The sequence below is a fragment of the Mus musculus genome, chromosome 10 (assembly GCF_000001635.26).
Source record: "Mus musculus strain C57BL/6J chromosome 10, GRCm38.p6 C57BL/6J".
NCBI classification, from domain to species: Eukaryota; Metazoa; Chordata; class Mammalia; order Rodentia; family Muridae; genus Mus; species Mus musculus.
This window is the reverse complement of record NC_000076.6, coordinates 40,829,424-40,973,602: the sequence shown is the minus strand read 5'-3', so window position 1 is coordinate 40,973,602 and position 144,179 is coordinate 40,829,424. Positions and strand designations below refer to the sequence as shown.

Genomic DNA, 144,179 nt, shown 5'->3' with positions numbered 1-144,179 from the left:
CTGAAAGGACCCAGATATAGCTGTCTCTTGTGAGACTATGCCGGGGCCTAGCAAACACAGAAGTGGATGCTCACAGTCAGCTATTGGATGGATCACAGGGCCCCCAATGGAGGAGCTAGAGAAAGTACCCAAGGAGCTAAAGGGAACTGCAATCCTATAGGTGGAACAACATTATGAACTAACCAGTACCCCGGAGCTCTTGACTCTAGATGCATATGTATCAAAAGATGGCCTAGTAGGCCATCACTGGAAAGAGAGGCCCATTGGACTTGCAAACTTTATATGTCCCAGTACAGGGGAACACCAGGGCCAAAAAGTGGGGGTGGGTGGGTGGGAGGGTATGGGGGACTTTTGGGATAGCATTGGAAATGTAAATGAGGAAAATACCTAATAAAAATAAATAAATAAAACTAGCCAGATAACGCAACTACTGGGCAAAGAATCTTCTGTCCTAATCTTATCAGTTAACAGCTAGCTCTTGCCAACCTCCTTGGCCCCTGCCAACCTCCTTGGGTCCCTGTGGGAGGAGGAGGCTGCATGCCCTACATGCCCCAAAGCCTTGCATGGTTCTTTCTTGCTTCTTCTTCCAACGCCTGGTGAAAGTTCTTATCTTCTTCCTTTCATCTCTTCTCTTCCTCCTAGGACCCAGAAATCCCACCTTTACCCTTTGCCCAGTAATTGGCTCTCACCTTCTTTATTGACATAATCAAGAACCAATTAGGGAATCCACGCCTCCCCCTACACAAAACCATGATTTTCAGGTTGACAACCAGGTGGCACAGTCCAGGGTCTCTAAGAACAATTATGAGGGAAGCCACTGGCGACACAGTTGCAGCAGCTGCTTCAGGCTCAAGCTAGGGAGAGAGGAACTGTGTCAGGAGAGAGAATTAAGAATAATTTCTTCTACCCCACTGTCCAACTCTTCTGGGAGGTTGAAGTGCTTTGAGCTCTGCCTCACACTGGGCCCCTGAGGCTGAGGGTAGAATTATCTGCAAGCAGCCTAGTGAGCAGCTTAGGGAGGGCACCCAAGGGCTGCCTTGAGGAGAAGCAGACAAAGCTTTTTTCTGCCTGGACTGCCCCAGCCCACAGTAGTGGAAAGGCTGGGGAGAGAGCTAACCCACACTGAGAACTTCCCTGTGTTGTAGGCTCTTACTTGCATTGTGCTAACCACCTTTGCTCCCTGCTGGTGGCTGCCCCAGCTTGCTTGGATCTACTTGAAACTGGCTTAGAAGTTCAGTGCACAGGAAGAACCAATAGGTGGGAGCCCAGCCATCAGGCCCAGAAGCCCATCTATGGAAGAGAACTATGCATGCCCGGCTGAAACTGAGCCCTTCCCTATGGCCAGTGCAGCTTAGTATTCTTCACTGGTGGCTGCAGAGAGAAAGGTCCCTTTCTTTGACAGTAAGACCAACGGCTTCATATAGAGGAAGAAATCCCCAACAGAGTACATTAGTGATGGGAGCCAAAGAGCCAGTGTGGCCACCAACAGCCCCCCACAGCTCCCCATAGCCCCACTGCAGCATGGGAGAAAGGCAGAGTGGAGCTTCAACACCTGGGGCCCCGGGGGGATCTGGAAGCCAGAGGAGGGGAGGGAGATATATGTTTACACCCACATCCTTCGTTATTCTGTCATCCAGCTTGTGTTGTGTGTTTCTGTGAAAGGGGGGTGAGGAGAAGAGGACCTATGTGCACACGATGTGCATAACCCACCTTGTTACTGCCTTCTGAGTGTCTGCTTGGAACACTTGTGCTTATCCAATAAGACAGGAACTCGAACTAGGCTCTAAATGTCACCATTTCTAGTAATTATAGTCATCCACATAAACAATAGGAAAACCCCAACGAGGCTGATTTGAAGCTTTAACTTTTACAAGAGTTCACAGACGAATCTATTTTCCCCCTACAGATAGAACAAGTAATTACTTAAAAGGATTGGGGGGAGGGTCCATGTGCCTAATTTGTGTCCAGAAATAGCTACAAACACCTTCCTGAAGTGGACAGAAATGTCTCCTATACATTTGCCGTCACTATAGCAAGTCTCCTGAAGTGGGTCCCGGGGACAAAATTCTACTTAAGAGACATCTGTGATTTCAGGCATGTCAAACTTGAAATGTGCATGTATGATTCTGTGCGTGGGTGGGTGGGTGTGCTCCTATAATAGAGTCTTTGTGTTTCTCATTCTCTGTGTAACCCACGCAGAAGTGGGCATGAAGTGATTAAAAGAAAAAAAAAGGGGGGGGGGAGAATATTTTCTAGAGCTACACAAAGTAGCACAGAGTCAGTGGCTGCTGTGCTATGGGGGGGGGGGGGAGACTCGGTAACTATAGCAACATGCTTTAGAAGTTGTTCTTTCCCTGCCAAAAAATATCAGGTAGGCCCTGAAGTCTTCCCACTGTCACATGGCAGGGAGGGCAAAGCTATTCAAGAGAGGCATCGGGCCAGCACACAAGAGGGCACACGAAGCCAAGTAATCCTCCTGAAACTCCTGAGCTCTGCGGGTCTGGGAAGAAGCAAGCTATGAATAAGGACAGCAGAGGAAGGGCGCACATCAAGAATGGATTTCCCACCCACACGAACAGAGGGAGAATTCTACAATAGCCCAGCTGCAGTCATTCCAACATAAGCTGGCATGGGATCCGGATAACGATCAGGGTACAAGCATACAGAGCCAGGGCAACCAAGGGGACGCAGGCAGGGCCAGGCCTTCCTGTCAGGCTTCTGGATAAGCCCTCAGGGAAATGGCTGGAATTTACACTGAACTCTACCATGATCAGATTCTGTTCTTATGCCATGTTTTCCTCTTAAATAAAATGGACTGTCCCATACAAACAAAAGAGTCGATCCCATAGGGTGAGCCCAGTCTATCTCATTAAGCCCTTCATATCACGGTTAGAAAGTCTGGAGCGGGCTGGAAAGATGGTTCAGTGGTTAAGAGCACTGACCGCTCTCCCTAGAGTTCAATTCCCAGCAACAATGTGGTGGCTCACAACCATCTGTATTGGGATCTGATGCCCTTTTCTGGTGGATCTGAACACAGTGAGAGTGTACTAACATATATTAAATAAATCAATACAAAAATCTTAAAGGAGGAGGAGGAGGAGGAGGAGGAGGAGGAGGAGGAGGAGGAGGAGGAGGAGAAGAAGAAGAAGAAGAAGAAGAAGAAGAAGAAGAAGAAGAAGAAGAAGAAGAAGAAGAAGAAGAAAGAGGAAGAAGAAGAGGAGGAGGAAGAAGAAAGAAAGTCTAGAGCAAACACCTTATCAACTAAGTTTAGACAAAGGCTCCCATGCCAGGAGAGCTTTCAGCTTCAGATCCCAGGAGCAGGCAGCAGGCAAGTGTACTACAGAGAGTGGTATCTGCTGTTTTGTGCACAAATGAGGTTTGGTCAACTGTCCTCACCTAGTTCTCTCTCACCCAGTCTTGATGCAGCCCCTCCTCTTGACTGCTTCTCTCTCTCTCCCTCTCCCTCTCTCTCTCCCTCTCCCTCTCCCTCCCTTCCCCTTCCCTCCCCCTCCCCCTCCCCTCCTCTATCTCTTCTCCCTCTTATTCTGTGCAGGTCCCTTCTTCTTCCCAGCTCTGAGACCTAAGTCTCCAAGTCATTTCTCCTCCATCTGTCCCTGCTCTCCACTGGATCTCATTAAAGTTACGGGTTTATACCTGTGTGCTAATGGTGCCGCTATTTATATCTGCAACTCTTGGAGTGATCAAATCAGTCACACAGATGTCTAACCGAAACCACAGACACAGTAAACCCTGTCTTCTCTTAATGAGTGGGCGACCACATCAAAGTGCACCCCTGCATATGAGCCCCGATAACCCCTCTTCTGTCCAAGTCTCCAAATTGCCAGCTCTAGTAGTCTTTTGAGTTTCCAGCCTCCGCCCTCCTTTCTTGCAGTGTTTTCTCCGTGAGGCAGCTACAATCTTTAACAACAGGCATACCACCACATCCTACCGCTGTTGTACTCAAGCCCTCCCAGAGTCACACCAGGAAGAAAGCCAGAGTGCCCGCCTCTCTGAGCCCAGCGCCCAGCGGGATCAGCTGCTCCTGCCTGCCCCACCCCCACCCGTTGCCCGCCTTGGTCTGCAGGGAAATTCGTTTTCTCTCTTGAATGTGGCTCCAAGCTGCACACTGGAATCCCTCTGCCCAAGGCTCTGTCGGCTCCCTACAGACAGCCCGTGCCTATCTGAACAAGGTGCCCACTGCATCCTGCTCCTGCATGGTGGGGTTTTTCTTTGCTACACTCATCACTATTTGTGTCATAGGCAATTTGTCTTCCTCAGAAAAATGTGAAGCTCCTAAAAAACGGATTTTCTTTTCTTTTTTGTCCAGTGTTTTTCTTTCCCTCAGGACACAGAATGCTACAGTGCCTGGCACCTGGTGAAAGATGAGTCAATATTTATAAATGTTGCCTAAACACATGCACACACACAGGAAAATAAAATACACATTTGTGTAACATGTTGCCTGTGTCCAGTTCTGTGAGTTTTAAACTTTTGGGTTTAATGCTAAATGATTCTTAAAAAAAATCAGGTAGTAGAAAAAAAAAAATCACTGTGCTAGAAAATTGAGAACATTTAGTTAACGCATGGCACTGTATCTCAGGACTCTGATATAAGAGATTTCAGAATTTTAGCTAAGAGGGGGCTGGAGAAGGACTGTAGGATCCTGCCCCACCAGACAGACTTTTCCTTGAGGATACTGGAGGACTCGGCAGAGACTCTCCATCCCCGTTCCTCTCCTAGGAGCATTTATGGGAACAGTTCCTCCCAACCCACGTCCTGTGGGCTCACCTGTTCCAGGCTTACCCACTTCCCTTTGCAGGACAGTCTGACAGGAATTTGCCGTGCCATTGTTGGAGCAGATTCCCTCTATATCATCACAGAATTTTAACAACTACGTTGATGATGGCACATGAGCATTAGTGATGCTTGAACTTTTGCCAGATGGAGTCTGGGAGGCTGCGCTGTGCGGCCAGGATACATAGTCTAATGTTCCAGTCTCCAACACAGAAAGCACGACCCTAGGAGCCATTTAACTCACCTCTTAAGCTCTCTAGCCACAGTTCAGTGCCAGAGAATGGATCTAGATGGTCTGCACTTTTCTCTGTGGTGTCTGATCACACAGAGAAGCACGCCATCACAGAAACAATCCTTTAGCTCTGAGGCATTATGCAATTTACTTACTTCTCATTAAATCCACATAGCACCATGACGAAGTAGGCCTGCTGTTATCCTGATTGCTCAGAAGAAGACACAAAGGCATAGAGAGGTTGAACTTTGTCCAGGGTCTCACGGAGCAGGTGAGCAGCAGAGCTGGACGCGATGTTTTGCCATCCTGTGATCCTGGACCCGTCCTGCTGATCATCATGGGGGAGAGGGGCACTCTCTCCATGAACCATGGACAGGAGAGGCTCCCACAGACCCACGGAGCACCTTCCCTCAGTACAGACGAGAGGCTGCAGCCAAGAAGGTGTGATTTGTCTGTTACACTTACAGGCACAGGCAGAAGCAATATGGAGTCTCCTCACAACTTGATAATGTCGTCAAGTGAATTCTCAAGGATGGACATTTCTGCAAGAGCCTTTGGGCATGCTTGCTTCTCTTTTGCTCAATATATATGTATTTATATATGTACACGCACACACACACACACACACATATATACACATATGTATATATGTGTCTTAGTCAGGGTTTCTATTCCTGCACAAACATTATGACCAAGAAGCAAGTTGGGGAGGAAAGGGTTTATTCAGCTAACACTTCCATATCACCAAAGGAATCCAGGACTGGAACTCTGGCAGGACAGGAAGCAGGAGCTGATGCAGAGGCCATGGAGGGATGTTCTTTACTGGCTTGCCTCCCCTGGTTTGCTCAGCCTGCTCTCTTATAGAACCCAGGACTACCAGCCCAGGGATGGCACCACCCACAATGGGCCCTCCCTGCCTTGATCACTAATTGAGAAAATGCCTTACAGCTGGATCTCATGGAGGCATTTCCTCAAGGGAGGCTCCTTTCTCTGTGATAACTCCAGTCTGTGTCAAGTTGACACACAAAACCAGCCAGTACAATATGACTTTGTATGTATCTCCTTTGCATTAGATCTACACCCTTAAAGACAGCTTAAGGTGTCTTAAATTTTTATTTGGAATTTGGATAGAGTACAACCCAGCTTCCATAAGGATGCTACTGGTTGCCATTGTGAGGTCCGAGTTCTCCTCCATGGGAACTTTCCCCACAAGTCCCCAGCAAACTGAACCGGCATACACTGAGGCTGACTTGAAGGATTTACATTTAGCCTCTCCTCCACACTGCAGTCTACACATCTGAATTTTAGGTTTTTGGATTAAGGCAGTATTCTCTCATGCACACTGGGATTACCTGAGACTTCAAAAAAAAAAAAAAAACTTCTTGTCTTTTAAGTTGCATGTATGTGTATGCATGTGCACAACAGTGAGGATGCCCGAGGAGTCCAGGGACATCAGATCCCCTTGGAGTTAGAGTTATGAGGAATTGTGAGTCATCTGACCTAGGTGCTGGGAACCAAACTCAGGCCCTCTGCAAGAGCAAGAGATGCTGGTACTTCCTGAACCATCTCACCAGTCCCCAACACCCAAACACTTAAAAACTGCGCCCACACCACATTGAAGCCATTCACTGGCTATGTAAAGTAGGAACATGATGTGGCAATTGTCTACTTCTAGAATGCTAGCCAAGCTGCTGTACCTTACCACTGCAGACATTTGGTGGTTTTGTTGAAAACAGCCCAATGTGTGATGCTTAGACTTCCAAAATGAGGGTGGTCCTGAGACACATCCGCCCCACAAGCCAATTCCTTTCTTCCTATACTCTCTGGAGAGCTTGCCTGCCTCTCCTTGGGGGTGGGGATTCCTCTATGTAGAGCAAGTCTGTGGAAGACTACTATCTATCTACTACTACTATCTCTAGATTGTTTTACTTCCAACAGCTCATCAACTTTGAAAAGCTATTAACATGTCACAGTACTGAAAAGGCATATGACACCAAGTAAACTGGGGACAGGGAACAAGACTTCATAGTTCCCCATTTCAGCCTCTCAGGCTCCCTTCCTGCTCTTACCAGCTGTGAGTCTTGGAGTTGCTAATGTGGAGACAGCTTATGTACATTTAAGCTAAGGCTACTGCGATGAACATTGTCACCTTGAGAGATTTTAGAATGATCTGGCAACAGCCTCTGGGCATGCGTGTGAGGGGGTTCCTAGACTAGGTCACCCAGGTGGAGAAACCCAGGCTACCTATGCCTAGCACCATCCCATGGGCTGCAGAACTGGGTAGACTATAAAGGAGAACTGAGCTGAGTACTGGTGTCCATCTCTGCTTCTTAACTCTGGATGCAGTGTGTCAGATGCCTCATACTCCTGCTGCCGTGGCATCTCCACCACGATGATGGACAGTCAAACTGTGAGCCAAATATGAGCCCCATCTTCCTTGAGTCCCCTTTGTCAGGATTTTTTTTCAGAGCCACAAGAACAGTATCTAAGAATTAGGTAGGTGTACATGGATTAACTCACATGGCCAGTCAGAACCTTGAGAAAATCGCCCTCACACGTGGACCTGCTCAGCATGCTTAGGAATGCTTGCTCTCTGCCTTGCTGGAGGAGGGAGCTCTGCTCATCTTACTGCCCATCCCCACCCCACCCCCAGCCTTATGACTGAGTAGCCCAACCATGGTTGCTGAGTAGCTCAACCATGAATGTGTCTTCTCTACACAGTGGTTCCATACATACAGTGAAGGTGGGCAGATGTTCACAGGTCATAGGCTACCTAAGACTTCCCAATCTCAACTGGAAATTATAAGATTCAAAGGAATTTATAATCTATGGTTCCCAGTCCCCGGGAGTAATCTTTCATATAGTAATTGAGACAAAGTATGAGGGACTGGACTCTTGTTAATAGCTAGAATGTAAAAGAAGGAGTAATGGGGCAATGCAAAGAGGAATTCGATGTGCCTCAGACAATCTGCTCAGGGGAGGTAGAAGGGACCAGTTCTATATACTTTATAATCAAGATTCTAAGATCAGTATCCAGAAGGGTGGATTCACCAAACTTCTCTGAAAAGGATATCAAACACCTCTTCCTTCCCCTCCTCCTTCTCTTCCCCCTCCCCCTCTTCTTCTTCTCTTTCTCCTTCCTCCTCTTCCTCCTCCTCTATCTCCTCTTCCCTCCTTCTTTCTTCTCTTCCTCTTATTTTCTTCCACCTCCTCTTCCTCCTTTTTTTTTTTTTAAATTTTTTTTTTTTTTTTTTAAGATTTATTTATTTATTATATGTAAGTACACTGTAGTTGTCTTCAGATACACCAGAAGAGGGTATCAGATCTCATTACGGGTGGTTGTGAGCCACCATGTGGTTGCTGGGATTTGAACTTTGGACCTTCGGAAGAGCAGTCGGGTGCTCTTACCCACTGAGCCATCTCACCAGCCCTTTTTTTTTTTTTTTTTTAAATGAAGACTTTTTTTTTTTTTAAAGATTTATTTATTATTATATGTAAGTACACTGTAGCTGTCTTCAGACACACCAGAAGAGGGAGTCAGATCTTGTTACAGATGGTTGTGAGCCACCATGTGGTTGCTGGGATTTGAACTCTGGACCTTCGGAAGAGCAGTCGGGTGCTCTTACCCACTGAGCCATCTCACCAGCCCCCCCTCCTTTTTTTCTTCTTCTTTTTTTGTAGGCTAAATACTGCACTCATCAAATTTGAGAAGCACCCATGTTGGAGAGAAATCTGTGACGTGGTTTGCCTCACTCTTCTCTGCTTCTACTTCATCCTAAGCTTCTGTCTGATTCCATGGGGAATTCTGCTACAAGGCTGCCTGTCTGTCTGGCATCTGCTCAAGTAGTGCACAGCATGAGGTGTAGGCTGACAAAGACAAAAGCTGTGCTTTCTCTCATCGGTAGTTACATTTTAAAGAAATCCCAGGAAGACATAAAGCTTTTAAAAAGAAAGAAAAAAATGTGCACAGGAGAGTGAAACTCATGAGCCCAGGGATGAGGTTTCTCAGGCGAGCGAGCTGTCCTCAAATCACACAGGAGTCGCGCTCAGTTACTGGGTTAATTCTGCTGCCCTGACTACTTCATTCCAATGCCTTTCCTGCCTCAGTATAGATTATTGCATATTGACAGGCCGCTGGAGTGTGGAATTGTGTGATTCATGAGTGAGTTTCTAGTAATCCAGAGTTATTTTAGAAGCTATCAGTAGATGATTAATAATCCTCTTGCCTAGTTCCTGACAGGCTGTTTTGGTGAGGTTTACTATGGTCCATGATAGGCCTTGCCTTATCAAGACTATGGAATGTTTGCTCTCTTGTGGAAGAAAGCAGAAAAACCCCACGGTCATATGCAAAGCTTTAATAGAGACACATGGCACTTCTAAAGAGGCAATTTTCTACCCATTAGCAATGTCCATACAACTGAGTTGGTTGATTTGTTATCAATGACCATACACCCTCAGACCAGAGCCAAAGGCTCAGTCATGCCCACCCAATAGGAAGTAGTTCTGCTCTGCCAGAGAGAACGCTCACCACTTAACCCTCCCTGTCCAGGCACCCAGCACTGGGAACAGTCCCTGTCTGAAGTAGCATGGCCACCGAAGCAAGGCTATTTGTGTCCAAATACGACAACTACATAGGTAACTGGCCCCATGTCATTTATTTAGCCTCCTTGAGCCTGTTTAATGCAGGATGGCACTAGACTGTTTCCTCTGTGTGCCTTGCAGTTCTGTAAGGCTTGGTGTCTATAAAGCAAGGGCATTAGTGGGATGACGCAATGCACAGGAAACATCTTGTGTTATAATACAACAGTAAAAACACTTCGTACCATGCTAGATTTTGCACTGTTTTACAGTGGATTTCAGTTCATTAAAATGTGGTCATTTTAAAGGATAGGATAAGCATTATTTCACTTGATTTTCAATATTTTGGTGTATGTAGAGTGTGTGTGTGTCTGGGCAAGACACACTCGTAGGTGTCAGAGGATAAGCACACGCAGGCTGCCATTTTCTTTTAAAAATGTGTATACCAGATATTTGGGGTGGGGGGAATAGCGTGGAAATCTGAAATATCATCTCAGCACACAGTAGTCTTTGACCCCAAAGGCTGAAAACTGGGAGCCCAGGAGACTTAGCAGCTGAACAGAGAGAAAATGAACACTTTGTTTTTGTTTTTAAGCCACAAATGTTTTTATATTGCACGACGGAGCCATACAAATATTTGTTGAATATTCATGCCAAGTGCTCTCTCTTTAAATGAAATTCCCGTCGCATAAATGTTAATTAATGTTTGTTGATCTGTTGAAGAGTGACGGTAATCTTCAGCATTTAAATTTGGAGGCTGAGAATATTTATTTGGAAGCATCATCATTTAAATAGTGTATCTGTGGTGCTATGCCATTTAACCAGGGTGATTTTTTTCCCTCTAAAACACAATAGGAAAACTACTTGTTTTGAAGAGTTTCTATTTTTATGGTGGTCAGCAAGATGCCATTAAAGGAACAGAGTGAATTTAGTACTCCTGTCTCTTAGCCTAAAGTCACATGTTATTATAGGACAGTTGTTACTCCTGTGATCTTTAAAAAAAAAAATCACTTTGATAGCAGCATTTTTAGGTGTTAAAAATACAGTATTCGAAAAGAACTCTGAAGATTGTACATTTTCTTTGAAATATTATAACTCTTTCCTGGAAATAAAAGGTCTGAATCAAGCTCTAATAAACTATATTGCTAAATTACAGAAACAAAAGATGTCAGAAAGGTAGTTCATGTTAAAATATAAGATATAAATTAGGGCTGGTGAGATGACTCAGTGGGTAAGAGCACCCGACTGCTCTTCGGAAGGTCCAGAGTTCAAATCCCAGCAACCACATGGTGGCTCACAACCACCCGAAATGAGATCTGATGCCCTCGTCTGGTGTGTCTGAGGACAGCTACGGTGTACTTACATATAATAAATAAATAAATCTTAAAAAAAAAGAAATAAATTAATGCTTAATATGCATGTTTTTCTCTAAATCATCTCCCCAAGAAACTCACAAAGCATTAACTTTGTGCCAGCCTAGTATGGTTCCACTCCCTAAGATAATGTTTGCCGAGTCCTTTAGAAGAACCAGATCTTATGCTGGCACTGGACAGCTGGGTACTGGTCAGGTGGGCACTGGACAGCCGGGAAGTGGACAGCCAGACAATGGACTTCTGGGTAACGGACAGCTAGGCAGTGGACAGCTGGGCAGTGGACAGCTGGGCAGTGGACAGCCAGGTACTGGACAGGTGAGCCCTGGACAGGTGGGCACTGGACCCAGACAATGGACTTCTGGGTAATGGACAGCTGGGCAGTAGACATCCTGGCAGTGGACAGCCAGGCAGTGAACAGCCAGGCAGTGGACAGCTGGGCAGTGGACAGGTGGGCACTGGACAGCCAGACAACAGACTTATGGGCAATGAACAGCCGAGCAGTGGACAGCCAGGCACTGGACAGCTGGTCAATGGACAGCTGGGCAGTGGACTGCTGAGTACTTCACAATCATTCTCCAGTGATCTCGAGAGGCCGCATCTAGAATACTGTGAGTTTAGCAAAGAAGACACAGGATTCTTCAGAGACAGGGAACATACAAGAGTGGGAAGAATTAAGCTGTCCTACTGCAGACAGGGACAAACGTGTGCCTTTTAAGTTTTGTTTTTCCAGAGACCATTTATAGGCTTTCAATATTAAGACTACAATACAAGTAAGACTCAAGCCATAGAGTTATCTCTGAGTCGAAGATACCCAAGAAACCTGGGGCCCAAACATTCTCAAAATGACCAGTCACATGTTGATTATCTTTCTTTCCCGGCTGTGAACGTCTCTTAAAGATCCTGTAGCACAGAATACACTGTTAGTGACTAGCATATTAGCTCACCAGTGGTACACAATAAGAAGCCACTGCAGATAAAATGAGTTTTGCTGACGAGATGTGGAGAAACACTAGTCTCTGCTCGGAGGAGCTGGGACTGCATGGATCCAGAGAGCAGATCCTTCCAGCACCATGGACAGAGACTTAGGCATTGAGGACGAGCGATCAGGAGATTGATAAACCTGGGAGACAGGACCTGAAATCTGTCTCCCAGTGATGTCATCTCTCCACAAATATATCTTGTTTCACACACACACACACACACACACACACACACACACACACACACACACACACACACTTGTGTTTCTTTCCTTCTTACCATAGTTGATCCTAGGTGATGACTTTTAGCATAACTGATCTCTAGCCAGGGACATAGTTCAAATGAAAGCATTTGCTTAGTCCTCATAGGCCCAGCATTTGCCCATTGTAATTACCAGCAGTGCTTAGCTTTTCCATTCATATATTTGTATTTTTATCACAAATGTACATGTGAACACACATCTATTTGTAATTGTTCTATATGTGTGTGTGTATATATATATATGTGTGTGTGTATATGTGTGTATTCGGAAAATGTATATTTCTAAAAAGTACATGGCATTGTTTTATTGCATAGCTTTCAAACTGTAAACACATGATAGTCTGTTTTTCTGCAGCTTGTGCTTCTTTATGCAGTATTTGTGAGTTTTAATCATGATTGTGTGTGTTGCTTTAGCTGATCCACTGTCATCGCCAGAGTGGTATTCCACTGAGGGAATAGATAATTGGTTGACCCGGTTTCTTGTGGATGGCATTTCTAGATTGCACATATGAAAAATTTGTCTTCCCAGAGGTAGGCAAGCTCCTAACACTTTCATGTGTACCTAACCACTTCAGCTGCAATGCAGGATGCCCTCCCCAGTGCACCTTAGATATTCCAAGGACAGAGACCGAATGCCCAGTACTGAGATGCAGACGCAGACTGACAGAACTGCCGTGGAGAGGCTAGGGACACTCAGCTCACGACTGTCAGAAGGGAACAGCCAGGACAGGCTGACACCTGCTAAAGGAGGCTGGGTGGCTCTGGTAGTGTATTAGATGTGGAGCTAGGGGGTCTGTCTAATTTCCTAGAAGAGTTCAGAAGACAGCAAGCAGATTGGTCTAGCAAGCTAGAACAGTTTGATGTCAAAAGGGGTAAACTTGGACCCAGACAGGAAAATATCTCCCTTCTTCCCTCACAGAGACAGGGAGACCATGTCTGAAAGGAGGAAGTTGTTCTAGCACAGGGCTGGTGACTGGTCTGAGGCAGCAGTGGCATTTATTTGAACCACAAGTTTACCTTCTGCAAGAATGAAGGTCATTATGCCTGGTGACCAGTGAGAAAAGGGGTGGGGCTCAAGGAAGACAGAAGAAAAGAGCCCAAGGGTCTGAGCTCAGAGGAGCCTCCACTCTATTGGAGGGAGAAGGACTACTAGTTACGCCTATGAGTAACCAGAGTAGGAGAAGAGGCCGTGCCCAAGATCTGGGGCACGGGGAGAGAAGAGTGCATGGGCAGCACCTCTGAGCTTTTCTCTCAAGGCAAAGAAAATCCTTGAGAAGGATCACAAACCCCTCGCTGAGGAGGACTTCAAACCCTTCGCTTAGCTGAACAACACAATGATTTCTTTTTAAGAGTTGAGAAAAAAAATTACAGGTTGTAGGTGTAATGTTTTTGTGCACTGTGTAAAGATTATCCTTGTATTATTCAAATGTCGATTTCTCTGTCCCACTATCTGGTTTCAGTGCAGATATGCCATTGTAATGCTTATGTTAAGAATCTCCGGTCTCAAGCTTGTTTAAACAATGCTTGCCAATCTCTGCCTTGTCAACAAAAGCTGGAAGAGCCAATAACTAGACAATAGAGAGAATAAGGTGGGACTTCTGCCAGCCATGGGAGAAGGAAGAAAAAGAGAGGAAGGGAGATTTGCCATGAGGAAGGGGTACGGAGAGCCATCAAGGGAGAACACACTGGAAGCCCAGGGAGCCAGACCAATGAAAAAATGCAAGTATCTATGAGATCTTGCATGGGAGGTAGCCAGATTAGATTAGATTAGACTAGAATTATAATGCCTTGATATTGTGCTTTTAAGTGCAAACAAACTTGCTCTCTCTGAGTCGTTATTGGGGAACTAGATAAGATAAAGAAAATCAGCCCCTGCATTAATTTACAGCATATATTTATAATATTATTCATTGTTACAACAGGTATAACCACAATCATGCAAGGATACTTAACTCAGATTCTACATAAAAACATAATTTCAGTAATTATATTTGAAAAACTATTTTCAGTGCTGGCAAGTAGCTTCAATTGTATTGGCTACCAGAATTTTCTTAGAATGAGTAGTGATATGTGGGTATTAATGAATTTTACTTCCTACACAACTAATCAAAGCCTAGTTTTTGTTTTTCCTGTGAAAGTGCAAATCTGACCTCTTATTAAAGCCAGCTAAGATACGACAGAGTCATTCACTACTTGCTTCTTACATGTGAGGTTTTGGCAAGGAGCTATGGGTTCTGCATTTTGAGGAAGGTGGGCGTTACAGCCTGACACTCACTTCAGTACCTATCATAAGAAACTGCAATCCTAATCAAAACCAGCTCTCTTCATTTTCTTAAAACTAACTGTGGAGTTAGTGGAGATCTGATGCAACGTCTCTAAACCAGCTCAAGCAAAAGGGCTGTGACCTCTGCTCATCTCTGGTTTGGCTTCACTGTTATAAATTATGACTAGACCATAATAAAATTGTGCTTTAGTCAAGCATAAAGCATTTAGAGGATATCTTCTGCCTTAACTACTTGCCATTAGAGTAATACCAAGCCCACATACACAGAATTCCAAATAACTAGAAAATTAATTTTTATCTTCTTTTTTTAAAGTGGCCATCACACACTGATGCTATCTCGTTACTGTAAGCCACAGGAATTACTATCTGTATTGTTAGCATTTACAGGTGTTTCATCAAGTGGTGGACCACATGGGTGATCAGCAAGCTCCTAATGGAAAACATGTATTACTGTGGCAGCTTGAATGGCCTCCAGAGGCTGATCTACTTAGATGCTTAGTTACCAGGGACTGAAACTGTTTGAAAGGATTAGAAGGATCTGAAGGTGTAACCTTGTTGGAAGAAGTGTGTCACTGTCGGTGGGCTTTGAGGCTGCAAAATGCCCAGTATCTGTCTGTGTGTGTCTGTAGATCAGGACATACAGCTCTCAGCTGCCACTCAGCACCATGCCTGCCTGTACACTGCCGTTCTCTTTGCCATGATGATGATGGACTAAATCTCTTAACTGAAAGCAAGCCCCACAATTAAATGTTTTCCCTTATAGGAGTTGCCTTTGTCGTGCTATTTCTTCACAGCAACAGAACAGTGACTAAGGCAATTACCAACATATGTAAAGTCCATTTAAACAATTTGTTCCAAATAACAGTAGCTATTATTGTATTCTTGGCCAGAGAAGGAGCAAAAAATAATTTTAACTGTAATATAATTTTAACTGTATCTCTAATAACCATGCTTTGGAGATAGTCATGTACTATATTCATGTTGAGTAATGATATAAAACATCACTATTCCCATGTGATGACACAGTCATTTCCTTAGAAAAATATCCTGCACTCAAACTCTCAGCTGCTAAGTGCCTTAAGTACACACACGTCCAGGCTAATGTTACTTGCCAGGGAATGGGATTTGGGAAAAGGTGGGGCTCAGCAAGCTATGCCTAAGAACAATGCCTGAATGTTTGACAGAACGTGCACACGTAGGGCTGGCAAGAGGGCCCGTCAGGTAGAGCTTGATGACAAGAGGTCAGATCCTCAGGGGTTGGATCCCAGCACCACATAAATGCTGGATGGGAATCCCCGCCTGCTTGTTATCCTAGCATGCAGGGGACAATGCATCTCCCGGGCAAGCTGACTAGCCAGAGCTCTGACAAAGGTGAAGCACAACAGAGGAGGACACTGACAGACAATCACCTCAGGTCTATACACATGAATATGTACCTGAACGTGCTTGCACACAAGCACACACTCCATGCTCATGCATACACATGTGCATATCATACAACCACACACACAAGGAGATGCACGCACACAGGCATACACCCCACACACTCACACACACATGCATACACACATGCACACCACCCATGATCACCTGAACACAGATATGCACAAATGTGCTCCACACACATATTAAAAATAATTTACAAGTCCATGCAAACACTAACATAAGCTCTGAATCAATCAGTGATGTAAGGCAGAAAGCCACTGGGACATTTGAGACAGCTTGGTTCCGTGTCTTTTCTTTTATCCTGGCGACTTTTCTGTAAGTCTGAAATTATTTCCAAGGGACTTTAAGAAACAAAGTCAGTACCCAGTGTTTGGAACTGATGAAGGGCAGAAGGCCGAGTATCAAAGGTACAGAAGCTAAATTCCTTAGCCAAGTACACAGGCACTTCCTAGGGCCTAGGACAAGTTTTAGTTCTGATATTAGTTATCTTCTTTCATTGATTATCGGAGGAAAGATTTTATATGGCCCATGTATCCAGAGCAGAAACTGCCCCTGGGTTTAGAGATTAGACTTTGGTTCCGAGAGCAAGTCTTCCTGCTAAGACACATATAGTATCCAGAATACAAGGAATGCTACAGAGAGGCTGGAAGCTCAAAGGGTGAAGTCAGTCCTATCAGACGAATGCAGTGCGGCGGGGCAGACCTCAGACAACCTGATCAATAGGATGGCTACCGTTAGATGCAGTCTGTTTAAACTAGGTCCAAAATTTTCTTCTTCTCTTGGGCTGAATTCCATGGAGCTGAGAGGTCTCGAGACACCTGGGAAGCAAAGGGCTACTTCCAGTCAAAGCAGCAGCTAGAGAGGCAGATGTCTGTGATGGTTCTCAGAGCTCCAGTTCCCCCACGGGTGGATGGACAGATATAGATGTGCACATCAGTGGGCTGTGCACATCAGCAGGCCCTGACGGAAGAGTGGTGCTTAGGGTACCTACTGCTTAGAGCAGATTAGCCAAGTCTTTGCTGAGGCTGGAGGTTTCATGTCCCTTCCTCAGGCTACTCACTGTGAAAACATCATTGGAAAGTGACCAGGATGAACAGTGGTCAAGACCCAAAGTCACAGAGGACTGTCTCAGTGAGTCCTTGGTAATAATGCATGACTAGTGAGCAGTATCATGCAGGCTGCCAGTCAAAACCTAAATACTTTTGGCATGTATCTCACGTGGGCGGATCACGCTGGAAGCAGCAGTTAGAACAGATGCATGGCTAGGGAACAGGAACTCATCGAGATCTCATCGCTGCTTAAACAGTAGAGGGTGCAGGAATAAAGTGTGTCCCTGAGGAACATGGGAAGGCTTCTCTTGACTCTGTTGTCTGTTTTTGTCCCTTGCAGCTGTCTCTTCCTTTGTAGACCTTCCTTCTGTAATTTTAAAAGTTTTTAAATTTTTTCTTTTTGTGCCCTTTCTGGTGTCATGCTCCTGGCTGGCTGGGCTACTTTCCCCTTTCCTTCACGTGTTTCCCTGTGCTAAGTTGTGGCCATTTGCATCCTGCATCTTTGCATATGAAGCTTTACTGACAGTTCCAACTTCACACAAACTTCATGTTTTCTTTCTTTCTTTCTTTCTTTCTTTCTTTCTTTCTTTCTTTCTTTCTTTCTTTCTTTCTTTCTTTCTTCCTTCCTTCCTTCCTTCCTTCCTTCCTTCCTTCCTTCCTTCCTTTCTTCCTTCCTTTCTTTTTTTTTTTTTCAAAGTATAGGATTTTTATTTCAGTTTCTGTGGAATTCTGAATACAAGTCACCAACCATGAGCACTGCTAAATATATACTGAAAAAAGTGTGTGTGTGTGGGGGGGGGGGGGGGGAGATGACCATGAGAAAGAGAGTCTCTCTGATCGTTTGGGGCTTATAATTTGTGCAATAGCTCAAGATATTCTATGCCCTCCTATAAAGTGTCATCAACCAGTCAATCACAGCGTATACACTTGGTCCCTGAATCTGCTTTGATCTCAGGCATTTGAATAACATCCCTGGGTTGTTTTTAACCCTGGACCAAAAGCACTTCACATTTTGATCACACCCATAAGTGTTCCTCACTCAGCTACAGCCAGGATGCTCACACTTCTGCTTGAGATATCACATTTCTCACTTGCTTCCCAGCCTCCGTATTCTCTGTTCTCAGCCTATGTGGCTCTGACTCTTTCTTTTATATTCAATTGAAGTTCAAAGCCTCTGCAAACCTTTCCCCAGACACCTGGCAATGATTCATGCCTGGGTCCTGGGAAGATTTTTTTTTATAGGTGGGTTTGTTTGTTTGTTTTGAAAACTCCAAACATTTTATTTAAAGCATATTTAATATTGAATTTTTTTTTACTGTTGATACTGTTTTAATCAAACATATTATTTTCATATCAATGCCCACTTATATTGGCTAGAATATAGTTTGAAAATAAATGTGCATCTCTTTCTTTTTTCTTTCTTTTTTTTCTTTCTTTTTTCCTTCTTTCCTTCCTTTCTTTCCTTTTCTTTTTCTTCTTCTTTTTTTTTTTTTTTTCTGGTTTTTCGAGACAGGGTTTCTCTGTATAGCCCTGGCTGTCCTGGAACTCATTTTGTAGACCAGGCTGTCCTGGAACTCAGAAATCCACCAGCCTCTGCCTCCCAAGTGCTGGGATTAAAGGCGTGCACCACCACGCCCAGCATGCATTTCTTTAAATGTATGAATATTGTCTTTTTTTCTATTTACAAAAACAAGGATCTGAATAATGAATTATCATCCCAAATCACATAAATTGTAATGGCTACGATAAAAACATAGGTTCAAATTCTATCATGTAATTGACTAGTAGGGCACATATGTAGTAGGCACCAAAACCTTAGTTTCACTCCTCAGAACTAAAAAATATTAATGCATGCTACATAAAGGAGGAAGGGGCTCTTCCCAAGCCCCTAAAAGTAACTCACAAGGAGTCTAAACTGGCCATGAATAGATTAATTTATGACTACCTACATGGCCTTATTACCCATAGGGAAGTACAACTAAAGATAATTAAAATATTACAAAGCAGGGGCTGGACAATTGGTTCAGTGGTTAAGAACATTGTTTGTTCTTCAGGCGATCTAGGTTCAACTCCTAATCCCTACATAGCAGTCCACTCTAGCCCAGGGGATCTCAGTTCCTCTTATACCATGTCTGACTGAATGCTGCTGCTGCCATGCTCCTGTCTTGATGATAATGGACTGAACCTCTGAAACTGTAAGCCAACCCCAATTAAATGTTGTCCTTGCTTCCTGTTATTTTTGCTGTTAGAGTTGGGATTCTGTTATTGCAGCTATCTTCTTTTAGGTTTGTTGAAGTATTACTTTCTTGCTTTTTCTAGGGCGTAATTTCCCTCCTTGTGTTGGAGTTTTCCCTTTGAAGGGCTGGATTCATGGAAAGATATTGTGTAAATTTGGTTTTGACATGGAATACTTAGGTTTCTCCATCTATGGTAATTGAGAGTTTTGCTGGGTATAGTAGCCTGGGCTGGCATTTGTGTTCTCTTAGGGTCTGTATAACATCTGATCAGGATCTTCTGGCTCTCATAGTCTCTGGTGAGAAGTCTGGTATAATTCTAATAGGTCTGCCTTTATATGTTACTTGGCCTTTTTCCCTTACTGCTTTTAATATTCTATCTTTATTTAGTGCATTTGTTATTCTGATTATTATGTGTCAGGAGGAATTTCTTTTCTGGTCCAGTTTATTTGGAGTTCTGTAGGCTTCTTGTATGTTCATGGGCATCTCTTTCATTAGGTTAGGGACGTTTTCTTCTATAATTTTGTTGAAGATATTTACTGGCCCTTTAAGTTGAAAATCTTCATTCTCATCTACTCCTATTCTCATTATCCGTAGGTTTGGTCTTCTCATTGTGTCCTGGATTTCCTGGATGTTTTGAGTTAGGATCTTTTTGCATTTTCTTTGATTGATGTGTCCATGTTCTCTATGGAATCTTCTGCACCTGAGATTCTCTCTTTCATCTCTTGTATTCTGCTGCTGATGCTCGCATCTATGGTTCCTGATTTCTTTCCTAGGGTTTCTATCTCCAGAGTTGTCTCCCTTTGGGTTTTCTTTATTGTTTCGACTTTCATTTTTGGATCTTAGATGGTTTTGTTCAATTCCATCACCTGTTTGGTTGTGTTTTCCTGCAATTCTTTAAGGGATTTTTGTGCTTCCTCTTTAAGGTCTTCTACCTGTTTAACAGTGTTCTCCTGTATTTCTTTTAGTGAGTTATTAATGCCCTTCTTAAAATCCTCTACCAGCATCATGAGATATGATTTTAGATCCGAATCTTGCTTTTCCGATGTGTTGGGGTATCCAGGATTCACTGTGGTGGGAGTACTGGGTTCCGATGATGTCGAGTGGTCTTGGCTTCTGTTAGTAAGAGTCTTACATTTGTCTTTCACTATTTGGTAATCACTGGTGTTAGATGTTCCAGCTGTCTCTGGCTGGAGCTTGTTCCTCCTGTGATTCTGTTAGCCTCTGTCAGCACTCCTGGGAGTCCAACTCGCTCCTGAATTCCAGTGGTCAGAGCACTTTCTGCAGGCAAGCTCTCCTCTTGCAGGGGAGATGCACAGAGGTCTGGAGCTCAGCTCTGCCTCCTGGCTGAGGATGAAGGCCTGACGGGCCCCTGTCCAAGCAGCTCTGTTGCTTCTGCAGCCTGCACGCTCTCCTAGCAGACTGGTCTTGGAGAGACCCGGGATACAAGATTGAAACTTCATGTTTTCAAAAACACAAAGACCTATTTAAAATACCAGATTCAAAAAGCTAAGCCACAATATAATGTTTGAATGTAAACGTTTTTATTGCATATCTATCTATCTATCTATCTATCTATCTATCTATCTATCTATCTACTTAACTCCATCCATCTGTCCATCCACTGAGCAAGTGCACACATGTGCAGATCAGAGGATAATCTGGAAGACTCAGCTCTCTCCTCCCATCATGTGAGGCCTGGGGATTAAACTTAGGTTTTTGGCTTGGTAGCAGGCACTTCACCCGCTCAACAATCTTGCCCACCCAATCTTGACTATTCTTAGTTCTTTATTTGTCCAAACAAATTTTAGGATCAATCAAATACTATGAATACCTTTTTTAGGATTTATTATTGGATTTGCATATGTTACTATCTATGCACAGGTTACACCCATAGGGTAAGACAACATTGAGGAAAACATTATGCTGCTATAGTAGTAACCTACCCATGAGGGCACATCATGGGTGGGAATGTGACCTATGGGAGAAGTGGCATTGTAATTTAGTATACATAAGACAGCTTTTATAAAAATAACTACTAAATCCCCTGAACAAAACTAAATTCTACATGGTTAAAGGCTTAACAGACTTGATATGCAAGGCTAAGTTTTAAAAGCTTCTCAGAGAAATTGGTTGAAAGCGTCTTTATGACCTCAGGGAAGAAGAGATGCCAAGTACAGGCTATAAAGGAAAATAACAGTAAATCTGACGATTAGAATTTAATGACAGAACTCACCACACTCAAAGTGAAAGGCTACAGATCAGGAGACTACATTTACAGTTCATATCAACATGCAATATAAAAACGAACAAGAAGCATTCTGTAAGAAAATGGCAAACGATGCTAACAGACAAACACACAGGAAAACTTAAGTGGCCAGCAAACATACAGGAAAATGATAACTAAAGAGACATTATTTCACAGTCAACAAATGTGTAAAGGGTAGCACCAGACACTGCCTTTATTTGTGGGAACTATAATAAAGAAATTTAAAGAGGAACAACCATTTAAAGGATCTAGTAGAAAAGATAAATGGCAGGCATGAAGCAAGAAGAAATTCCAGCAGAGAGAATGAATGAAATAACAAACTCGATGAGCAATAAGTCTAGTAACAACAAACAGAGATCTGAATGTAGACTTGCCACAGCAAAAAGCCAAACAAATGGAACATCTGTAGTGAACTTCAGGGACAGAGTGGAATAAGTTATCCCAAACTGAAACTGACAGGAAGACCAGAACACCTATGCCTATGACAGCACCAAACTTTGGAGTCACAGACAACTGGGATCCCAGAGGAGAGGAGAACTATTTGATGAGATGATAAGGGTGGCAAAGTTTCCCAAAGGGACCAGAGAGCAGAGACTGAATAAACACTGGGTAACATATGGGCTCTTCCTCCTCACTCCATAACTAACAATGAAAGCAAAATGAAGCCTGGAGACAGGTCAGTCACTTTATGGAGGAATAAACTTTAGAGAGGCCAACAGAGATGGGATGCAAAGAAGAAATTTTGTTCAGTGCCAGTAAGTTTCCTCCAGCAACCTTTCAAAAGAGGCACTGCTACACACCTTTCATGAGAAAACATGAGACGTTCTATCACGATCAACAAATTTTTAAAGATTATAACTTGTAAGGGGCTATTTCAGCCCTGTACTCTTTATGTCCTCAGGCATTCTTCTGTCTAGTGTATTAGTAAATACTAACTTGATTATGGGAAAAATGAGCAAGAAAGCAACATTCAAGTACAAGGACTGTCAACACCTTCCTGTTAGCTTCATGCACTGCAATAAGCCACATCTCTTTCTGCTTCTGTATTTTTAGCATCCCCCGGTAACTAATTCTGATAGCAATGACATTCGTTCATGCATTTAAAAAGTTATTTTTCCTTTTATTTACTGACAGTTTCCTATAACTTCAAGCTATACTAAAGGCCGAGGATACGAAAGTTAACAAGATATAGCTTTTAAGGTTCTGGGCTGGGGAGATGGTTCAGCTGGTAAGATGCCTGCTGAGCAAATGTGAAGACTGGATATGGTAGGGTGCATCTGTAGCCCCAGGGCTCTGACAGGAAGGAAAGGAGGTGGACACAGGAGAATCCCCCAAAGCGTGTGGGCCAGGTAGCCTCACTTACACAGCAGCAAGAGACCCTGCCTTAAAGTGACTGAGGTGGATGAACACCTAAAGTTGTCCCCTGACTGCCATACATGCACAGTGGCACCAGTGCAGATGTCTGCACTTACATGTGCATGTAGGTAAACATGTGCACATGTCATGTGCAACAGAACACACACACATACACACACACACACACACACAAAGATTCTTAGAGTCTACCAGAAAGAGGATAGTAAGTAATTATAATACCCTCTGACAAATGATTTATTAGTATTTTTTGAAATAGAAATGATGTCCACAGTATTCCTTAAAAGGCAAATAAACATATAGTAGCTGCCAGCAATAACAACAGCTTTAGACAAGTTGTGGAGTTGGCTGGAGCCCAGTGCAAATCTTGTTACCACATGAATGGTAATAAGACGCAGGCCAAGTATTAGCTCCGAGCCTGAGCCCCTTCATCCAGGATAATACATGCCCCAACTTGTTCTATTATCAGCAAAATCAACTGAAAGAAATCCCACAAATTTTGCTCAGGACAGTCGGCAGTAATGGCAGTTGACACTTCTTTAACCCTTTGGAATCTGAAAGGGAGCCATACCCAGAATGGTTTTATAAAAGATTCCAGAAAACTGATATTTTAACAAATATTCCCTAGTCCAAGAAGCAGGAGAAGGATAAGAAAGACATGGTTTACCCTTTAGCAGAGCTGTGACCAGAGACACCTGTGAGGAGGGCATCTCTGGCCAATAGTTATTCAAAGTTAAAATAGCACTGAACTTCAAAACATGCATCCAACAGACAAGTGCCTCCAGGAACTGAGTTATGACAACTCCAACTGGTGCCCTGGAAGACCTGGACAATGAATTAGCCATCTAAAAGGGTCATAGAGTCCATTACTTCATGTCTCATAGCCCTCAAAATACACGCTATCTCCACCTCTCTCGAAAGCTTCTGTCTCCACACTTCTGAACATTCCCCCTTTGCTAGTTAAAAATAGCCTGGATTATTCACAGTCTCTTTTTTTGTTGTTGCTGGTGTTTTGACAGGACTTAAAACACAGCTGCATGCAACAAACAGTTTAATTGCAAGTTTTAAAAACTCAGTTAAAATGTGAAAACTGCACGTTGGGTTTCTCACACTCAAGATGAAAAAGATGGCTATTCATTTCTGCCTTTATAAGTAATAAAAATGGACTTTATGTTAACTGATTTTGATTAACGGAGCTGACCAATGTCTTCTAACAATGGTGGGATAGGGATCGCTAATCTCTTGCTATGAACCACTAGAAAAGGTAGACACAAAATTAGAAGCCTGTGCTTGAAGTCACCTGGGAGGTAGGATAATGACGAATTATCAGGTCAAGATTTTGGGGTGGAGGGTTGACAAATAATGTTTAAACTCATCCAGGAGAAAGGTGAAACTGTTGAGAGACAGTGCAGGTAGTTCTGTGAGCCTGCTGGTGACAGGTGGCCAGGGGCTAGCCTGAGGGAGGAGTCAAGCCAACTTCCTTATTTCAGGCCAAGACTCTAAAGGGCTGAACCATGGTAATGCCACTGAACCAAAAGGTAGGCCTTGGAAAGATGGCAATTCAACCTGAGTAGGGGCCCCAGACAGGGACATCATAAGGCACATGCTGTAACATAGCTAGTTTTACTACATTCAATAAAATAAAGAGGAGCATTAAAAATGTTGATAGGAAACTGAGATCTTTAAAATTATATATTCTACAAATGATAAGCACAGTTGGAGGCTCAAAGAGTCACTGAATTCCTAAGTAGGCAGAAGAGCATCTTAAGACGGAACAGGCCGGAGTTTGGAAGCTACAGAAGGATGAGCAAGGGAAGAGACAGTGAGAACTTCCGACGTGGAGGAAGGTATCTGAACCAGGCAGAGAAATGATTAAAGACACCACAGCATAGATTCAAGATACCCTTGGAGTCCAAGGATCATAAATGAGATGAAAGTATAATATTAAACAGAATCTGCCATTCAAGGACAGTAAGTCATATGTGGGCTGATAAACATCACTTGATTCAACAGTTTAGGTGAAAGGGACAAAACCGAAATCTAAATAAATGGGGGAGGGGGAGGGGGAGGGGATAGGGGGTTTGTGGAGGGGAAACCGGGAAGGGGATAATATTTGAAATGTAAATAAATAGAATAACTAATAAAAATAAAAATATAAACCAAATTAAAAAAAGAAATCTAAATAAACAACCTACTGGCTATTAACAAAATCAAATATTTTTGTTACTTTGTTTAAAAAAAAAAAATCCCATGGGAGATGGGGGAATCTATTAACCCAAATAAGTTCAAACAATGCCAATCTTATACAAATTGAGAAAATAGAGGCAAGAACATAAAATTTTCCTTGATCCGCAGAACAATAATCTCTTAATAAAATGCTAACCATCAACCCCAACAGCGTATCAAGAAATCAAGCATCTACTTCTAGACACGTACATTTAATAACTAAAATAACGAGAAAAGTACATTATTGGCTTGACAGAGATAAACTGACAACATTCAACTCCGTATCGGGATGAAAACTCAGCAAACAGGGACTGAATGAGTGCTCCCTATGTGGTCAAGGGCAGCTACAAAAGCCCTGCAGGTCATAACCTTAGAGGGCAATATGGCTGCTTTCCCAGCAAGGATAAGGCCAAAGCAAGGAAGCATAGGTGTGGGCCCTTACCACTCTTCCTCAACAATGCACGGGAAGTCCTCCCTAGGATAACAGGAAGGATACAGCTCAAAAGGAGAACAGTAACTGCAGCCAGGTGACTGAAGATCTGCTCTTTACAGGCACAGACTTCTTGAGACGATGGGTGTGTTTTAAGGCACGGTCTTGTTACGTAGCCTTGGTACTTGCTTGTGGACCAGGCTTGACACAAACTCTGGGAAGCCCTTCTGTTTCCGGCTCTGTAGGCTGAGGGTTACAGGTGCACACGTGCCATCATGTCCAGCTCCTAGAGATTCAAGACTGAGCTGCTTCTGCTATACCAGAGGCCAGCGCACAGAAGGCACCAGAAGCACAGAAGACAGCGGCAGAAACACAGGCTGCACAATGGTCTGGCTTTGCTGCTTCGGAATATCTTGGTCTATTATCCATCCATTCAACTAAACTTAGATAGACAGGCAAAGCATGGGGATTAGTAAGGACCACCCACCACCACAAGGGACTTGGGCTTGCATGCTGGTTATCGATCCTTAGTTAAGTCTGTAAGGAAAACTGGTGCAGCTGAGGATGCAGGACCGTAGGCGTCCAGGCACTTGTGTATCTACACTTTCAGCCCTACAGTCTATACAGCAGTCAATCCCAGACAGTCACAATCTCCATGTGAAATACAAAACGGTCTCTGAAATGAGCACAGGACAAATACACACAGTGATAAACCTCACTGAAGTGAGTAACTTTCCCCCCCAAAAGGCACCGTTAAGAACGAGATACACCACAAAAGGATGATGGTGTGGCTAATAGCCACTTAAAATCACATGGAGTCTTGGAAAAAATAATGAGAAAGGAAAATAATCAGAATGACAAGCACATGGTCGCACAGCCACACGAGTGACTAAAATGAAATAGTATAATCTCTAAGGCTGGGCAAGGGCGTGAAGGAACAGACTCAGGACTGTGGGAGAAGTCAGACCCGTCAGCTGTTCTGGGAGACAGACTAGTCCTGTGACGCCCGTCCTTCCGTGTACCTGTAGTTCCCAGCATGAGGTAATCAACAGTAGCAACGGATCAATTATGACGTTTCTATCATGAACTACCATAAAGCTAAGCACAGACACAAAAACACGATTGCATTTCACAGTTTTAAGATGTCACACACACAGCATATCTGTGTGAAATCAATGAAAATTTCATTTACTTAGGCGTACCCAAAATTTAGGGAACAGTTTTTCATGATTAAATTTTCTTATTGGGGAAAAATTTCTAATCTCAGTGAAGTTTGCCTTATCACTGTGTGTACTGTTGGTGAGTTTCTAAGGCTGAGGTCTGAATAGCCGCCCTTGCTTGCTTTCTAGAGGCTGCTGCTTTCTTCTTTTACAGCTAATTGTAATCTGAGAATGTGAGGCTGGGGTTTGGGAAAAGATGGCAGTTAGGAGGCATCCTGAGAGGCCTTTGGAGTAATGGCAACATTCTACTTTGTGACCTAAAGGGGTTGGGAGTTCCTGACAGATTGTGGAGATGAAAACATATGTACTTTCCCACGAGTATTTCTAACATTGATAACAGTCAAGCACTAAACAGAAGGGAGGGTCCAGCCTTGGACATCAAAAAGGAGAGACAGTCTTGGATATCAAAAGGGAGTGTCTAGCCTTGGGCATTAGAGAAAGGCTTGCTATTGGCCCTTCACTCTGAGCTGTTTTTTAAGTACTGCTAAACAGTTTACATGTTCTGCTTCTGTGACTACACCTGATATTTCTGAAAAGCCTTGCTAGGGTAGAAAGTTTATTGCCAAAGAATGGCGGGAAAAAAAAATCCATCAATCCAATAATTAAACCTTTGTTCTCATCTCAACATGCTCTAAGAGGTAAAATTAACAGGACCACACACAGTTATTATCTGAGCCAAGGAGTTTGTCTTCAAGGGAAAATAGATTGCTGCTGACCGAGTAAATTGGGCAGACAAGATAACTCAGACGTGAAAGAGGTGAAAAGTCAAACCCCAAGGGGCTTCCCTTTGCTCCTTCGTTCTTCTGGATCACATGATCATCCTAGCAGCATCATCTCTGACAGGACACTCAGAAGGAGATCTCTAGACTGCAAAGATGTCCACGTAAAGGGCAGCCATAGTTGTTAATCTGGAAACGAGGGAAATGCTGCAGGAGAGACAGGAAAAGGGGGTGTGAGTGGAGTTGGGGTTACACCAAACCCAGGGAGGTGGGGTGACATCTTACAATGGAAGGTTGATTTACTCACATGAGCTGACAACTTGGAAGGGCCTGTGAAAGTACTTAATGAGAAAAGGAGATCAAACCAGCCGTGTGTAAGAACTTCAGTGTAGAAATCTAATCATGAAGTTAGGTCAGGCTGCTGGAAAACAAGCAAACCAACCCCTATATAGACTGCATACTAAGGGACATTGTAAGCTCTGGTCACCAACTCGGTAGATGCTTACTGATAATTTCTACAAATTTCTTACTCATTTACTCCATCCTTAATGAATCCTCCCTCCAGCTACGCCTAGATCTACCTGAAACTCCATCACACATCTCTCCAAGCCTGCCTCTCCCTCAATAGTCTCTTGCAGCCTGTACCCTAGCAGACATCTTTGACTCTTTCCTCTCCAATAACCCAGTCTAGTTTATTCATTGCAGCACTAGAAAGCCTAACTATATCAGTTGCCTTCATCATGATGTTTAGTTATGGCAATAAAAAAGTAACTAAGACAGAAGTTGGTACCAGGGAGCGGGCTATTGCTGTGAGTGGCCTGGCAGGTGCTTTTTTTTTTTTTTTAAGAACCTGGGAAACTTTGTTCTAGGAAAACAGTTGAATGCCATAAGCAGGGCTTAAAGGGCCATTCTAGTACGAGCTTGGAAGACAGTAGTGCTGAGATCAACGTGCACAATGGAAGCCCAGTTCAAGAGATGTCAGAGGGGAACAACAATAGCAACTGGGCCAGAGACTATTCTTGTGATATCTGGGCAAAGAATGTGGTTGCTTTTTTGCCTTTGTCCTAAGAATCTGCTTGAGGCTAAACTCAAGAGTTTTAAACTAGTTTTGTTGGCAGAGAGGACTTCAAGATAGCTTAATACTGATCCTGTCATTTGGTTATTAGTGATGATCCTCGGGTAGGTGAAAAAGACCAAGCAGGGCACAAAGATACACAAAATGCACAGCTTGAGGAGAAAAAGCTTTAATGCTAAGCCTAGGCTTGTGCTGAAAGAGGGAAGGAGGAACGGAATCCAGGGAGTGATGCCTTCAGTGCAAGATCCCATCCAGCTGTTTCCAAAGTACAAAAAGGAAAGCTTTATGCACCAAAAGGAAGCAACAGCAAATCAAAGTTTATGCAAATGTAATGTGAGGAAGGGGAGCCAGTTTCTACTGCAAGCCGGCAGCTGAACTTGGCACCATCTGCCACATGGTTCCGACTTTAGACTCATGAAGGGCACAGGAGAAAGGAGGCTGCAAAAATCCTCCTCCATTAAGGAACACCAGGCACGTGGCCGGGGAGTCTCTGAGAAGCCATTGCTAAAGCTTTGAGAGTGAAGCTGAGCTGCACTGGAGACTCAAAATGTTGATGATGCCAGAGGTGGGATGCCATCGAAGAAGAGCTCGTCAGGGAATGGATGCTCTGAGAGAGAGGAAAGTGTGGAACAGCTAGCAAACTTGGTGGAACCACCCATACCCTCTGACATCAGACAGAGCTGCAGCATCTGGAGTTTGCCCTGCTGGGTTTTGGTCTCGCCTTGGTCTAGTATTTCCTTCCTATGTTCCATTTCTTTCCTTTGGGAATGGCAATGTATATTCTGTGCCACTGTCTGTTGGAAGTATGTGATCTGCCTTTTGATTTTACAGGGAGTTACAATTAAGAGACTGCCTCAAGACTCATAAGAGACCTTGGAATTTTTTGATTTTAACTCTATGGAGGCAGGGAAAGACTACGGAGACTTTGAAGTAGGACTGAGTGCGTGTTGCATTATATGGCCATGAGCCTGTAAGGGGCCAGGGAGAGGGATATGGTAGTTTGACTGAGAATGTTCATATGCGCCCTTGGGCTCGTAAGTTGAATACTCAGCTTCCCCTTGGAGGAACAGTTTGGGATGATTAGGTGTGGCTTTGTTGGAGGAGGTGCATCTCTGGGGACGGGCTTTGAGGTTCCAAAAGCCCACAGCATTCCTTACGGTCTGTCTGTCTGTCTGTCTCTGATGCTTGTTTATCAGGATGTAAGCTTTACCTCCAGCACCACACATGCTTTATTGCTTTCATGCTTAGTGCTGTGGTGGCCATGGTCTCACCCCGAGACTGGAGCCCCAAATAAACTCTTTTGTCTAGAAGTTGTCTTGGTCATTGTGTTTTGTCACTGCAACTGAAAAGAAACGGAGACAGTCTCTGTACTGTAAACCTCCCGAACACACTGCTCATTATGCTCTGTTAATTTATCTGCATGCTCACTGTCTAGTCACTGTCAGGGCCCCAATACCCAGCATCATTTCAATCTTGAAGGCGTTACAGAAAAAAGTGCTACTCAATAAACAGAAACAGAATAAAAATAAGTATAGAAATAAACGCAAACCATCTCTAATAGATGTGCCCTTTTAGAATGGTCCACGTATTTCCTATATATTTTCATTAAAGTTAGAAATAAACTTCATAGTCTTTATGATTACAAATAAAATAGACACTAAGGAATACTGGAAGATGTTAACATAGAAAACATATTAAGATTAAATAACTCTTGTGTCTTTTTTGTTGTTTCAGGTCAGAGAGGTAGTGGGGAATTTTATTAGCCACGAAGATATGTGTGTTCCATATCAAAGAAGTAGTATTAAAAAAGTTAGCCTAGAGGCAGGATAGATAAACAAGAAAACTATCAAAACTCTTTGAGTATAACACACAGTATCCCACAAGGATATATATGCTCACACAATAAAATATTCAAGATCATTCCAGTTTACAGGAGAGAAGGCATACTCTGGCAGAAAAAAAAAAAGAGAGAGAGACTTCAATGCATGCTCAGCTGTCTGTGTTTTTTTCCTTATAGGGAAAAAAGCCATGCAGCTGGCCTTACAATAATGAGAAAAAGGTATTGATAACGAGCCTTTAGAAAAAAGCATCTCAACTGCTTATTCAAGGCTGTATTCATTCTTCACTCAGAGCCTGCCTGTCAGGCTTGAAAAGCAACAGGGATCTCTGGCGCTTTCTATAGTCCAGTCATGGAGAACAGAATTAAGTGTATTCTTCACACAGCAGTGAGTAAATGGGGGTGCATCATGTGTATTACAAGGGCCTATACATTCTGCTTGGCTTCAGGAAGCTGCCTTTAATTAACTACGATTATTTATATCCAACTTAGAAATTCCTGAATTTGACAATTCATTACGCAGAAACACTATCTTCTAAATCCTGGTTTGCGCAATGAGTATCTTTTTAGTGGTTTATATGCAGTTCTTATTAAGTGAATTTAATAGATAATGGACTCAAAAAGGAATTTCTTTAATCATTTAGAAGCTTGAAATAATTTATTTTATACTTCACTTTAGGGAGAGTTCTTTTGTTTTTGTTTTTTTGGTGCTGTTTTTTTTTTTTTTTTTAAACAGATGATAATAAGAGGAAGATGTAGTGGGGGTTGGAAATGTAGTGGGATGCATGGCCTAGTAGTTTGAGTTACAGATGGCACATGAAAGTTCTTGCACAAGATCCAGGTTCAGATCCCAGCACACATATAAGAGCTCACAACTGTCTGTAACTAGTTCCATGGGATCCAATGACCTCTTCTGTCCTCTGTGGGCACCAGGCATGCAAGTGGCATCACATAGAACTGTAGGTAAAACACCCATATACATAAAAAGAAACCTTAAAGAAGGTAAAATGTAGTGGACTGAAAATAAAAAACATGATCAACGTGTCATGTTTACCGAGGGTAAAGTTAAAAGTCCTACTTTGAACATAACTCATGAGAATGCCCATGAAAACACAATCAAGTTTGCTTTCTACCCCAAAAATATGACTTCAGAAATATTAATGATCGTCGGCTTTTGGTCAGAAGCCACTCCTATACTTTCCATTTACTGGAACACACACGGACAGACACACAGGCACCAGCACACCCCCCTCCCCACCCTGGATGACACCAAGACTTGTTTCCCATCAACTGTTACTGAGAGTAACACAGAGAAACATTTTAACAGGAAAGAGTATTTTAGGAGTCCCAGGTGACAGAACAAAAAGGGGGTCATTTCTGAAACTGTTTATAATAATTTAGAAGTTTCTCATTAATGCCTGGCTGTCCTGTGAGTAATCTATTTGGCAAGCTCAAACAGATCCTAACTGCAGCGCACAGTAGGATGAGGATTTGTTAAGGAAAGCCTGCAATGAAAGAATCAGGAAACTAAAAGAGGACCCTAGTTCTAGGTGTGACACCAGAGAGACTTCATGGACCTACAATGTACACTGGATATGTAAGAGAGGGTAGGGCTTTTGAAGGTCAGGTCACAGGAGGCACATCATAACTTATAAGCACAACCCAAACTAGCATTGTTTTGTCTTTTGAATTCATCGCATCTGCTCGCATTACTATAAGCTATGGGTAACCACGGTGAGAGCTTAACATGCCTTGTAAGCCTGAAGGTAGCAGATATCCCGCACTTAGGGGTAGATACAGAGGAACACCCTCTCCCTCTGCAGGAAAGGTGGCACTTCATCCTAACATCTCTGCTGCAAGGAACTACTTCTTGCCATCTTCTGACTCACCACCTCGGGGAAGAGGAAGGAGGTCACAGATGCAGAAGGGGAGATGAAGGCTTGAAGCAGGTAGAATAAAGATAGAAACGGGCTAACTGACTAAAGCCTGTTTGCTGGCCCACACTCATCCTGATTCTTCTGTTGTGGATGGATGGCCCTGGTGGATATGGAGGAAGTTATTACTCAGTAGCTTTCATTCTTATGGAAATAAAGCCGACCTCAGATAATTTGTGAAAAACAAAAAGCAAAACAAAACAAAATCCTCTTTAGGCAAAGTAAGCCAAATAGCCTACACTAAAAGGTTATTTTGACCCTACATTGGAAATCTGGCTTCTTCAGTCATGTTTTTATCTTCCAGAAATATTCTCAAAAACAAAAACAAAAGACTCTATAAACTATGATAATAAACATCTCTGTGCTTTACTGATAAACACATCTACATTATTACTAGAAAATTGTTACCAGTTTTCTTTTGTATTTCCTGTAACCATTCCAACCCCATACCATTAGGTTTTGGTTATTTCGTTATAATTAATCTTTATATCTATATATATCTATATATCTATACACACACATACATACATACATACACACACACACATATAAATACATACACACACACACTAGTGTCTGGAGAGATGCCTCAGTGTGCAATGTGCCTGCCACGTACATCTAAGGACCTGAGTTTGGGCACCAAGATCCCGTATACACTTCAGTGCAGTGGTATACATCTGAGATCTTAGCACTCCTACATTCAGGTGGAGACAGGAAGAACTCGGACAGCTTACAGGCCAGTCAGCCTGGTGCATGCAGTGGCAAGCAGGAAGAGCGCATCTGCTAAACAAGGTGGAAGAAAGGTGAGAATCGACACCAGAAGCCGTCTTCTGGCCTCCACAGGTACACATTGGCATGTGCGCCCCACCTCGGACACACACATCACATGTATAAACACCTACAGAGATTTCTTTTAAAATGCAGGTTATAACTTTTTAAGTACACTTAAGAAGACAGACTTTAAAATGTCATATTTTAAGTTAAATTTGATACTATATTTTCCTAAGGCTTGAAAGGAACCTTGAATGGATATTTAAACTCTTGTTCTAAACCGGTGGTTCTCAACCTGTGGGTTAAATGGCCCTTTCACAGGGTTGCATATCAGATATTTATATTATGATTCGTATGTTATAAAATTACAGTTATGAGGTAGCAACAAAATAATTTTATGGTTGGGGGGTCACCAGAACATGAGGAACTGTATGAAAGGGTCACAGCATTAGCAAGGTTAAAAAACACCATTCTAAACTAAACTACCTAAAAGAATAAATCAAATCTTTTGTTAAGCCATTAGGAATTTTTTTAGACACAAGTTGAATTGCTATAGTTGAACTTCGTTCATTATTTCCACTTTACAGAGATCACAGGTTATTTGCTAAAATACCTCCCATTATTATCATGTTAGCAGTGACTTTATGAACCAGCCACCCACTTCCCCAGCAATGCTTCATGAAATAACTCACCTCAAATTTAGATGCAAAACAATAAACACTCATTTTTTTTGTCCATGAGCTCATGTGTCCGGGGTCAGGTTTGTTTGCCTGTTTACTATACGCCAGGACGCAGGTGAACCTGGGCTTGGGTGCTTTAACATAGTCTCTTGGTGCCTTTCTCCATAAGGGTTCTGATCTGTAGGACAGCCCGGAGATGGGAAACGGAGCGGGGGATGGACATCCAGGAGAAGGCCTCCACGTAGAACTGGTACAACTTCACTTCACCCACATGCACCAGGTCAAGGCAAATCTTAGAGGCTCCCAGTTACATGGGTGTGGGAACATAGCACAAATCTTGATGGTAAGAACTGGCCAAGATGGAGGCACAGGCAGGGCTGAAAGTAGGGTCACTCAAAAAAACAAAGCAAACCCAACCAGCCAGCCAGCTGGTCAGCCAGCCAAGCAACCAACTAGCCAGCCTGCCAGACACCAATCAGTCAGCCAGCCAGCCGGTCACCCAACCAAACAGCCAGCCAGCCAGCCACCCAACCAACCAACCAACCAGCCAGCCAGCCAGCCAGCCAGCCAGCCACCCAACCAACCAGCCAACCAGCCAGCCAGCCAGCCAGCCAGCCAGCCAGCCAGCCAGCCAGCCAGCCAGCCAGCCAGCCAGCCAACCAACCAACCACCCAGCCAACCGAACCAGCTAGCCAGCCAACCAGCCAGCTAGCCAGCCAGACAACCAACCAACCAACCAACCAACCAACCAACCAACCAACCAACCAGCCAGCCGGGCAGCCAATCAACCAGTCGAACTCTATTTAGTATAGTTTTTGTTTTGTTCTACTGAGATCCGACCTTACTATGCACCCCAGACTGACCTCAAACTCTTAATCTTGTCAGCCTTCCAAGTGCTGGACTGCACTGCAGGTAAGCAAGTCGCAGCTGGCTCCTCAGCATCTTTAACACAAGTAATCTGACATTAACGGTGTCTTCCCATCACCTTGCTCCGATGCGATACTAACCACTTGTTGTCACACAAGGCTACAGGAGTGGTGCCACACCGATAACATGGCAGGTGAAGGGAGCTGTTGAGCTGGAATGTGAAGACCATAAGGAACGGAGACAGAAACTGTGTAGCTTCAGAAAAGCATGGCATAAAGTCCCCTCACATAAGAGACCGTTTGAGTTTTAAAACTAAGCAACTGATAGAGCTGAAGTTGCTCCCTGAAATCTCTCACACGCTTCCTTACCAACGCATTCACTCGAAGAGCGACACCCAAGAGCCTTTAAAATGAACCGTTTATTACATCAGATTGTAATTCTCACATTATGTAAGTCACACATATGCTTATTCTGAGTATTTCACATGGAAAAATTTAAACTTCTATAGGCAAGCAAAACTGTACCACACAATATATAAGTGGGAAGGGGTTCTGCTAAACGTTCAAATAAGGCAAGTATTCAAAAACAACAAAATGATAACCAAAGCTAACCATTCCTTTAAGAGAATTCAACACTACAAGCTACATGTTCCTTCTGAGTGTATTCATATAATCGAGGCAGTGTTTCTTCATTTAAAACATCAAGAAACGGAATAAGGCTCGTTCCCAGACACAGCTGCCTTCAAGATTCCAGTCTCAGTTGCGTTCTTCAAATTTAAAAAAAAAAAAAAAAATCACAAAGTGCACAATTAAGGAATATCAAAAACTGAATCTGCTACTCTAATAACGGCTTTCCATGCTTAATACTTAGTAGTTTATTGGACCAAATTATATTTTTCCAGGGGGAAAAATTAAGGTAAGCCACAAAATATTTAGTTTGAAATATATGCTAATACTTTTCATAGAAATCAAAAATAATGGAGGAAAAGGGTTATTCATTATGAGGAATAGGAAGCAAAACACTAGAATGACCGAACATTTTCAAAGAACAAGCGCCACGAGGGACATGTGCATTCAGCCTTGCAATACAGAGCAAGGCGGCTGTCTTACTCCATCCAGTCTACTTCATCGAACTCCGAGTCATCTTCCAAGTCACTGTGGCTTTCTTACTCCAGCCAGTCTACTTCATCGAACTCCGAGTCATCTTCCGAGTCGCTATACTCCACAGCAATGCGGCGAGACAGGATGGTGGCCACGTCGTTTTCAATCCGCTCGTGTTTTGCTTCCTGTTCACGCTGCTCTTCCACTTTGCGAAGCTGAATACCTGACAGAGCAAAGCCAGACCTATCGCTTTAAGTCAGATCCCAAAACTAGACACAATCCTTCTGGATTAAAACCGAAAGCATCTCAGTACCACTAATAGGAAAACAAAATCGCATCTGCCTTGTTAAGTTACATGACCATCTGTAAACTGTATAGTGGCCCCACCCCACTGAGACAGTCCTATGGATTTCTGTATCTATCCACCATGCTCCTCTCTAGCTCCCCCTAAGAAGTTAACCAGACGAACCCTCTACCACCCCTGAGGGAAAGGCACTATTAATTCTGTACACGCTTGGCTCCTGCTCAGGAAATGCTGAGTTAAGAGAAGAACCTTAATCTTTTAGAGGCATATGGCAGAATGAATGTCAATAATACCCCAAATAAATAGCTTCTATATTAGGAATACCATTTTAAGGAGGTTAATATAGGTACTAGAGAGAATGCTTATTAAGTTTTCTGTATCATAGAAGACCAATGCTTTAAATTTCTTTTTTAGACAGTCTCAGATAGACTAGGCTGGCATGGGACTAAGTGTAGCCAAGAATCACCTAGAACTTGATTCCCTCGCTGCCTCTATTTCTCCAGTGCTGGGATTACTGAGTGCTCAGTCTTACATAGCACTCGGGATCCACCCCAGGGCTCTGCACGGGCTAGGCAAGCACCCTAACCACTGAGCCACACCCCCAACCCAGGGCTGTCAACTTCTCATTCATTTTAAGAAGCCCTCCTGGTTAAACGTGTTGTTGTTTTCCCTGAAAGTCATTTAAAATGTAAGTTCCACATTTTCCTGTTTCCTAAGACCATTTGTATAAACACACGGCCACCTAAAAGCTTCTAAGTGTGGAATGAGGCACTGTCCTAGCTAAGAACTGGGGAGGTTTCCCGAAGCACACCGACAGCGCTCCTACCTTTTCGGATGGCTTCCAGCAGCACACTCCTTGCGTCACTGATTACAGGCAGGGTGGATGGATGGCGCTTTGGCTCAGAGGCAGGTAGAACTTGTGATGGAGGAGATGGAGGCATTAATGGAGCATGGGGACCCGGGGCAGTAGATGGTGCTGGATGGAGCCCAGAGGGAGGATGAGCAAGAGCTGCAACTGCGACAGGAGATGATGGCCGGATGCCAGGCGGAGGTAGAGGAGGCGGTGGTGGGGGTGGAGGCAGCCCCTGCACTTCACCTTGCGGGAGTGGGTGAACTGGCACAGTCTCGCATACTGGGGCAGCTCGAGCTACTGGGGGAGAGGGCTGCACTAGAGGAGGAGCAATTGGAGGAGGAGCTGGGTGAAGAACACCAGGGGCAATCTGAAGAGGAGCCGGAGGTGGGGGCACTGCTGGGGCCTGCAAAGCAGTGGCTGGGGGAGGAGGCGGAGGAGGGACTGGTGGGGGAGGAGTTGAGGTCATTGAAGCTCTTAGTGAAGAAGTGGACAAGGCAGACGGAAGAGGTGGGGGAGGAGGTGGGGGAGTGGGGCTCACAAACACAGGTGTTCTGCCTGCAGCTGGGGACTGGGGGCGATTCTCTATCAAACCTGTAGCAGAACTGAAAAGACAAAGACATCCAAGACGTTATTAATCAGAAAAAGAACACGACTGTAGAAACTATAAACGACTAGCGGTAGCTACATCAAAATAAACCCACTAACATGTTCCTGTAGAAGCTTTAAATTATTTAACATTATTCCAAAGAATAAGGACTAAAAGTGTACAAACAAATTAATGGCTGGGCGTGGTGGCACACACCTTTAATCCCAGCACTCGAGAGGCAGAGGCAGGCGGATTTCTGAGTTCGAGGCCAGCCTGGTCTACAAAATGAGTACCAGGACAGCCAGAGCTATACAGAGAAACCCTGTCTCGAAAAACCAAAAACCAAAAAACAACAACAAAAGCAAATTAATAGGTGATGCTTTGGTTTATAATAATCTAACTTTGTATGAAACTCTCACGCCTCCTCAGGAGTTTCGTGCTTCCTTCAGTAAACAGTGTTCAGTTCTATGCTGTGACAGGGGTGGCTGCAGTGCCTCCCCCCGCACCCCACCACCACACTGCAGTGTCTAGTCACACTTACAGCAGAATTTGGCTAATATGATGATGGTGTTTTTGTACTGAAGCTGTTAAGATTCATCATATGTCTTTTCAGCGAAGCCGATGGCAGCTCATTAAAAACCACACAAAGACATTTATGCCACTTTCTTCCTAAGGTTGCTATACCAAATAAGCAAGAGATACATAGGAGGCTTCTGTGGTTTATATCCTATTTTAAACTAAAAATGGTAAAGCTGGTCTGTATTCGTTGGCCCATCGGTCTTGCAAACTTTATATGCCTCAGTACAGGGGAATGCCAGGGCCAAGAAGTGGGAGTGGGGGGGGGGGGGGGTAGGGGAGTTGGGGGGAGGGTATGGGGGACTTTTGGGATAGCATTGGAAATGTAAATGAAGAAAATACCTAATTAAAAAAAAAGAAAGAAAGAAAACCTCTTTAATATGCCTATGTTAACAATTTCTAAGTTGGATCACATAAAACTTTAAAGTAACCTTACAGAAATGCTGCTACAAGCAACATTCTATCGTCTTGAAGTTGCTGATATATTTCCTTAGTATATCATCTTAGACTAACATCTTTGACCTCCTTATTTAGAACTTTGCTAGATTGAAAAAATTCATTTTTTCTTAATAAACTATACATGTTAACAAAGCTATAATTATATACATGAAAACACTAATCCTTAAAGCAATTAGCTAAATGACCCCAGGAGAAAATGCCAGCTCTAATCGGAGGAAAACAAATACCTTTAATGTCTAAAGGTGCCTCCTGGTTTTGTAACCCAGGCTTTATTTTAAAAAGACATTTATGGGCAATCTTTGGCTGCTTCCACACAGAGATGGTATACTTGGGATAGAAAGTATTTCCAGAAAGCCTAAGATGTTTATGACTGATCCTTCAAAGAAGAGGTCCCTGATCCCCAAGACAAAGCATTATGAGGCTGTCCCACATACCTGATACAGGTGGGTGTGGGCTTTGCATCTCCTGCTCCATGCATTGGTGGAGGCGGAGGAGGTTCATGGGGTCTGACTAAGACCCTCTCCTCAGCTCTGGTCAGAAGTTCACTCATCTGACTGAATGGCAAGGCAGAGAGTGAGTACGATCCGTCCATATGATCCACGTATGTCTGTGGCCTTCAAGAAATACACAGCATTAGTGCATCTGTTAGAATCGCTGCACTGACAGTCAGTCTCTTGAACGCAGTCGTGAATTTCTGTGTGAATTGTTTTAACCAATGACCGATGAGGAAAGTATAAAAATGGAACTTACTACCACGTGGACATTGTGTTTTCTTAAACTAATGGCTTTCAAAAGTCTTGGAGTAAGAGCAAGAAAACTTGCTCCTAGAGTCAGAGAGAGGCAAGAAAACTCAGAATACAGCTGAGACACAGCAACATGAAATTTACATAAACCAAGATTTTAGGTGAGCACGTGAGAATCTGGGTTTACTGACCGCAGCACACGCTGGGAGCAGAGCTTTTTTAAACAGACGTGCACAGTGCGTGTCACAAGGTTCTCAACTCACACTGTCAACAGGCCAGACCTCACCTAAGCACAAATGCCTACAAGAGCTTTTTTTTTTTCCAATTTCCATTCTTTCAGTTTCTTTAAGTAAAGTAGCTAGATGGTACCTCTTAGATACGTACTCTCTTAAAATAGGCCCCAATATTTCAATTATGCCTCAAGACTTCATATGTTTTCAAAAGAAAATTTTAAGCTATTTTCCAATAAAATCAGTATGATAAAAATACACATAGCTTTTTCACAGAAGCTTGGAAGTATGTCTGTTATGGTAGTCTGTTACTTAGATAGGGCTCCTGGCCACTGAGAAAGGACCCAGATCTAGCCCACTTGTCTGTAAAAGAAAGTAAGGAATTCTGTCTGAAATCCCTGACACACCTGAATTTAGGGACGTGGAAAAGAAAGGAAGTCAGAGGACAGAGAAAGAACAAAATCAAACCTCTTCTTAACCCCTGCCGCATATGCAGTGAAAATCAACACCTCAGAAGTACTTCAGACACACTGTACTACAGCATTCTAACACACTTTACCTGAAATACTAGGGGGTAGTTAAGCCTTTACATAAAAGCTAAAACAAACCAGAAAAGTATACACTGTGAACCTTTTTTTTTTTCCTACAAATGACAACAAAAAGTCCAAATATGAAAATGACCTGCCCAAGGGAGTTAGAATTTAGAAGTTCAAAATTTAGAACTCAACAGTCCAGAAGCCGAGACTTGCTAGTACAGAAGTATAGGTATTACAGGTAGATCCAATGTTTATCATTCACTAGAAAAACAAACAAACAAAGAAAAAAATGAAACCTTGTCTCATAATGAGAGGCTGGGCCATTGGCAACTTCAATATGCTTGTGTAGGAGGTCAGCGTCATCCTCAGCCAGCTCTGGACCTTGGGCCAGCTTCTGCCATTCCCGCCGCCTGTCATGAGGTGCTCTTGGCACTTTCTCTGGTTCATGAGGACGGTCTAGATTTTTCTGCTATAACAGACATAATGAAACAACGCCAAGTGGTGAAATGCTAAATCCTTAGAAGGAAGTTACGACAAAATAAAACTCTAAGGTCACTACTGAAAACGGCAATGCCATGATAATATAGCAAAACAGAGACCCATTTTACTGTACAGTCAGAGTTAAAATTGATCAGAGGTCACTGTGGTCCCAGTTTCTCACCATGGTTTAGCAACTCAATTTCACACTGAGAGTTCAGATACAAAAAGTGTGTGCCTAGGTTTAAAGCGGAAAGTCCTCTGGATGGAAAAGGTCGCTGATCCTCACTCCTAGACCTACTTTTACTACGTATCAATGCTTTACCAAGGATGGAACTGTCAACCCCCAGTCAAACAACTAAGACAAGAAAACATCTGTATGGGAAATGGCCAGAGACTAAAATCAGGGGAGACAGTGTAGAAAGGCCCGGAGAAGGTAGGGACAAAGCAGGTGACACATGAACAAAAAGCCTGTCAGGTCTAAGATGGGGCATGCTATGAAGTTGACAGGAGTTCTACCTCAAGCACAATTTTAAATCCCTTGTGCTTAGCAACCAAAACCTGTGTTTAGGGGCACTCTGGCCTGCCAGTCACCAGTCTGCAAACCCCAGCTAGAACACAAGGGCACTGTCCAGCACATTCCCATGCAACAAGAGGGTATTATGGGGACTGAGGAAGGCGGAGATAGACAGACATGGTGAAGACAGACTGTGTCAAAATAAGACTTGTCTCGTCCTCCTTCCACATGCTTGTACAATCATCAGATTTAAAATATGAAATCAAGCAGATTCGGGAAAATCTTATCAAAGTGGGAAGTAAAGCGCAAGAGGCCAGCAAAAGGAAAGAGAAGACAGTAGCCTGCTGAAGACAGCTAGGCCACGTGGTGTGGCAGAAACACAGTGGCTTCATTTATCAACTTTACTCACATCTGCAAGACACTCTCTAGTGATCTGTGTAATTATAAGGACTTTAATGCACGGACCCAACAAAGCAGGGCTGCCAAAGTGCAGATTAACAGCGTTTCCAGGGAGCGACAACACGGGAATACAGAAAAAGTAACTTCTACAATACCTTCTGCTTTCTCTTTTCCTTCCTCTTGTCCTCTGTATCTTGCAACATCTTTTCTTTCCACAGATCAAAGAAATATGAAGGATTGGTATAAAACTTCAGCCCTTCCTTACCATCATCCCTGGAAAACAGCACGCCCAACAGTGTATTAGGTGAGACAGAGAAACAAGCAGACCAATGCTTACCACTGAAGTGTGCTTCCCTCCGTGACAGCGCATCACACACACAGCATGTGCACACGAGTGCCTTGCCAGGCAGGGAGCATATCAGTGACCCTGGCACTCAAGGCAAGGGACGAAAAGGTCACAAGCTTGTGGCCACTCCAGGTGACATAAGGAGATTGTGTATCAAAATAAATAAATATTGTCAAAATAGAGTATTATACTAATACAGTTTTTTTCTTTTCTTTCTTTTTTTTTTTTTATAAATCAGAAAGGAAACTATGAAAAAAGGAAAAGCAGACGCCTTTCAGGGTTGGTTAATAGTGTTAAACACTGTTGCCCAACTGTAGGGCCCATCTTTCCTGAATACTAAATTTCCAAGTCCTTTGGGAAATTCAATAATTAGAAATACTTCTGCCAAATCACAAAGTCTGGAAAGCAGGAGCATCGCTTAGAACAGAGAGCCTTTCCCGTTTCCACTGGTGTGCTACCAACTCGCTATCTTACCAAATCCAAAGGGGTTTCCTAACTTTCAGCTCAGTGTGAGCAGTTACTAACATGCATGCTGAACTACAGCTTCCAACAACAATTTCAATATCATTTCCCCCCAGGATGTGTGCTGTACGTCTTAAACTGCCTATTTAACAAACCCTGGGAAAGAATTTCCAAGAAACTGAGTCATTCCAGACTTCATCAGAGTAAGTGGTGGAAAGTATTAAAAACCTAACATATCCATTATGCAGCCAGGGCAGATGTACACACTGGGAACAGACAGCTGTCTGTCAGCACTGGGGAATTTCAAACTTCAATTTCTTATGGTTAAAATTTAAATTAGAAAGACAAGGGCAACTTCCGTGACACAGTTCCATGGTAATACCTTTGCTGGTGGCTATTCATAGTCATCACTCAACTGGCCCTGGCTTTTGTATGTCAGATCCTACAAAGCTCACCTGTGAGTAAAGGTTTCGAGAAAGCAGTAGGTAGGAAGGCTCCTCTCTGTTAGCTAGACTCAAAAGCAATTACAAATTGCGTGAATCAAGCCCGTAAACGCGGAGTGTGAGGCAGACAGCAGGGTTAACTTATCTGCTGACCTGTAAGGGGTGAGGATATTGAGAGGCGGAGGTTGCTCACACACATCGTATGTTTCTTGCAATGGAATAGGCAACGTCTTGCGGTCGAAAAGCTGCTGATCTTGAATTGTGGAGCTCCGGAAAGCCTTTCTCATCGTTATATCTTGCAAAGACACTGAAACAAAAAAACCACAGATTCGTCTTGTTTTTCTAAGACAACTCAGCCGAATGACATATTAGTACTGCATAAAGCTAGTGTGCCCCAAAGGTTGTGTGCCTTAAATCAGGAGTCGTTGTAAACATTTTATTATCGTGTTTATCCCTGTCACTCCCTGCCTGATCTTCCAGATGAGTTTTAATGCAGCTTTTGTCCTCACAAGCTCTGAAGCATTAGGTCGCATTCCCACCAATATTTCCTTTCTCTCCTGGCTACTCCTGCCCAGCCCACCCGACATAAACCTCTGTACTTTTCTGCCATCTCTCCTGTCTACCTTTATTTATCAATAGCTTCTGGTCAGAATTGCCTGAGGGACTAATTACTAGTGTGTGAGCTCCTGTGTACACTATAAATACCACATATGGGTGATCTATATTAGTTTTGAAGTTACTCTTCTATTTGTACTATGCTGATTTCAACCTAACCGTACAAGGCTGAGACTATCTTGTACATTAGTATCTGCGGTAACTGGCAGAGCCCCATCACATCCGTGATAATTTAAAACTAGCTTTGCTTACTTTTGTGCTCTCCAGAATATTCAAATAAGGTTTACATCAAAATTCATCCAAACTGTAGTTTTAATATTAAGAGTGATTTCTTCACATTAAAACACTGGGCAAAGCCAGTATGATGGCTCCCAACACTTGGGAGGGGAGGGCAAATTTGCCACACATTCCAAGACTAATTTAGAGTCAAAATAAAACCAAAATCAAAAGAAGAAACGACCTTGTATACGGAATATATATTTGTATTGTAAGTATACAAATACAATATCCACAGCAATGTCAGTAATCAGTCATAATTTTCAATCATTTTCCCTAAGATACCCTAACATTTTTTAAGGCCAATTCATGGACATAGGAGTCTGCATGTCACAGGGGAGCAATGGTACTGCTCTACAAGCACGGTCACAGCAGAACTGCATCTCAACAGGCCCACGCTCCTGTCGTGACATACCTACAAACATCAGCACAGAGTTCAGAGCTTCCCCCACCATCAGCAGAGAGTGGTTCGGGAGATAATGAGTAGGTTCTCTCCGTGATGGGTGCTTTCACTAATTTTCATGACATTTAACCTCTCAGCACTTCAGTGAAGAGAAACTGCCATTCCATCTTTAAATACAGACAAGCTATAAAACACACAGCAGGCTCAACAATGGAGGCTAAGCAGCTCACCAGAACTGAAAACTCAGATCTGTTCTTGAGGCTGATTCTTACCATAACACTGTTTTCAGGCTACCAGAAGTGGCCTGTGCTTGGGGTAATGGATCAGTCAGTGCCAACCCCTCTCTCTACTTAGCAGCTATGAACCAAAACAGAGCCGGGTGCCAAATGCCCAAAGCCGTTTTGGTAAAGGATAAAAAACCACATGCAAGAGAGAAGAACTGTTCTGGCTTCAGCTCCTCACTGTGTCATCCCACTGACAAAGCAGACACTGCGACAACAGCCCCTTCCACTCAACAGCATCTCACACTACCTCAACAGTATTATACGCATGGTAAGTATGTTAGCTCAATGTGCTTGTAAGCAAAATTGAATTAAATATAATTGTATAAATTTTTATAACATTCTTACACATTTTCTAAATTAGATTGGCAGTTTCTCGGTTGCTACCACTTAAAGATAATACAAAATACCTTTATTATACTCTGTAGTTTAATTATATGTTCATGTTCTTTTCTTTGAACTCCCTCTACATTTCAAAACCCAAATTGAATCACAAATCTCCACAAAACAATTCCAAAACAAGAGTTTGGCTTTTAGATTTAGACTTTTTCTCCATGTTTCGTGTATTTTAAAGAAATAACAGAAAAAATAAAGCAAGTTACGCATAATTCTAAGACACTCCTACCTTTAATCATTTACTGGCATCTACACTTTTACTGTGAAGTTTACTAATGATGTTAAGGCATTTATTAGCACTTATCAGTATGAGAGTAGTCAGAAAATAAATGAAACTGCCAAGGAAGAAAATCAATAGATGCAATATTTTAAAAGTAATAGTATTTTGAAATGAAATGTTCATATATATATACATATATATATATATATATATATATATATATACATACACACACACACATATATGAAACTGAATTCATACAAACATTATTACTAGCATATATTTACAACTAGATATTAAAAAGAAAACATTGGCATAAATTAGATTTGAAGGTATTTATGATTACAATGTATTTCTCAGCAGTAACAATTAAAGATGTATTTCAAGAATTTTAAGGAACGTGATTAAATGTATGCAAACATACTTCAAAGGAAACCTCTAAGAAAGGCAAAACAGACATGTGACAGAGGGTTTGACCTAGAATACAACAAAACTCTTACAACATCACAATAAAAAGAGAATTTAATCTTAAAATGGGCAAATGGACAGGGTTTAGAAGAAAAAACTCGGGGGGAGAACTGAATTGATATTTCTCCAAGAAAATATACACAGGGCTCTAATCTCAATGCCATTAGCCATCAGGATCTTAAGAATAAAGCGGAAGATGCCCTGGCCACAGGAGACCGCTATGCCATTCATTCATAGGACACGTCCAGAATATGGGAATCAGAGATGCGGAAGATCAGTGAGAAGCCATGGGTGGGTGAGAGACGAAATCAGAGCGGAACCTCTTTATGGTATGCTAAAAATGTTCTAACACTGACTGTACCAATAAAACTTGGCTAAATATGCTAAAATGACATCACTGAACTGTTTCTCAACTTTAACGGGTGTGATAAGTTAAAGAGTAGTAAATACTTATTACATTATGTCAAAAGGAGTTTGTTTAATCATCAATACATTTATCCAAACATTCTACACTCTGCTTCTAGAATATCCTTTGTTTTCATTGTTTAAATTTAGATCTAGGGGCTGGAGTGAGCAGGGGCCAGATCAAGAAGGAGAAAGGAAGGGGAAAAAATTTAGATCTATAACTTGAATTTGTACTAAAGATGTTATTCAGAAAAAAAATTGATGAATATATTATGAAAAATTCATAAGAAACAAGTCTCTATAGCAGTGGTTTTCAACCCATTGTTGCATACCTGTGACAGACCTCTGTCTCCAAATGAATGATAATTCATAATAGTAGCAATATTACCATTATGAAGTAGCACTAAGAATAATTTTGTGATTTGGGTTACCATAACATGAGGAACTGTATTAAAGGGTCACAGCATTAAGGAGGTTGAGAACCTATAGAACAGCCTAGAAGTGAACATTATATTCTTAGTTTCCTTTTTTTATGGATTAAAAAAGGAAAGGAATTTGTGAATTATCAACATCTCAAGGCATTTTTTGTAGTTTTTTTTCTTTTCTTTTTTTCAAGGCATTTTTTAAACAAATAACTATTAACATGCAAGATATCTATTGAAGCATGAAGTCTGCTTTTACCACTAAAATTTCTACCATTACTAAATAGCAGTGTTAAGAAAACAAAAAGTGAAAACAGAACAAAATCCTGGTATTTCTGTTTTATTCTTAACATAGAACAATTTGGGAGGGGTGGGGTAGGGAAATGTTCATTTAAAACAGGCAGTAGCAGTCGATTACCTATAGAAGCAATGGTTCAGCAAAACTACACAAAGGCTCAGAAAAGAAATTACAAACCTTAAGATTTTAGATACTTTTCACATAACTTTACTTTCTCAGATAAGAAGTACAAAAAGACTAAGGGAGAAAGAACTAAAGAGTCTAATTAACATGTCTTTATGTCAAAAAAAAAAAATCAAGAGATGGATAGTATACACAATACGATGTTTTTTTTTTCCATTTTTTATTACGATGTTTTTTTATGGAGAAATGGAAAGCCAGGCTGAGCACTCTTACAGATAATACATAGATTTATTTCTGCACAGACACAAAGGTCGGGGTAGACTGTATATTCACACTTAATATTATTGGGAAACACTCTCATCTCTGCTGTGTTAATGCAATGTAAAGGAAAATACAGAAAGTGGAAACTTACGTTCTTCCTCCTTAGGATCAAGCTGTGTGACACTAACAGACAATCGGTCCACGCGCTCTTGCAACGAGTTAACTCTGAAGGAAAAACTGTGTGCTTCATTGAATAATTCTCCAAATATGTCTTCAGCATACTTACCTAAGCAAAAACGAAACACGCCATGAATGTACCTGCCAAGCACTTTAGCAGCTAAGGGCACTGTCTGTTGCATTTGGCACTAACTTAAACTTTAAGCCCTATCCTCACGCTGCTCAGCATCTCAGGGGCGCGCACACCGAGGAGCAGTGACCGTAAACCCTGCCTTGGTGACTCGGGTCTGCAACAGGAAGACTTCATATGCTCTATACTTACCTTCCAACACACAAGTAACACATGCTTTCACCCGTAATCAGCATCAGCATTTACAGACTCTGCACGAGCTGAGCTTCAAGCCAGACGTCAGAATCAAGACAGGCTACTGTCTCAGAAGCCACAGAACCAACACTTAGTAGAGACATGTTACCTCCTCTTATCATCATTCTTTTAAGATCATCAAAAAGCTAAAATTCTTCCATTTTTTTTCTAGTCCTGTACATCCTTATTACCAAAAAGTATAAGCCAGAAACAACCAGAAATCTCCTGAAGTTCACAAATTTTAAACAAGGATAATGTTTAAATAAATATGGGAAGCAATTTAGAAAGCAGATTAAGTTCAAATCTTGATTCCATTCACGGTGAGACATTGGCACCAATCCCCTCAACTGTTAAATAAGAATAAAAGTATCTGTCTCAACGAAGTTTTAAGAAGAGAAGGCATAAGCAACAAAATGCCTGGTAGCAACCCAGTACAAAGTAAGACTGAGCAACAGGGCATCTTAGTCTGAGCCAGAGAAGAGGGAGACGTCTAACGGGGTGTTTACAGATCCGGTTTACCGGCAGATAAAAGCATCATCCCAGATGGGAGACCATGCAGTTACGAAGCTTTCCACTGATTTAAGAAATGACCTGGGTATAAATGTTAGAGACATGGAGATGAAAAATACTCCTTCACTTCTAAGAGAGATCATATTAAGACAAGGAGCCTTTTATACTTTGCATGTGCCTGAAATGATGAGGTTTTTAGGCGCTGCTCTGGCTAGTTTTATGATACCTTGACATGAGCTAATCATTTGGGAAGAGTGAGCCTCAATTAAGAAAATGGCCCCTACCAGACAAACCAGTCTGGTGGGGTGTGTTTTCTTTATTGATGATTGATAATTTAAGGTCCATACTGTGGGTGGGGCCACCCCTGGGCTGGGTGGTCCTGGGTGCTATAAGAAAGCAGACTCAGTAAGCAACGGGGAGCAACTCTTCCATGGCCTCTGAGTCAAGTCCCGCCTTGAGTGCCTACCCTGAATTCCCTCTGCGGTGGATCGAGTGTGATATCAGAGTTGTAAGTTTGAAATAAACCCTTTCTTCCCCGAAGCTGCTTATGACCAAGGCATTTTATCACAGCAACAGAAAATTTAACAGTGATAGATACATTTGTATTTTTCTGGAGAGAGGGTCCACAGCTTGTCAACAGGTTTTCAAAGGCCATGGCAGTCTCCCCAATAAGTTTAAATGCCACAACATTTCAGATGATACCATTCCATCCATTGTCTTTGTATTCCTTGTATTTCAAACCTACCTCCTCTCTTGTCTCCAGGGAGAGGTAAGAATGACGTTACAATGGGAAACCAATGTGTTCCTATCTGAAGGTCACTGTGCTTACGTTAGACCACCCCTCGAGAGCCACCGTCACTATCTATGCAAGTGGGCATAACACCTCCCATCTAACACTCTGTCAAGTCACTCCTGGTCTCCTAGTGAGCACACCAGTTTTAGTTCTATTCTTCTCCTTCTCAAAATTCATTCCTTACAGGTGCAACTCAGTCTACACTTCACCTAGCAAGCCTGCCTTAAGTCACAATGCATCTGTGATTACCTTTTACGAATAGTTCCTACAATCTACAGTTCATTCCAATGTTAACATATACCTGATCGTCCTTTTCAGAATGGTTTCTGTACTTATCCGACTGGAGAGTCTTCAACTAAATGAGAGTGTTTTGGGACAAGAGCCACAAACCTTTAACATTACACAAAATATTCAGCCTCATCTGTCCAATGTTTGTTTGCTAACTTTTGTCTTATAACTCTAGTTCATCTATCATCATCTCTTCTACCTTCTACCCTGTTCCTCCCTGGAGTTTACGGATTAGACAGACGGTTTCCCAGGTTTCTGTGCTGAAGGTCTGGTCTTTGGTAGAACGGTGGGGCATTACGAGCTGGGGTGCAGTACAAGGTGACTAAGTCACGGTGACATCTCTCAGAGGGCTGTAGCTCTGTTCCCTCAGACTGGATCAGCTCTAAGCAAGCAGCTATGATCAAGCTACCCTATGCCATTGACCTCGTCCTCAGTTAGCTGCTTCTCGCTGCTTTTCCATCATACTGTGACCTCATCAAGGTACTGTGCAGATAAGGCTGCTCAGACCTAACTTTCAAAAGGTGTGGCCTCTCTGTAGGATTCCAGCTTCAGGTGCTTTGTTAAATCGTCAAATTATTTACATGTGAGAGGGAAAACTAGACTTTATTAGATCCTTTCAGCAGAATAAACTGAACGCATTCAGCAAGCAAAAAAACACAGGAAGAGCAGTACAAGACAACCACTAGATGATTGGAACCGCAATGGCTAAGAGACGACGAAACAGAAGAAATTTACAGAATGTGAACTTTAAATTTTCATTAGTTATTTATTAGAAAGCAGAATTACGTTCTAATAGGAAAGTATCATGAAATGTTTAATTGGGTTGTGTGTTTTATTAGGTTGTGTGTTCTTTGGGTTGTGTGTTTTTATAAGAAGCCACAGGAGGCCTGCAGTCCCGCTGCTACACTGTATCCAGTGTGCTATCAGTCAGTGCCTTAGAACCGAAAACGGCCAGTGTCCAGAGCTATCTTACTTGTTTCTTGTTTGTTTGGGTTTTTTGAGACAGCCTTAGTCTGTAGCCCAGGCTGGCTCCAAATTGCAGCAATCACCTAGCCTCAGCCTCCTGAATGGCGAGATTACAAATGTGAGCCCCAGGACCTGACTGTTACACAATCATTCTAATAGCTTTTAATCAATTTAGATAGGTTTTTTTTTTTTAATTTAAAGAAACCTAAAATTATAGGTGTTTTCATTGTTATTTTAACTGTTTTGAATGAAAACTAGTAAGGCTTTCTTTTCTCACCATCTTAAATGGGATAGAAAACACATTACAACTACACTTTCTTGCAGCCTTAGGGCCAGAAATTAATTATGAAAGTCACTGAATTGTCCTAAGCCATAAAAAGCCTTAGAAGATATAAGACTATCTGCATTGACACAAATGGTCTCTGCAGTTTCCACATTTCGTGCTCAGCCGACCCTTCTTTGATAAAAGCTTTTTATTTTAAGTGAACTCAGTGAGACCTCTTCTGTCCTCCAAAACATACAAGTTTAAGAAACCGAGCCATCAAATGTACCAAAACTATTAAAGTAAAGGCAAACAGGTTCTGAGAGGGGTCAACTGGTCACCCCGTGTGTCTGCTTCTTTAAGAGTATAGGATTATTTAAAAGGCCAAGAAGCCCTTTAAATTTAACTTAATTCTAGGGTTTTAATTATGCCAAGTAGGGAAACATGAAAGGTTAATTTCAGGGCAATAAACTGCTGTTACACTTTGAATCCATGGGATTTTCTGATTTACAGTCTCTATGGGTAGCTTATAAATTATCTATTACATACCTACATGGTCTGAACACAAACATTAGGCCTAGTCATGATTACATCCGATAGTGTTTCTCTTACACACGTCAGTTACCACGTGTTTATTTGTCAAGGATTCTTTAGACTACATGAAAAATGTTAGTATTTTACCCAAACCCTATTAATGCTAAATTCTGTATTGGGCACGTATATACCCAAAATACTATGTCTGTTATTAGATTCAAAAATCTGTTTAAATTTAAGAATGTTCCCCCAAAGTTACTCCTGCCATTTCTAAGCTCTCAGCATGTATCTCAGTATTAGTATATGGGTTTGTATTAATATACTAACACAGGCATGAAAACAGATTGGATATGAAATTCTAGAACTTAAACCAACTAATTTTAGACCACAGAAAGTCACCAAAATCTTTTAAAAACATGGCTAATTCTATGTTAATACAGTATCTAATACCTTTAAGATTTTTGTTTTGACTAGTGTTAAAAACTCAGGATAGCTTTCCTGTGGAAGAAACACGCAAACTGTAATTTTAGTGATTTCAATAACTGACCCGAGAAAACAGCCACCAACAGAAATAAAGAGTGGAATTAAATTAATTTCAAGTGAACAGCCTGTTATTTATTCTCACAGCTACTTCACAGGTGATGCAAGGATTTTAAATTCTCACAAAGAACACTCAAATAGGGGATTCTTCAACTTAGCAGAAGCCATACTTGGAGACGTGCACCTGATCTTTTCCTGTGCTCTCTTTCATGTCGGGCTGGCAGGGGTGGCAAGCAAAGGCAGACTCTCGGGTAACTAAGTGATTCTGAGGGTTATCAACCAATAAGCCACTGTGCACTGGGCTGCTAACCAGTGATGCTTAGTGGGTGAGGTGCTTGTATTTATGATAGGTTTGCTGAAACACAGAGACCGAAAAAGTGAGGGTCATCTGTGTAACTTCCCATGTTGTCCTAGCTACAGCGGTAAAGACCCAAGCCTTTTTACATACATATGTACATACATATATATACATACATACATACATAAGATTAATAATTTCTTGAGCCACGTGGAGATGGATCTTGTACTTTTGCATTAGTGAGTTCTGTATTTGTGGATTTAATCTAATTCAATCAATTTTGGAAAAAACTGAAAAAAAATTGCTTCAGTATTGAATACATATAGACCTTTTCTGGTAAGTAACACAGTTAACAATTACGCACACAGCTTTTATGAAGTAGTAAGTGTTGTAATTTTGCACGATGTATGGGAAAATGTGTGAATATACCACCTTACCCAAGGGGCTTGATCATCTGTGAATTATGGTATCGGAGGGATCTAGCTGATCCCTAATGAGAACCAAGAGGAGACATGAGTTGAAAGGAGAGGAAAGGAGCCAAACCCAACCGCTAAGAGAATCTAGGATGATGGGGTATTAAAGGGAAAAACCTAGTAGAAATACATTCAGGGAATACATCTAGTCAAGAACACCTAATTCATATTTAAAATGAAATATAGTTATCTGAATAAAAAGCTCATTCGTTCCATTAAAAGACACACTGGATGTATTTTTTTTAAAGTTAATAACAACAGAAAATAATTTGTGTAATTCCTTAACAAAGTGCATCCTGTTACCTCTCAAGGATGTGTTACTACATGCTTCCTTCTCTATGTGCCCACCACTGTGTACCACGTGTGTGAGTGTATGGGTGTGTGTGTGTGCACGTGTGCATGTGAGACAGAGTCTCTCACTGAACTGGAACCTCACTGTTTCAGCTAAGGGGCCTGGCCAGTAAGCCACTGGGATCTGCTATCTTTGATCCCCAATACTAGACTTAGAGGCACATGCAGATATACCCAGCTTTTTATGTGGGTGCTGGGGATTTGAACTTATGTACCATGGCGACTATCTCAATAGGCCTCCTAATGCCTTCTCTCTAGCCAATCTTGCCTGACAGAAGCTGCATTCTCTTGCCGTTTTTACGTTACGGTGTATTCTAGACACTTGGTCCCACACTCTGATATCACACAGACTCACTTGTTAATCCCCCCACTAGTGTGCGCATACCTTGCTCTATACACCTTTGATAGTGTGAAGCTTTTTCCTGGTAGTAATAAGATATATTTTTAAAGAGAACTTAAAGTTCCCAAATACAAATAGTTAAATCATACAAAAATAGAAAACCAAGGTAACAACCAAGCATCATATAACTCTGGCTCTATCCTCTGCAGGTCAAATCACATTTTCACAACAGTTTTACTACTTCTAACCACTGTGTGATACTGTTTAGAGAGGTTCTGTTATTTCCTTAATAGGAAGAAATTACTGTTGTAACTCACTGATGTTACTTAGTGACTAAATTTTCATAATAATGTTATAATCCTTAGATGAAACATCCCTCTTAAATTAATAACAAGTACATTTTTAAACATAATAACTCCAAAGCAAATTCTGGTCTGCAATATTTAAAGTGATATAAATTCTTACTTAGGCTACTCAGTTGTCTAATTATATTTGCCAGGGAAATGTTGGTTACACATTCCAGTTCGTTCTTAATGCCCCTGGGCAGTGCTGTGTGGCACAAGTGCCGAGGGTCGATGTTTCTTTTCACCAACGGCATCTTGAGCTCAGCCACTGAACCAGCTCACCTGTGAGAAACAGAAAGAGAAACTGCCATCAGTCAGAGAATGGCACATGGAAGAATGAAGGTACATACTGTATGAAGACAAAGCAGGACTAACAAGAAGCCAAACTCACTTGTTAATCATTTCTTTGCAATTATTCCAACTACACCATTCTTTTAAGCTTACTTTCAGCACTAATTGGCCTGTGAGGAATCCACACCATTGACATTTACCATTGTAGAGATGTGTACTATGTAGCTGGTGTAAGAGGGAAATCTGAAACGGCTGGGGAAGAAACATCACGTTTATATTTCTACATATACCAGCTGTGCCCCAGAGGAACACCCTAAATCTCATCAAATCTACCAAATGTTTAATTATCAATAAGTTCTGCTGCTTTGCATCTCAGCCTGTCCTCATTTGGGTGATTCAGCAAGCAATGGTTAGTCAAACACAAGCCTCTCACCACTGTGGTTCAAATTTCACTGACCACAGAATAGTAACTATAAGCGTATAAACTCCAGCGTCACGACTAGCAGTCTGGGACATGAATCTTTGCTGCTATGAGATGCATGCTGTGGCCAGTGTGCCATGGATGCCATGTAGCTCACTGCACTGTATGTGTTACTCAGCCACAGGCAGCAAAGCTTTTAACTGTCATGCCTTCTTGCCTCTCATCCTAAAGCCACACAACATTTTACAAAATGGGTAGCTGGAAGGGGAGCTGACAGGACAATGAAAGAAGACAACGCTGAAAACGAAATTCAGTTATAATCCGAGGGGAGTAAGAGAACAGACAGATGACTGGAAATGTCACTACTGTCACTGCTTGAGAGACTAGCTACACAATGGGAAGAACTTAGGAAAGGTCAGCATATGGTCACAAATGAGGAGTGTACTTGTTACAAAAGGGAGTATGCTCTGTACAAAGTAAATGCTGGAAGAAGAATTTCACACTCAGGGAACCCTAGCGCTGTAATGCCGCACTTAGGGAAAAGGCAATAGGTCGGAGGCTGATTCAGATGCAGTGGGAAGGAGCTGCGCAGAAGTCTGCCAAGGCAGGAAAGACGCTCATGCTGCTATGTGCACTATTGTCAGCTGTACAAGGCAAACACTGTTCAAAATGCTCTCAGTGAGCTCTTCAGTGAGAAATAAAACACAATTCTTCTTGCCGGTAACATTTACCCAGTAAATTTTACTTTGAAAAAATGTCCCTGTACACTTTAAAACAGCAAAAGAGTTTCTTAATGCTTTTTGGTTGTTTTTAACTGTGTGTTATGATGTGTATGGGTGCAGACATGAACTTGTGGACAGAGGAGAACAACCTCTCAGTCAGTTCTCTCTTCCCAGCAAGGGCTGCAGGGATCAAACCCAGGGCTTCAGGCTTGTGACAAAGCACTTTTACCTGCTGAGTCATCTTGCCTTCTTGCTTTGGAGAAAACAAAACAAAAATCCCAACGAACACTAAAACATTATAATGAAACGGTACAATTTCTCCCACAGATTAAGATCATTTTCTGTAGTCTTAATGGTGTGTGTGTGTGTGTGTGTGTGTATGTGTATCTGGGGGTGGGGGTGGGTAGAGGTAGAAATTGAGTGTCTCCTTAATCACCCTCTACCTTATTTTTTGAGACAGGGTCTCTCTCCAAACAGAGCTTTCAGATCAAGACTAGCCAGTGGTCCAGCCCCTCAGCACTGGGATCACTGGTGTTCACTATTTGACTGACTTTATGTGCAGGGGACAGGGAGCTGCGTGTGGGTCCTGTAAGTCCTTCACTGACTGAGCCATCTCTTCACCCCCGTGATTTCCTTTTTAAAGCGTGTGTGTGTGTGTGTGTGTGTGTGTGTGTGTGTGTTCGCACGCACTCAGGGCTGAGCCCCAACTCTCCTGCTCCCGGACTCCCCTCTCACTGTATCCCTACCTTACTCTCATCCTGTCTTCACACGCTCTGTCTAGAATGCCTTTCCTCTTTCTCCTCACAGGGAAGAGTAACTGCTGAGCCTATACCCAGCATCTCTCCTCTGAATCCTCACCCAACTCCTCAGGAAGACGTACCCACCTACTTTTCCTGTCTTTAACTTTGACTCATATTTACATTTCACAGAATTCTACTACGTATATTCTATTGTACTGGACTTAAATGAAAAGTTTGAGAGAACTAAAAATCTTGTCCTATTCAACTTGTTTTTCTAATATCTAAGTAGGTGGTGATCAGATGATCGACAGTTGATCAATATATAAGTGGAAGAAAAAGCAATGGCCATGGCACATAAAGGCAAAACCAACAAAGCTCTTTAGGGCACCAAACATGTAACTTAGGCAGACAAACATATACCTTTCTAAAGCAACTAGTTCTGATTTAAGGATTAAGGGGTTTTATTTGCATAGATCCACTGTGAAAAATAATATCCTACAGTTTCGTTGCAAAACCAAACTTTGCTGGTTTCATGTGGGGATAAAGCAGGGAGAGCGAGTTATTTTTTGGTATCTATAGAGTCCAGCTCAGAGGCTAACGCATACCTTTTGCTGGAAAGAATCTGTAATGACTTATGAAGTGGTTTCAAACATTATTCTGATCATGAAGGAAAAATGGCTTTTACTGTGTTAAAACAGTGTCTTTATATACAGTGCAAGGTACCTGAAATGAAGTCCACTCTTATCCCTCCCCTGCCCTTCAGTTCACGCCATATATGACCATCTGTCTAATTCAGCTATCAAAATCTTAGCAATAAACAAATAAAGGCTATGAAAGTGTCATATTCCTAGTGTTAGAAAACGCTTCACCACTTTTAGCACAGCATCTTCTGTCAGATTAAAAAGAGAAAAAGGTAAAGTACCCATATTAAAACATGTAAATTAATTACGAAGCAAATAGGAAATCAAATTTATTTCATTCTTTTTAATATCCTGTGACATTTTATTTAAAAGCAATATAAAATTGTACAGAATAAGCTAATTACAAATAATATCTTTTAAATTATCAATGTTTGACCTGATTCTGAAGGGAAAATTGTTAACAAGAAAGCCAGATTCTACTGCGCTATAACATAAACGTAAAACATAAAACAACTCATTTCTGAAATTGTTACTCTGTTCCCCTAGGTCAAGACCTATACTTCCCAACCGTTGTAAAATTCAAATGGTTCTAAAAACAATTGGGTCCTTCAAGATAAAAGAACATAAAACAATTCTCGGATTTCTCATATGTATATTTCCACTATTCTTAGCACTTAAATGATCAATTACAGATGCAAAATTATTGATGCAAACACATGATGTATAACCTAATCAGACCAATTCTTGAAATAATTTTAAAGGAAATTCTACCTAAAATTTAAGTAATGTTTTCAATTAAAAAAAAAAAAACCCTTTCGATAGGTATATTTCTAAGTCCCGATGCAGGTTTTAAAATGTTAAATTAGATACAATAATGCTGAAGATGACAGGCTTACCAACAAATAGACTGCATGCTCCCTTCTAGGAGATCAAAAAAATACAACTACTGAAACCCAACGGCAGCAAAATGTCTGACAGCATTTGAAACGAAAGCTGCATCAACAGCTGTTTAAGTTCTTTTCAGTGTGGTTTCTGTTGATTTCTAATGAAGCCATCTATGTATAAAAGCAAAAAGCAGGAGTGGGGGGGGAGGGTGTGGGGGACTTTTGGGATAGCATTGGAAATGTAATTGAGGAAAATACGTAATTAAAAAAAAAAAAAGCAAAAAGCAATATATAAGTGTCAAACCATCCCAAGATCAGATGCCACAATGATGATGAATCTTTGGGGGGAAAAATAATCACAAAAACAAGTTACACAAACTCTCATTTTCAGAACTCAAAAACTAACCAATAAAAACTATTTTAAAATGTCCAAGGAGCCCGCGTAAATAACGCACCCTCCGTTTCAGAGATGATGAACAAAAATTACAGTTCTCGACAGGGAGGAAACTAAATAGAGAGCTTAGTCTCAGGGGTTCTATCTTTCCTCTCCTCTTCTCTATCCTTCTTTCTTAGATCAAGGGAAGGGGGCTGAGAAGAAAAAAGGAAGGTACAGTGATATTATAAGAAATTAGACAAATGGGAATGGATTATTAGATCTCCTTTTAAACAAAAACATATTATACCCATAATCTTACATTGGTAGAGATCTTCATATTATGATGCAGAATTGAAGCTATATTTTTTACAATGGTATAGAATTTGTATATTGATACAGGTTTAAGGTTCTCATTGGTATAAATCTTTGTTTATTGATACAAAATTTAAAATTAATTTTGTTACTATTAGATAGGCATATAACTTATTTAAGAATACAAGGCCCAGATACAGTCCTTTCAATTGCTGCTATTGCAACCTTTAGAATAATTAATGCAAGTTAATAGTCACTCATGGTCACAGTAGATTCTAATTTAGCTAATTACAATACAATGTTTTCAAGGTTATTCAAATAGTAAGTAGCTAAAATCCAATCAATGTTTAACAATTCAGTTATGCTATATATAGATAGATAGTCTTCAAAAGCATCAGAGATCCACAGAATATGGCAAGTAAGATTATTTCATTATTAAAAGATCTCTTGACTATGAGACATGTCTGTTCCTGACAGTATTCCCATTCTATTTTAAAGACGGTGATGACCTTCAATACCTCCACATGGAGTTGCTTCAACTGTGGGAAGCTAGCCACTGGGCAAAAAAAATGCCCTAATTTTATCTACAGGCAGAATGCTGCCCAAAAAAGTCAAATGGATGTAGGATAGTCAACTGTTAATGTCTGCCAAGACAGGATAAGCTAGTCCTTCAAAATTCTTCCTTCTCTTATGGTCTGTCAGATGTTCTGGGCCAGAAGGCTGAAGGTGGTGCTCCAACGTTAGAAGGAATGTTGGGGACTGTCCAGACAGTAGCTGTCTCTGCCAACTGTTTCAATTTTGGAAGCTGTGTTTCTGCACTTCTTGCATACTCAAATATTTATTCCTTCTCAAAGCTCTGACGGGACTCAAGACTAGATAGTTTTAGTCTCACAATTAAACTTAAGTTATTTAGCATTGAAGATATTCTAGACTTGAAAAGATGGTTTTGGAATGGTAATACAAGTTAAAATAGAAGATGATTTAGGTACAAAATTATAAACTCATTAAAGTAGAATAGATGATAAAACACTTTATCTAGCTGAATATAATGGACTAGACATTATAAATGTATATCATACCTTTTTGATATTTTGATAATTGTTATAATTGTATTCAATTTATATCTGAGGGGGGGGGGAAGCCTTTTATTGGACTAAAGAGGGGACTTGTTGAGGCTTGGTCTTACTGTCTACTGTAATGCTAAGTGTGGGCCCCCAAAACCTAGAGTATGCACTTAGCCCTGAGTGACCCTGACTCCACGTTATTTCTGATTGGTAAATAAAGACGCCAACAGCCAGTAGCTGGGCAGAAGAGATGGTGGGTGGGGTTTAGGATTCCTGGGCTAGGGGGTCAGCGGAGAGCCTTGGAGAGGATGGTGCAGGAGGAAGGAGAAGAAGCCATCATGGGTTAGGTAAGCCATAAAAAGTGGCCCTGAGAGTTGGCCAACTGGAGATACGAGCAGCCCAGGTGAAACATAGTAAATAGTAAGTAATAACTCCGGGTCATTGATAGGAAAGTAGACTCTAAAAACATAGCCGCTCTTGTGCTGTTTAGGGCTTATTGTAAATATAAAGGTTGTGTGTGTCTTTTATCTGGGAACTGGATGGTCAAAGATGGGATAGAAACCCCAGGTCGGGAATAAAAATTTCTATAACAGCTTATACATATACAAAATAATTACAATCAATCACTATGTATTAGTTTAAATGTAAAATGTCCTTCACATAGTCATGTATTTAAAGGGTCCCCAGCTGGTGACAGTATTTGGGAGGGCAGAGGTGGGTGTAAGAATGAGATTTAGAGGGACGCAGCCTGCCTTGTTATGGTCTTCTCTGCTTCTTAGTCTAGCTGCCATATGAAGATCTCCTCTATGTGTCCCTGTAGCCACAAAACTGCTCTGTCATCCTTTCTCCATCAGTCACATGACAACAATGACAACAAAATAACAAGAACAACCAACCAAACACCTTCTGTAAGTTACTTTGGCCACTACTTTGTCAGGGCAATGAGAAAAGTCACTAATACAACCTAGGGAAAGCAATTTCTAAAGGGATATAAAAATTACTAATATTTTATTGTGAGTAGTTAAGTGACTAGTCTTAGAACTCATTGTCAGTCAAACCATCTATGTTAATTTCAAATGGATTCTTAGGTAAATTATTTTCAATTATCCTATGACTACTGGATATTTAGTTATTCAATCTAAGAAATGTATTATGTGATTGATGGGAATAGATTACTATGAAATAATTATTCAAATAAAAAGTTGTGGGAAGCCACATGTGCCGTTGCAGAGTGGCGCTGACTACTGCTGGCCACCACGCATAAGTTTGGACAAACAACCAATGTGTACATATGCAGTAAAGTTTTTTGCAAAGACACTGCCTGGCCCGGGCATGATAATGAGGCTTTGAGAGTATAGCCAATCAGATGTGAGACATGCAAATGAGGTATGATAATGAGGCTCTGTGAGGTACAGAGAGAGAGAGAGAGTAGCCAATCAGATGAGGAACATGCAAATGAGGCTTAGTGCATAACCAATCCGGGTGTGAGACACGCCTCTCCTAGGCCTATATAAGCAGCACCAGTTCTGGGCTCAGGGTCTCTCTGCCTCTGCAATCAAGCTCTCCCAATAAACGTGTGCAGAAGGATCCTGTTGCAGTGTCGTTCTTGCTGGTCGAGTCTGGCGCGCGAGAAAAAGTTCCAGTACTTTAAGTTTTTAAGGGATTTTTGACAGAAAATGTTTGTGTTTGTGGTATACATATGTGTGTGCATGTGGCCCATGTGTGTGCACATGTGCGCAGAGGCCACCTTTGGGTATCTTCCTCTTGTATTGCTCTTCACCTTGCTATTACTATTATCAATGTTTTTGTGATAGGGCTGTACATTGAACCTGGAACTTGTCATTGCAGCTAGAACGCTGGTTTGTGACCCCTTGGATCTGCCTATCTCTGCTCTGTCAGCACCGAGGTTACAGGTGCGTGACATCACACCCACCTTCTACGTGTGCAGATTTGAGCTCAGATCCCCAAACCCATGCACTCACTCACCTGCTGAGCCATCTCCCCACTTAAGGAAACTACTGTTAAAAGAAATGTCCCACTACTTTAAGGTTAGAACGGACTTAATTACATTCAATAAACTAGTGAAATAATTGGATCATGAAAACAGCTTTCTTAAAACACAGTACAAATAACATGATGTTTTGCAGTTATAAAAGGCAAAACTGATTAAGAAAATATAATTTTTTAAAAAAGAATTATACATTACCAATCTAATTTTGAAACACACATTTAATTATGTAAAAAATCACAGGCCTTTCAACAATAAATTATCATAAAATATACTATAAAATACACCATTTAAAAAGATTAATAGAACAGGGTCTTATAGCTTGCTTCCCTCTAAGCCTTGAGTGTTCATATTCCAGGCATTCATTACTGTAAATGAAAGACTGGAAGAAAAATATAGAGCTTTAAAGTGTAATAGAAGAAGCTTGTAGCAAAACATCTCAGGATTATACAAAAATAACAAGTTTCTTCTTTGTTGTGAAGAGGAAACTACTCCCTATTCACAAATCTTTAAAATCTGCATTCAGGTTTAAAAACCAATATACAAGTGTAAAGAACTGTGAGCCATGCTGAGTTACTCCAGGTACCAAACTGCTTTGAGATGCTCTGGCCTTTGATCAAAGAAATTGTCCCAAGAATAATGCTGCCTTTACAAAAACCAGTAATTACATTTTGTACCTCATGTGACAATACTAAAGCGTTACATTTTGATAGGCTGAGAGTGAAAAGGATAAACTGTTATATGAAATAAAGCAAAAGTGGAAAAAACTTGCTACAGCAATCCTAACATTGATGCTATCGACTCACTCGATACAAGAGGGCTGAACAAGACAGAGAGCAGACAAGCAGTAATCTGACCCATCAGACACCAGCCTATTATGTGATTCCACGGTACTCTTCAAGAAAGCATGTATTTCTTGGGTTAGTAAACCAGTACTGAAACTTTACAAATCTATTATATAGCCATATCATTACAGTAACGTTATTTTCAATAGTTTAAAAGATGTTGCTTTGAAATCTGAGTGCTGGCATTCATCTCTCACAACTTTTAAGCGGCTCAGGCTGAGGTGATCATTCACTGGCTGTGAAAGGGTAAAGGGTTCCATCTCCAGAAACCACTTCGAGCTGGTGCATCTGCAATCCCAGTGCTCCTGAAGTGAGACAGGAGGTGGAGGCAGGAGAATGCCTAGAGGCTTGCTGGCCATGTAGAAGCCTAGACAACAAGGCCCTGTGTCAAAGTGGGAGGTAAGGACTGACATCTGAGGCCCTCTGACCTACATGCACACACATGCACACACACACACAGAGTACACACACCAGTGAGGCCCTCTGACCTATATGCACACACGCACACACACACACACACACACACACACACACACACACACACACAGAGTACACACACCAGTGAGGCCCTCTGACCTACATGCACACACATACAGAGTACACACACCAGTGAGGCCCTCTGACCTACATGCACACACACACATACAAGGTGCACACACCAGTGAGGCCCTCTGACCTACATGCACACACATGCACACATACACAGAATACACACACCAGTGAGGCCCTCTGACCTACATGCACACACACACAGAGTACACACACCAGTGAGGCCCTCTGACCTACATGCACACACACACATACAAGGTGCACACACACCAGTGAGGTCCTCTGACCTACATGCACACATACACAGTGTACACACCAAAACATCTTTTAAAACTGACAATCTACTTTTCTCAAATTTATATTCTAGTTTCCCTCACCAACACTGGAAAAACACATTTTAATTCCTACTTTAAAGCTTGTAGGATATATTGTAATTTAACTTTCCTCCAGTGTGGACATTTTTATGACTTCCAAAAATTTTTGGACAAGTTTTCACCAGGGTCAGTTGCTATTGACTTAAATATGAAAAACTCAAAACTTCTGAAATACTTAATTCTCAAAATATGTCTTTTACAGAATAAAAATTTTGGGGAAGGGGGCAGGGCATGCAAAAGGAACAGCAAGCAACTTTGGAAGCTTTAGAGGACAGCCCACAAATTAGCATAAGCATGATGGGCGTGCCTCAGAGAGTCCAGCGTGAGGCTCTGAAGGCAGTACTCATGGCTTTACACATTAGGAAACAGAACTGGGAGCCCCTTTGGCTTCTTTTTAAGTGAGAAAATGTATGGATACTTATCACAGTGAAGAGGTGGCTTCCAAATATAACACAAGTGGGTGCCCTCACAGTCAGCATGTCCCTTGTAATCTACAAGCTGTAAGGAAACTCTCCGGGGCTCCCAGCCCCTCGCTGGGCAGTATCAGAGGCACATAAAATCACAGTGACTGGCCATTCTCAAGCACTGCTGCTGGGGCAGATCAGTGACTCCACCATCATCCTCGGAAAGAACTTAGAGATGAAGGTTGTTAGTAAAGTTACGGTAAGATGTTTTTGGTAGTGTGGCCTTGATGTTGAAAATCTCAGGGAACAACTTAAAGTTCAGAAAGGCATAGTTTTGATAGCTGAGTGAGGGGCTCCTTGAGGCCAGGGAACAAGAACAATGGCGGCCTGGTTATCGCTGGCTGATGCACCTTTCTTGCTAATGATGGGTTGGTAATCAAGGGCGATGATTAATTTCCTGTACCCGTGTATGCCCTCAGCTTTCTGATTCTACGATTTAAATGTCAATGAGTAGTAGCTGTGCACCCTGATTGCTTTTTATATATAAGTTTAGGTGTGTGATTCTTTAAGGATTTTTTCTGGGATATTTTCATTTTATTTTGAATAGTCTTAAGACATAATTTTCTTATTTGAAACAAAATTAGCTCAAACTTTACATCACAGTTTTTCCAAATAATTGCTTACCTGTGTTTTTTATCTTTTTTTTAATTTAAATCCTTTAATCTTTTTTTTTTTTTTTTTTTTTTACAGTTTAGACTTCATTTCCCCTCCTGGTCTGCCACCCAACCATTCCCCATCCCATAGGAACCATTCCCCATCCTATAGCGCCATCCCCAGGCCTCCTAACTCCCTGGGGCTCAAGTCCTCAGGGTTAGGTGTGTCTTCTCTCACTGAGTCCAGACCTGACAGTCCTCTGCTGTATATGTGTCAGGGGCCTCATATCAGCTGGTGTGTGCTGCCTGGTTGTTGGCCCAGTGTCTTTTAAGATTTTTTGGTAAGATTACTTTTTAAGAGAAATAATAAAAATGATTGCTTCTTTTTTTGAAACTTCAAAATGCAGCCTGCCAGTAAGAGAACTGGCTGAGAAATACCGTGCTTCTTCACATTTTGTTAATCCATATTAAGCTGCTTAGACATGAATGCATGTGAGTCCTTCACCTGTAATATGTACAATGTTTAATCATGGAAGGGTGTTAGAGAACATGCTATTTTTTACTTGTATTCATTGTAATCGTTCATGTGAAGAAAAACAATGTAACCACACTGTAATTTTTATATTGCTTGAAGGTTTCTTTGGGGGATATAAACTGTAGGGGAAAAGCAACGAAGTACTTAAGCATGTGTGTGTGTGTGTCCCTTTTGCCAGCCCCAGAGATTTAAGTTTTGCTCCCTCAGAGAAGAAACCTGCTGTGATTAACTGCGCCACCCAGACGTCCTCCTCAGTACCTGCCCTGCTGGAATGGGACTCTGGCCATTCTCAGCCCTCATATGAGGGACCATGGCCATTCTCAGCCCTCATGTGAAGGCTTGCTGCTGTTTTCTCAGCTCGCTAAGAATCTGGACAGGTTAACTCATTTGTGCCCCAGTTTCTTATCTTTAAAATAAGGAAAACATTATCTACCTCAAAACATTCGAGGTGGCAGCTAAAGGGGTTATCACGGGTACAGCTTTTAGAGAAGTCCTTAGTGCACAGTAGGGACACACTAAACAACACCGCTACCTTCTTACCACACTGAGCTTTAGGAGACAGAACTGGCAGCCTCTCTGACTGCTTTGTTTTTTAAGTGAGAAAATGAGTGGATACATACATATCACAGGGCAAAGAGGCTTCCAAACATAACACAAGGGGACTGCATATATGGACATGGTACACACTCTTGCATCAGAGGACACAGATAAAGTGTACTGAGGACAAATTTCAGGCATGGCAAGGTGACAGAAGGGTCAAATTTAGAGAAAAGTTTGAAAATAACTACATGTTAGGGATATTTGCTGGTCACAGAGGCACAAGTGTCTCAAGAATATAGGAGAGGGATTTGGGAAGGCTGGAGAAATCAGTCAACTAAGGAGAGTTCCAAGGAGCAAGCATTCCCTCCCGGGTGCAGAAGATGAAAACAAAGGCTGGCTGACTCAGAGGAACCTCGAGATGAGTCACAGGAGAACTACTTCTAGATCCTTTGAAAGCAAAAAGGATACCTTGTTTCTGTTGGAGTCTAAAGGTACAAGTTACAGCACCCAGAAGTAAGAGCCTTTCTAACTTTACTGCATATAAATTATCTATTTCATGCTGGCATTACAGGGATAGTGATGTTACAAACTCCAACTCAGTCACTTCACCTCATTACATCACTCTCATTACATCACGTTCGCTTTCCTGTGGATTCCTGGGTTTACTAATTACTGGGAATACATTTTCTCACCTATTATAAATTTTTGACATAATTTGTCATCTTGGCAGTTTACCGCACAGAACTGTTTTCTCATTTTAAACCTGGGCTTTTCTACACATACTTTCTCTTCCTGGACACCTTCAATTACACACACACACAAAAACAAACAAAAAAACAAACAAAAAACAACCAACCCCCCCCCCCAAAAAACCCCCAACCAACCAAGCAAAAAACAACACAATCTGACAAACAAACAAAAAACCCACAACCAACTATAATAGCTTTTTAACTCATAAAAGCCTATTACTTTCAAGACAGGAAGAAACATTAAAACTGAGACCAGTGGCTCTCAGCCTTTCCAATGCTGCGACCCTTTAGTACAGTTCTTCATGTTGTGGTGACCTCAACTATAAAATTATTTTCATTGCAACTTCATAACTGCAATTTTGCTACTGTTAAGAATTGGAATGTAAATATTTGATATGCAGAATATGTTATATATAACCCTTGTGAAAGGGTCATTCGACCCCCAAAGGGGTCTTAACACAGACTAATAACTACTGAGCTAGATAATTATGTCTCATCACTAGATAACTAGACATGGCTGAAAAAAGTTAGGAAAATGGTCAAAGTTCATAAAAGGTACAGCGAAGCTGAGATCAGATCTTAAGGTTCCACATTTTACATATACTGCTTATTCTGTTCTTAATCTGCTACGGTTTCAAATCCACTTTGTATTTCTGACAAGGCAGCCTCCCACCTCTCCCAAAATCCTCAACATTTCCAATTTATTTTGAGGATGCAAATAATGCTTTCCAATTCTCAGATGACTACTCCTTTCAATAAATAGCTACAGATTGTATACTAGGATTAAAACATAGATAGTGAAGATGCAAAACAATTAAAATAGCTTTGCCACCTAGAAGCTTACACAACAGGAACAAAGATGGAAAGCTCAACTTTAAAAACAGTTAAAACTAACATTTAGCTAAGGTCTACGGTAGCTGAGACCAAAGTAGTCGAGAAAAATGAAATCAAGGCAAGTGAGAGGTTAAGGAACCTATTAAATAGACATGTGCTATTCAAAATATTAACATGTGGCTGAATTTAGATTTAAGATAGTATCGAACTCCACTCCACAGCCATACTAACCACCACATATGGCCTGTGGCTGCTCCTTGTAAGGGTCCTCACAGAGCTGCAGAAAGCTCCATGAACAGCACTGATGTGTCATGATATATAAGACGGCAGAGGTGAAGACAGCTTAAATCAAGTATATGAAAGGTTAAAAAAAAAAAAAAAGAACTTTTTTGAAAGAAACACAAAAGCAGGAAGGAAAAACAATGCACTGAAACTACAGACTTCAAACTTTAGTTTTCAAAGAACAAATAATGATTCCAAGAGTAAGGTGGCAGACGTTTGATTTAAAGAGCGTGTCTTGTGGAATTAACCAGGAGGAGGAATGAGTCACTGGATCACAGGCTCTGGACACACCCAGATGCACAGCTTTAGTAAAAATTGTCCGTTTCCCAAAGTGCTCCAGCTGGTTTATATTCCTACCAGCACCTCAGCGAGTTCGCTGACATCCACGCTAACACCTGATGTTGTATATTAGCAGTCTAGCCATCCAAGTGTGACCAACGTTGCTTTATTATCAAGTTTTATCTAGTCTAATTTGAATTTCAGGGAGATGGCTCAGTGATTAAGCAAATGCTTGGACCCCCAGGACACACATAAATAAGTGCTGGGTGAGCATTGCTACCTACTTGTAATTCTAGCTTCAGAAGGAAGAGACAGAGGATCTTCTTACCAAGGATTAGCCAGACAAGTGAGGTCTGAGTTTGACTGAGAGACCCTGTCTCAACTAGTAAGGTAGAGCAATCAAGGTGGCAGGCAGAGGAGAGACAGACAGACAAAAACACGGTGGAAGCAGGGAAAGACGGACAGAAAATGAACAAATGAGGCTGCCAGATCAGGCTACTACTACTGTAATCTTGCCACAGTACTTTGCCTGATGAAGATGAGATCCACTGACACGGGAGAGCCACAGGACACTGCCAGATCCCAAGAAAAGGGTGGCTATCAGTTGAGTGCAATGACATGACAAGATCCTCTTCAGTTCTGCTGGCACCTGAGAAGGGTCTTCAGATATCAATTCCTACTGACACCAGATGGTACCTAGTAGAGCCTAGGATTGGGCCATTGCCAGCAAAGTGAATAAATACCATTATTCAAAAGGACACAGACATTTTCAAAAGCATCTTTCTCTTTAAATGGCTCAAAAATATGGCTTTAGCCATCTCTTAAAAAAAAAAACTGTTTACTATTAAAATGGTAACACTGAACTTAAAAATACCATCTTGACAGTTTTACTTATTTAGAATGCTAAGTTCAATTTAAACATGTTTGTCATGAGAATAACTCCATTTGAAACTATAACATTCTATTGACTACACTACAGTACTTATGAAATAACTATATGTCAAGAAACATCAATTCAAATCAAGTATATAATAATAACTAAAAGCCAAAGAGTAAAATAATTTATTATAAGATAAACTAAGCCGGGTAGTGGTGGCGCATGCCTTTAATCCCAACACTTGGGAGGCAGAGGCAGGTGGATTGAGTTCAAGGCCAGCCTGGTCTACAGAGTGAGTTCCAGGACAGCCAGGGCTACACAGAGAAACCCTGTCTCGTAAAAACAAACAAACAAACAAAAAGTAAACTAAAGGGAGATTGGATATAAGAGTCTTTTAGGAGCATTTATATTTTATCACTAATAAATTAATAAACTGACAAGGATATTATATTAATACTGCCCCTGCACACTTAATTTAATAAAAAAGATGTTTCAAATACAATTCTTTTATTAAAATATAATTTTTAAAGTAGAAATTGGGTGACTTTAAGTTGGCACCTGCTTATTATCTTAAGTTTCTGAGAGCTACAGTAATTTACTACATAATTTTATCTTGAAAATGTAAAACAGTCCAGTTTCTAATTCAGCTTCTTTCCAATAGCTATCGTCAATCTATATTTTACCAATCTCTCCTAACTAATTAAAAAAAAATCAAGAATAATAACCAGTATTATTCTTTTGTCCTTATACTCACTTTTTTCTTTGAGTAATTAGTATAATAAATTATGAAGCCTAAATTTAAGCCCAAGTAACTACTTTTAATTAGAATAGAAAACTAGAAGCTTAATACAATAAAACCCTGTTTAATCATATTCTACTAATTGTAAAACTGAAACCATCTAGACTAGATAGATGCTATTCTTACTAAAGTATAAGTTGAAAGATTGTTTTGCTAGGAAAACATTAAGCTACCAGTACTAAGGAAATCTATGACTGAAAAAGTATTAGCTTTAAATAAAGTCAAACACCAGATTGCGGGGACAGCCCAGAAGGTCACGTGGTAGCGGAACAAGCCTGCCAGCCTGAGTTCAATACCCAGAATTCTTTCCACGTCTGAGTACACACACACAAAATAATTTTTTAAGTCAAATAATCCTTTCAAAGAGTATTTTAATTTCTAAGTAGAAAATAAAAAAAGTAACATTCTTTCTTTGTTTTTGTTTTTGTTCTTTTCAGACAAGGTATCACTATTCCATAGCTCTGATTGTCCTGGAACTCAATATGTAGCTGATACTGGCCCTGAACTCAAGAGATCCACCTGCCTCTGCTTCCCAAGTACTAGGATTTAAGAGGTGTTTTCCACCACACCCAGCAATAGCAATGTTCTTAATTCATCCATTTAACAAATTCAAGACTGTAGTAAAAAGAAAGAAAGACTTTAATGACAATCTGTTTCATAGATCAGTGCCTTGCTCGGCCATCATCAGAGGGGCTTCCTCCTACAGCAGATGGGAACAAGTAAGAGACCCACAGCTAGGCATTACATAGAGTGAGATCCTGGAACACTCAGTTCTAAATGGTGACATCTCCATCAAATCCCTCCCCTCTCAGGGTCCAGGAAGCCCTACAAGTGAGAAGAGAGAAAGTATGTAAGAGCCAGAGGGAAGGAGGACACAGCCCTCCAAATCAAGAGGCTAGACACACATATGAGCTCAGAGCCTGTAGACAGCAGCATGTGTGGGGCTTGTACTGCTCTGCTAGGGTCCTACGCGCTCATCCCTCACCCCAAAGCTAGCTAGCTCCAACTGATAACCACATGCACATAAGAATTTAGCTTTCTCCAAGGGAGTCTCACTGGAGGAGAGTGGTTCCTCTCAAGGGAGGGCTGCATGCCCAGCGGGAGATGGCAACAGAAACCTTTGGAGGTTCTATCTCACTGTCACGTCGGGGCTTACTCATTTTTTTCTTATGTTTTATATTACTCATATTTTTTCTCTTTCTTTACCCTACAGGTCCTCTAGGCACATACTAGGGATTTTCAGCTTAGTATTTCTATGAGATTCCTGGGTGTGTAAACAAGTGGGTCTGTACGTCTGTATCGGTTTCTTGTGTCTTTTCTTGGGCTCATTTGCTTCTGTTTGTTTTGTCCTATTGCAATGTGCTAGTTTGTTTTGTTATTTTATTTTATTATTAACCCCTAGAAGCCTGTCGGTTTTCTAAAGAGACAGAAAGGGGAAGATTCTGGATGGGGAAGGAAGATAGGAAGGAACTAGGAGAGAGGGCAAACCATAATCAGGATATATTATGTGAAAAAAAAATCCATTTCCAATAAAAGAAAAGAAAAGATAAAACAATAAAGGCCAAATATTTAAGTACCTTATATTTCTTTTTAACTATTAAAATTAATTCTTTGATAACTTCCTCCATGTATATAATGTATTTTCCTTTCTCGTTCCCACTGGGTTAAATGAGGGTTGCTTGCGTGAGCATGGGAAGAGGGTTACTTACTGGGACAGGAGCAACGTACCAGCGATCACATCACTGAAGAAACCGCTCCTCCTCCCCCAGCAATCACTGACCACGGCTCCCTGAGCCCTTCCCCCAATCCTGATGAAATGTGGACAAGTTCAATCCTGCACAAGTCTTTGTGGAGCTGACCGCAGCTGCAGCCACATCATGTCCAGAAGACGATGCTTCCCAGCACTCTTCCCTACTCTCCAGTTCTAACAAAACATCACGCCTGCACATAACATCTCAGTGACTGACTACTCAGGCGTTCACACGCAGCTCCCGGCTTTATCATATTCTCCCAGAATATATTGCCCTCCTTGTTGGTACTTGTGATGATCTATCTATAGGTAACTATGCATCATTCCCTACATGATTTGCATGAGTTGCACATAGCCACGCTATGGTTCTTGTGAGACTCAGGAGGACTGAAACAATGTAGTCATCATGTTTAGACCTGGAGTCTTAGGGAGCTGAGTAGGGTTAAATAAGATCACAGCTGTGTTACTTTTCATGTAGACGGTCTATGTTTTCTTAGGACTGCCAGCAGGAGGGCTGTGACCAGATGCAGACTCTCAATAAGGGAACAGACCCATGAGCCATTGTGTTTACAAGTTTCTTAGCCTCACAGATTTATTTATGGTAACAACAAAAGACCAAACTATTCATTAAAGTTGTGCAACTTAAAAAAAAATTAAGTACCTCAGAAACTCTGATAATTAAAATAGTTACAAATTCTTAGCAAACCTTTAAAACATTGAAATTTTTGTGTATATTCTGCCCTATACCCTCTATCTTAGTGTTCTATTGCTGTGAAGAAACAACATGACCGCAGCAGCTCTTAAAGGAAAGCATTTGACTGGGGCGGGGCTTGCTTGTAGTTTCAGAGGTTCAGTCCATTGTCTCCATGTCTGGAAGCATGGCGGCAGCAAGCAGACATGGTGCTGGAGAAGGAGCTGAGAGTTCTACATGAGGATCCCCAGACAGCAGGAAGACAGACACTGGGCCTGGCTTTTGAAATCTGAAAGCCCATCCCCAGTGACACAATTCCTCCAACAAGACCACACCTCCTGATCTGTTTCAAGTAGTTTTATTCCCTGATGACTGGTGTATAAACCTTTGGGGGCCATTCTAATTCAAACCACAATTTACTCCTATCTCCCTTTTCCCTCCTTCCTCTTCCAGTAGACTCTTTGGTTCCTCTACACAGTTTTGCTTCTACTTTCCTGTCATATATGCAAGCATGATTTTGTGTATCCATAGAAACCTAAGAATGACAAATGAGAGAAAATATACAGTATTTGTCTTTCTAAGACTGGCTTAATTCACTTTTCTCCAGTTGTACACATTTTCCTACAAATAACCTGACTTCATTCTTTATAAATAAATAAAAAAGGTCAAGGCCAGCTTGTGCTGTATGAGGTCCCATTTTAACAAAATAATATGGCAATTAATAAATACAAGCATTCTAAAACTTCCATTCTTCTGTTACTTAACTGTATCCAGTATGGACTCCGATTTTATCAGTTCTTATTGTTATACAACACTACAAAAAATCATAGTGTAGCATGACAATTGATTTTATGGGTCAGCAATTTAGGTTGTGTTTATGACCAGCTGCCAAGTAGCTGATTAATCTACAATGGCGTAGGCAGGATGGCTTCCATCCATTTTCCATGCCTGTACATCATCTATTTGGCTGAGACTTGAAACATGTACGGCATAATGTCTACACTAAGAGTCAAAGCATAACTTCCACCGAGTCTGCTGGCCAATGCCCTATGACAAGGAGGACAGAGACAAAAGGATGGAAAGACAGAGTCACCAAGCTGCTCACTGTGGTTCATAATCTACCATGGTACTTTATCAAGTACTGTCCATGACATCCCAGTCAGTCTAAGTACTGTACCATATATGCAAACAGTTATATAATTTTATGCATTTAATTATTATACTACATTTATTCATTACACAAAAATGCTCAGGAAAGGAAGACTTCTTTCTTTGCATGTAGGACCTTGAAAGTTCCTTTCCCTTACTTTCCCCTGTTTTCCCCTCCCCTTCCTTTCCTTTTCTTTGCGATAAGAGTTTCTCTGTGCAATAGCCCTGGCTGTACTAGAACTTACTATGTACATCAGGCTGGACTGGAACTCAAGAGATTGGCCTGCCTCTTTCTCCCAAGTGCTAGGATTCAAGGTGTGAGCCACCACATCAGGCTGGAAATAGAAGTTTCTAAAACTAATAACCACCCCCAAAATAACATTATCACGCCAGAGTCAAAACCAAAAACTAGGTCTTGCTGTACTGGCTGGTTTTGTGTGTCAACTTGACACAGCTGGAGTTATCACAAAGAAAGGAGCATGAGTTGGGGAAATGCTTCCAAGAGATCCAGCTGTAAGGCATTTTCTCAATTAGTGATCAAGGAGGGAGGTCCCCTTGTGGGTGGTGCCATCTCTGGGCTGGTAGTCTTGGTTCTATAAGAGAGCAGGCTGAGCAAGCCAGGTGAAGCAAGCCAGTAAGGAACATCCCTCCATGGCCCCTGCATCAGCTCCTGCTTCCTGACCTGCTTGAGTTCCAGTCCTGACTTCCTTTGGTGATGAACAGCAATGCGGAAGAGTAAGCTGAATAAAACCCTTTCCTTCCCAAGTGCTTCTTGGTCATAATGTTTGTGCAGGAATAGAAACCCTGACTAAGACACTTACTTAGGTCAATGTTTTGTCCATGACATCAACTTATTACTGCAAGATCCTGGCAGTACAATTCAATACGCTGTAGTAATTCTATAAAGTACCTTCTCAATGTTAATTTGGGATATAAATTAAAATCAAATTTGCTTGATTACTTTGGATAGCCTACCTGTCTTACCAATCACCCATGGTCAACTTAAATTCAAAGCTGTTTGTATGCCACAGGAACCATCTTGCCTAAGTCTGACTGTGGAAAGTGTACTTTGCTTTCAGTGAGTATAATTCACTCAACAAATCTCAACTGAATGCCTATCATGTTAGTCATTGTGCTAAGTGCTCAGGATTCAAGAAGGTAATGTTGTCTCATGAAAAACTTCTTTTCACACAGGTTCTCCTCCTTAAAGCATGAGGGAATATTAACAAGATAATTAATTAACAATTAAAGAACAATTTTCTGGCATCTAGTATTTGACATAAAGTATATTATTTGTATATTTAAAATCTGTAAAGTAACAAAAGCAATTTTAAACATTATTTAATTACTTTTATTTTATGTGTTATACTGTTTTGCCTCCATGTGTGTATTGGCACCACATCATTATGGTACAGGTGGAGGCCAGAGAGAGCCAGATCACTAGATACAAAGTTATAGATTAATGTGCACCACTAGATGGGTGCTAGGAATCAAATCCGAGTCCTCTGCAAGAACAGTAACTCAAGCCACCAAGAATGGCAGCTGAAAACAATTCAATCACCTGTATATATTAACATACATTCACAAATGCGTGACCTGTCAGGATATACTAGTGATTCTTGACTCTTCCTTCTACTCTTTGTCTACCTTTTTGGCACCACTAGGTCGACTGTACTTTCAAAATAAGTATCAGATTCATCTGTCCCTCTCCCATCTTTGCAAACAACTACCCTGGATCAAGATACTATCGTTTCTTGCTCAGACTAGAACTGGTGTCCATTTGGTTACCTGAGTTTACTTGCCTTCCTAGAGCAACTACTGGTAGGCTTAAAATGCAAACCCCAAAAATGTGATTTTCCCCATCGCCCTGGCTGGTTTTATGTCAACTCCACATAAGCTAAGTCATCTGAGAGGAGGGAACCTCAATCGATAAATAAATAAATAAGCCTACACGAGACCAGGCTATAGGCAGGCAAGCCTATAGGGCATTTTTTTAAAATTACTGACTGAAGAGGGAGTGCCACCTCATTGTGGGTGGTGCCATCCCTGAGCCGTCTGTCCTGGGTGCTATAAGAAAGCAGGCTGAGCAAGCAAGGAGAAGCAAGTCAGTAAGCAGCACTTCTCCATGGCCTCTGTATCAGCTCCTGCCTCCAAGTTCACACCGTGGCTTCCCTCAGTGGACCATGATTCAGGGTATATAAGCCACAAATAAACCCCTTCCTTACCAAGTTGCTTCTGGTCATGGTGTTTCGTCACAATAATAGTCATCTTAGCGAAGATGCCTGCTTAAAACATCATTGCAGCAGCTTTTGCCTGCACTGAAATGTGTGAATGTAATTCTTTATTGTTTGGCTTTGTTGTTCCATCTTTACAGTATAAGTTCTATATGGGTAGAAGCCATGTTCCATTCATGACTGTTCCAATAGTGTATGTGTGTCCTTTACTTTTTGTGCAGCATCACATGGTTCACTCTCTAAGAACAGTACAGAGGACATGAAAAGCAAAGATGCAGGTCAAATCTCAACCATGCTGATATTGATATTTATTGCCTAAAAGTAAGTGCCTGCAGCTGTGAGCTTGGGCAATGACTCGCCTAAGCCTTAAGCTTCTCTGAGTGGCAGCTTGACCTGAGAAACACAGGGCCCATCCTATCACTGCCAGGGGGCCTTCTCACCCTACTTTCCTACAAGACATTAACAGTTTGTTCTAAATCACAGAAATGCGATTGGTGCATTCATTAGAAACATAGGAAGTGGGGTTTCAAAGAGAGAATCACAGCCCACTCCTAGCACAAAAGCAGTAACTATACGCAACAATTTCAACAATGGTTATTTCCAGGCAGTAAAAAAGAGGGAGATTTTAATGTCTATGAAAGAATAGCAAGTCTTTATGACATGAAACTAGTATAATAAAGCAAAATAGCTAAATCTAAAAATTTACCAAACAGTAATTAGCACAAACCATGGTATTTTTTTCTAACTTTATTCAGAAATTATATTTTTTAATCGTAGGAAATACTGATTGCTGTGGATTATATAATCTCTTTTTGGAAATATACACTCATATGTAATGAAAGTAAAAGTTCTCTAATTCCTAGCAACTAAGGAAATAACAGTATACATTTTAGACAACAAATAACTGTTTTAAATTGGCTATATTACTATTTAAATATACTTATTTTGTAGAAATCTTGGGGGTTGTTTCAGAATATTTTTAACCTTTGATAACTTTGATATACTGGTAGACAATGTATCTTGATCGACATAATGAACCGATTGGATGAGTTTTAACTTGGAGATTCACGTGGGCCGCTGTCCTGATGATGAGCTAAGGCACCATCAAAATTTTGCTACCCCAAACTTCAACCTCCCACCAATCCCCACCCCCTCAACACATCCTACTAATATTTTTTTGTTTTTGTTTTCTTTCAAAGGTATGGTCTCATGTCGCCCATAATGGCCTTAAGCTCCTAACTAGACCAGGCTGGCCTTGAACTGCTCTTCCTGCAGTCCCCAACTGCCTCGGTGCTGGGATTACAGGCATGTGCCACCACCCCAGGCTACACACTCTGAACTCGCTCTGTACCTACTACCAAACCCCAGGTAGTTGTCTTTCATAGAAATGAATATGACCCTCACCCCACTTACCCTTAGGGTTGTGGGTTATTAGAAACTAGTCAACTGCTTCACTCTATGATTTCTATACACATTTAATAAAGGCCATTCACAGCCCGTGTACTAGGTGATACATGAAATGCAATCACTGGACTTTGTTTGCTTCGGTGTTAGCATGTGGAGACACGAGAGGTGGTGTCCCAAAGTGACTTGTACAAGAGCAAAAGTCAAAACCTGGAAAGAATCCAAAGGCCCACAAACAAGGGAATGAGTAATGTGGTATTATTCATTAGAATGGAAACAAGACAGTGGACGAGTATTCAGCAATATGATCAACTAGTGACAGATGTAACACAGTAACTCTTCCAATCATTACCTTAAATGATGTATACTATGGATTCCATTGACAGGAAGCTTTTAAAATGCAAACGAACAGGGAGCAGCAGAAAACTGGTTACGACTGGTTAGGGAGGGAGTGGGATTGGTGGAAGGTGCAGGGAGAAAAAGACTGCAAAATTCTGATGGTGCCTTAGCTCATCAGGACGGCGTCCCACGTGAATCTCCAAGTTAAAACTCATCCAATCAGTTCATTATGTCGATTCCATTTCAGTAGAACCCAAAACACTTTTAACCAAATACAATCAACCATTCCAACTAAAGAAAATATTCATGCTATAAAATATTTACTGTTTTCTATTACCTACAAACAAAAATATAAGTGATCTAAGATTAACATCAGTATTAGATATCAACTTGACAGTGGATAAGAAGGCACAACAGTTTCAAAAAACTTTCTAGAAATATGCAGACGGAAAATCTTCAACACAAACAGACTAAAGCAGATTCAGAAAGGCACAGAGCAACCAAGGACTTTGCTATCTACCCTGTGGATATATTACAACCATATGCCTCACTTGAAAACATTCGTGGCTGTACAATGGAAAACTGGTATGGCTATGCTAAAGCCTATGGCACCATTACCAGAGATAATCTGCATATAAAATACTAGATATGTTGCCAGGTCTTTCATAACATACTTACATCAAAAATAAAACCTGCCTCCCATAGACACCACTTCTGTGGTGAATGAATTCCAGGACAGTTGCCTAAGCTACTGAAGCAGTAGGGCTTTCTTCAGCACCATTTCCCTGTACTGAATCTCTGCCATCGGCAAAATGCTGCTATAAGCTCATCCATCTTAGAGAGAGAGAGAGAGAGAGAGAACAAGGTTTCCTTTGCCACCCCTCCCCTCTGTTCTCCTTAAACAGGTCACGTGTGACTTCTCTGGCTCTCTCTTAAATCTGCTCCATTCATACTTTCAATCATGCCACCAGGGTCAGCTGTGACCAAGTGGATTCAGTTTCTTCTCACTCAGGATACGAGCAGTGGCTCACTACCTCAGAACATGTAGTCTGACTTTTAGGCCACTGCCGGTCACAGCTGTCCTCCTACCCCAGTCTCCATTTCCCATACATAATCAAGGTCGTCTATCTTGAGCTATAGTCACTTCCTTGGCTTTCTTACAATTCGATACACTTTACCCTAGCATTAAAAAACCGTCAGGCTTCATTCTCAAAATGCACTTAAAGGTAATTTGAGTAGTATTTGTGAGGTAGATGAAAATGAAAATCAGGTACAAAAAAAAAATCAAATTAAAGTGTCTTGATTTTCAATGAACCATTCGTCTTTCTTTAAAGTTTAACATGAGTAGTGTGGAGAAAAACAGACGTAAAACAGCTAAGCTAATGAAAAGCAAAGCAAATACTCTTTACTGGGTATTTCATAAAAATATAAATGTGTCTTGCCCGTGGACTTACTGGGTGATACCCTTATTTCAAATGCCTTTCTATAATAACTTTCTTCTTACCACCACAGAATTCTAATGATAGTAAAGTAAGTAGTTTTTAAACTGACAGTTTCTGGACCTGACAATTTCTCACAGGCTACTTACTGGTCTTGTTGTTTTCAAACAGCCCCCTCTCACACTGCAGCCCAAGCTGGCCCTGAACTTAAGGTGATACACCTGACTGAGCCTCCTCAGTGCTGGGATTACAAGTTTCCGGGTATGAGGAGGCGCACCCAGCCTGTAGCGACTTTCAGTGAGTGAATGAATTTACCGAGTGGGCATAGTGGTGCATACATATGCGCCGGCTCAGGGGGCTGAGGCGAGAGGACTCAAGGGGTGCAGTGCTGGTCTAGCCACACAGCAAGACTTGAAAAGCCAAGTTAGAGGACTGGCGAGACGGCGTAGTGGGTAAAGTACTTGGTGTACAAGCACAAGGTCTGATGGGACCTCGGGACCCATGGGAAATCAGGGCATACAGTGTGTGTCTGTAATTCCAACAACGCCAGGAGCAGATATATTCTAGGCAAGAACAACTAGTCAGCTAGCCTTGCAGAAATGGCTAGCTCAATGGGAGACTCTATTGGCCCCTGCCCAACACCCCACGCACACGTACGGTAGGGAATGATAGAGAAAGACAGGCCATGTCAGCATCTGGTCTCCACGGGAGCACACAAGGGCACCACAAGCACCACCACCCCATATACTCATTCATAGATAGATAGATATACACACAAAATAAAGTCCGCCTCTACTATATGAAATATATACAAAATGTATGAAAGAGCATTAACATCATCTTTCTATACTTAACAAAATTTTTCTTTTAAGATTTATTTTAAAACGTATACGACGTGTAGGAATATGTGCACATGAGTGCAGGTGCCCAGAGGCTAAAGGCATTGGATCCCACTGGATCTATGGATGCTGGGAGCGCAACTCATGAACTCAGATCCTCTGCAAGACCTGTACTGGGTCCCTTTCCAGCTTGTACATTCTCTTTTTAATGCTAAGAATGAACCTAAAGTCTTTATGTAGAAATCTACTGAGAGACATACTCTGGTTCATTTCCTTCTATGACAATAAAATGGTTGACTTTTATGACATTTGATTACTGTATATGAAGCACTAGATGGATAACTATTATAATCAAAGTCTTATTTTTACAAGCAAAGCGAGTATCTTTCTAACAGAGTCATCAGTAGTGGCACATGATACATGGCGCTTTTCATGCCTTCACGGCTCTCATACTTCAACATGGCTTGTATGATTCACTGACTAAAGCACATGTTAGAAACACATGGACGAGAACAAGGCCTTCAGAAGTGTGGCCCTTATCCTGAGCATCATCACTCCAGTTCTAAAGACAGAACTAGTGCCATTCTTCCACTAAGCATGCCAAGTGCCTGTGCACATCTTGAACATTTTTACTTCCAGAACTCCATCTTAGGCCTGGCCCCTTCTTACCTAAACTACGATGCCCTTGTTGCTCGTCATTAAACATCTATCTTTCCCATGCTTCTCTCGTTCTCTGTTCTTGTAACAGCAGGGTTGACTTTGCCTCTCCCCACTCACTAGCCTTGGGGTTCTCTTCAGAGACACGGAGTTGTGGCCTTGGTCTGTGCTTATTGAGAGAGGATCAAAAGTAGCACATCATATCCTCTCAAGACCCTCTTCTCTCTCCTGTTCTTTTCACTCTCTAAACGTAAGTCAGAGGCAAATTCTACCACATGCCAGGTCTTTAAACTCCCCCCTTCTCTTCATAAACTCATCTATTCCCAGATCTTGAACTACCAACTCTCCATTATTTGTAGAAACTCAAACAGCTCAAAGAAAGGACATGTCACAAATTCAAATCAAACAGACCCCAAATCAATATCCATGACTTTACACTCTTTCTCCAAAGGAAACCTATTCGTTCTTTGGAATTAACAAGTTCTAGAAACAACACAATATCATTTAGGTTTAAGATTATCTTTAACGTAAATTTAAAGCGAGTAGTGGATTCTCTATTAATCAATTCCCTCAAGCGTTCTGTCTATAAGTGTATGTGAGAGTCATGGAGCTGGCACACGTGAAGGTCAGAAAACAACTTTTGGGAGTGGGTTCTCTCCTCCCAGTGCACAGTCCATGGATCGGGCTCAGGTTGACAGGCTCACAAGGCAACCACTTTAGCATACTGAACCATCCCACAGCCAACTCCTGACTACAGACGAACCATTGGTCCAACAGTTGCAGTGTGTTCTTGTAACAATATTTCCTCTAACTGTGACAGGATTGTGGCCATCACAAATCAGAGCTGCTCTGATGATGTACCGAATACCTTGGCTCCCAGCTGGGCAACAAAAGAAGAACAATACAGTGTGATGGCCCGCGTGTGCAAGGCTACAATAAAAAGGCTGTTTCCAGCATCTAAGGTTGCAGGCATGGGGGAGAAGATCAGGAGACCCTCACCTGAGACTCCAGTCGCCACTTCTTTCTTTCCTGTGTCGTGGTTGTGAGAGTGTACAGGAAGTGGAAGGCTGACTGGGAATTGGGACAGTAGATTTCTCGACTTGTCATCCACTCTTCAATAAGTAACCCCAACAATCACAGAAGAAGGATTTAAAAGGAGTCCTTTTTTTGGTCTGTCAAGTGTTCTGCCCAGGTCTCATTCAAATCTTTTAATAGCATTCTGATCTATCTGGTCTGCTGCATGTAACTTGAACTCTGGAACTAATTCCTAACAACCATCTCCAATATTGCAATTCAGTAAGTAAATTAAAATAATTCTGTTTTCTTCTCTATATCTACAAAAAGCCTAAGTCAGAAATAGATATAAGACATTAATATTTGGCCAAAATTATAAAGATTTTGTCGTGCTCTATGTTTAAAATTTAGCTCTTTCCTTGCAAAGGCATTATTATACCTTTATCGAAAAGAATTTCAACCAAAATTGAAAAGAATTATACCTTTCCACAAAGTCACTGTGAGGATTCCATTAACTGTGTAAAATATGCAGCACATATCGAATCAAAAGTTCTCTAAAGCCAACGACAGAAACCAAAAGACAGACCCACAAAGACCACCAAATACCAGACACAACACACCTAAGCAGATGATACTCAAATTGCAAAGACAAGTCAGTTGGGATTGCAGCTCCGTGCTAGAGAACCGACCTAGCATGGATGAGGCAATAGGTTGGATCCCCTAGCACTAATTGGTTAATTAAACTAAATTAAATCTGAAAAGCATGGGAACAAAATCCTGACGAGGAAAACCATCTTCCTTATATAGACAGACGGTAAGAATTACACTGAGCTCTCAGCAGCAGCTGCTCAAATGCTGAAGAATGAGGTACTGCAAGGGTTGAAAGAACAAAGCTACCAACTTAAGACTTTGGCTTCAGTCATTCCAAACTGTGAACTAACTGCCTTCTCAGACAAATAAAAACCAAGGGAACTTGTCACCAGTAAAGATGCCTGTCCAGAAATGACAAAACACTTCTGCAGAGGGAAAGAAAATACTAAAATAGGCCAGATCTATATAAGAATATAAAGGATGTCAGAGATTAATTCATTTAAAAATAATACAAATTATCATGTGATATAATTAAATCAAATGAATGGCAACAATATTACAAAGGATAGGGCAGGGGAATTGGGAATTTTGTTAAAAGATACCTAAACTACATGTTAAGTGGCATTAGTATATTTATACAGAGACTGAGATTAACCATAAATGTATCCAAAAAATCTGGGTAGCCATTAAAAGAAACTGTCAAAATATATAATTGATATTCTAAGAATGGAGAGAAAAATTGAGCCATATAAAATATTCAATTAATGTCAGAGAAGATAAAGAAGATTTTTTTAAAAAAAGCAAAGTACAAAAGCAATGAATATAAGTTAAAAATATGATAGCAATCAATCCAACTATCATTAATTACTTTAAATGTGAATGGTTCAAATATACCAATTAAAAGACAGAGATATTGAGGGAGTAAAAAGGTCCGACTGCATACAGTCTAGGAGAAATCTATTTTATGAAGACATAGATTTAAAATGAAAGGATGAAGAAAATCTTGGAAGAACAAACTTACCAAACTAAAGTTTTGTGTTGGACTTTCAGATAACTACAAACTAGGGGAATTGGTCACCAGTGATAATACTTCTGTTAACAAGTTGACCAAACAAGTTCTTCAGAGGGAAGGAAAATACAAATATTAACTATGTCAATATGAACCTAAAGAAAGCTTGAAGTAGCCAGCGTAAACCAGGGAAGCCTCTGCATGAGGTGAGTTATCTGGAATGTAAAAGTATACTATAATAAAGATACCTTTACCAAAACAACACAACAATCTCTCTTAATGTACACATTTGTAGTGGCTATTCCTGGTTGTCAACTTGACTATATCTGGAATGAACTACAATCCAGAATTGGAAGGCTCACCAGTGATCCTAATCTGGAGGCTGGGAGATACAGTTTCTGACCTGGATCTTGGTACGGAGATCTTGAGGCATAGTGGCTATGAATCCCAGATTAAGACAGGGAGATCTCTGAGTTCAAGGTCATCTGGGATTAAAGGCGTGGTGGCACACACCTTTAATCTGGGCCACACCTTCTGCTGGAGACCATATAAGGACATTGGAAGAAGGAAGATTTACTCTCTCTCTCTCTCTCTCTCTCTCTCTCCTTCGTCTGCTTGCCTTGAGGGACTGAGCAATTGCCAGATCCTTGTATTTCCATTCTCAGCTGCTGCTGACCATTGTTGGGAGTTGGACTACAGAATGTAAATCATCAACAAATTCCCTTACTATATAGAGGCTACCCATAAGTTCTGTGACTCTAGAGAACCCTGAGTAGTACAACGTTCTTCAGAATAGAACATCAAAATGTGTGTGGTAAAACTTGACAAAATGGTAAGAAGTAGCTGGATATATTGGCAGAATTGGAGGCTTCAGAATTCCTCATTAGTACTAATAGACCCAACAGGCAGAAAAATAAGATACAGTTAAACTAAAAAAACAAAACCAAAAACAACCAAAAACCAACCATCAATCAACTGAACCTAAATGACATGTATAAAGTACTTTAATTCCAAAACAGAATATATTCCTCTCTAGCTCACATGGTCCATTCACTAAGACAGATGACATTTCAGGTTATAAAATACACTGGTGAAAATTGAATAGGAACTATACAATGCATACTCTCAGAGGACAGTGGAAAATATCAAAATATTTAGAAATTAAATATAATAGTTCAAAGGTCTCAAAAGAATTTACTTTGAATAATCAGAACTAAAAGAAAGTACATTCTCAAATCTGTGAGATAGCTCAAAAATCAATGGTTATTTTGGGGAAATAAAAGGAGTCAGGTCTGGAGGTTTATACATTTAATTCCAACACCTTAGAAATGGAGAAAAGAAGTCTGGGAGTTCAGGGTGATCATCAGCTACAAACGCAAGACTGAAGCTGCTTTGAGGTACATGAGACTCTATCTCAAAATCCGGAAGGAGGAGAAGTGGCAAAGAAAGGATCTTAAATCAATAAACCTCCAACTCAAGCAACTAAGGGTAACGGGCCTGGCGTAAGTAGAAAGAAACTAGTAAAAAGGACAGGAATCGATGCAATTAAAAACTGAGAGCAAGAGAGAAAAATCAGTGAGGTCACAGAAGGCTCTTTAGAAACAACGAACCTGATAGATTTCTAAGTCTATCAGAAAGATTTTGCTTTGGTTTCAGGAAACTCTTAGTCTGTACTCTCCACTAGGATACAAGTTACTTTCTTTTCTTTCTGCTTAAATTTTCTATAACTTTTTATCATAAACTCTTGTACAAGTATGTTAAAAACTACCAAAAATGGACAAATATAAGACAGGAGACATTTCTATAGAAAATAAAACTGCTTAGATTTTGTAGACAAATTTGCAAGCAAATTTAACAAGCAAAGAATAAATAAAAATAAGAGAGCTTTCTTAATCTTTGATAGAGGAACCAAACACGGTAATCCATATTGTGACACAAAGGGTTCTTCTTCTAAGCTGATTTAATTAAAGCAGAGGCATCAGCTAATTAGAGTATTAGCCACTCAAGAAGAAAGAATAGCAAGAAGCTAGTCCACTATTTGACATATCAAAAAAGATCTGCTGCCTTCATTATTTAAATTCAAGAGATAACAACATTTAAGTCCATTCTACAGAGTTCCTCTGAGGTTCTTAGCTTTAAGAAATGATGCTCCCGACAGTCTAAGTAGCAGGAAAAAAGAGGGACTGGAAATTGCATTATCTGTGTTGACCTCCAATTTTATTAGCCATGTGACCTCAAACTAACTATATCATCTATGATGGAATGCTCTTGGGTAGCTGGCAACTATCTAAAATACAAGTCCAATCAATACATGGTAGAATAAAGACTTACTACGAAGACACAACAAAAATGGCATCTTTAGCAAACTCAATCTCAGGACCATGGACAAAGACATACCTAGCCTATAGTCAGGAAGCTAGGTGCTCCTTGTAAGGCTTCTTGTGAGGTCCTAGATATGGCCACTTATTTACCTAGTCTACAGGCAAGGGAACAGTCACTAGGAGTCTCAGAGTTTGTAGTTTATAGCCTGGACAACTGGAAAGAAAACAAATTTGTTCAACCTTTGGGCATCCTAGGGAAAAAGCAGAATAGCAGAAAGCTGTATCTTTTTGATTTAGCTAACTTGTTGATATAATCTTCCATAAAATCCTAATGAGACTTGACACCAGTGGTACTGATTTGGTAAAATAAATGTAAGAGACCCTATGGAGTGACTTGCATTTAGAGCAAGCATATAACAGTACTTCCTTCCTGTTTAGGAGAACATGCTATACATTATCTCTGAATATCATTAATCTCCAAATAAGTCCATTAAAAACCTCCAACCTAAGTGACAAACAGCTGTTTCATGAGTCACTTTCTCACAACACATTCTCACAGCAGAAAGCCTTGCCTGCTCTTCTGTAGCAACTGCAAAATCCACTTAGCTTAAGCTAAAAAACAGGCACTGGAACATAAAAATGAAGCCGGGGGTGGAAGGACAGACATTCAAAACGCCTCTCTCCTTGAAGCATTTATAATTCGTTTTTCAACCTGCCTCCAATCCTTCCACACCCCATCGAAGTATAATGTACAATTATAATAACATTTAATTGTGCTGAGAGCTTATTTTAAAAACCATCAAAATTAGTAACAACCTAAGAACTTGCTTCCAAAAGGAGACAGATGAAGAAAAGTTTAGAACTACACTCTTTTCAGAAGTAGAACTAGAAGGAAAAAAAAATCCCTGACAAATGTATAGGCAGAAATATTAGAAAGGAAAATGTCTCACAAGAAAGGGGAGGCCCACAGATTTCTCCAAGTACCTCAGACTTCTGTTCTAGGGAAGAAACCAGAGCAGGGGTCCTCTACTTCAACCTTTTTGATACTGCAATTGACAAAACCAAAGCCCTTGAGAAGTAAAATCACAAGAAGACCCTACACCCTTGCAATTTCCCTAACATCCTGCCTAATGAGATAAGGCAAAGCAATACAAACTCCGAGAAATATCCTCCTCTTCCTGTTCCATGGATGAGAGCGGGGAAGTTTCAATAATGCTGTCGCTGTATACTTATGTTGGTGTATTTATAGTTGTTAGCATAAATTTTATGATTTTCTAGAATTTTATAATTACTAGTATAATCCAGTAACATAATCTAGTAACTGCAGGATATTATGGGTTAAGTAGGCTTTTGGTAGGCTGAGTCTAATCATGAAGTAAATAGTTTCTGGGAAAATAAGTTCCAAGTCTGTGGTGGTTAGTCTTCATTGGAAACTCCAGTGGGTGTCTAATCACCCAGGAGACACATCTCTGGAGGTTTCCAGAGTTGGATAACTGAGGCCCACCCTAAATGCTGATGACTCCATCCTATGTGCTTGGATCCTGGCTGAATAAAACAGAAAAAAACTAAGTGCAGACAGCATTTGTCTCTCTCATTCCTAGCTGCAGATGTTGTACGGTCAGCTGCCTCATGGTCTTGCAACTATGCCCTGCCCCTGTCCCTTTGATGGACCATATTCCTTCAAACACTAAGTAAAACAGATCATTCCTCCTGAAAGCCACTTTCATTAGTTTTTGTTATTCTATCTCAGCAATGAGAGAAAAAAAAAAAAAAACTACTGCAAAGTTCTACAGTATGGTATGATTTTCAAACGTAATAAATAAGTTAAGACTACCAACTTATGAAAATTCAATATCCAAAGTTAAGGGCAGGAAGTATAGCTTAGTAGTAGAGTGTGTGGCACACATGAGGCCCTGGATTTTATTCCCAGCACTGAGAAGGAAAAAAAAAAAAAAGAGAAGATAAAAATTTTAAAATTATAATCTGTATATAATAAATAAACAAATAAGCCACAATTCTTAATTTTACGAAGTTCTATCTTGAGGTCATTTATTTTTAAAACCTGTTACACAAACAAGCACAAGACATCATTTATATACATCTTTTTTATTAAGATTTCACTGGAACACTGAAGTCACAGAGAAAGATAACTTCGGAAACAGAAGCGTTCCCGTCCATTTTCAGGAAGTGTGCTGCAAGATCATTACTGTCCTTCCATGTAGGCTGCCAACATCTCCATCATGCAATACCTAGTGCTAGCTCAATAACATGCGGTAAAAGGATTATAAGCAGAGGTTCCAAAAACAATCCAAGCATATCTTTCTCTTTAGAGCCCACGCTGCTTTAGTAAATCAAATGTTTGCTCCTCCTTCTTCACTCCTTTTGTTTGTGGCACACAGATGAACCCTTTGCCACCATCTTTGGATTTGTGACAGTAAAGCTGCAGGATAGTTCCTGTCTCACAGAGCTCAAGAAAAACCAGACTTTTTCTAAGTAAGTGGAAAAGAGCTGGAACCAGGTTCAGAATCATGAAAACATTTTTACAACAATAAAAATTATGTCAAACAGGGTTTAAAGGAAATTAAAAAGAATTATGAGAAGTACAATTTGTTATAGTATAGTATGAGATTTCTATATAGATTTTATACCTCAGTGGGGAAAAACTGATTCCAGTGATGTTGATGTTGTTTTCATCTGTGATAGTCATGGATGCTTCTATTTTCCTCGGGGTGCTCAGAGTGAGATAGTGGGTGGGGTGAGCTCTCTGAACATAGTTTGAATTTCTTTTTACAATATTCTTATTTGGTTTGTGGGCTGTTGGAATTGTAAGTTTAATTGCCATTCTTTAAAAAAAAAAAAAATGGAGATTTACTCTGCCTGGTCTCAGTTGGAAAGTTTTCGATCTCTCTCTGTTGTTCTTGGGTCAACTGGCGTACAGACTCTGCCTCGCCCTGCCTCCCTCCCTCCACACAGTTTCTTAACATGCTGTCCACTTAACTCTGCTGAGCTGATTGTGCTTCATGCCCAAGACTCACGCTACTGCACTGCAGGTTTGTCTCCACAGCAATAACCTCTGACCCCTGCGAGTCACTTCACAGAGTGCTGTTTATCTGGAGATTGGGAGATCAGACATTTGATGGGTTTTTTGAAACCCTTGCCACTCCACTTAGCCGTGTGCTTCCCTGTCGGACGCACACTCAGGTTCCTCCTCAGTTGTAATGTTGATTTGCTGCTTTTTCACAAAATAAAAATGGACTGAAAGTGAAAAAAAAAAAAAAAAAAAAGAAAAACCAGACTTTTTCTTTACCCAATTTAAAAAAAAAAAAAAAAAAAAGCTAAATTGTAGCTCTTTATATTTAAGAAAATATGATAAAATATAATTAAGATAATTCTAAAACAAATCAGCTAATCAATGAATTATAAATTAATGAATTATAGACTCACATATAGAGACTTTTCATCTATATGATTTCCTCCCACAAAGTAACCAAAAGTCTAATATCTTAATAAAAGCTATAATAATATAGTCTCAACAGTAGTTTCTGCTATGAAGGTAAAGGAGTTACTCTTTTAATAAGAACCCAAATATAATCTCTACTGAAGATCAAGCCTTTGGAAAAGATAGCTTAAATTATTCTTAAAATTAAACAAAAAATAAATTGAGTATTATACTATACCAATGTGCTGTCTCTCAACATATGGCCATTTAGAAATCCAACCAATAAAGCTGACCTTCAATGCATCTTATAAGTAATCACAATTATGAAATATATTAACTACCATTTCTAAATTAAGAGATCTTCAATATTTTCTAGACTTTTCACAAATTTAACTCATTATTCTACTCGTTACCAATTATTTTCACCAGTATTAACTATATAATTATTATATGTAGGCATTAAGTCTATAGTTAAAAAACGAGAAATAAATTCAAGCTAAAGCCATCTGGCCAAAGCAAACTCAAATGTAAATCAGCCCTTCCCAGGCCCTGTGGAAAAGCATACCAAAGCCTCTTCATGATTCATCGATTAATTAAAATACTTAAAGTTAGTTTAAAAGTACTGGGAAAATATCTTCTCTGATTTAACGCATACTATTGTGTGGCATAAGAGTATTGTTTCCATTTACATGTTAGGAAACCAAGGCAAGATGTCCACTTTGTAAATTGCAAGGTCTTTCCTAGCCAAAAAAAAAAAAAAAAAAAAAAATGATTCTACACCGTCAACTTAAATGTATGCCCTTTACAAATTAAATAATCCCTGCACCTCCAAACACTTGCATCGTCCGTGTACAATTCTGTTCGTATCGAAAGGGTTAACAAAACAAGCTTAAACACATAAAGAGGGGAAAGCCGATAAAAAGGAAAAGATGTTTCTAGTGGCTCATAGGCTGTTCTTAAATGATATCATTTAAGTAGTAAGTAGCTATGTTTTTTTCCCAAGGTTTTGAGATATATTCTGTCCTTAAGGTATTCAAAACTGGATCTACTCATATCCATGTCGATAAGAGTTAAAAGAAAAAAACTGTAACTGGCAATAAAATATACTTTAAAAAGAACTAAGTGAAAATTAAAATCCAAGTTAGGGAGTTTTTCTCCTCCCATATTAAATCCTCCCTCTCATTCAAATGAAAGATATGATTAGTAAATCGGATGTTCAAATATTCTACAAATACAAAACTTTTCTTATTAAAACGGAAAATTTTATATATAAGTACGTTATTCAAATATTCAAAATAAATAAAAATACTTTCCCTAACAGAAACTTAGATCAAAGATAAACTGTTCCTGTGAGTTCCAAATGGGACTGCATCTGTACTTGTGTTATGCGGCTCCCAACAATTAGAAAAATGAAAGTTTACCAATTAAATTTACAATGTCAATGGATGTTTGTACAACTGAACAACTAATAAACTAATCACACCGATTACTGAAAATAAAGACTTAGCTAATGTGAACACCAAGAAAAAAATGTAAATAGAATGTCGGGCACATTTTGTATAGTAAAGGATAGGGTCAGAATGAGTCGAATTAAAGTACCTATTCTAGCTAGGTATTAATTAGTCAGTCACAGGGCAGGTCGTGAATGTTGGGATCCGATGAGCTTTCTTTTCACCATTATTCTAGTTCATCATCCGCAAGTGCTAGAGAAGGTGTCTACGGAAGCTAGGGGGCATGCTGTAGCTAGGGGAAAAGAAAAATGGGAAAGGTGCAATGGATGCTGCATAGTTGAATAATTATCTGGGTGGCACAATGGGCGAGTCCTGCCGACATCAGAGCCCAGCAAGCGTCTCCCTAACTCTGCCCGAGGAACCTCCCCATTTCCAGGCATCAAAAGAGCCAGCACCCTCTCTGCCTTCTCTTCCAAACTGGAATATAAAGGGATGCCCGCACTCGCTTTACCATGGTCGTGCAGAGAGCCGCGGCGCAAAGACCCGCGGCCAGGGCTCGCTTTTCAGAACCGCTGGCACGCCGGGCGAGCCGAGGGCTCCGCGACTGGCTGCAGCCTTCGCCGGCGCCGATGCACAAGGGCGGAGCGGCGGGATCGGAGCCCCGAACCCCGCGCCGCAGGTGAGAGCCGCAGATGCTGCACCCAGAGCAGCCTCGGGCCAGTCCCCGCGCCCGAGATCCCACGCCTCGTCCTCCACGCGCAGCCCGGGCTGCTGGGCGGCGGGCGCGGGGGAGCCCGGGATGGGGGCGGGGGCGGCGCGCCCATCCATCGCCGCCGCTGCAGACCCCGGCTCATCCACACGCCCCTCTCGGCTCGGGTCGGTGGAGAACAGTTCCCTCGTCAGGACCCCGGGAAGAAAAAAAAGGGACAAAATCCTGAGAGACTCGTGCTCACCGCGAAACCGTGGGGGGCTCGCGCCGTACCCCTTCTACATGCTTCGGCGGCTGCCGCCGGTCCGGCTCCGCACTGGGGCGCCACCAGGAGCCCCTCGGGAGCGTCGGGCTGCGGGATGGAAGCCGCGCCGGGCACTGGCTGAGGCGCCGGGCCGCCGGGAATGCCGCCGGGGGCGCCCACTGCTCGCCCGAGCCGCGGTGCGCTCGACGCGCGAGCGAACAACACCGCGAGCAGCCGCTGCCCTGCGCCGCCCCCTCCCCGCGCGACGCTCCACAACCGGGCGCGGGGACCCGCGCCTGCAGCAGGGGGAGCCGCGGGGCGCTCTCCGCCTGGCCTCACGACCTTTCCCCGGAGCTGCACCGGACGGGTCCCAGGTCTCTGAACTTAGGATTCGCACTCTCCCCTCGAACCCTGCAGGGCGTACGGCGGCATGGTGGGAGAATGAGCATCCACCCACTTACCCGTCCGTGGGCAAGAGGACGGCGCTTCCCCCTGTCCTGAGGCTCTGTGGTATTGCCCGATCCGCACTTTGGGGGAGGGGGCCGGAGAGAACGGTGCTGGGCTCGGGAATGAGGGAAGATGACATCCAATTGAATGAAGCATCCTCTTGGGGGCGGGGTCGAAGGCAGGCCCCCTCTGCCGGGCTCCACCTCCTCGCTCCAAACTACATTTCCCATGGTGCCGCGAGCTCCTCGCCGCACTGTACGCCGGGAGTGAAGGTCCTCGAGGCTTCAAACACATCTCAGGACTGGGTCTTTAATCAACGAGGTCCTGAAAGTTACAAATAGTTGTAATCCCTTGTGCTTCTTTAGATAAATGTTTGTGAATCTCAAGTTTTGATACAGTTATCTCAATAATAAAGTTTTTTTCGAGAAGTTATAAATGATTTTTTTTAAAGGAGGTAAATATCGAGTTCCATGACAATCTGACAGGACCTGGGAGACGCTGCTTCTTCCGCCTTGGCCTGGCCTTAGCAGAGAGTATCTGTTGCAGTCATGTCGGCTGCGATTGCAGCTCTAGCTGCTTCGTATGGCTCGGGCTCGGGGTCCGAATCGGATTCGGACAGTGAGGGCAGTCGGTGTCCGCTGCCAGCCGCGGACTCTCTCATGCACTTGACCAAATCGCCTTCAGCCAAGCTCTCTCTGACCGTGGCGGTGGACTCGGCTCCGGAGGTGGCAGTTAAGGTAAGTGTTTTGGACACTAATAAGCTCAGGAACTGCTTTCAGCTCGTCTCGGGTTAGAGGCTGGTCTACCTTGGCGCTGAGAAGTATGTAACTAGCGTTTACATCTCTTCCCACATCCTCCTTGACGATTAGAAGTACGGAGCAGCTCTCCACTAACCCCTGTCCTTCCTATCTCCGTCGGATAAAATTAGTTCAGGAGAGGAGGAAAGTTTGAATTTGTAGACTAAGATGTAGCCTTATTAGATCAGTTATAAGTTCAGAGCATAGATAATATTGGATCAAGACTTTCAAACTAGAATTTGTACCCTCACTAGAAGTGAGCCACGGCCAGGCACTGTTTTGTTTTTGAGGAACTCGGCACGAATCCTGGCTTCACTACTTTCAAATTACACAACGTTCTTTTGTACAGTTGTGCAATGAAGATAGCTGTATAAAAACATATTTATCGGGGGGTTATTGTAAAGATTGAGTGAAATTATATGGTAAAGATTATAGCACAGAGCCGAATATCTATCTAGTGGAAAGCGATACATGTTAGCTATTGTGATTCTTTGTGTTAATACAATGAATGGGAAAAGGACATAAAGTTTAGGAAGTAGCATGCACGAACCCAACCGAGGAAGTTGATAAAGGGGGAAACCCAGTTCTATAGTTCTATAATATAGTTCTCTATGGAGCATGTATTGTTTCCCAGTAACAACAGGATTAAAGCCACAAGGGTCAACCAACCAGAACATCTTTGCTATCATAGTTCATACTGGAATCATTCTCGTGGGTGAAACAACCAATTAAATGTGGACAAATAAAGTAGTTACAGATTGAATTGAACACTGGGTGTCCGGGGGTGGGGGGTGGGGTGGGGATGGGATGGGGTAATAACCACAACAAAGAATAAGGTAGAAGTGTGATTTTTTTTTTGTGTGTGTAGATTGCTCAGACAAATCCTTTCTTAAAAAAATAAAAATAAAAAAATAAAAAGTTGCCAGGCAGTGGTGGCACATGCCTTAATCCCAGCACTTGGGAGGCAGAGGCAGGCAGATTTCTGAGTTCGAGGCCAGCCTGGTACAGAGTGAGTTCCAGGACAGCCAGGACTACACGGGGAAACCTTGTCTCAAAAAACCAAAATAAATAAATAAAATAAATAAATAAATAAATAAATAAATGAAATGTCAATTCGAAGAGAGAGAGACCACGTTAGCTAAAGCAAGAGTTTCCAAACTTAGGAGAAGACTTAGTGTGTCTTGAGCCCTTTGAGAGCATCAGTCTGTAGTAAGCCCTGTGTGAGTGAATGACCAGCTCAAAGACTGACGAGGGAAAAGAAGAAGATTTCTAACTAAGCTCTCCCTGGGTCTTGTTTGTGTCATTTATGAAGTTGAAGTTTTTTATAAGGACATCTGGCATGAAAGAACACTGGGAAGTCTATCTTTAGAACAGAACAAAGCTCTGCCAGCCTATGACTTTCCAGCAGCCTTCCCCGTGTGTTCCTTAGACATTCCAACTTTCAGTGCTATGCATTGTTCCCCTGATTTGTCACAGGGTTCCCCACCCCAGCTCAGTACAGTCTAGCCTTGGCTTCTTGATTAATTACTTGGTGGAAATGGTGTTCCAGGCCTTTTGCAGTCATGAGACCGTTCTGCCATCTGAATTAAATCTCTGCATCAAATAGCTCTTATAATTCCTTTTCTCTATTCTTTAGTTTTCCTATGATGTCCACCGAGCTATCCTCAGCCTTCAGGTTCCCTATTCTTCTGCCAGCCCTGTCAGCATTTGGTTTTCTAGGTCTAGGCTGTTATTTCAAGTTTCCCTCCACATAGTCTCACATATTTTTACTGCAGTATATACTTCTGGTGGCTCACAGGTGACCACAGTGAAGAGGTTAACATAGGCATGAATCAAGATTCCAGTATTATTCATATCTCCCTCTAGCACTTAGCCACATGGCCTCCTTGGAGACATCACTTAAGAGCTCTGAGCCCATTCTTACTCATCCTTCAAGTATGTTTAGCTACCAATTTTCAAAAATGCAAAGCAATTTTAGCTGTAACAATTATATACTGATTAAATACCAGCTGTCCTAGTAAACTCCTGTCTTAAACTCCATGCCAGCTTTCTTAATGTTTTTTAAATCTTATCCAGAATGCCTCTTGTGCCCCTTTTGTATGGTGTGCTAAAAGCTTAAGTGTCTTTCTAGTGCACGTTTGTATTCCCCATTTTGATTGATCCACATCCTGCTCATTGGCTCAAGCCACAAACAGAAGGCTCACCGTTTTCCTTTTCCTCAGCCCCGCTAACTCGCTAGTTAGTTGTTCAGCCGCTACCTCCCCTTCTAACTCGCTTGTTAGTTGTTCAGCCGCTACCTCCCCTTCATCGTGTTTCTGGCTGGTTGGTTGGTTTTGCTCCCCCCCCCCCCCCCCCCCGCAACTCGATCTCTTCCTCTCTGTTTTCCTTAGCACAGCCTTCAGAGCATCCTTTCCTCTGGGAATTACTCTTGACTTCTTGAGCCTTTGCTTTTGAGTGACAGCTACTCTTTCCCACTGTGACTGGGTGATGTTTATCAAATGTCTCTTTCTTTTTCAGTTGCCACCGTTTAGTTCAGATTCTCTTTAAAACAAGAATAACTTTTTGTGTACTTCTTTCTTCTAGCCGCACACCCACGTCTTTCCTACACAGTACATCAAGACTGTTCATTCCTAAATTCAGAACTCACATCCCCTCCCCAAAGCATCACGCTGTCTCTTAGATAAGCACTTCATGCTTTATACGGCGCGTGAGGCCTGCCGTCCTCAGTGCTGAAGGATCTGTAAAGCTCACAAGGTTAACAAGCTCCTTCTCAGGGTTCCCTTGCCTCCCTCATAGACCCAAACCTGTGATCCCCCAGCCTCAGGCTCCTTGATTCTTCTATCTCTATCTTTTTGTCGTAGCCCAGGGCATCACTTAACCACATTTCTAAGTTCATTTCCGGGGCCTGGAGAGTGTTCTGTCGCCAATGCCTTGTACACAAAAGAAAAACTAAAAGAAAAGGTCTTGACCAAGTAAGGACATGGAGGATCAGATTTGGAGTGGAGCAGGCACTGGCTGGGAGGACGCTTCCTCTCCATCTTGTTTACTTCAGACTCTAAGGAATGGTTCAGTACGTAAAGAGAATGAGTTGGAATCAATCTCTAAGATACCAGCGGTGCATTGAGAGCTGGGCTAGATCCCCAGCTGTGTGGGTTCTGTAGGAGATGAGCAGTGTGCACCAGAGAAGGAAAGCTCCCTGAAGTAAAGGGGTTAGAAAATTATCAAGGGGAGAATTGTGAAGCAGGAAATTACTCGTGTCTGTTTGAATGATTCTCTTGTGACTGAGAGTATTTGGCCAAAAATAAATGTATGCCCTGTTGTGTTTTTGAGGTAGGGGGTGGGGGTGCATGTTAAAATGCCCTTGTGGAGGTCAGCGACAACTTATTCCTTGGCTCCCTAACTCGCCAGTATAGCTCCAGGGTCTGAGGGAAACTTGTCTCAGAAGTAAAGTGAAGCATGATTAAGGAAGACCCTTGACATCAAACACACGCGCACACACACGCACACACGCGCACACACATGCACGGCGGGGGGTGGGGTGAGGAGGGATTGACTAAAGGTTTAGAAAACAACTGATCATGTATATGGAGATTCGCAAACGTCAGTAAAGGACCAAGTTCCAAGCATGACTTACACTGTTGACCTCATATACTTTGTCAAGTCTTTTTTGTTGATGTTCATTTCGTTTTAATCAACACAGTAAGACTGCAAATACCATTATTATTTTGTTAGTACAAAATACCATCTGTGGGCTAAAGTTTGCTCATATTCTGGAGTTTGCCAACCCCTGTGCTAGACCACAAAATAACACTCAGTAACCCAGGTCCCGTGACACAACAGTCCCTGGCCTCAGTGCATCTGTATTGAAAACTAGGCACAAAGGGATAAGTTTGCACATAACCATAAACTTGCCTTTTAGCCAGAGTCAAACACAACAAGATGTTTTGGGTTGGTTGGATGCAGACAGGACCGTGGATATCCCAGGATGACCTCAGACTCACTAGGAAGCCAAGGGTGACCCTGAACTTCTGATCCCAAGTGCTGTGATTATAAACCTGTGCCACCATTCCATCCACACCAAGACTTTGTGTATGCTAAGGAAACAATCCATTGCCTGAGCTACATCCTCTGCCCATAATAATAATAAAAATATATACATACATACACATTAAATGAAAAAATAAAGAAGGTAATATAAAACCAGTGAGGTACAGCCATCTCCGTGTTTTTATAAAGTATGCGCTTGTACATCTAAGACTGTTAATGTCTTGCTGTAGATGTAGTAGAAGAAAGGCAGGAAACATGTCAGGCACCCATGCTTCTGGGTGGTTTTTTTAGTCAGTGTTCTTTTTATCTGCTGCCATGTACAGATGATGCCCCAAGTGTCTTGAAGTGGTTACCCTAGAAACTACATGTCTGAGTCACTCAGTAGCTTCAGCTTCTAAGCAGTGCAGGCCCTACTTCAATTCCACTCCCATCCCTACCTTTTGGGATAGTTTGTTTGGTATGTGTGCACACGTACACACAAGACAGACATGAGTGACAGGCCTTTTTACATCTTATCTGCAAAGATGTCTGCTTTCTGTCAAAGTGCTTCCTTTAGGCTGTCCTTTAATAGAGTGGTTGGTGATTACCCTTCTAGTTTGTCTTCACAGTGTTAGTGCTCAGTACTCCATCTTGGATATTTTACTAGGTTTAGTTTATTAGCTGAGAATTCCTCTCAGCTCACTTAAGATGTTTTCTCTTATTCAATTGTTACTGACAATGGACTGTCTTTTTCTAGTGAATTTAGTTTTCCTTGAAAGTGATTTTTTTCTTTTTTTGACAGCTTATAGGTAGATACCTACCCCCATTTTATTTAATATGAAGTTTTGTTGTTTTTCCTATGAAATGAATTTGTGGCTTTCTTTTCATTTTCCACCTAGAATTCTGCTGAGCTTCTCTAGCAGCAGATAGATTTCTCTGGAGTGTGGATCTTTCAGTACTCTGGGAAGTTCACATTTCTCCTTGCTACAAACCACTTTAGCCCCATTGTTCTCCGAGTCTGGAACTTCATCTACGTGTGTAGCAATGATTGGACATTGTAGTGTTGTTTGTTGTTGAACTTTTGATACAAAATTGTTCTATTTCCATGTTAGAAGTCACTACCATGTGTTATGATGGGCTAGGTATGATGGCATACATCTGTGATTCCCACACCTAAAGCTAAGGTAGGAGGACAAAGACAGAACAGAATGTGATAAGCCTTACTGGATGGCAAGAATTACTCTGCCTGTGTGCTGGCTCACTCAGGGAGCATAGGCAGCTCTCCAGTAACAACAACAAAAATACTTAGTAACTTACTTCATAGTAAGTTTAAATAAATTAATTAAAAACAGTCATTTCAGACAGTGAGTGTTACTTTCTCCCAGTGAGCTCCTCGTTCAGCATAGCCATTGAGTAAAATGCAGGTTCTGCCTCTTACATCTGCAGATACCTTTGATTTGTTGCCGAGCTCGGAGATGTACGTATCCAAATTTGTATTCTTCTTCATCATCTATCAATCCCTTAATTTTGGGAATTTTAGTCATTTCTAATTCCAGAGAGACAAATGTCATAAATTGATAGGAACTCGATAATGACCAAAATGTCTAATATTTTCACGGTTTACATAGTTTTTGTCGTGCCTGATTTCTTACCTGTATACCAGAAGACATGGGGAAAGGACCCAACAGTGACTTGTGTGGTCTCCAATATAAGTCAGCAGTGCACCTGCTTACATTTATGTGACCCTTGGGTTACTGCACGTTTACTTTCTGTGGCTGATTGGAATTGGGTAGGAATCCTTTGTAAGTCTGTGGTGATTCCACATGCATGCCTAGCTGGCCTTGACTCCTCCTGAGAGCTAAGGGAGATGTGGTGCTGCCCACATTTATCTAGGTAAATCTTCAGTAGCCACCTTTCTCTGGGGGGTTGTTCAGTTCATTCTGTGATGCCAGCCATAGTGAAAGGGGATGATCTATTGTTTATTGGTTGCCATTGTTGTTATTATAAAAGGTTGATTTTTTTAATTGCACTTTCTGTTAAAAGTTGACGTTACACCATAGTCTATTAAAAATAATTAAAGTTTAGTCTTCTGTATACTCTTAATTGGGAAGCTTCTGGCAACCGATATATTACCAGTGCTGATAACCACCTCTACCATATAAACTCCAACGAGGAGATAGGAATCCAGGATTAGATTCTTTTGGATAGCATCTTCGAAGGGTTGACTATTAAGAGGTAATGGTATTTAAGTTTGGTTTTATTTAGTCTATGCAATGTTTTTCCAGTAATGGGTTTGGCATTGTGTTCAGGCTCCAGTGTCGGCTTTGATACACATAACCGGAAGCAGCTTTGGGAGGAAAGGGTTTATTTCGCTCACAGTTCCATAGAACAATTCATCACAAAAAACCAGTGAAGGCAGGAACTCACACGGCAGGACCCTGGTGGCAGGAGCTGATGCAGAGGCCATGGAGGGGGCTGTTTACTTGTTGTTCCTTGTGGCTTGCTCAGCTTGCTTTCTTACAGCACCCGGGACCACCAGTCCAGGATGGCACCACTCATAATGGGCTGGGCCTTCCCCCATTGATCCCTAAATAAGAAAATGCCTTACAGCCTGATCTTCTGGAGGTATTAACTCAACTGAGGCTCCCTTCTCTCTGATGACATTAGCTTGTGTCAAGTTGACATAAATCAGCACAGATATTAACTGATTTTATCCTTGGTTCTTCTAGCTTTTCAGCTCTCTCCCACACCCACCATCAGAAAGTGAGATTCTAGTTTCCCTTCCACCCATCTCCCTTTCTGATCTGCTATGGGCTTAGCCAGAGGCACCATTATGACCATGCAATCAATCAATCTCTCTGTCTCTGTCTCTCTGTCTGTCTCTGTCTCTGTCTCTCTCTCCTTTTTTTTAAATTGACAGTGCTCTGGCTGCAACAGTGTCACCCCATTGCTTGCCTGGATTGACTCGGCTGGTCTGACCAGCTAGGCAGCTGTCCCTCTCAAAGCTGTGCACTAGGAGGGACCTGCCCAGAATAGACGAGAGGAGGACCCGTCTTGGATCAGGGATAGAGGAGTAGCAGTGAGAACTTCCAAACAAGTTCTCGAGGTCCACCTGAACTCCTGTGTGAGCTCATCCACAGCAGAGCAAGGAATGAGGTTTTGAGTGGCAGTGGTGGCCAACGCTTAGCCTCTCAGGTCAGCGGTTCCAACATCCCATGGCAGCAACAGCTGTTTAGTGGGGCGTTCAGTCACAGACTGTTGTGCACACTGGATTGGTCCTGTAATTTGTTTGGCTTTGGATTATGATTCCATTTGCCTGCTTCTCAAAGGTGTGCCCCTAACCTTCCTAGAAACTCTAAAAGGACTTCGTAATTCAGTCTGTTTCATCTGTCTGGGAAGACCGCTGTCACTTGCAGCTAAGAGCCCTGACGAACACACCCAGTTAGTATGCAAGCTGTCATTTTTTTTTTAAAGTGGAAGCTGATTCCCTACTTTGGTCTCATTTTTATTGTTGTTGTTGTTGTTGTTGTTGTTGTTGTTGATTTACTTTCTCTTTTTTAATGTTTGTGTTTGTTGTGTATGTTCGTAGCAGGCAGGTTAGTGCACATTTAGAAGTTACAGGACAACTGTGGGAATGAGTTCTCTCCTACCTCATAGGTTCTTAGGGTCAAACTCAGGTCTTCAGGCTCTCGTCCACCCTCTGAGCCATGAGGCTGCTTCCTCATATGGTTGCTTTAAACTCTTCCCCTGTGCCTTAGTCAGGGTTTTACTGCTGTGAAGAGACACCATGGCCAAGGCAACTCTAATAAAAGCAAACATTTAATTGGGGCTGGCTTACAGTTTAGAGGTTTAGTATATTATCATCATGGTGGATAGTATGGCCACGTCCAGGCAGACATGGTACTGGAGGAGCTGACAGTTCTCCATCTTGATCCACGGGCAGCAAAAGGGGACCATGTGTCACACGGTGCATAGATCTCCAAGCCTACCTCCATAGCAACGTATCTCCTCCAACAAAGCCACACCTAATAGTAATACTCTCTAGGGCTTTGGTGGCCAGTTATATTCAAACTACCACACCCTGTTACCATTAGTTCTATTGGCATTAGTTCATTGGCATGAGTGACTTCATCTTGCTTAGAACTTAACTCACAGGAATGATAGGAAGATCATGTTAAATAGACTGGGAAAATAGCTCAGTAAATTGCTTGCCTTAACAGTTATAAGGACCTCAGTTAGGGCCCCAGATAAATACATACAAAGATGCCAGGTATAGTGGTGAACACTTATAATCAAGCACGGGGCTGGCTGGGCAGTGAGACAGGAGGACCCTGGGACTCACTGGTTGGCTACCGCAGCCTACTGGCAAATTCTGAGCCAGTGCTGAGAAAAGAAACTGAAGGTTGTGTTTTGCCTCCCACCCCAAAGATTACATAAACAATGTATCTACTGCCCCAGCACTAACACCTTAGGATTGCTAAATTCCTTTTTGTGTGACACTTTGTTATAACAAGCTATCTATCTGTTTATTGTATAGGTTATTGTCTTTCTTTCCCACTAAAGGCAGGCAACTTTGTGTATTTCTATAGCCCAGAACAGTGCCTGACACCGAGCAGGCAACAGGCACACGGTCAGCACCTGCTAAATTAGTGTTGCTGTACGTGTCTTACCACCTTAACTACACAAGTGACTCACAAGATCACTTTTGATTGCCAGCATCTCGCCCATTATCCATACGTTGTTATCTCTAAGAGTCCTCTTTTCAGAAGATGCCAATGCTTCCAGCTGAGTGTTGGGTTCTGTCCCCTCTTACCGCTTCTAGGATAACCATACCATATCCCCTCGTTCTTTTTCCTTGGCCTGAACTCATCATCCCACTACCCAGCATCCCTGGTGTTGGGATTCCCGAAATGCCCGCCACTGCACACTGCCTTTCTCCTGTTGTCCTGTGGTTCTCCTTGCCACCTCACTCCCTCTAGCACTAGGACTGTTTTTGGCTTAGGTTTTTCTTAAGGGGGAATACAAACGCTGCATTCTGGAACTCCTTCCACCTGACAGCTTCTCTCCCGAGGTTTTATTGATGTGTGTTTGGTGTGTTGGGGGTGGAGGTGGGGGTATTGTTTTTTCTTTGTGTTTTTGTTCTTTTAACTCTTGCTGTGTTGTTTTACACTTCCCTCATCCACAGCAGTGCTCTAGGCATGTGCCCACCGTGGTCCATCTCAGGGCTAGGATCACTCTGGCAGAGGATGTGTCAAATCCAGTGACTGTCAGTCAGCCTTATTATGTATAACTTCTCTGTAGATTCACATTCTCCTTCATCTTTCTTTCTTTCTTTCTTTCTTTCTTTCTTTCTTTCTTTCTTTCTTTCTCTTTTTCTTTCTTATATGTAAGTACACTGTAGCTGTCTGCAGACACTCTAGAAGAGGGAGTCAGATCTCATTATGGATGGTTGTGAGCCACCATGTGGTTGCTGGGATTTGAACTCAGGACCTTCGGAAGAGCAGTCAGGTGCTCTTACCCACTGAGCCATCTCACCAGCCCCTCCTTCATCTTTCTAATTTAACAAATATTATTGACATGTGCCAGCTGCCCTGCATTCTGTAAGGCATTAAGGATATAAAATGTAAAAGCCATACACAATAAATAATGCACCACAAATTCTGTGAAAAATAAAACATTCCATAAGACTTTAGGCAGAAAAAGACTGTTTTCGTTCTTGCAGCAAGAAGAGGGAATGGGTCAAGGGAAATGAGAAGGTGACTTATCACATTACAAAGGCAATGCCCATGATGTGGGGCAGTAAAGTGTGGGATGCCCATGATGTGGGGCAGTAACAGTGCAGTTTGCCTGTGATGCAGGGCTTTATTGGTGCAAGAGGCAGAGAAAGTATCAAATTACCTGCTGTTTGTTTTTATAAAAAGCTTCCATTAGTGTAATATGGCAGAAGTGTGTTTTGAACTCACACAAATCCACACTGTCTCATTGAGAACAGACCTCTAAAATGATGATGATGACAATGATAATAATAATAGCGATAACAATAATGATAGCAATAACAATGGTAAGATGAGATAAAATAATAAAAATAATATAGAAACAAGCCAGAGTAAGACAAAACAAATGGGAAAAAGAAAAAAGAAAAAAAAAAAGCACAGGAAACATACAGACCCAAGACACACCTTCATACACACAAAAATCCCATAAAAATAAGATCAGAAACCATATATATAAACAAAGCATTATAAGACATGGAACCTTCACAAATGCTATTGAGTTCATTTTGTGTTGGCCATCTCCTGTGGGGATTTGGGGGGGGGGGCATATGTACATCAGTCCTGTGCAGACCTGAAAAGGCCCCTTAGGTTCTTGGCTGTCCAAGCAGTGTCAGGCATGGATTCCATCTCATGGAGTGGGCCATAATACCAAGCAGGTAGTGTGGCTGGCTACTCCACCACGTTTCCACAGTGTTGGCACAGCTGTATCAGGCTGGTCACTGTAAATGGAAGGGTTAGTAGCTAGATTGGCATGTATCTTTCTCCACAGATCAGTACCATGCACATTAGTCACCGAGGTGAAAGCTCTAGTTGGCAGCAGCTCAACTGTCCAGTGAGTTAGGTAGGTGTTGTCTTTAGCAGTAGGGCCTCACCATCTGTTTGTGGAGAGCAACCAATACCCTGAGTTGAGGTTTCCATGAGGCCCCTTGCACCAACAACTTGATTAGATGTAATTCATTCCTGGCACTGGAGGTTTCTTTTGGTGGCTAGAGATGTCTAGATTTTTTTTCATAGCTACATCTATTTACCTGTGAATTTCATGGTTTTACTCTTTTGACAGTTGAGTAATATTCTAATTGTGTAAATGTGCCATATTTTTTTTTTATCTATTCTTCTGTTGTCAGTCATCTAGTCTGTTCCCAATTCTGGTTATTATTTTGTTTTGTTTTGTTTTGTTTTTAAGTTTTGGCTTTTTTGTTTTGTTTTGTTTTTCAAGGCAGGGTTTCTCTGTGTAGTCCTGGCTGTCCTGGAACTCACTCGGTAGACCAGGCTGGCCTTGAACTCAGAAATCCACCTACCTCTGCCTCCCAAGTGCTGGGATTAAAGGCATGTGCCACCACTGCCCAGCTAATTCTGGTTATTATAAATAGCAACAATTAACATGGTTGAGCAAGGGTCTCTGTAGTAGTTGTAGAGTCCTATGAGTATGTGTCCAGGAGTTGTATAGCTGGATCTTGAGGTAGATAGGTCCCCAGCCACCACACCAGTTTCTATGGTGTTTGCACTCCCACCAGCAATGAGTAAATATTCGCATCCTTGCCAGCAAGAGCTATTTGTTCTGTTGATCTTGGCCGCTCTGGCTGGTGCAAGATGAAATCTCAGAGTAGTTTTGATTTGTATTTCCCTGATGACTAAAGATATTGAACATTTCTTTAAATATGTCTTACACATTTGTGTTTCCTCTTTTGAGGATTCTCTGTGTAGATCTGTACCTCAATTTTTAATTGGGTCATTTGTTTATTCTTGATGCCCTCTTGAAGTCTCACTTATTAGTTGTTGTTCGTAGAACCTGTGCTGATGGTGCTCTGTTCCCAACTTTCTCTTCTATCAGAGTCAGTGTATCTGGTCTTACATTGAAGTCTTTGATCCATTTGGAGTTGAGTTTTGTGTAGGATGATATGTATGGATTTATTTATATTTGTGTACAAGCAGCCGTCCGTTTGACCAGTTGTTGAAGATGCTGCCTCTCCCTCCACTCCATGTGTATTTCTGGCTTCTTTATAAAAAAAAACAGGTGTCTGGACAGGTGTCTTAGTATTCAGTTTTATTACATTGATCAACGTGTTTCTCTCAGTGCTGTTTTTAATACTATAGTTCTGTAGTATGATTTGAAATCAAGGATGGTGACACCTCCAACATCTCTTTTATTTTTCAGAATTGTTTTTAGGTATCCCGGGTATTTTGTGTTCTCACATGAAGCTGAAAATTGTCCTTTCTATTCTGTGAAGAATTTGTGTTAGAATTTTGATGGGGACTGACTTGAGTCTGTAGATTGCTTCTGGTAGGAAGCCATTTTCACTATGTTAGTGCTACCACCCCATGAGGATGAGAGGTCTTTCCATTCTCTGAATCTTCTTTAATGTCTTAACGTTTAATTATACGTCTTTCACTGGCTAGGTTGGAGTTACCCCAAGATTTTTATTGAGGCTATTGTGAAAGGTATTGTTTCCCTGTTTTTTCTCAGTCTGTGTCATTTGTATACAGAAAGACTATCTGATTTTTATGTGTTAATTTTGCATCCTGGTACTTTGCTGAAAGTGTTTATCAGCTATAGAAGTTTCCTGGTGGTGGTTTTTTAGAGTCACTTAAGTATACAATTATATTCTCTGCAACTAAAGGCACATTGACAGCTTCCCTTCTGGTTTGTGTCCCCTCGATCTGTTTTGGCTGTCTCACTGCTCAACCTAAGACCTCAGCACTGTATTGAGCAGGTATAGAGAGGGCACAGCCTTGTCTCATTCCTGGTATTAGTGGGATTGCTTGGTGTCTCTCCATTTAGGTCGATGTTGGCTATGGGCTTGCTGTAAATTGTCTTTATTCGGTTGAGGTCCCTTGCCTCGCTAATCTCATGAGAGGGTGTTGGATTTTGTCAAAGGCCCTTTCTACACTGAATGAGATGATGATGTGGCTTTTGTCTTTCAGTCTGTTTGTGTGATGGATGGCATCTATTCATTTGCATGTGTTGGGCCATCCTGTGTTTCTGGGTCGAAGACTACTTGATCATGGTAGATGAACTTCTTAATATGTTCTTATATTTGGTTTGCAAGTCCTTTACTGAGAATCTTTGCATCTGTGTTCATAAGGGAAATCAGTCTGTTAACCCCTTTCTTTGTTGGGTCTTTATGTGGTTTAGGTATCAGGGTAATTGTAGCCTCTCCTTGAAAGAATGTTTAGTGTTTTGGTTACTACATGTCATGAGGAGTTTCTTTTCTGGTCCAGTTTTTTTTTTGGTGTTCTGTATGCTTTGAATGCCTGCATAGGTGCCTCCTCCTTCAGGTTAAGGACATTTTCTTGTGTGGTTTTGTTGGAAAGACTGCCTGTGCCTTTGACCTGGATTTCTATTCCTTCCTCTATTACTGTTATTCATAATTTAGTCTCTGAGTGTTCCTGATTTCCTGGATATTTTTTAGTTTACCATCTTCTTTGGCTGAGATGTCTGTTTCTTTTCTCTTGTCTTCAGCATCTGAGATTCTCCCTTCTCCTGTCTTGGTGAGGCTTACCTCTGAGGTTTTTAGGTTGACTTCCTAAATTTTCCATTTCCAGTTTTACCTCAATTCAGATTTCCTTTAGTCATTCTATTTCTACTTTCATGTGTGCACTGTTTTCTTTTTTCATTCACTGTTTGTTTGTATTTTCGTGTATCTTATTAGTGGATTTAATGCTCTCTTTAAGGACCTCAAGCATATCTGTAAGAGCCACTTTGAAGTTTTGTCTGTGCTTCAGCTGTATTGCATTTCTGAGGCATGTGTGATGCGGTTGCTGGGTTCTGGTGCAGATATATTTTCCTCGCTGGTTTTGATTTTGTTTTAACTCTGATGACTGCTCATCTGGGTTTGGAGCGATTGTGATCCTAGGTGTTGATGTTGGCATATAACATATATCAACATATGTATCATCATATATATCAACATATATCAACATATATCAACACAGTAAATGTACAGACCAAAGGAAGACTAGTAAGAGCTGCAAGGGAAGAAGGCCATGGAACTTACAAGTCAGATCTGTTGTAATTCACCTGACTTTTCACTGGAGGTTGGATGGGTGTTCCATTCCTTGTTTTCTGGGTTTTAGGAGAGTGTGGTAGCTGTAGAATGCCTGGTAGGTAGTGTTTCTGCGTTCCTTTCTAGTGGCCACTGTGAGTCCTGGGTAGAAGGTGTCTCTAGATATTGGGGGCTAACAAGAAGGAATGAGGATGGGTTAGCAGTGCCGGCTGAGAAGGTGCACTGGAGCTGAGAGGGTGCACTGCAGGAAGGGGAGAGCTGAGAGGGTGCACTGCAGGAGGAGGGGAGCTGAGAGGGTACACTGCAGAAGGAGGGGAGCTGAGAGGGTGCACTGCAGGAGGAGGGGAGCTGAGAGGGTACACTGCAGAAGGAGGGGAGCTGAGAGGGTACACTGCAGAAGGAGGGGAGCTGAGAGGGTGCACTGCAGGAGGAGGGGAGCTGAGAGGGTGCACTGCAGGAGGAGGGGAGCTGAGAGGGTGCACTGCAGGAGGAGGGGAGCTGAGAGGGTGCACTGTAGGAGGAGGGAAGCTGAGAGGGTGCACTGCAGGAGGAGGGGAGCTGAGAGGGTGCACTGCAGGAGGGGGGCTGAGAGGGTGCACTGCAGGAGGAGTGGAGCTGAGAGGGTGCACTGCAGGAGGAAGGCTGGGTCCAGGGAAGTTCAGCAGAGTTCCCACAGAGGAGAGGTGGAGCAGGAGGAGGGGCCACAGCAGATGGTCTGCTCTGGGGCTGGGGTGAGATTGGGGACACAGAAATGGAGGACAGGAAGGAGGGTGAACATAGTCTATGCCAGGCTGCAGAGGACAGTGAGTTCCTAGAGAGTGCCGCTGGGTGTTGGCGTCTGACACAGTGATGACATGAGGGAGTTAGAACTTCTTACTTGAAGTGTTTGGGCAGTGTTAACTTATTTAATTAATAAAATTAGTATGTTGAAAAAGGAAATATGTATTTTATGTCTAAAATTGTATATATTCCATGTATGTTCTCTTACTCTCTGATTCTTATTAGTGCTGTGATACTAAAGTAATAGCTGTGAAATAAGTGTTTAGGTGCTTAAATTGCTGATGTAGCTCCTGAAATACAGCAAATTTGTAATGCTCATTTGGCTTTCTTAGGAAGATCTGGAGACTGGAGTTCACCTTGACCCTGCTGTCAAAGAAGTTCAGTATAATCCCACCTATGAGACCATGTTCGCTCCTGAGGTAAGAAAGCATACGATGAGTTCTCCCTGATGTTGACCATTTAAATTATACAGCGGTAGATAAGTGGGTGTTTGCGATGGCTATTCTTGGCTGTCAACTTGACTATATCTGGAGTGAACTACAATTCAGAACCGGAGACCCCACTGGTGATTCAGATATTGAAGCCGGAAGACACAGAGGTTTGGTCTGGATCTTGAGGTGGGAATGGCACAAACTCCTGATCTGGATCAACAAACCTTTTAATGTAGATCTTGAGGCACACCTTTAATCTGGGCCCTGCCTTCTGCTGGAGGCCTGCATAAGGACAGTGAAGGGAAGAAGGAAGGGGTTGCTCGGTTACTGCCTGCTTGCACTCACTTTGCCAGCACTTCCATTGGAGCCTACTTTTTTGGAAGACCACCCAAAACACCCACCCTCGAGAGACTGAGAAACTATGAGATTCTCAGACTGTCCGTTCACATTCACAGCTGGCTGTTGTTGGGTTAGTTGGTCTATAGCTTGTAAGTCATTCCAGTATTCCATATATATATGCATGCATTCCATAAATATATAGGGTGTGTGTGTGTGTGTGTGTGTGTGTGTGTGTGTGTGTATGTGTATCTATCTCTCTATATATATACATACAGAGACAGACAGAGAGAGAAAAAGAGAAATTTCATGTTATGTGACTCTAGAGACCCCTGACAGGGTTGAATTTTTAAAATAGTTTCTCATGAAACTATACTACTATAAATTTTAGAAAATGTATCCTTCTAGTCTCTAAAACCTAAATAGTTTTTAGGAGAATCCTTTTTAAAAATCCACTGACTGTATCTCTGCCTGCACGCAAATGTCTGGTTGTATTGCCGTGTCTTTGGAAAAAAGGAATCTGGAAATATAATTCTTCACTATGAACTTGATAACCTTCTCAGCATTGATAAGGGAATATTATAACTAAGCACAAAGAAAAATGGTATGGTAACATAAGACATAGTATATTCTGCAACAGCGGCACCTTCCTCTCTAGTGCCATGCTCACCTGCTGGAAACAGTCACTTCAGCAGCTGAAGGGTGTGCTCTGGGATCTTCCCTTCTTTCGCTCGTTAATAAGTAGCAATGTAAACATTGGGAAGGAATGAGGAAAAAAATTCCTCATGTCCACTTGAAGTCTTTGAGCACTGTCCATTAAGGAGGGGTTATTTAAAAATCAAAATGGAAAAGGCATGATTGACAAAAATCTAGAAAATAGTCATTATAAGGCACATACCCCACCCCTGCCAAAAAAGACTTGACTAGCAGAATCTTTAAGATGCATCTTAAAGGCAGATATGGGGAACTATATCTTATTGTGTCTTGGTAAAAAAGGGGTGCTTTTAGCCGGGCATGGTGGTGCACACCTTTAATCCCATCACTTGAGAGGCAGAGACAGGTGGATTTCTGAGTTCAAGACCAGCCTGGTCTACAGAGTGAGTTCCAGGACAGCCAGGACTACACAGAGAAACCCTGTCTCGAAAAAAAAAAAAAAAAAGCAAGAAAAGGGTGCTTTTAATAGTTTTCTTTGTGTAGCATTCGGACACGTCTGCCTCCCAGAGTAGTGCCATGCTTTACCCTAGGTTCCCATGGCATCAGACAACCATCCAGCTGTTCTGTGGAAGCCTGGTCCACTGGGGGCTTTGAGACTTGTGCATTCTACACCCTATTCTGTTGTCTCGGCCCTGCCCTTCTAAGCTCTGCAAGCTGTCTGCTCTCATTGACTAATACCTCAGCTGGCCCCTTAAGGAGAGCTCCGGCATGTATGCTTCATGGTTTCTACAAATGAAAGGGGCTTCGGTAAAATAGTGCTTATTTGCATTCAGAGGATGAGAAAACTCAAAAGCAGTGTGGCATATAACATTTAGACGTTAGCTTATTTTCTACAAGATCTGCTTTTTCTGAGTTCTTATTATAATATTGCTGTATAATTAAATTTTTTTAACTTTCAATCAAAAGACTAATGTGAATTAATTGATTTTTGTGATGATACTGGCAAGTCAGCCATCCAGTCATTATGTCAGTCCCTCCTCATTTAAGGAGCCTGCACTGACATGTAAGCTCACTGACGTTAGGAATGCCACTCGGGTTAGAGTTTAAGAGAGGAGTGATGCTTGGGAGCAGAACTAGTCTTTCATAATTACCAAGGAGGCACTCATCTGTGCTATAGCAGGTGTGAGCTTTGTGTTTTACGACCAGAATCCAAATCACTTGGCAGAGTCTGGAAAGGTGTCACCAGGACCTGTGCCAGGTTCAATTCAAGTCCCTAAATGTTGAGGACCCACTGTTAGAAATGATATATAATCCCTCTGTGATGGTTTGTATATCCTTGGACCAGGGAGTGGCACCATCTGAAAATATGGCCTTGTTGGAATAGGTGTGACCTGGTTGGAATGTGTGTCACTGTGGGTGTGGGTATAAGATCCTCACCCTAGTTGCCTGGAAGTCAGTCTTCCACTAGCAGCCTTTAGATGAAGACATAGAATGCTCAGCTCCTCCTGCACCACGCCTGCCTGGATGCTGCCATGCTCTCACCTTGATGATAATGGACTGAACCTCTGAACCTGTAAGCCAGCCCCAAATAAATGTTGTTTTTTATAAGACTTGCCTTGGTCATGGTGTCTGTTCACAGCAGTAAAACCCTAACTAAGACACCCTCTCTTCAACCTAGTATTTGACAGAGGGAATGCTGTGTGTTATCTTAAACAGATAAAGACTAGACTGTCTCCTCTGGCCTCTAAAGTACAGCTCACATTCACAGGTTTAAGGAGACTACATCTAGTTGGAGAAACAGATATTTCTTTATAATATTCATATTTGAAGTGAACAATGGACAATACTGCCCTGGTTTAGACAGTGAAATTTGGAATGTGACTGTTTATTAGCAATTGTAAGATCTTGGTTATTCTTAGTTTTGTTTTGTTTTCATAGTTAAAGGTAATGTCTACTTTATGGAGACATAAAAGCACATGAGTACATGCGCAGTGTGACTGGCGCAGAGTAGGTATGGATGTCTGTGTTCCTTCTTTATCAATGGCATTGATGATGCAGGCTTTTATGGGAAGGATTATGGGCAGAAAGAGGAGCCGGAGGTAAAGAGCTTCAGTCATAAACTGTTGATGTGAGCAGGGATAAAAAGCCAGAGTACTGCAAGGATTTGGGAGCCAAGGGGAGAGTGTGGTTTTAATAGATGACAGAGTTTTTTTGTTTTTTTGTTTTTTCGAGACAGGGTTTCTCCGTGGAGCCCTGGCTGTCCTGGAACTCACTTTGTAGACCAGGCTGGCCTCGAACTCAGAAATCCACCTCCCTCTGCCTCCCAAGTGCTGGGATTAAAGGTGTGCGCCACCATGTCCAGCTGATTAGTGAGATTCTTAAATGGAGCAGCGATACCATAACAATGGAATTTTTAGGACAAGCTGTCTGGTTTGGGCTTGATTGATAGAAAAAGTACAGAAAAAGAGACTAATGGGTTAGAAAAACTACCATTTTTATAGTAGACATGTACAAACTGAAGTGTTGACATACTGTTGCTCCTTTTGTACTTATTAAACCTATGAAGTAAGTGTTCTTCACCCCCTTTTTTTTGACGTACAGAAACCAACTCGGTGGTTATTCTGCCACTAGGTAATATTTTTTGGGACTCAGGTCTAGATTACTATTAATTATCCATCAATAACTAGAAGAAGGATTTGAAAGCCCCTATGTAATCTGCATGATACAGTCCTGTGACTTTACTAATTCTGAAAATTAACCAAATTGCTTATTTTGTGAAATATCAGTCCTCTATTTCAACCAACAACTTTTCCTAGATGGTCTGCCTATTGATACAGAATCATTTCCTCAAATTATTGACTAAGTTAAAAATATAATAGTGTTTTAGACCAGCAAGTTTCTTCCTTGAACTTGGACCTTTTTAGCTTCTTAGAGATAAGTCATTTGTTAGTTGTAAAGTATCTTTTATTCTCCAGATGTAATTGTCATTCAGGAGGTTTACTGCTGAATATGCTCACCCTTTCTAGTTTTTTCCTGAACTCTAACCAGCTGGTTCAACTCAGCTGTTCTGGCCCAAACTCCTCTCCCAGCAGACCTATTCTAACTGGTTTCTCTCCCTGCGATGCTCTCTTAAGTTGCCTCTTTCCTAACTGTGAGAGTTGGGTGCATCCTATCTCTGACTCATTCTGTCAAATCTTTCTCTGATTCATCACTTTGTCTGCCCCTCAGATTTCACATTCAAACATGACTGCTTCCTTCTACAAGTTAACTTTACCTTCATTGTTTGGGATTAAAAGTGTGTGCTAAAGGTGTTTATTGCAGCCCAAGGGTATGTATTTAAGCCAGAGGGATTAAAGGTATGTCATTGCTGCTGGATCACACAGACCTAGAAGGTCTTTAGATGTGATCCCTTGCAAAAGTAGCCACGTTGCTGGATTAGAATTTCTCTACAATTTGTTTCTTTGAAATCATTTTGAATTCACTGGACTCAGGAAGAATTCCATACCCCTTAAACCAGCTATACTTTTAGGGGAAGTGTGAGTGTGTGTGTGTGAGTGTGTGTGTGTGAGTGTGTGTGTGTGTGTGTGTGTGTGTGTGTGTAAATTCAAAGAACAAATATTAGTTGCTATTAAAATAATCTATTATAAGAGCTGCTTAAATATTAGTGCTTTAGAAATACTGTAGCTTCCGTCTTCTGAGAAGATTGAGCCCGAGGTTGTCAGCAGCAGCAGTGAAGTGCTCTGTGTAAGTAACAGTCAGACTCCACTTACCTCTCACAGAATTATTCTGCCAAAAAAACCTGTCTGGATCTGTTCATGATTTGTAGAAATAATTTGGTAAATAAATTCTTCTAGCTTTAAAGTATGTTTATAAGTTTTAGACATTAATGACACTATGAATATTAATGAACAATTTAGCAATAGCTACAATATTAGTTCTCACCACTGTGGGCTTTCCTTGTATATAAACTACTAGTTTTGGCTTCATGTAATCTATTTTTACCTGTATACGTTTTCTTAATTCCAATGATGTTGTGATACACTGCTGAGATATTGAGTCTCCTGAAGACTTCTGAGAATCTCAACCTATGAGAACTTTTTTCTTTCTTTTTTGGTGGTGGTGGTGGTGGTGGTGGTGGTGGTGGTGGTTTTTTGAGGCAGGGTTTTTCTGTATAGCTCTGGCTGTCATGGAACTCTCTATATTCCAATCTGCCCTTGAACTCAGAGATCCAACTGTCTCTGCCTCCCAAGTGCTGGGCATAAAGGAGAGTACCACTGCAGCCCAGCTCAGAACCTCTTCTATATAATAGCAGATCTCTGTGACTTATGTGAGCATCTTCACATATTAAAAATGTTTCTCCCACTCTCCATAAGTCACCACTTCACACAGTTCAAAAGGGCAGGCTGCTTCTCTTCGAGGCCCTTGTCATTCGAAAGCTCTGCAGTGCTCTTGAGCTCCTCAGCCTCCTCTCACTGAGCGGTGCACCCACAGGAGCCTGCCGCTTCTGCTGCTCACTCGCTCTTCTCTCTGCTTTTGCTGTTTGATGGCTACTTTTGGCTGTCAACTTGACTACATCTGGAAATCCAAGCAGCTGAGTACACCCAGCAGGGATTTTTTTCTTGAGTGAGTTATTTGAGGTGATGAGACCACCTTTATCTGGTCCGCACCTAGTGGCAGCCTGGTTAAAGGACATAAAGAAGGAAGCTTGCTCTCTGCCTGCTTGCCCTTGCTATGTGTCATCCATTCCCTCACTGGCATTGCAATCTACTTCTTTGGGATTCTGATGTGTACTGAAGACCAGTTGAGACATCTAGTCTAGTGGAATAAACAACTATTGGATTCTCGGGCTTCCCATTGGTAGACAACCATTGTTGAACTAGTTTGACCATAGCCTGTAAGCCATTCTAATAAATATATATAATAAATAATATTATACCTTAGGATATATATTCTAGATATATTCACTTGTATTTTGTTCCTCTAGAAAACCCTGACTAATAAAACATGCAATTTTTTTAAACAAGCTGGCTTTTTTTATTTTTGTTTTTTAAGGATTTATTTTTTTTTTTTTATTTATATGAGTACACTGCAGCTGTCTTCAGACACACACTAGAAGAGTGCATTGGATCCCATTACAGATGGCTGTGAGCCACCATGTGTTTGCTGGGAACTGAACTCAGGACCTCTAGAAGAGCAGTCAGTGCTCTTAACTGCTGAGCCATCTCTCCAGCCCCAAGACATGCAATTTTCAGTTCCACATACTTGTGAGATCATACAGTATTTGTCTTTCTGGTCCAGGCTTATCCCATTTAACAGAGTATTCTCTAGGCTAATCTGTGTTGTCACAAATTACATTTTTTTTAAGGTTTCATTGTTTTCTACTCTGCATATAGATATTTTCTTCTTTTGTTTTCTTTGAGGGGGTAATTAGATGGGGGTTTCACTGGGTAGCCCTGCTGGCCAGAACTCACTACTTAGATCAGATCCGACCCAGGCTTGTAATTTTTCTGCCTCTGCCTCCTGACTGCCTGGCTTACTCACTTTTCTTTTTGCACGTCCTAGTCAATAGACACTTAAGATGATTCCACACTTTGGCCATTGTACATAATCCTGCCGTGAGCATGGGCATAAACATGTCATTCACTTCCATTAGTACATACCCTGAAATAGCCTTGCTAGATCACGTGACAGTTCTAGGTTTCAACTTTGATGACCCTCCGTGTTGTGCCCCATAGGATCGGGTACTAAGTACACCCCCTCCCACAACAGGCATGAATTACTTTCTCCCATCCTTACCAGTGCTCATTGGTTTTTGTCTTTCCGATAAACAAAGGAATGTTCTAACAGAGGTAAAGTGCTTCTTCATTGAGATTTTAATTTAGGCTTCTGATTACTGATGATGAACATTTTTCATCTACCCACTGGTTATGTCTCCTTTTTGAAATGGCTGTTATGATCTTTTGTCTGTTTTCAGTACTTAATTGTGTTTTCTGCTATTGATCTTTTGAAATCGCTCTATATTTGGGATAGTAACCCCTTATCATTATATGGTTTACAACTATGAATAGTTTTCTTGTTTACATTTAAATGTTATATAGGGAGATTACAATTGTAGCTAACTATAGTTTACCCCAATATAATTTTAACTGAAAACTTAATTCTCGTAGTTAATTAACTTGATATGTGAATATATTGTATATTCATGTACAGATGCTTGCTGTGCTAGTATATTGGTATAAATTGCAATAAGTCACTTGAATGTGTTAGCTCTTAAACCCAGCATATAGGTTTGCTTTTCATCTGTGTGGGTGAAGTTTCTGATATAAGCAGTGTAAGGGAGGGGTTTGGGGGTTCTTGTCTTTTTTGTTTTTATGGGTGTTTTGCCTGCATATATGTTAGTGCACCCACTTATGTGTCTGGTACCAGTGGAGGTCAGAAGAGGGCATTGGGTTCCCTAGAACAGGAGTTAAAGATTGCTGCGAGCCACCATATGGGTGCTGGGAATCGAACCCAGGTCCTCTGTAAGAGCACACAGTGTTCTTAACCACGGAGTCATTTCTCCAACCCTCGGAATATATCTTTTTACTCATGATTTCAACTGATTCCATGGTTGTTTGGCTCCGTGAACCAGAGCAGAGCGTGTGGTCGCAGGTCGTATGATAAAGAAACTTCCACATTTCATTGGGCCATGGCAGGGAGGGGACCGGAACAGATGCCAAGGCCAAAACACCCTCTAGAATCTGCCTGTGCCCAGTAGCATTCTGCAGCTTGGTCCCACCCGAGAAAGTTTCCAGAGCCCCCTAAGGGCACTGCCAGCTGGGTGCCAAGTCCCCAACCAGGACAAACCTTAACACTTAGCTACTAAAACTTGAAAAGAAAATTTGAAATTGCTTTCTATACTTTTATATACTTTTTAAAATGGCTACTCCAGAATTAAAAGAGTTGGATATTCACAGAGACGAGGGCATCTGGGAAGTTTTTTCAGTAACGTATAGAACAGGGTCTCGCTCTCTGCCTCCTGTTGTCGGGTGTGTGTGTGTGTGTGTGTGTGTGTGTGTGTGTGTGTGTGTGTGTGTGTGTATGTCAGCTTCAGTTGTTGCCAGTTAGCAGGCAGTTAGGACGGCCTGAAGTGGATGGACCCTCTTCTACTCCAGCTTCCTAGTATTACTAGAAGAATTTATTGTTGTCCCCCTCATGTATCTGTAAGACAATTAAAATTTAAGACTGCTGCAGTCACAACACCATACATAAACTTCATGTAGCTTTAGTAAATAGGTTTCTGTATAGAAATGACTATTCTTGATACTGAGGTTGGTCTGTAATAGTGTCCAGCCTTTGGAGCTGTCCATTTGTGAAGTAGATGTTCCTTTTCTAGCTACGTGACCCCGAAAGCACCGAGGTAGTCCTCACACAAACTAGGAGGATGCCAAAGGCAGAGGGGAGTCTGGGGTAGTTTCCCTCTCGGCTCCCCACTGGAGAAGCACCTGACGCTGTTTTGAGGTGGTCTGTGAGTGCACAGGTCACGCATCTTAGAAGCTCTTAGCCATTTTCACATTGAATTTTATGGCTGTCTCTGTTCATTGTAACAGCATTCATGAGGAAAGAAGTTGTCTATGTTTTTTTCTTCCTGTGTTCCACCCATCAGCAGATGTGGGCTACAAAGTCATGCTGTATGCATCCTTTATAATTTGGAATGAGTAGTAATTAAAAACTTTGTTTAAAAAAATGCAAGTTATCAGTCTACAGCAATCTTGTAGCAGTTTATTTTTCTCTAATGCAAAAATATGTTAGGTAAATAATCTGACAGCTAAATTTGTAATTTTCCATGCACGGTGCAGTGAATCTAGAAGACACGATGCTGGTCTAGGAATTTACATTTGTATACCATAGAAAAGATGGTCCTAAAGTAGCAATCTGAGTTGTTCTAACATCAGCATATTTCATCAGGAACAATGGGTGTTCCCGAGTTCAAATAAATACAGGTATGTGCAGGTGTATTGGTGTGTGTCTATAGTTCCAGTGCTCAGGACATGAAGACAGGAGGATTGCTAACTTTAGTCCAGGGTGGGCTCCATAGCAAGTTTTAAGCCACCCTGGGCTAAATTGTGAAACAAAATAATAATAAGGAGAAAAATATTAAGTTCATTCTTTGCTATATGTGAACATTCATTTTACTCTACATAAAAACAAATAAGAAATCAAGAATTCAAGATAGAAAGGTTGCCAGGAATCCCAAGGACAGCTTGGGTAAAGACTGGAGCCCTGTCTCAGAGAGTGGTTTTTCCAGGGTCTTTTCTAATAGCATTATTAGATAGGCTGGCATAGCGCATTGTGGAGCTTCTTAACTGAGTGTCTTACAAGTTAGACTTTATGTTGCACATTTAGGGAGTGGTTTAAGGTAGTAAGACTTGAGTTTGTTGTAGCTTTGGTTTTAAGAAGGATAAAACTTGGGCCCTAGAGCAGGTAAAATGCTTCATCATGCGTGGGCTTTTCCATGTATGACAGGGGAGATCACATGGCTAACTTTACTATAAGCCACTGCATTATAAACCAGTTATAATTACCAATATTATAGGTAATAGTGCCACTGCTTAGTTTGTGAATGTGAATTCTCAGAGTGGGTAGGTTTCATTTACGTTTATAATCTCTCTTCTTTGAGTATGTTTCAAACACTTATTTTTTAGTTTGTTTCCTATTCTGTACCTTCACTAGGATTCTGATTGGGTTTTGATTAATGATGTCTGTGTTTTCTGTTTGCCATGGACTGTGGTGAATGTTAAGGATTCTGAGTGTCTGCCATTGAGAACTCATACGTAGTAGATGAAAACATGGCTTTTAAAACAAAAGCTGCATTTCACCCCAAATCCCCAAGTCATGAGTTTATCCAGAGAAGTGCCTTCAGACAAGACTTCCTGCAATACGTACATGGAGTTCTTGAAATACAGGTCCATGGGTGGACTTTATGTGAGCTGCCGTCTTCTCCTGTCCCAGGGCCTGGCAAACAGCGCTAATCAGCCATTGCCTGATTACACTGAACCGTGTGTAGCTGGCGTGATCCCAAATAGGCCAGTCAGCCCCGGTGGATTAGAGTTGAAAATACATTGTAATTTCAGGATCCTTCTTTTCCTTCCTTATATCGTTGCAGTTTGGACCAGAAAATCCCTTTCGAACACAGCAAATGGCTGCCCCTAGAAATATGCTTTCTGGGTATGCAGAGCCAGCACACATCAATGACTTCATGTTTGAACAGCAAAGAAGGACATTTGCTACGTACGGTAAGATGATGATAAAAACTTAAACAGTTGTAAGTTTGGCTTTATTAATAGAGTGAGTAATGTGTGCCATCACTGATTTTGTCTAATGGCTTTTTAAATTTATTCGTCTAGCTTTCATCAGAGAAGCTGTGTACCTTCTCATGCTCACCTATAAAGACTGAGTGGGAAGTGATCGCAAATATTGAGCTTTTATTTTAAATCCTCTGTGATTTTTTCAATACTGAAAATAATCTGTAGTCCTAGAACCATAGTGTTCTTTGTTTTGTACTTGGTGATGAGCATTTTTTATTAGATCTCCATCACATGCAGATTGTTATTAAGTCGTTAATGAAATATATAATATGAAAAAATTACATTTGTTATCTTATATACTGTTTAACTTTGTTCTCTATCTCAAATCTTATTTCTTAAATATTTTCTCTTAATTACTAAAGGACATTGGCCAGTACAGTAGTAACGAGTTCATAGTATAAAATAGCTGCATTCTCTCAGTGGTGATATTTGTAAGTTAGCCAGAATGAAAAGTGGCTCTGGAGAGGATTTGTCCTATATTGTTAGGTTACGTATTACCATGGCAGGTACCAGTCACGGTGGGATCTGCATACCAGCTGGGAACGGAGCTCAGTTGACAGACTGCTGGCCCAGTGTAGCATAACTCGGGTGATGTGGGGATGTATGCCTGTCATCAGGTATTCCAGAATTACAGGCCTGAACTGCTATGCTCACACAGTGCATAGACATGCATGCGGATGAAACACGCACACACAAAAATGAAAACAAAAACTTAACTCTTGAATTTATATATTGTAGCCTATACAAAGACAGACTTAAAGTTTTTGTTGTCATAGATTTTTAGGAGTATATATGTAATAATTTAGATAGCTTAAATCTCCTTAAAACAAAGCAAGATTTAATAATAATAATAAATTGTTTGTATTGACATCCACTTTTCAAATTACAGCAAGAACAGCATTTACAGCCATTAAGTTTGCTTTAGTTTGGGAATGGACTTATTTGAATATAAAGAGCCATTGTAATATGTACATGCCTGTAATCTTGAGAGGGAGGCAAGTGGATCTCTGTGAGTTCAAGGACAACCTGGTGTACATCATGAGTTCCAGGACTGCGAGAGCTATAGAGAGCCTGTCTCAAAAAGATAAAATAAAATATTTTCAAAAAGGAAAAAAGGAGTGATTGAGTTTAACCTCTCCTGGGAGACAGTGGTAGGCTAGGGAGAGGCCGTGCTGCTGGAGGGAGGAGGGGTAGGACATAAGAAATGAGTGTGTGGCTAGAGTGTCTGAAGCAGCCTGGAAACTGAAAAGCAGATGTGTCCTGCCAGACTTTCCTCTCTTATACAAAAATAAATCTAGGTTTTACGTTACTGTCCCTCATTTGGAAAGTACTAGTGAAGGCCTCCTTACGTCCTGTCCCACTGTTATCTAAGAAGATGGCACATACATTCACTTTTATCTGAGTATCACATCCTAGCTCCGAGGTATAGAACAAGCATCAATCCCACCATCTCAGTAAATGACTTGCTGTATCCATAGGGCATTTAGATTATGTTGGAACCAACCTGTAGAATCCTGATTATCAGTGAAAGTAGTCTCATTTCCTCTAGAAACTCATTTATTTAGCTTATAGTATAGCTTGCAGGTCCTGCTGGTGGTATTTCTCCTGTTGGTCCAGTCCCTGGTGTGTGTGTGTGTGTGTGTGTGTGTGTGTGTGTGTGTGTGTGTGTGGACTCTCTTCCTGTCTGCTTCCTGCTCTGGCGGTTTTTACTGCCTATCTCAGGAGAGGCTTCTCAGAAGGGCTCTTCCCATTGCTCAGCTCTCACCCAGAATTTTCCCTTCATCAGTCTTTAGAATGGGAAAGTAGAATTTTAAACTAATGTCATTAGTCTCATTATAGTCGTTATTAGCATGCATTTAACTTCAATATTAGGAGCAATTAACATTTTTTTAAAATTGTAGTCTGTTAGGATAATTTCTGTAAGAAATCCTTGAAGTATTAGATTTCAAATTGGTTCCAGTTTTCAATATTAAATTTTTAATTTGTGTATTATACAGTAGGATGCCCTTTAAAATAATGTAGGGAATATTCCTATGCACAAAACCTTATACTTTATTATTATTTTCTTAAATAAATTTCCAAAGTAGATCAAAACTGTGTTTTTAAACTTGTGGTACATTATCAAGTTCCTTTCTAAAAGAATTTGTCCAGTTTACTCCACCATGTGATGCCATGTATGAAAGTTGTACTTTTACCCGGGGCCACGTGCCTGCTTTTTCCTTTGTTAGAATCAAAATAGTAAGTCTCTATTTCAATTTGATTTTTCTGGACTACTAATGGGATTGAAAGTTTTCCTGTGTATTTGCAAGAAATTCTTTGCAGATTGTCTATCGTGTCTTTTGATTCACCTATAATGACATTAATTGTTTTATAATTGTGAGGGTGTAATAATAAAATTAATGTTATGGGCATTTCAAGTATGACTACCAAAAGGAAAAGAAATGAATATGAACTCCATTGAAAAGGAGAAATGGGAAATAAGCTTCAGGAAGATACATGAGCACACTTAAAACAACAACAAAGATGTGTTGATTTTTGAGATACGGGCGACAGACAGCTAGCTGAACTGAGAGCCCATAGTGTTAGGTCTGGACCTGTGTTATCTCCAGTTGTGTCTCCTTGCTGCTCTGCTCTCCCTGGCTTGTGACAGGAAGACAATGAGGCAGACTCATCCCCTGGGGGAAAGGTGTCTGGGATGGCAGAAGCGCAAATGAAGTTCTTTTCCTTATGACCAAGGCTGGTCAGACGAGATGGGGACTGGTGCTTACACAGAGAGAGAATGACCAGGATCCCCCTGATCCCCTGCAACACCGTGCAGTGCTATTCATGTAAACAAAAATCTCATTTTCATTAAGCAGATGGCTTTAGAACTCATGGGTTGCAGCCCACAGGTTACCACGGACACATGGGTGGGCCTCGGTGTGGCATAGCCCAAAGGACTATGTGTCCTGAGGACTTTATGCTGTTATGGAATATTGCTCTACTTGCTGCCCTCACATGCCTCTTAATCTAAGAATTATAGGAAAACTCTTAGGGGGCTTTCAGTCCCTCACTGGGCAGTACCTCTGGCACTCACAGTACTAATGCTTGATCTCTTTCCGCTTTGCTCCTGGAGCAGATTAGTGACTCAGTCACCACCCTAGAGAAGAACTTAAGAGATGTAGATTGTCAGCAGTTTTTTCAAAATCATTTATTAGAAGAAAATTAACACATAATTGCACTATAATTGTATACTGCTTGGAAGATTTTGCTAGGGTATATAAGCTATTGGAAGAAAGAATAAATTATGGCATCGTATGGCATGGTATGGTAAGGTGTGGTATAGTGTGGCTGGAACATTGTCTCTCCCGTGCATCAACGGTGTGTGCGTGTGTAAAGTCTGTGAAAGGAGTTAGAACATTGTTCCTTCTATCCACCAGTTGTATGTATTTATGTATGTACATACGTGTGCAATACTTAGAGCCTGCTTGTTAGCGCTTTGCTCTAACCATTCTATGTGTGAGTATGTATATGTCTGTCTGTAGGTCTGTATGCATGTATATACGTGTGTGTGTATGTATGTAAGCATGTTTATTTGTGTGTATGAAGTTATTGGACTGCCTTTTGTTTCATCCATTCAGTGTGCATGTGTTTGTGTGTGTACGTGTGGATTTTCTCTTTCCTTATCTTTCTCACCGGCTTTGAAAGAGTTAAGCAAGTTCCTAGTTTTTCCACTGGCCACAGAGTGCCAGCCCCAGTGAACAAAGCTTTGTCCCCTCAGAAAATGTCTGCTGAGCCACTTCTCAGATCCTTGGCTGCCTTTGGCAGCAGCCCTTGTAGGTATCGGGATCCACCCCAGTCAACAGTTCTAAGCACTGACCCCTAACAGCTGCCTGCCTCGGTTTACCCACCGCACAGATGCCAAAGCCTGAGTCATTGGCAATCAAATCTGCCCTCTGGCTAAGAACACATTTTAAAGATGGAAAAAAGAGAAAACCATATACAAATGAGCTAATATCCAGATGGTTGGTTCTATTCTGGTATCATAAGGATGATTTGACCTCCTACGTTCTTGGCCTGTTTTAAAGGTATACCTCATACCAAATCTTTTCATGTTCCCCAAAGAAACTTATTTCGATCTCCAACTGCAAAAAATAAAAATAAATGTTAAATCCATCTTCCAGTGCGGGTCCTTTAAGAAGTGCAGTGGTGGTCTTCATGATAGTTGGCATGGGGCTGTAGGACAGACTGATGATCTCGCTTGCTTTTATGAACATGCTGCTTTGTATGAAGACTAACTTATCAGAGTTTACTGTAATAGCACATCCACTTGAGAAATCTGAGTGTGCATATTCTTTTTGTCCCTTGGTTCCCTTTGGCCGATGAAGACCACAGATACATGCAGCTGTGTATTGGGTGTGACTGGCTGAAGGATGGTATTCCTATGCCAGCAGCTAGCCTTTCTTCTCTCACTACAGAGACTACCCTTACTGAGGAGGGTGTTTCCCGTATAATAGCTGTATCTTATGTATAATTTCTTATTCGATTTTGTCTTTAGTTTAATGATTTAACTGTGACATCCATTAACAAGAACAAGGAAATAGCTTCTAGCTTTCTGAATACATAGCACACCTATATATTTAAGCTCTAAGATAATTTGAAACTGAACTTGGAATTCACAGCTAGAAAGGTTCTTAGTGCTGCAATGATTGTGAGATTCATCCTAAGAAATTCTATTTCCTCCTCTTGAGTCTTTCATGGTCCAACCTGACACGTGGGTTAAGCATTGTAAATGAAAATGTTGCCCAGAAAGGAAGGCCTAATCCTTAGAGAGGAAAACATGAAATGGGTGTTTGTGGGTAGTAATAGAAGGAGCTGTAAAGGGGGTCAGTCACTTGTACCTTCTTGCTTTCAGGCTATGCACTGGACCCTTCGTTAGATAATCATCAGGTGTCTGCTAAGTATATTGGCTCTGTGGAAGAAGCGGAGAAGAACCAAGGTAATGCGCTCGGAGGATGCGGTCACAGGCATCGGTCGGTGGGAGAGATAGCACTCTGTTTAGCTCCTGGATTATTTTTTAAGTTGAAGAAATGGAGTGACATAGGCTAGAGCAGTAGAGTTTAGGACAGTACTGCTCACAGCGCACTTGTGGCGGGTCATCAGCTGCACAGTCTGGTCAGGACGGTGGTGGTACTTAACTCTTTGGGTGATTTTGAGTACTTGGCACCACACCAACCTCTACAAATCATTCTGTTATGATTAATGTTTAGGTAAATTTGGCAGTTGGGCTTTCTTAACAGAGAAGTGCTATACTAGGTGTCTTTTAAAATAATTTTGACAAATTGCTGTAATAGCAGATTTTCAATGTCTTTTAAAGCATATTTATGTTCATATTCACTTAGTACTTAGAATGAGACGAACCATTATAGTGAAAAGCCAGCTTTGTTCAAAGCTCATCAGAATATTTATTTATAAAATGCCACAAAAGTAAAATGTGATAGTTGTACAAGGATAACCTTTATTATGAAACTGTCTTACAAGTATGCATGAAGTACTGAAATGGAATTTTAATTGCTTTGCTGTAACATAGAGCCCAGTGAGCACTGCTTTGAGTTTATACAAGTAGGCTTTTTTCTTTCTACTACACTCCTTTTTCTTTCTTAGCTTGTGATTATGCTGCTCAAATGCTTCTTTGACTTTAGTAAATACAAACAGTATGCAGCCCTCGCCTGCTAATGACATCAGAATCAAACCATCATCCTTTATCAATTCTTTTCAAAGCTGATGACACTGGAGGCCAAGTTTAGATTAACATCATATGGAAGTTATATCAGATCTATGAAACCCTGTTTAATTTGTATTGTTATATATACATGAAGTAAAAATAAATTATTAAGCGTTTGCTGTAGTTTGATTCCATTTTTAAATGATAAATTAGTTTATTTTGTTTTCAGAGGTGCTGATATCTTGCTGGGCATCATAGTATATGTCTATAACCTCAACTAAGGCTATCCTAGGCTACATAAGACTGTGTCTCTAAAAACAAAGCAAAAAGCCTACCATTACTGGTTTTTGATTCATTAAGAAGGCACCTGGACTGAGCAGTTCCTCCCTTCCTCCCACACCTCCCCCTGCTTCTGTCATGAGTCAAGAGACCTAGACTAGCAAACTGGTGACACCTTACTTCCTGGGTCTCCTGCCAAGCAAGGAGGAGGAAGAAGAGGAGGAGGAGGAGGAGGAGGAAGAGGAGGAGGAGGAGGAAAAGAAGTTGTTGTTTCTTTTTGTCAGCTCAAGTGGGTCTGTGTGGCAGAGTTAGGCATTTGGGTTTGATTGCTTAGGCCTACTGTAACCATATAAAATCATGTGTGCTGATATTTCTAAAGAGAATCAGCGCGCTCACTCCATTAATGTTTGTTGTTAATGCAGGCTTAACTGTATTTGAAACTGGTCAGAAGAAAACAGAAAAGAGGAAAAAGTTCAAAGAAAATGATGCATCTAATATTGATGGTTTCTTGGGACCATGGGCAAAATATGTGGATGAAAAAGATGTGGCCAAACCTTCAGAAGTAAGCTTTGATGTGTTCCTTTCAGTTCCAATGTGTGTGTCTCTACCAGTCATGTCTGTGTTGATAAATGTGAGATTTCCCCCTGAGAACCCATGACTCATCAGAATTTCTCAGCCTTATCTGACTGAGAAAATATAATAAAATTTCTTAGCTTTTCTTTGCAATATCCGAATTTGCATTTTTTCTGTCGTATTGTCCCCATACTCTTTTGACTTATGTAGAATATGGAACCATTTTTTAATATAATTACCATTACTATGGCTCAGAAGTTCCCCTGCCTGCTGTCCTTCCCATCCCTGACCTCGTTACTAGGGTCAGCCTTGCTCTCACACTGGCATCCGTAGTGACTTTACTTACTAATTTACTTTCAAAATCTTAAGTTTTATCTATATTATTTTTAAAAAGATCCTTGTGAAGTGTATAAAATAGAACTACAGAATTCTTGCTCACATCTGTAACCCACTGTCTCTGAGGCCTAGGGACTATCCCAAGTTATGAAGCACAGCTGAAGCACAGTGACAGACAAGCTCAAGATAATTTTGTCCTTAGGAAGGTGGTGGTCCAGCTGTTCCTACATCTGCTTCACTTTGTAGCATGCATATGCTGCTGTCTTCTTCCTGTACACATCATGCCTGGGCTTGTTTATTATAAATGCAGATTTGCTGTTCCCATCTTACCTCCCTAGATCTCCCAAAACAAGTTGGTCTCACATCCATGATTGCTGCTTACTCCGTTGTCTTGACAATGTAAAAGCAACTCAACAAAAACAGGACTGTGCTCTAAACTCAGTGTCCTCTGATACCAGACTTTCTGATGGCTTGTCGTTTGATTAGCACAGCATGATGAACTTCTGTCTAGCCATTGGGGCGGGGGGAGGAGACAGACTCAGTTTAAAAATATTACTGAGCATGTGTTTAATATCATCTTGTGATCTGTGTAAGAGGTGATCCGTCTCTGGCTGTGGCAGAGTTGCCATTGCCATCCTAGCAGACATGTTTGTGAGCCTCCTTACAGAGGGTATACGCCAGCAGTGGTGGGCACGATGAGATTTCAGGCTCTCATTAAAGTTCACTGCTTTGTTTCGGTAGGAAGAACAAAAGGAATTGGATGAAATCACAGCAAAGAGGCAGAAAAAAGGCAAACAGGAAGAAGAGAAACCTGGGGAGGAGAAGACAATCTTACATGGTAGTATGATTTTCAAACATCTGTATTTTCATAAAAATCTGCTGTGTTTTGTTTTCTCACGCCATATAATACCAATTGCTTGCACTGTTGGCTGCTGTTATGTCAGCATTATATTAAGAGCAATTTGCATCCTAACGAAATCACCATAGACCTTTTATACTACTAAAAGGGAAAATGTAGCATGATTAATGATAAGCACAGAAATTTTTGTTTATGAATCGGTGGGTTTTTAAAAATGAGTAAAGAAGAAACTTGAGTGAGCCATAAGTCCTTTCCTAAAGTAGATTCCTCATGTGGGCCGGTTCCTTAATTTCATTTAATCCAAGCCAAATACTCACGGGGGCATTATCTAGTACATTCACTTTTAAAGAAAACCCTGTTTCCATATGAATAGATTAGAGACTACTAGACTTTGAATGGGCAATAATGCACAGGCTCATGGAGAATCGGTACCGTTAGGAAATTACGTGCTGGTGACCAGAGCTTAGACAGTGAATGGGTCAGTGCTGGCATGGTGCTTTGTCACATCAAGTCCTGAGGCTTCAGAAGACCACATGGTTTCACAAACCTCAATTTTATTTCCAAGGCATCTGGTTAGTGCTGTAGTGCTTAAAACTGTAAGCTCCACAAGCGGAAACTGGCAAAGACGGAAATGAATGTCCATGGCAGTGAAATCAACGTTCTTATTGATTTTTACATACAAACTAAATCGTGGTTGAATATTTGATACTGTAGGAGGTAGAGAGCATTTTAATGTTTTTTAGACTTGATCAATATTTTGATTTTACAGTCATCACTTCTGAGAACACTACTTCACATGAATGCATAGTACAAAATGGCAGACAAATATTTAGGGCCATTTCAGAAGTTGTTGGAAAACCTGTCCTAATTCTAAGCCACAACTCATTTAGTAATTTTTAATGAAGCTCAAACCAACCACTCAAATAGCAGCTTTTTAAACCAAACAAACACAATCCAAAAGTATACTGCCTAGCTTTGTACATGCTAAGAAATTCAGTAGAAAAGTTGAAAGTCTTTGTTTTCCAAAATGGACCACTATGTGTCCAAAACAACACAAAGCTTTGCACTGCACGAGCACCGCAGCAGTGTGCAGCATATGATAGTCTTAGATCTGCACGGAGGCTTCTGTAAGCAGGGTTGACATTACAGGAGTGCCATCGTGCCAGCCATCTAACATTTTCCGGTAAAGCTTGCCATGAAGAAGGGGAAAGGAAGCCGACAGGTAGAAAGTGGGAAGGTGGAGAAAGGAGCGCTCACACTTGCCTTTGTGTCTCCTTTTTTGGCCTGTTTCACCTCAAATTCTATAACAAGAGACTTGAGAGACGTAAATATTATCTTTTCTTCACTCGTAATTGTATTGCAGTGAAATCTTTGTCACTAAAGTGTGTGGCTGAGTGAGAGAACCGTAGATCTTATTTAAGGTCTCTTACCTCTTGGGTATTTAGAAATTCTTAACCTGCCTTTTAGTGTAGTGATAGAAAGAACTCTGAGAGCATAATTTTAGCCAATTCATGATGTTAACATTTAACCTCACCAGCATGTTATTACCTAAGTTTCAATATGGACAGTAGACCTGAGAATTTGTTACTATTTTAAGAACATAGATTTCATGACTATGGTTTATGTTTATTTATGGCTTTCTTTCAACATTTTGTTTTAGTTAAAGAAATGTATGACTATCAAGGCAGGTCCTACCTTCACATACCTCAGGATGTTGGTGTTAATCTACGGTCATCTGTGCCACCTGAAAAATGTTACCTTCCCAAAAAACAAATTCACGTGTGGTCTGGACACACAAAGGTAAGGCAGTTGAGTGTTGTCATTATGCAAGTCAAAGAGAAGCCAGTTCAGAGCTTCAGCTGCTGACACAGGGCAGGCAGGCAGGCAGGCAGGCAGGCAGAGTAGGAGCATCAGAGTCACGATAAATGTGAGGCAGGCTTTGCAGCTTCCAGTCTTCAAGGCCATCCAGGTTGGCCATGCTGTAAGTTTATGGGTCAGTATCCATCCCCCAGACTGTTGCTTGTCCCTTTCCTGCTGCCATCTGCTTCCTCTTGGCACCACACAGTGCGTAATGGGCAGATGGTACCGAGTCTGCTGCTTAGCCTTGGTCACGTTGCTCTGGTTCCCGGGTTATTACATGTCAAAGAGTAGATGTTCCTTGCTGTCAAATCCAAGGTAAAGTTTAAAATAATGCAGAGTGAGATATTTACAAATGTTAGAGGCTGATATATTTTGTCATCTGCACCGTTCCAGCTGTTAATTTCCACATCTTTGCCAAGAACAGGGAACTACAGAAAAGGGAAAGAAATGGGCCATGGAGCCATTTGACTGTCTCAGCATGAGGAAGTGAGAATCTGAGGCCTTCCCTAGCTTATAGTGTCGAGAGAAGACCTCATACAACCCTGATGAAGGCTAGTCTAGAACATGATGGTTGGAATAAAGAAAAATAGCAAATCAGGTTGCTTGTGATCTACTGTCTCTTGGGTGCTTCGGTTTGAAAATGTGATGCCTTTTTTCAGGGTGTCAGCGCCGTCAGGCTCTTTCCTCTTTCTGGACATTTGTTGCTGTCTTGCTCCATGGACTGTAAAATTAAGGTGAGTTCCCTTCACCCTGAGAATGCTGCAGAGCCAGTGCTTTGGTTAAGTCTGTTTGGTTAATCATAAATAAATTTGTGGTTGTTAGGCAATTAGAGGCTAATTATTTTCTATTAAGCCCTATGGATGTAGCTATTGATGGACTGCTTCCAAACTTGTAGATTCCGACATGGCTCTGTGGTCCAATTGGCTAGACTCTTTTTAAAGCTCAGACAGCTGATTAGGATGTAATCCAATCGCTTTGGCATTGGGCACATAAATATTGAATCAGGAATAATGCATTTTTTATGGAGGTTATGGATATGTAACTGAGTGTTTGTTCCTCAGACTGGCTGAGGAAGAAGAGACTATGATGAAAACCCCACACCTAGAGAGTAGACAGTATAATTTCTTTTATCCTTTCCTTTTGAACACTGGGACACCAACCAGCAGTGCCCTTAGCCGTCTCTGTTCTTGGTGCTCTCAGGAAGCGAGCGCCATCTGAACCTTCCTCCCAGACATAGTGAGGCAGGGAAGCGAGCTATCTCTCTTGTCAACCTGATATGAACAGAGCGTCTTTGAAACCTTAAGTTTTAAAGAATAGTTAGTATCATTGTGTCTCTTCTATGTCCAGATCATTGTGGTGGCTCAATAAATACCAATCCTATAGTATTCTTGTGGCTTGGAAGATCAGATCATTAAGGCTTTATCCTTTTTAAATATTGATGAATACTATCAGTATATAAAGCCGCTGCTTTTTTTGTTTGTTTGTTTGGTTGGTTTTTTTTTTTTTTTTTTTTTGGTTTTTTCGAGACAGGGTTTCTCTGTGCAGTCCTGGCTGTCCTGGAACTCACTCTGTAGACCAGGCTGGCCTCGAACTCAGAAATCTACCTGCCTCTGCCTCCCAAGTGCTGGGATTAAAGGCATGTGCCACCACGCCCGGCAAGCCGTTGCTTTTAATAGGAGCAGCCATTTCAGGCATTTGTGACAGAAATGATTTGTCTCTGATTAAAATGGTTTCTCAGAAAATTTCTAATTTTCTCTAACTTTAACTTTATCCATTAAGTTTACAATCTTCCCTAGGGTCAAGGAACAAAACATAAAGTTGAATATAGCGGACATCTATGGATATTAATTTGGAAACTACTATATGCAGAGGGATTATAATATCAAAGGTTTGAAATTCAGACTGTCCCTGGGAACGATCATCTTGATGTAAATCACCGGAAGCCAGGCAGGCACAGGGGCAGGTTCTGTCCTTGGAGAAGCTTGCTGACAGGAAGGCCAAGGAAGGGGCGTGGGGCCGGGAGAGGAGCCCAGTCAGCATGGGTGCTGGAAGGACAGCAGCTCTGTGGCTGTCAGAGCAGAAAGTATATGAGGAAAAACCGACTGCAGTCCTAGGCAAGGGAGCAGGTCCCAGAGGGCCTTGCCTGGCATGGGCAGAACTGAGACCTCTGTCTAGTTAGCATTGGGTGCTCAGAAGTGCTGTCTGTCTTAGAGCACCAGCAACGCTGTCAGGGATGAATGTGAGGGAGGCAAGCGGGCATAGCTTTGAAACCTTTGTATTCATCTGCTTTAGATATGATTAGATTGTGAACCATAGAGTCTATACATGTTACCCAGAAAATATTTTTAAAGACACTTTTCAATATTAAACTGGTACATGGCAGCAGTTCTAATAATATTTAATTGCTTTAAAAATTAGTTTGTTACAAAAAGTAAAAACTGTTCCTCATAGAAGAATACACAAAATATAGAGGAAAAAAATGGTAAGAAAATGAAGGTCCCAGATAAACTGCATGTGTAGCTAAATTGTCTTGAGGCTTTGCTGTAAAAATCTCCTCGAGTGTAAAGAATATGCTTGTACATAACTGCGTCCCAGCTGTGTAACACAGACTGGCAAACTAGGCCGGGTTTAGTAATTAAATCCACTCCACCCACAAAGATGTGTACACACACATAGCTAGCAAATGACTGTTGTTATTTGATAAAAAAAAAAAAAACAAAAAAACTTGTGTTAAGCTTGATATCCCGGGTCTAGAGCTTTGCTCAGGGGCAGAGCGCATTCTTAGTGTACACAAGGTCCAGTTTCTAACACCATAAAGAAAACATTAATATTTTCATGTGTTTTTTATTTTCTCCAGCTATGGGAAGTTTATGGAGACCGGCGCTGTCTGAGAACATTTATTGGTAATATTTCTTTTTCTCACTGCCTATAAATCTGTTTAGGAATGCTTTTGCAAGAAAAATAGCATCAGCAGCAGTAATTTTACTGCCCTGATGTAAAGGAGAGTATGTACAGGCTGAGCTGAGCCGGGAAGGAGTCAATCTCTCTAGACAGGCAAGGAGGGCGAGGAAGGGAGAGAGGTGGAGGCTGAGTGAGCGCCGTGAGATTGTGTGCTGCGCTAGGGACTGCGTGCGTGAGGTAACGATCTGCCAGGGTATAGGGGAGGGACAAATGTGGTTAAAAATAGAAGGGAGGCAGAGTATGGAGAATCATCATGCCACTAATGAAAGAGGCTGCGTCCTGTAATGGCACTGAAGAGCCATTTTTAACAGCCCTTACTAGAAAGTAATGCGATTGGAAGAGAACAAAGATTATGTGGCAGTCTGGAAGATACTCTGATAGACAAGCCTAGAAGGAAGAAAAGAAACCACACAGTTATTTTATTAGTCTCTGTTGAAATGGTGAAAAGAGAAAATGTAATGAGTTCGGTAACAGGATGTGAATGGCACAGAGCAGAAACCCTCGGTGACCCCCAGGTAGCTGTTTAGCAAGGGGAGGGGGGAGGGGGACCTGAGGTTGGACTTGCTGAGTCTGAGCGGCTAGTGAAGCTGTCCTGTAAGTAGTAGCCTTAGGCGAAGCTTTAAAGCCAGGTCAGGAGCTAGCAGCAGAAGTGAGAACCGTGATTGAGAAAGCTCCCTGAAGGTAAGACAGGAACTAAGGAAGGACGGGTGTGCCAGTGGCCTCTCTGGCAAGGCTGTCTATGTCCTTGTCGCTTCTTGTTACTTTTTCCAAATTTAACTGTATCACATTGAAGGGCTGTGGATCACAGTGGCTCTGTTTTTAGATGAAAGTGGGAGTCTGTTCTCCCATGCTGTGCTGCCTGTGTGTGGGTACTCTGTGCAAATAGATACCAAGATACCACACCAGCACACGAGACTTCCAGGGAAACCATTAGCTGTCTCCAGGGGAATCAAATGCCCCGCAGACACAGTGCATTTGATCTCCATTGGCCTCACCTTTCCTGCCAGGACATTCTTCAGAGGGAACTGGAGTTCTAGCTGCTGTGCGGAGGGTCTCCTGGTTGCCATGCGTATTGCCCTGGTGTCTGCTGCCTGACAGGAGTGCTGTGCTAGGGGTGGTTCCAGGAGACAGCCCGGGGTTGACAGTTTGAGCAGTGTACATTTTGTGAGATTATTTGTTTCCTGGTCATAGAGAAAAGATGGGAATTTCTGCCTTGGTTTAAGTGCATTTTACTTTCCTCAGAACTGTGGAAGATGGATTGTGATCAGTGCCCTGAAATTAATTTCGGTTCAGAATAACATCTTTTAGAAAATACAGCTAACACTATAGTTTTGAACTCATTTCTGTGAAATGAAGTAATGAGATCACTGAAGTCCGCAGTACCTGAAGGAGGGCTGCACTCCCTGATCTCGGGTTTGGATCTCTGCTTTTCCTCCCAGCACACTGAGGAAACTGACAGTGCGCCTCCCTCCCAAGCCTCATTAGAACTTCAGGTCTCAGTAAATCCTTGGCTGGGTAGTCATCAGTGTGTGTACTGCATATTAAAAAGATGCCAGGACAAATTAAAAACAAAAACAGACCTTTTCTCTCAGTTCTTACCAAAGCGTTGTGCGGCTCACCCACCTGCAGAACACCTTAAAGGAATAAAAGTGGCTCCTCCCCAGCCTCGTTGTGGGGGGCTTCCTTGAGGGCTCTGTCTAGCTTCCCTTGTGCTGCAGCTCCTCCTCTCTCTCATCTCAGCTTCTGGCTTCACCTCCAGGTCACAGTAAAGCTGTGAGAGACATCTGCTTCAACACTGCAGGAACCCAGTTCCTCAGTGCGGCCTACGACAGGTACCTTAAACTCTGGGACACCGAGACAGGTGAGTGCATCTTACTCTCCCGAGCTGGCATTGCTGTGCACTTCTGTGGTCCCTGGTGAAATGATGCGTCATCCAAACATGCAAACACTGCTTCTCATCGGAAATGAGCTGACAGCACCAGCGTGTTTGTAGACTGGAGCTCATCTGTATAACCAGTGCTCTCCCTAGGACGCACTCCTCTCACCTGGATGGTTACACAGCAAACCCTGAAGGGCAAACAGACTCAATCAGGTGGTTCTGGGTACCATCTGATCGATCTCTGTCCCCCCACATACCCAGTACAGTGCATTGCACAGACCAAAAGCAAGATTTAGTCCAATTGCCCAAATTGATGTTGATGTGAGCTCCTACTTTATGTGATTGGTCCAGTATGGTCCCGTGTGGACCAGGCACTTCTTCAGTGTCCCCAAGGCTAAAAGGTGACCTTCCTATAGCTCTTCAACACTAAGGTGTGCATAAAAGTGCACAAGTGTTCATTGATGTTTTTTAATATAGCAAAGCTATACAAATTTGTTTTAAAGACCACCAAGGTCAAGACATAGAACAGTCCAGCATGCAGTAGGGTTCTTGCACCCTTTCCTACTGTGCACCAATTCCCAGGAGCCACAGTAACTTCTCCGTCACCACAGAGCCTTTGCCAGTTCTTAAATTCATTGTTGATAGAAGCACACCATCTTTTCTCTCTTTCCAACTCATCGCTCACCTTGACACGATGAGCTGCTCGCTCTCTTGGCTTGTACCGGGAGTGCGTTCTGTTCTCAAACTATCCCACTGCAGTGATGTCATTAGGATTTATCTCTATAACTTTTGGGGAAAGTGTGTGTGTGTGTCTTTGTCTGTCCGTGTGTCTGTCCGCTATATTGCCTTGAGGTAGGGTTTCTCACTAAACTGAAAGCTTACCAGTTTTGCAACACTGGCTAGCCAGCAAGCCCCAGAGCTCATGTGTCTCTTTGCCCCCAGCGCTGGGTTTACAGACATGCACAGCCATGCCTGACTGTTGATACGATGCTGGTGATTCAAACACAAGTCCTCACACTTGCACAGAAAACATTCTTACCAACGGAGGCATCTCCCCAGCCCTCTGTGGAAAGTACCGATGTAGTGATTTTAAGAGTCAAGCTGCCCTTCCTCAGAGTTAGTAAGTGAGGGCTACTCACTAGGTTCACGCCGCTGTCACACTCAGGAAGTCAGGCTTATGTTTCTGCTTATTTGACTCTTTGGTCTAGGACAGTGTATATCAAGATTTACAAACCGCAAAGTACCCTACTGCGTCAAGTTCAATCCCGATGAAGATAAGCAAAATCTCTTTGTGGCTGGGATGTCTGATAAGAAGATCGTACAGGTAAGTCTGTCTTTCTGGTGTGTCTGTCTGTCGGGGTCTGTGAGCTTTAGATTGTTGATGTCTGCCCCTCTGAGGGTCCACTCTGGTTGCGCTAAGAAGGTAGCAGTCAGTTCATAACCTTAGAGTGTGAGAGTTTTAGGTTCCGAAGTGCCTTTGGCTGGTTTTCATGAGCGCTCTTACCTCTGTGTGTGCCTTCTCTTGTTGCTGCACAGTGGGACATCCGCAGTGGAGAGATTGTTCAGGAATATGATCGGCATCTGGGGGCTGTCAACACGATTGTTTTTGTTGATGAGAACCGAAGATTCGTGAGTACATCTGATGATAAAAGCCTACGAGTTTGGGAATGGTGAGTTGTCATAAGAAGAAATCTGACTTATGAAACAAGCAATTAAAAAATTATAGCCGAAGCTTGATAATATGCAGCAATTTTCATGTCTTCCAACCAAAGTGTTTTAATTATGTAAATACTGACAATTTGGAAATTGAAATCTAAACATTTATAACTATTATTCACAATCTTTGGAGATTCTCCCAAAAGTACATGGATTTGAACTTGGTTTGCTGCTGCTGTTGTTGTTGTTGTCGTCATTGTTGTTGTTTTGTGGCCATAATTGCTACATTGTCACACCTCACATTGTTTTTCTTTTAGTGAATTATGAATAACTTATTTCACGTGCATTGGTGTAAGGGTGTCAGATCCCCTAGGGTACACGCAGCTGTGGGCTGTGCAAGCGAGCGAGCAAGCGCTGGGGGTTGAACCAGGGTTGTCTGGGAGCGCATCCGTGCTCTTACTGCTGACTCAGCGCCCCAGCCCTGCTTTTATTTTTATGGTTTTCTTCTTTTATTATTATGTGTATGGATGTGCATGGGAGCTTGGCGCATGTGTCCAGTGGCGAGTTCTAGAGCTCACACTCAGGCCCACCGAGTCACCTCGCTAGCCTCCTTGTGCATGCTTTCCTGATTCATCTTTGCAGGACGGCAGGCAGGCTGGGCGCAGGATGTTTGGCTACATCACACATAGAGATCCTGGCCTCAGAACAGATCCAAGGAAAGTGCTAGTATAGTGAGCACTTTGTTTTCTTACAGCCTGCTTTGTAACCATCTATGCTGTAAGCTGCCTCATATCATCAGCTTTAAACATCTGCTTGTTGAATATAATCGGGATACATTGACTACTTTTTCCTTTTATCAAAAAAAATGTTTTTCTAAAGTAAAAAAAAAAAATCCTTAAGCTAGTTTCATTAAGTATCTTGATATTTTATGATTTAGTGACAAAGAAACAAGTGGTAACCTTTCTAATTCAAGTCAGCTCTTGGGTGGAGCCCAGCTTGTATTTATAGTCACAAAGAACAACCCCTTGGAGACCACAGCCTTGCCAGGCCTAGAGAGTGCACCATCCCTCCACCTCTAGAAGTGGCAGTTTAAGAGAAAGCAGGCGGCCTTGAACCTCAGCCAGTGGTTTCCTCCTCAGACTTACTCCCTTGGAGAGCCAAGTAGGCGGAGTAGGCCCTCAGTATTATCCGGATAATTGAGGTCAACTCTCAATCGACATCACTATACCCTTCCCGATTATCCCCAAGGACACTGGACTTTGTATCTAATCTTACCAGTTAGCTTCATCCTTACTGTTCACTGTTCAGAAACTTAGGTCTTTCCTCAGAAAAGATACTACTTAGACCTAGAGATTTTAGGTCAGTGGGGGAGTGTTGGCCAGGAAGACTGCTTCGGAGGAGGGGAAAGAGTAGGAGGAGGGAGAAAGGGAGCGAGAAAGAGAGGCTGTTTCTTACAGAGAATCTGATGTGGACACCGAGTGTCTTTGTTTGGATGGTTTGGTATGGTGTGGTGTGGCGGGGTTTGGGTGTGTGCACACAGTGTATACACATATGTGTGCAGAGGCCAGACAAGGGCATCGGGTGACTTCTTCTATCTCATAGTCATGCCTTGCTATTACATAGGTGCTGGAGATTTGAACTCAGGTCCTCACACTTGTACTGCAAGCACTCTTACTCACTGAGCCATTTCCTCAGCCTGACTAGGGGTGTGTGTGTGTGTGTGTGTGTGTGTGTGTGTGTGTGTGTGAGAGAGAGAGAGAGAGAGAGAGAGAGAGAGAGTTTGTGTGTGTGTGTGTGTGTGTGTTTTATGGTTTGATTTTACATTCAGATGTTTGTGTCTTGAGTTGCTGTTTCCATCATTGAAGGTAGAGTGGTGTGAAAGAAAGCAGTTAATATTGAGAAGCTATACCAGTGAGAGAGCTTTGAAACACTTGTGTAGAATTTAATCAGTACGATGCTTTGACTAAATTAAGGCAGTGCTATTAAAGTCCTCCTTTCCCTCTCAGAAGTCAGCACTGCTCTGGTCACTAATGAAGATAAGTTCTAGAGCTAGTGCTTCTATATGTCAGTCACTGAGATGAACATTTGATATGAACTGTGATTTAACGTGCAAAGCAGTCTAATGTGCGGTGGGCTCTTTCTTTTTTCATATAAGAAAACTAAAATAGTTAAAAGTGATGTGCCTAAGGTTATATAGGGCATGAAATGGTCAGATTGATTCCAGAACTTTTTGTTTGGTTGGTAAATGGGGACACATGGAGCCAGAGAAGGTGACTCGGATCTGCTCAGTTGAGAACAAACCAATCGGGGACCTCAGATCTCTCCACTGCTCCCTGGTGATTCTGAAAGGAATCCCTGAAGAGTCCCTAAGCCCAGAGCAGACTGAGCCCAGGGGAAGGAAGTTCCCAGCACTGGGACTTTATGTAAGAGGAGGTTTTCTAAACCCATGTGTCCTCTACCTCATTGTAGCATAGCACCATGACAGAAGAAGAGAGCCAGACAGTTTGTGGTTAAGAGGACCAGGACCCAGATTTAATTCCCAGCACCCACATGGCAGCTTAGAGCAGTCTGTGTAGCTGCAGTTCCCGGGGATCTGATGCCTTACCAGGTCACCAAGCACACATACAGTGCACCCATACACTAAAGGAAACAACCGAGGGAAGCTGGGCCTTCCTAACTGTGCTGCGCGGGCAAAGCTCTGCCGCCATTGAGAAGGCGGGTGGGAGGTTATGCTGATTGGAGGGTATGCTAGAAGCCAGCAGTGGTTGGTGCCCTGCGGAGCAGTGAACAAACCTGGTGCCTGTGGGGCTTCTGCTCCGGTGGTTTTAGTTTTGTCTTTTCACCAAAGGTATTTATTTTGGTAAAATATCTTTAAAAAATTTTACAGAAAATGGTAAGAATTGCCAAATGTCTTTTATTTTTATAATGCCATGGGCTTGTTAGCTTTGGATAAGTTCATTTCCAGACCAGATTATCTGAAATCAGTTCCAACCTTGTTATATAAATACAAGATCTAAGTAAACAACTGGCATTGTTTTTATGAAGTTCAGCTATACCTAGCAGGCGTTTTTGCCAGAGATAATGAAGTTGTAAGGGTGGCCCAGGTTCAGTCCTTATTCTAGGGCAGAGGCTCTCAGCCTTCCTAACACACCACCCTTTATCACAGTTCCTCATGCTATGGTGACCCCAACTATAAAGTGATTTTTGTTGCCACTTCATAACTGTAACTTTGCTACTATTGTAAATTGTAATGTAAATATTTGACATGCTACCCCTGTGAAAGGGTCGTTTGACCCCCAGAGGGGTCTCAACAGGTTGAGAACAGCTGTTCTAGTCTAGTACCAAGACTTGTTAAAATAGGGCCCTGTGTCTTAGTCAGGGTTTCTATTCCTGCATAAACATCATGACCAAGAAGCAAGTTGAGGAGGAAAGGGTTTATTCAGCTTACACTTCCATACTGCTGTCCATCACCAAGGAAGTCAGGACTGGAACTCAAGCAGGTCAGGAAGCAGAAGTTGATGCAGAGGCCATGGAGGGACGTTCCTTACTGGCTTGCTTCCCCTGGCTTGCTCAGCCTGCTCTCTTATAGAACCAAGACTACCAGCCCAGAGATGGTCCCACCCACAAGGGGCCTTTCCCCCTTGATCACTAATTGAGAAAATGCCTTACAGTTGGATCTCATGGAGGCATTTCCTCAACTGAAGCTCCGTTCTCTGTGATAACTCCAGTCTGTGTCAAGTTGACACACAAAACCAGCAACGTTTTTTGCTATGTTTGCTAAAGATGTGAACCTAAAATAGGGTTGGTTCATTTAGAAAGTGCTCTTGCTTTAATTCACTATCTACTAGTGATAAATCTGAGAGGGAACATGAATCCTTTTTAAAAGGTGAGGCTCCTGATACTTGGGTCATTCAGAAAGACAGTTCAAACCTCGATCAGGGGCTGATAAACGTTACTTCCCTGCTTACAACAGAAGTCTCTTTCTTCTGGACGTTTGCTCCTTCTGGATGTTGGCTAAATGAATAGAGAAACCCACAAGAGAAGTGAAGTACAGTTATTTTCCAATTAAGCAAAGTATTGAAACTCAAGTCATACCTTTGAGTTGAAATCTCTCTTCACCCCATGGTGTTCATTAGAGTACACTTCCCACGTTAGCCCACACGAACATTGTTGGTCCCCTAGAAAGCAACAATACCAAAACTCCTTCAGATTACCAATTATTTTTTATTATAAAAAAGAATGAAAACAAAAAGGTACATAATACATTTGTCCTCTGTTGAGGTGAGTACGTTTGAATTTTTATGTTCAGGCATTTTTATCATGAAGTTTTTGCTGTTCTGTATTTTACTTTTTGCCCTGTACTATGCACTTTGAAAATGCTTTTGTCAACTGTATATTTACAGGCTTGGTACCAAGCACTGAATCAAGCACTCACCTTGTGGCCTGGGTCATTGTTTCAGGGCAGATAAAACAAAACTAGCAAGCGTAGATCCCCACAGCTCTGCCTGTCATCCACACTTGCTGTGGAGGCCTTTTAACACTCCCCTTGCTCTTGGGGTGATGGGTAAGGCTGGCTGGCTTGCTCCTGGGGTGATGGGTAAGGCTGGCTGGCTTGCTCTTGGGGTGATGGGTAAGGCTGGCTGGCTTGCTCCTGGGGTGATGATGGGTAAGGCTGGCTGCCAGGCAATAACCTCCTCAGAAGCTTGCTCAAGCTCCTTGCCTCTGCCAATCACACCACCTTTTAAGATGAGTTCAGCATTTCAGAATATTTAGCAATATAAGGACCAGAGTTTAAGTCTAATAGTTAGAAAGCAGAACCACTGACACTGTTATAATTTTCATGGAAAGGCATTTGTAAAACAAAAGCTTTTTAGTAATAAAGCTCTGTCCTGGAAGCTTAATGAAAAGGCAAGTTGCTTTTATATGGTTACATTTGGGTAATTCTTCCAAATGTGCTTGTGTGAATTACTGGTTCTAATGCATATGCTGTTTTCCATTTTTAGGGATATCCCTGTGGATTTTAAGTACATAGCAGAGCCCAGCATGCACTCAATGCCCGCAGTGACTTTGTCTCCAAATGGTGAGTTGGTGCATAGAACTTGTTTAAAATGAGCGTCTAAGACACAGAGGAACTGCTGGGTCCACAGAGCGGGAACCCTGCATCTGGGGAGTTGCTGTGTTGCCATCCTTGTGTAGGGAAAGCTTTTCAGAATGAGGAGTAATTATTGGTTTTCATATGTGAATCACCTCGCCCACTCTCTTGTTTTGAAAAAAATACAAGAATCAGTGATTTATAGTTAACGTTAAGGATTTCTTACAGTTTTTTTGTTTCTTAGTTTTTAATAATTTTCTTTCCAACACAAATCAGGTTCAGTAAAGCATTTAATAAGTGCTTTTCTTTCAAGGGAATAGAAAATTTTGGTCTGACTCTTCAAAATGAGAACATTTTAGCAATTTACATGTAAAAGATCTTTTAATGAAGCTCTATGCCCCTATTTGACACGGAGAAGTTAGTCCCACGCACATTTTCTTTAGCGTTTTGGATGTGGTCACAGGGTTAGGTCCCCACAGGGAAGAGCTTGTTAATGAACCCTCATCCTGGTTACACTTATGGACCACCATGCCCAGATATGATATGGAACTTTATTCCTCCGGCCCAGATGGCTTGGTTGAGCTGGTATGGGCACTCACCTCTGGAGTTCCCTCTCCTTCATGGCAAGTTTCTGTCTTTCTTTGAGTGCCAAGGGTCACAGTTCATACAGCCCACTCATTGTGTGGACGCGCTTGTGAGTGTTAATGGCGTCATTTTTTTATGTGCCTAGGTGTTTTACCTGCATGTATATCTATATAAAGGTGTTGGATTCTCTGGAGCTATCATGTGGGTGCTGAGAAATGAACCCTAGTCCTCTGGAAGAGGATCCCGTCCTCTTGACCATTGCTTGAGCCATCTCTCCAGTGGGATATTCTTGTTGATGGCAGAGGCCCCTCTCTCCCCACTTCTCTGTGGGAGCCATTTTGCAGGGCCCAAGCTGAAAAGAGGTGCAGAGGATTGTGAGAGGGACTTACATCTCCAAAAGAGTTCCTTCAGCAAAACAAAACAAAAGATCAGTAGTTCGTACTTGTTAACCCTTTGAAGTAATAGGTAGTTGTGCTAAAGGCACACTGATAGAATCAGTCTCCCGTGAGGGTGGGACTCCCGTGAGTGTTTTCAGAGGTGTTCTGAGCGTAGAAGGGGACATGGAGGCAAGGGAGAGTCTGCTGCTCCATCTGCCTTTCTGTGCAGCTCAGTGACAGTTGGCAGGGACCCTGTCATTCTTAGAAAAGCAGCAAGTAGGCACCATTTTGACAATCACCATATTATACCCTTTGTCGTCAGGATTCAAGGCTTCATGTTGGGTTTCAGCCATCTGTTTGCCCTCTCCTCATTTTGGTCTTTTTTATAAGTATATCAGATGTGAGTAAATACTGTATGCAGGACCTGGGGGCTTTGCCGACTCCTGGGGAGATAAAAGCAGTGTACCTTTAAGAAACAGTTGATATGGTCTTGCTAATCCTCATTTTTAGTGCAGTTTTATTTCGTAATCCTTCGTTTATCATGGAGCTAGTCTTTAATAGTTGCCACAGGTCTGTTCCATTCTGTAGTTCTTTTCCACTGAGCATGTTTTATTAATAACTTACCTATATTGACACTAGGTTTGGATGTTGTTTCCGTAGTCTTAAAAAGTGAAAAGCTGCTCTCTGAAATGTACTCAGTGGAGACGGTTAGAGCAGCAGTCAGGTACGTTAGACGGAAGATCCCTCTGCCTGTGGCTGATCTGTACCTGCACAGGGTGCCACAAGAGCCTGCTTTTCCAGAGTGCATTATGTTAGATAAAAACACCTCTTGCTGATGACTGATTTATAGCACAGGGTGCCACAGGAGCCTGCTTTTCTGATCTTATAAAGTATTTTGGAACAAAGGTTTAATGAAAGCTAGTATTTTTTTAAATAAACATTTTAAAAATGTTTAAATCTTCCTCTAAAATATCCTGCTTTTGCATTTGACAGGGAAATGGCTAGCATGCCAGTCAATGGACAACCAAATCTTAATTTTTGGAGCACAGAACAGATTCAGATTGAATAAGAAGAAAATATTTAAGGGCCACATGGTAGCAGGCTACGCTTGTCAGGTAGACTTCTCACCAGACATGAGGTAAGCTTAAGTCTTTGTATTCACATATGATGCATGTGTGTACAGTGTTCTTCACACGTCTCTGTGACTTAGGAAATTGTATGAGAACTGTGTAATCTTTGAAAATGGCAGACATAAAGGCAAGAATGAGTTGTAAAAACTAGGTAGACTTTTCTGTGGTGTCGTCTTCAGTGTGTTTTCTGACCGTGCATAGGCCCGTGCCCTATAGCCCCCTAGTAATCCGCCTGCGTCACCATGTTGCTTTCCCTCTGCTGCTGTACGTGGCTGTGGTTGAGGAGGTCCCAGGAGAACTGCAACACTGTTGAACAGCTTCGTCTCTCACCTACAGAACTGTCCACGCTGGGAACGGGAGCGTGGCTTTCAGATACTTCTAGGTCACAATTAGCGAAATTTCTGCGTTCACTTCCCAACTCTTAGTTAAAAATATATAGGTGCAAAGAATTCAGATAGGCCTGTCATTTTTTTATATTTAGCGTGGTAATTAGGCCTCAGCTTCCTAACTCTGATTCAGTCTTTGAATCAGAGCATATCGAAGCTAAAGATGTTAAAAAGTCCGTTGCAGTACAGTGTGCTTAACATGTTCACTGACTACATGTGAAACTAGTTCTTCTGTGCGGCCTGCCTGTCTAGACGCTCTCTTACCCTGGCGGCATGTCGGAAGGGAGAGGCTAGAGATGTGTGACTACAGACCGCTTCGATTCGTGCGCTCATTCTTCTGAGTCCCTTACATTCACGTTTCCCGTGGTAACGGGGCTGTGTCGTTCACTTCACCAGCCTAAGGTGTATGAATAACCAGGACTTGTTTTCATTGTATTGCAGCTATGTGATTTCAGGAGATGGAAATGGGAAATTAAACATCTGGGACTGGAAGACCACAAAACTCTACAGTCGCTTTAAAGCCCATGATAAAGTGTGCATAGGCGCAGTGTGGCACCCCCATGAGACCTCCAAGGTCATCACGTGTGGTTGGGACGGCCTCATTAAGTTGTGGGATTAATGGGATTAGTCCTTTCACTGTCTGGGATCATTTTTGATCCAGTGTCTTATTTAACTATTTAATTATTAAAATGTGTTGGATGACAGTTTGATTTATAGGTAATCTTTTCTTATATGGCCTTATGATGTTGGCCTATTGTTTTTAAGAGCTTGGTAAATTTGCCTCAGAGAAGTTCAATAGCAACTTCATTTTGTTCTTTATAGATGTTATTTATATGGGGAATGACAACTGGTTATATTTGACAAGTAGTTACTGTTGGCAGGCAGTTGCGTTTGTCCCTGTGATGTCACTGAAAGGATCAAAGGATCGTTTTGGAGTGAAGAAAAAAAAATGCCTATTGGATATGGGATCTTATGGGAAATGATGTAGCTAACGACTCAGAAAGGTGCCAGGCACTTAACCGACCCACCCAGCAGGGTGGCAGGAATACAGGCGGAGCCACCCACAGTCACCTACAGTCACCTACAGTCACCTACAGTCACCTACAGTCACCTACAGTCACCTACAGTCACCTACAGTCACCCACAGTCACCCACAGTCACCTACAGTCACCTACAGTCACCTACAGTCACCCACAGTCACCCACAGTCGCCTACAGTCACCTACAGTCACCCACAGTCACCCATAGTCACCCACAGTCACCCACAGTCACCTACAGTCACCCACAGTCACCGCTGCTGAATCAAGCTCTTGTCTTCTTCCGGTTCCATTATTTTTATGGCCTTTGTATTTTTACGTGTAAACTAGTGACCCTCATTGGTTGCAGCTTTCTTCTAACTATTAAGCAATGTAAAATTAGAAAGCAGTCCGAAGTTCCTTTCTTGACTCTCTTCCTAGTCACGAGAGACAGGACTGTGTAGACCTAAGCAGAAAGTGAGGTTGTCTCTGAAGCTGGAACTCAAGGGAACAAGCCAAGGCTTTGAATGTTGCTTGCAATCACTGTCTGTAAGGCCCTGGCTGCACCCAGAAATCAGGGTCTCAGGCTCTGCTTTGCCACTGGATGAATAATAATGAGTTCCCTCTGGCCAGAGTGTGAAGACAGAGTCCAAAATACCACTTGTAATTTCTTTAAAGTCACAGTTTTGTCCTTAAAATCACTCTGGTTTTACTTGTGAATATAAACAGTAAAACTTTTGAATGTTAGAAAAAAATTAAATTTCTTTTCAGATCTTTGAAAAACCATTGACATTATAAGAAAATGCCTGGAGCCCCCCAGTCTGAAAGGCCACGGGGCTTTCTCTTTTTTAAATCACATGCTGAACATTGCACTGCCTAGCCATTGCCATTTCTGTGTCTTCCAGGAAGGGTGGCATATAGGAGGAAGGAATTATACAAAACCATTCTGTCGTCCAAACCACTATTTTAACAAATGTGAATTACTGGAATGTAGTAAGAGAAAAACTTCAACAACAGTATTGCATGTTAACAAATCATAATTTCGTAATCTCAATTTCTTTTATTGTGTTTTTGACTGTTTCTAAACAGAGTAATTGTACATAAAAGTTTTCTCTTTTTTGAAAAGATCCTATTTTTGAATAAAGCATTCTTTTTATAGAAAGTGCTGCTGAGTTCATTGTGTCCTTTGTCTTAGGTCTGTGAAGATACCAACAAACCACCTCAGACTTAAATGGGTCACACAGAAGGAATTGCCGTTGAGAGGTGGGAGGGGTGTGTTCAGTATGGTAATGGGTTTATTCTAACCACATGACCAAAGCGGGTGTAGGCAGGTGGGATTAGAGCATGCAGACAGACAGGCTCCTTCCTAGTGTAGAAACCCTGAAAGCATGCTGTAGCTTGCTCATGTAGACTACTTGCGGCCGCCGCCGTCTCCTCCTCCTCCTCCTCCTCCTCCTCCTCCTCCTCCTCCTCCTCTTCCTCCTCCTCCTCCTCCTCCTCGATGCATGCTTTTTGTCACAACCCGGACAGAGTTCTTCCCAAAAAGTTAGGTTTGTTCAACTGATGTAAAAGGTTCAACTGAATGAATATTTAGACACTGAAGCAGAAGCTGGGCTGTTTTGCCATAAGTAAGGAACCAATTTTAAGACAAAGGATACAGAGGAGGGTCGCAGAAATCTTTCCGAGGAGAAACAGTTGATGGTCTGTGTATTTTGAGACAGAGTCTCATTTAGAATTGATTCTCCTGCTTCTACCTCCCAAATGCTGGGATTGCGGACTTGGACTAGCCACATCTGGCAGGAACTGGCTCTTGAGAACCACATTATGGGGCTGGCCACTAACTTAAAATGCTTATAAAGTGCCTATAAGAGAATAGTGGCAGAGAAGCATCAACCTTTGAGAGGCAGCCATGAGGATCCTAATACCGGCAACAATTGCAGAAGCAAGCGCCTTGAAGCTCAACTGGCTGAACTGTATGTTTCGATAGTGTTGATTGCCGTCATATAGGATGCAGAAAAAAGCAGCAGATAGCTAAGGGTGCCACGATATGTTCTGGCACCAGAAAGGAGTGTAAAATGCCACCCAGACCTTAAATGTGGATCGCAGCCTGAGACCTAGGGAACACAGCTGCCATATTTCATCAGACACAGAGGGTTCACGTTTTAATGTCTCAGGATAAGGCTCTAGTTGAAAGCTAAGCAGTACCATAGATTCACTGGCAGCATCCATTCTTATGAGTCATAAATGGTTGATGTAATAGAGTATAGAAAAAGCCAAGTACAAAGGAGCCAGGGGAGAGAGGAGCTAGTGGGAGGAAGGGACCTGTCACAAGCATTGGATTGAAATTCACATCGTGAAATACATGGTTGGTGAGTAAGTAAGCAGACATTTCAAGTAGAAAGTCAGAGACTTCTGGCTTTAGACTCTCCCTGAGCCATGCAGGGCAGGCATGACACTGTGTCTCACATGTGTGGCTGGGCATGACACTGTGTCTCACATGTGTGGCTGGGCATGACACTGTGTCTCACATGTGTGGCTGGGCGTGATACTGTGTCTCACATGTGTGGCTGGGCGTGACACTGTGTCTCACATGTGTGGCTGGGCATGACACTGTGTCTCACATGTGTGGCTGGGCATGACACTGTGTCTCACATGTGTGGCTGGGCGTGATACTGTGTCTCACATGTGTGGCTGGGCGTGATACTGTGTCTCACATGTGTGGCTGGGCATGACACTGTGTCTCACATGTGTGGCTGGGCGTGATACTGTGTCTCACATGTGTGGCTGGGCATGACACTGTCTCACATATGTGGCTGGGCGTGATACTGTGTCTCACATGTGTGGCTGGGCGTGATACTGTGTCTCACATGTGTGGCTGGGCATGACACTGTGTCTCACATGTGTGGCTGGGCGTGATACTGTGTCTCACATGTGTGGCTGGCCGTGATACTGTGTCTCACATGTGTGGCTGGGCATGACACTGTCTCACATATGTGGCTGGGCGTGATACTGTGTCTCACATGTGTGGCTGGCCGTGATACTGTGTCTCACATGTGTGGCTGGGCATGACACTGTCTCACATATGTGGCTGGGCGTGATACTGTGTCTCACATGTGTGGCTGGGCATGATACTGTGTGTCACATGTGTGGCTGGGCACTCCACAGATACTCTACACATTGGCCATTTGTGAATTTCTGCATTTACTACTTTCTATTGCACAAAGAAACTTTCTAATGAGTTCTGAGGGCCGTGCTATTTTATGAGTAGAGAGATATAAATTTAGAAAGCAATTTGATATTGTGTCCATTTAGCAAAATAAGAGCTGTAGATTCACTCCTGAGGCTTATGAATTCCCTAC

The 144,179-nt window shown here is 41.8% G+C and overlaps 2 protein-coding genes across 5 annotated transcripts; one reads left to right on the top strand and one right to left on the bottom strand.

The window, feature by feature from the left end:
* Window positions 1-35,033: 35,033 nt before the first annotated feature.
* Wasf1 (WAS protein family, member 1) lies at window positions 35,034-90,123 on the bottom strand. 4 transcript variants are annotated; one of them, XM_030245406.1, is made up of 9 exons: window positions 89,994-90,123; window positions 53,195-53,355; window positions 46,985-47,119; window positions 42,819-42,972; window positions 41,570-41,687; window positions 40,318-40,487; window positions 38,947-39,126; window positions 36,865-37,493; window positions 35,034-35,957 (listed from the first exon to the last, which is right to left on the bottom strand). In XM_030245406.1, the coding sequence occupies exons 2-9, from the start codon at window positions 53,325-53,327 to the stop codon at window positions 35,800-35,802; spliced, it is 1,677 nt and encodes a 558-aa protein (XP_030101266.1). In that variant the 5' UTR covers window positions 53,328-53,355; window positions 89,994-90,123; the 3' UTR covers window positions 35,034-35,799. The 4 variants fall into 4 exon arrangements, with proteins under 4 accessions (XP_030101266.1, NP_114083.1, NP_001366382.1 ...); NM_031877.3 differs by having other exon boundaries at window positions 40,318-40,490; window positions 89,994-90,069; NM_001379453.1 differs by lacking the exon at window positions 89,994-90,123 and adding an exon at window positions 89,533-89,776 and having other exon boundaries at window positions 40,318-40,490.
* A 336-nt stretch (window positions 90,124-90,459) lies between these two features.
* Window positions 90,460-141,982, top strand: Cdc40 (cell division cycle 40). The gene is made up of 15 exons (NM_027879.2): window positions 90,460-90,716; window positions 105,693-105,779; window positions 115,927-116,056; window positions 121,023-121,106; window positions 122,534-122,673; window positions 123,762-123,858; window positions 125,540-125,679; window positions 126,399-126,473; window positions 128,597-128,642; window positions 130,460-130,561; window positions 131,788-131,903; window positions 132,116-132,249; window positions 137,239-137,315; window positions 139,283-139,427; window positions 140,247-141,982. The coding sequence occupies exons 1-15, from the start codon at window positions 90,528-90,530 to the stop codon at window positions 140,422-140,424; spliced, it is 1,740 nt and encodes a 579-aa protein (NP_082155.1). The 5' UTR covers window positions 90,460-90,527; the 3' UTR covers window positions 140,425-141,982.
* The last annotated feature ends 2,197 nt before the right edge of the window (window positions 141,983-144,179 follow it).

What these genes read in the sequence shown, in the direction of transcription:
- Cdc40 (NM_027879.2), top strand. Translation starts at nt 90,528, where the DNA reads ATGTCGGCTGCGATTGCAGCTCTAGCTGCTTCGTATGGCTCGGGCTCG. An exon ending in CTCCGGAGGTGGCAGTTAAG is followed by an intron (nt 90,717 to 105,692) that starts GTAAGTGTTTTG and finishes TGGCTTTCTTAG; the next exon opens with GAAGATCTGGAGACTGGAGT. An exon ending in AGTGACTTTGTCTCCAAATG is followed by an intron (nt 137,316 to 139,282) that starts GTGAGTTGGTGC and finishes TGCATTTGACAG; the next exon opens with GGAAATGGCTAGCATGCCAG.
- Wasf1 (NM_031877.3), bottom strand. Translation starts at nt 53,327, where the DNA reads ATGCCGTTGGTGAAAAGAAACATCGACCCTCGGCACTTGTGCCACACA. An exon ending in AGGAAAAGAGAAAGCAGAAG is followed by an intron (nt 40,491 to 41,569) that starts GTATTGTAGAAG and finishes TGTCTGTTATAG; the next exon opens with CAGAAAAATCTAGACCGTCC. An exon ending in CCCACACCCACCTGTATCAG is followed by an intron (nt 37,494 to 38,946) that starts GTATGTGGGACA and finishes TTGTCTTTTCAG; the next exon opens with TTCTGCTACAGGTTTGATAG.